The 144,179-nt window shown below is 41.9% G+C and overlaps 6 protein-coding genes across 11 annotated transcripts; 5 read left to right on the forward strand and 1 right to left on the reverse strand.

Moving 5' to 3' along the window:
• Nucleotides 1–1,221: 1,221 nt before the first annotated feature.
• Nucleotides 1,222–26,757, forward strand: LOC124135011 (pollen-specific leucine-rich repeat extensin-like protein 1). Its single transcript, XM_046500165.2, has 5 exons — nt 1,222–1,239; nt 1,648–1,732; nt 19,392–19,478; nt 20,031–20,796; nt 22,512–26,757. Exons 1-5 carry the CDS (start codon nt 1,222–1,224, stop codon nt 22,750–22,752), a joined length of 1,197 nt encoding a protein of 398 aa, XP_046356121.2. The 3' UTR covers nt 22,753–26,757.
• A 6,792-nt stretch (nt 26,758–33,549) lies between these two features.
• Nucleotides 33,550–72,200, forward strand: LOC124134940 (ATP-dependent RNA helicase DEAH12, chloroplastic-like). Of its 3 annotated transcripts, none has more exons than XM_046500054.2 (2): nt 33,550–33,633; nt 63,137–72,200. In XM_046500054.2, exon 2 carries the CDS (start codon nt 63,203–63,205, stop codon nt 68,054–68,056), a length of 4,854 nt encoding a protein of 1,617 aa, XP_046356010.2. In that variant the 5' UTR covers nt 33,550–33,633; nt 63,137–63,202; the 3' UTR covers nt 68,057–72,200. The 3 variants fall into 3 exon arrangements, with proteins under 3 accessions (XP_046356010.2, XP_046356009.2, XP_048252007.1); XM_046500053.2 differs by lacking the exon at nt 33,550–33,633 and adding an exon at nt 58,242–58,414; XM_048396050.1 differs by lacking the exon at nt 33,550–33,633 and adding an exon at nt 59,756–59,776.
• LOC124134939 (ATP-dependent RNA helicase DEAH12, chloroplastic-like) lies at nt 33,555–51,866 on the forward strand. Of its 2 annotated transcripts, none has more exons than XM_048396049.1 (2): nt 33,555–33,637; nt 45,171–51,866. In XM_048396049.1, exon 2 carries the CDS (start codon nt 45,231–45,233, stop codon nt 51,042–51,044), a length of 5,814 nt encoding a protein of 1,937 aa, XP_048252006.1. In that variant the 5' UTR covers nt 33,555–33,637; nt 45,171–45,230; the 3' UTR covers nt 51,045–51,866. The 2 variants fall into 2 exon arrangements, with proteins under 2 accessions (XP_048252006.1, XP_046356008.2); XM_046500052.2 differs by lacking the exon at nt 33,555–33,637 and adding an exon at nt 43,741–43,793.
• Nucleotides 72,201–74,180: 1,980 nt separating the features above from the next.
• Nucleotides 74,181–83,590, reverse strand: LOC124134941 (density-regulated protein homolog). Of its 2 annotated transcripts, none has more exons than XM_046500056.2 (7): nt 83,513–83,590; nt 82,603–82,728; nt 82,384–82,403; nt 80,143–80,227; nt 78,279–78,461; nt 75,337–75,476; nt 74,181–74,285 (listed from the first exon to the last, which is right to left on the reverse strand). In XM_046500056.2, exons 2-7 carry the CDS (start codon nt 82,709–82,711, stop codon nt 74,244–74,246), a joined length of 579 nt encoding a protein of 192 aa, XP_046356012.1. In that variant the 5' UTR covers nt 82,712–82,728; nt 83,513–83,590; the 3' UTR covers nt 74,181–74,243. The 2 variants fall into 2 exon arrangements, with proteins under 2 accessions (XP_046356012.1, XP_046356011.2); XM_046500055.2 differs by having other exon boundaries at nt 82,603–82,768; nt 83,513–83,547.
• Nucleotides 83,591–83,817: 227 nt separating this feature from the next.
• LOC124134942 (centrosome-associated protein CEP250-like) lies at nt 83,818–103,877 on the forward strand. Of its 2 annotated transcripts, none has more exons than XM_046500057.2 (14): nt 83,818–83,904; nt 86,322–86,394; nt 87,236–87,294; nt 88,408–88,599; nt 89,568–89,760; nt 90,477–90,643; nt 91,837–91,938; nt 92,412–92,583; nt 92,719–92,820; nt 94,530–94,618; nt 96,783–96,877; nt 100,195–100,342; nt 100,976–101,101; nt 102,532–103,876. In XM_046500057.2, the coding sequence occupies exons 2-14, from the start codon at nt 86,376–86,378 to the stop codon at nt 103,267–103,269; spliced, it is 2,202 nt and encodes a 733-aa protein (XP_046356013.2). In that variant the 5' UTR covers nt 83,818–83,904; nt 86,322–86,375; the 3' UTR covers nt 103,270–103,876. The 2 variants fall into 2 exon arrangements, with proteins under 2 accessions (XP_046356013.2, XP_046356014.2); XM_046500058.2 differs by having other exon boundaries at nt 83,893–84,032; nt 102,532–103,877.
• Nucleotides 103,878–113,921: 10,044 nt separating this feature from the next.
• LOC124135030 lies at nt 113,922–123,667 on the forward strand. Its single transcript, XM_046500184.2, has 3 exons — nt 113,922–114,128; nt 119,129–119,233; nt 122,403–123,667. Exons 1-3 carry the CDS (start codon nt 114,041–114,043, stop codon nt 122,756–122,758), a joined length of 549 nt encoding a protein of 182 aa, XP_046356140.1. The 5' UTR covers nt 113,922–114,040; the 3' UTR covers nt 122,759–123,667.
• The last annotated feature ends 20,512 nt before the right edge of the window (nt 123,668–144,179 follow it).

The following is a 144,179-nucleotide window of genomic DNA, read 5'->3' on the forward strand; positions in this document are numbered from 1 at the left end:
AATCTCGTGATCATAGAATTCTTGAACTACGGGGCGCAACTCTGCACAACGGATTGAAGAGAAGAACGATGAGGAAAAGATGTTTTGTTTGTTTGTTTGTTGTTTAACGCCGCCAGCTATATGACGGCGGTCTGTAAAGTAATCGAGTCTGGGCCAGACAATCCAGTGATTGACATCATGAGCATCGATCCACGCAATTGCGATCGATGGCATGTATCAACCAAGTCAGCGAGCCTGACCAACCGATCCCGTTAGTCGCCTTTTACGACGAGCATAGTCGCCTTTTACAGCAAGTATGGGTTGCTGAAGACCTATTCTACCCCGGAATCTTCACGGGTCGATGAGGAAAAGAAAGAAGGGGAGGGAGAAACAAGAATAGAAGAAAAGTTACGAGAGATGTTAGTCTGAGGAAAGGGGAAATAAAATGCATGAAGACAAGACAATTTGAACGAGGCATGAGAAAGAACAAGCAAGACACGTGTGACAATGTGTGTCTCATGGGAAAGAAGTGACACGAAACGGGGTGGCAAGTTGTGTTTGTTTGTTGTTTCACGCCGCTCTCAGCAATATTCACGCTATATGACGGTGGTCTGTAAATAATCAAGTCGGGGTGACACAAAACGGGGCGACAAGTTGTGTGTGTCATGGGAAAGAAATGACACAAAACGGGGCGACAAGTTGTGTGTGTCATGGGAAAGACGTGACACAAAACGGGGTGACAAGTTGTGTGTGTCATGGGAAAGAAGTGACACAAAACGGGGTGACAAGTTGTGTGTGTCATGGCAAAGAAGTGACACAAAACGGGGTGAAAAGTTTTGTGTGTCATGGGAAAGAAGTGACACAAAACGGGGTGACAAGTTGTGTGTGTCATGGGAAAGAAGTGACACAAAACGGGGTGACAAGTTTTGTGTGTCATGGGAAAGACGTGACACAAAACGGGGTGACAAGTTGTGTATGTCATGGGAAAGAAGTGACACAAAACGGGGTGACAAGTTGTGTGTGTCATGGGAAAGAAGTGACACAAAACGGGGTGACAAGTTGTGTGTGTCATGGGAAAGAAGTGACACAAAACGGGGTGAAAAGTTGTGTGTGTCATGGGAAAGACGTGACACAAAACGGGGTGACAAGTTGTGTGTGTCATGGGAAAGACGTGACACAAAACGGGGTGACAAGTTTTGTGTGTCATGGGAAAGAAGTGACACAAAACGCGTGACGTGTGTTATGGGAAAGAAGAAAGGTGTAAGATCTGTGATTTATCATCAGGAGGAGAAAGAAAATTGGAAAGGGAGAGGCGGAAAAAACAATTAGAGAAAATGACAGAGAAAAATGTCATTCCATTATTTCTGCTCTTAACGGGTCGCCAATAGACCGAATAATAACATCAGCAACAATCTAATGCTACATTACAAAATATGTAAGTGGGCTAATGGATCTACAGTTCCAACGTTTCCATGGGAACCAAGACATTTCTATAATATTCCCGTTACTCGTCGCGAGGCATAATATCAAACACGACATTTGCTCTGTCGGAGCGCGCCCTCTCACAATAACCGGTGTATTAATCCCCGTGTTGTATTGTGGGATAGCTGCCGCAAACAGGTCTGTGCGGCGTCCTTAGAAACACAGGTGAGAGAGCGAGCCAGGTAGCAAAAGGTGACAGACTCTCAGGTGAAACACAGTCAGCTATGTGAGACTGTCGGACCTTATACCCAAACCGTCATCAATATTACAGGTAGGTTTAAAATATTTAATCGATCTCCAAGAAATATGCTTAGCTTTAGCAAGACATGTACATGCCATGCAGCGTTCTCTATGGGCTGTATATAACGGTACTATAAGCGTACACAGATGATTCGCACCGGTGAGTTTGAATAGAGCGATACTTGCTCAAATTATATACACCACACAAGAACGGGTCGGGTTTCAAAGCCCGAAAGCGGTTTAAAGTCTGGTACAATATTATACATGGAGGACAGGGTTAGATCTAAAACTGACATAGGTTGAGTATGTTCAATTAAATGTAGATTCGTGGAGTGAATTAATCTGAAATTACCTCTGTAGACATGCGTTGCATACAAAAGGCATGAGTGCTATGGGCATGTCGCCATAGAGGGGGAAGTAAAGGTTGGTTACAAAGGATGGTGACAAAACAAATATTAACTTGTGTATGACTGGAATTTGAAAGTGTTTTCTGTTGCCTTGCTAACCCCCGAGTCATAAGGTGAATGAGCGCAATTTTACGCCGCAATAGTCAGAATATCGACAACCTCTGGTACAACAGTTAACGATCCCTACTGGCTCGTCCCACATTGGAGTGAGAATGGTTTTACGCCGCTTTTAGCAATATCACGGTAGGGGACACCCTAAATAGCCTTTACTTATTGCACCCATGTAGGGAATCGAACCCGGCGAGCGAACGCCTTAACCACAAGGCTTCCCCATCGCCCCTGAGGTCATAGGGAACTACAATTATACACAACATAAGCTTAGGTCTTCTTATGTCTATATCTTATCCCATCAACAGTCACGTCCGTCGGTCCGTCCGTCCTTTCATCGACTGCATCTATGCTATTTGAGCATATGTCACTACCATGTGTATAATGGAATAATATATATAACCCTATTAAAGGTTGAGTAGTATGCATACACATACCCATAGCTAACCGTAACTGAACATATAATATATTGATAAATGAAAATCAATAAATGTGATATTGGCTATGTGGCTTTACATACTGATCGATCCAATATGTACACATGCAGAAACCACTTGCCATAAGGACCAGGGTAGCTTCTTGACGTTAAGGGGCGGTCGGGTATCCTAGTGGTTAAAGCGTTCGCTCGTCACCGCGATGACCCGGGTTCGATTCCCGACATGGGTACAATGTGTGAAGCCCATTTCAGGTGTCCCCCGCCGTGATATTGCTGGAATATTGTTAAAAGCGGCGCAAAACCATACTCACTCAATCTTGCCGTTAAATGCGTATTAGGGTCAAGAAGTCACAGCAAATTGGAAATGAAAGTAACTAGACACACAAATTGCTTATTTGTATTTGTTTAAATTTCATTTGCAAAAATGAAAAATCTTCAGAAAACATTTTGGTTCAACTGTCTTGAACTGTGACCCGAGCTGACATTTTCCATCACACAATAACAAATTATTATGTATACCGACAACCTCTATAAACCGGTATTTTCAAATGCGGTTCTGGGCACTGTTTGGTTTTTAATCTCAAGATTATACCTTTATTACACATTGGTAAAGGCATATCAGCTTGTGTTTTGGGAAATAACAGACTGACACAGACACACGGACCAATACCTGGGTGACAATAATTCGGTTATCACTCTGGACAATCTCACTGCGGAGGATACGTCCGTATTAACATGGTCTCACGTCCATACTACTCAAAAGAAGTTAAGGAACCCGGGATTGTCATGTCATGATAGATTATATAGATTACTATTGTAATATGAAAGGTTCGGATGTACTTTCAATTCTTTTGAGTAGTATACTAATAGCTCTTTCTGTCTCATAGTGTTGGTAAAAACAATCAATAACTGTAGTACCGCAGCACTAAACTTGCTAATGTTTTAATATGTTCCCTTATTTCCTGCCATCAGTATGTATGTAGTCTGTGTCTGTACAAGTCCCTGTAAATCACGGAACTTTCACTACATACACCCGACTCCGCGTTCCAGGGTTCTCGCCTGTATCCAGCTACATCTACCTGTCCAGGTATGCTCTATCCTAATTAGAACATTTCGTGATCGATTTTTCCCAAATCAGTTCTGGATAGGCTAACCTTTGCCTAACGACGGAAAGCTACAGTTGCACGTCTATTGATTGAGGTACTCTTCAACACTTATGGCCACGTTTTTATATTTGTTTAAAAAAATACGCCGCCTTTGATCTTCCCGACGTTATTCAATCTTTCCTGCAGACCTTAATACCAACATTCATTTGGTACTTTGTTTCAATGATATATACTACTCATAAGAAGTTAAAGAACATTTTAAGACAGATTAATCACAGTAATATGAAAGAATCGGGCGTTCTTTTAAGTAGTACATTATTGACAAATATATGGTTTGGTTTGGGTAAGAAACTGGTTGACACTTCGTGTAGGTTCCAGTTTCGTTTCACTAGGTTTCGGTAGCGTGAGTGAGTAAGTATGGTTTTACGCCGCTTTTAGCAATATTCCAGCAATATCACGACAGGGGACACCAGAAATGGGCTTCACACATTGTACCCATGTCGGGAATCGAACCCGGGTCTTCGGCGTGACGAGCGAACGCTTTAACCATTAGGCTACCCGACCGCCCCTCGGTAGCGTGAGATTCGTGTTTGTGGTTGTATACACCAGTCAGCAATATTACAGCGAGGGTATTCGTGGAGCCTGACTACCCCATCCAGTCTGGTAGATTCCTAGAGACCTACTGAGCCCGAGTCCCCTCAGGGACGTAGTGATTGAGACTGCTCCCAGATCCTAGAGAAAAAAATAAAAAGGTGTCCAACTCAAGTCTAGAAAGTTTGGCATGTCTAGATTGCCACTGCTCTTGGTAAGAATGTTTCTGGGCTCCATTTGGATTATTTTATTTTGTGGATATTTATTTTAAAATAAGAAAACTTTATTTCTGGGACTAAACGTCAGTCTATGGTTCGGTTAATGTTGCTTTGAACAGAATTTCAGAATTACGTATGCCACCACGCCATCAAGGAAGAAAGTTCGACATTATAAATGTCAGACGTTTACAACGTTGGCTAAACCAACGGGTATATTGAAGCACAATCATAAATATCGGTTGTATGTGGGATTCGAACTCACGACTAGAGTTAGGGAGTAGGGTTTTACGCAGCTTGTATCGAGCCAAATCACGTCGGGGACATCAGAAGTGTAAATCACACATTGTACGACCCGTGAAGATTCCGGGGTAGAATAGGTCTTCAGCAACCCATGCTTGCCGTAAAAGGGGACTATGCTTGTCGTAAAAGGCGACTAACGGGATCGGGTGGTCAGGCTCGCTGACTTGGTTGATGCATGTCATCGATCCCCATTGCGTGGATCGATGCTCATGATATTAATCACTGGATTGTGTGGTCCAGACTCGATTATTTACAGACCGCCGGAATATTGCTGAGTGCGGCGTTAAACAACAAACCAACCACACAGTGTAACATTGTGCGGAATCGAACCCCAGCCTCTATGTATGCCTAAAGGATGCTTTAACCACTCAGCATTGTGGCGATGTAGTTAGTTGATGTGCTCGATATCGAACACAAAATGTGACACAGTGGGCAACTATAATGTTACTCGTTTGCGACCCTCGTTATGGTTTGTTCCATTTCATACAGGATTTGTATCTCATTATTATACACTAGATCTGTTATAAGCGATCAAGGGGACCGGTAAAGTTGATCCAGGTCCGGCATTTCGTTTGCTACCGGCTCACACGACTCTTTATTAAAATGTCATACATTGGATGAACCTCTCCTGATCGTGTACCGTCTGGGCAATGTTCCAGCTATACACAACCGGGGGCACACCAAGAAAGGGTTCCACACCTTGTACCCCATATTGGGGAATTGACTGCGGTCTTAAACGAGACGAGCGAATGCTTTAACCGCAAGACAACCTAACCGTCCTCCCCTCCAGTCGAGATTGTTAAAGATGAGGTGAGGTGAAATGGGATTTGGCGTGCGTGCGTGAGGACTAATGCCGGTTTTATAGAGCTATCGCACTGAGATACCATGCCGTAGTTTAACATGAATACCCCACCAACAGTATATTGACCCTGAATCGTTCAGTCCTTGTTTTATCTCCTTAATGCCGAGCGCCAGGCAGGGTAACATCAAGTACCATCTATTAGCGTCTTTTGGTATAGAAGACGCGACCGGCCTTCGAATCCACGACCTTCCTCTGTACCGACAGATGCTCTTTCCACTAGACCACGGAGGCAGTCCAGATTGTTTCCATGTATTCGAGGGAAACACCACGTTAGGTCCAATTTAGCTGTTAACAGGGTGCACGGGTGGTCCAGTCGTCTAAGGCGCCGCGATTGGTTGTGCAGAGTTGCGTCCTTTGGGCACGCCAGAAACCTGATGGACATGTCTAGGCTATATATTATCAATCTGCTACAAACAATTACAGGGGCGGTCGGGTAGCCAAGATGTTAAAGCGTTCGATTGTCACGCCGAAGACCCGGGTTCGATTCCCGACATGGGTACAATGTGTGAAGCCCATTTCTAGTGTCCCCCCGCCGTGATATTGCTGGAATATTGCTAAAAGCGGCGTAAAACCATACTCACTCACTCACTACAAACAATTACAATGACATTCCAGAGATAGTGATAATAATAATATCCGGACTTTACAAAGCTTCCCCCTGCTTCACTGATTTGCTCTGTGTACACTGTGTATGTATACTGTCAATAAAATTCAGGAACAATCAGAGATTTAAAAGGATGAACCGTGCAGAATACAAGACCCGGCGACCCGCTACTAATTCAACGTTATTGCATGCCCTTCGTTCACGACTACCCCCAAGATCATATATGTCGATTCATTGACTCCACGCGGCAAAACAAACCCAATGTATGGTAATAGAGCCGCGGCCATGTCCCAACTCAATCAGGGCTTTCAATATCGTCTCGGTTCTGCCATGTTTGTCAGTAATAGGCGGGCAAACATACGCTCTCATATTCCCGGACGCGGTCAACCGGACACATTTTACCACAAAATGTGATATGCACGTCTTTTACGTATTAATGATAAATTAATCGCTTTCACGCGTAATTACAGTGATATCATTACTTTCCCGGCGTTCATTACAATGTTATTAGGTAACCATGGCAACGCCATTTAAACAACGCTATACCGGAAGTAAATGTGTGGTCTCAAGCGAGAGAGCGCTTTAATCGGTGCAGAGATCAATGGCAAGTGATTGATTTCTGTCGCATCTGATCTTTCCCTTCTATCGATCAACAGGCGTAAATCAAAGATCATCAAGCATCAACAGGTTGGTCAACTTGTTCAGTTTTGCGATTTGTTTTCTCATTTTTTTAAATATAAACTATCTGTATCAGTCAAATTACAATGAAACCTGGTTAATCCGGACCCCGTTAATCTGGAAACCTTAGTTTCCGGGCGATGACTGTTTTAAACGGGGCGGTCGGGTAGCCTAGTGGTTAAAGCGTTCGCTCGTCACGCCGAAGACCCGGGTTCGATTCCCGACATGAGTACAATGTGTGAAGCCCATTTCTGTTGTCCCCCGTCGTGATATTGCTGGAATATTGCTAAAAGCGGCGTTAAACCATACTTACTCACTTTAACCGTCTAGATAATAAAAACGGCATTACCCCTTACCCGTGATTCGTTAATCCAGACTTTTGTTATTTAGGGTTATTTCACTGGACGATAAAGTCTGGATAAACAGGTTTCACTGCAATTCCCAACGCGCAATTCACAGAATAAGTATTTTAAAAAATACAAACGAAAAAGAATTAACAATGTTTGTATATTTCATCACACTCTTGCTGGTCCGGGGCGATGGAGTGTAGCATTGTAGTAAAAGCTTTCGCAGGTCACACCAGGTTCGAGTCCCCTGAAGCCCATTTGTGCACCCGTTGCGATATTTCTAAAAGTGGCGTTAAGCCTTACTCACTCTCACCGTGTCCATATATTTAAACCTTCCCCAGGGATAAATCAATTATATGTGTCATTGTTTGCACAACAAATGTTTACATTACTTCTTGAACCTAAAGTGCATGTCTACCAGTGCTGTGATAAAAAGCCATAAGAGCGATTGCTTCGTTTATGTGTACTTATTTCCAGACGGCAGCGTTTCCATGTGAAAGTCAATATTATTTTCGGTAAACTGCGTTGACAGTCAACGGTATCACGTTTCCATTCGTGCTTACGGTATTGTTGTGTTTGGGAGATAGCGATCAGTGTTATGTCTTAGATGTCCCTCTGATAGTAATGGTTCCACTTTCCAAACAGTGAGAGTTAGCGTGATAACATATCTCTTCTGCTACACACGAACATACTACTAAATAACAATGACATCATGAGCATACGAGGCAAGTAGATAATATAGTGCCTTTATCTACTTTCCCCGTGTCAAATGGGATCCATCTAGACCGGGCGTTTTCCCCGGTCGTTATCACCAAAACGGAGCCGTAGTGAAAGTAACCCGGCGTTGTTATTGACTTGACAGATGACTTAATACAATCGTCAATAACACGGGGATTTGTTTATGTCCGCTTTGTGTTATGATGGCAACCAGAAACTGAGTTGTTTACAGGAGAAAGTGGGGAGTAGGAAGGGGTGGGGGAGTGATAGGAAGGGGTGGGGTGGTATGGAGATTGGAAGGGGCGGGGGGTTAGCGAGGGGAGGGGCGGGGGAGGGTAGGTCCTGAAGAGAATGTGAAAGGTGAGGTGAAATGGGCTTTAATTCGCGTCGCGTTCATGATTATTGCACATGTATAGCCACGTGCATGCACGTAAGCGCGTTAATTTAGATTCATAGGGAGGAAGCGCAACATTTTTCTATTACGTTGGGGTAAAATGCGGGTTAGGTCATCGTACTGCGACGCGTTTGAAGTGAGCTTCTACGCCGGTTAAAACTATCCCAGTCTACCACGGCAGTGTTTCCAAGAACTTGATTCCCAAGTTACACCCATGTGGGGTGCAGAGCCACACTTTTACCAAGCAACCTCGCCGTCCCTTTAATTGTTAATATTATGTTAATATACGTCTATATTTACCTCAATGTAATGAACCTTACTTGAAACCTTTAAATTGTCCATGTGTTTCAAACAGACACAGAACCTTATCATATACAACACTGAGAGAGTATGTATGGTTTTACGCTGCTTTTAACAATATTTCAGCAATATAACGGCAGTGGTCACCAGAAATGGGCTTCACACATTGTACCCATTAGGGGAATCGAACCCGGGTCTTAGGCGTGACGGGCGCGAACGCTTTAACCACTAGACCACCCCATCGCCTCCTAAATTTCAACTCCAGAATAAACAAATTTATTGCGTTTCTATTGAGCTTGTTATATTCAGTAGCGGGTCACAGAATTATACTACCGTTTCGAAATGTCATTTCTGATTTAATTTCATTAACTACAAAGAACGTATTCAGTCGGCACGCCAAGTCGTGGGTGTAAAGCCGATGGTTATTGCTTCTCACTTTTGTGTTTGTCACAGTCGATGTCCTTGTGGGAACTAATCTACACACTTTAGCAGAAGCTATTATTACCCGACCTTTACAGGCAAACAGCGTTTTTGTTTGTGTTTCCCCCACCATTTTCCTACAGCTACGATTCACGCTTCCATAACGGTCTATAAAGTCCCTATTTTAGACCGGCCTACACAAGCTGCGTCAGAATTCAAATTATAGAATATCATGGGAATTTGTTAGACCACCTTGTTCCCAAGCCATGATCGAAAAACAGAGCATGGCTTTGGGCCTTGTACAAATAGCAGTTGAGGTGAAATATAGTTTCACGTGGCGTTCAAGATTAACGAACTTGTATGACGATGACTGTACGCGTGCGTGTGAGGTTGCCTGTACTAGTCCGGAATAATGCCGGTTTTATACTACTAGCCTACTGAGATACCATGCCGCTGTTTAACATGGATACCCCTTACAATATTCTGCCATGTATGCCCTTAGTGCCGAGCGCCAGGCAGGGCAACAACAAGTACCATCTTTAAACGTCATTTGGCGTGTATACATGACGCGGTCGGGGATCGAATTCGAATCACCGACATTCCACTCTCCAGACAGACGCTCTATCCACTACACCACGTAGGAGGTCAGATCGATATACACTGTAGCGGGACTATAATGCTTAAACTGCCCTGTAGGGGCAATGGACAAATCAGTTCAAGTCACATTGAAACATATGATTCCATGTAATTGTAACTGCTTCACGTCGGATTAGTATTACCGTTAATAAGATAAGCATGGCGTTAATCCAGTAAGATAATACTGGTCCACATGTTGAATACTCGGATAAACAGACTCGGCTTAACCTAAGACGTTGCCATGACGCCCCTTTCCAGTGATCACGTGACCAAAAGCTCACGTAAAGAAAAGTTAACAGAACTTTTTTAATTACTTTAAAGAAAAAAGAACGGTTTAGGTAGGTCGAATTCTATTTTTTATTTCGATTTCCAAAGAACTCGAACTTAAAATCACGATTTTGCAAAATATAGAACAATGATATAGAGACGTAGAGCATGTTAATGTTTCCTTTATAAGGAAATACATCACGATTCGCTGGCACCGCTTTGAGCAATATTCCAGCAATATCACAGCGGGGGACACCAGAAAAAGGCTTCACACATTGTACCCATGTCGGGAATCGAACCCGGGTCTTCGGCGTGACGAGCGAACGCTTTAACAACTAGGCTACCCGACCGCCCCGAATTTAGCATGAACAAATATAGTAGCCAAAAGAAGTTAAAGAACACCTTATTATATATATTACTATGGATACTCTGTCATGGGGGTTGGTATTGCAACACACACCCTTTCAGTTGTGGTTGTTCTTACCTTAACTTGATTTGAATGGTATATTCACAAAATGCTTGAAACTCGCGTCGAGTTTTAAAGTCGATTGCTGAAAGGGAATGAAATATCATCTGGCCCAACTGGCACGGTTATCAATTAACAGTTATTATCAGTAGGACTCACACTCACTCTTTCACTCTCTCGTGTTAAACCCCCTTGGGTCCCGGGGTGTGTTCGCTCAGTGAAAGAAACTGACGAAGGGAAGTATAAATATTGATATACGTAATGTTTGTACGACCTAAATTTGGATTAGAGTAGCCTAGTGTTTAAAGCGTTCGCTCGCCAGCAAGAGCCCCTCGTTCATCTCGCATAAATAGGGAGCAGGGTTCGGGCACTGCTCGATTATTTACAGACCGCCGTCATATAGCTGAGTGCGGGGTTAAACAACAAACAAATAAACATGTTATTACGTTAATTCATAGTAACATGACCCTTTTAAGTACAACATATCAGAACGTATATTGAGATATGAACCAACAATACCGCAAATCTCCAATCTTAAACTGTTTGTTCTCAATGTTATCCGCCTCTGTTGAATGTAGAGATAATATGAATTACAGTCGCCTAAATAAAAGTTAATCCGAGCTGGTGTGTATATAGGGTAGTGTCCATGTAGGCAGCTCTTGTCCTCGTTCTGCTACTATACTGCGGGACGTTATCGGCGATATGGCTGTGTAAATCACCGCCTTTCATACAACCAGCTGAATATTGCTTATCATAGCGCGGACGAGGACCCTTTTCTGTGCATTGTAGTATTGGAGATTAGATAGCTCACTCGGACATGTCCGTGACCATTCGGGACCAACCGTGAACGTTCGGGACATTTCCTATTCAAAACGGTCCAAGTCGAAATATACAACACAAAAGAAGTTAAAGAACATCCGATTTTTTTCACGTGACTATATAGTTAATCTGTCGTGTCATGGCACATTAACTATAGTATAACTATATATAAAAAATTCGGGTGTTCTTTAACTTCTTTTGAGTAGTGTTAACTTCGAGATAATGGGAGATTAGATTCCGGCTTGCCATTGTTGGGAATTGACGGAAAAATAGGAACAACTATTGAACTATTCTAATCTTAAAAGTTTCTTGGATGACAATGTTGAAATGGGCTCCACGAAATCGAAATTGTCATTTTCAACGTTCTTTCAGATGATATTAAATTCATTAAAAAATAACTCATTTTCATTACAACCGCCATCGTATATTAAACGTTTCAAGGAGAATTTTATTATGATTATCTCACCGGCACTCAACGGGTACCCGGTAGAGATCTTTTGTTGCTGGCTTTCTCTTCTGTGATCGTGTGGGAAAGCCGGAGAAGACGCCCCCATGCTTGTAATGAGAGTGAGTGTGTGATTGATTAAGTGAGTAATTATTGCTTGTAATGAGTGAGTGAGTTGGGTTTAACGCCGCTTTTAACAGTATTCCAGTTATATCACGGCGTGTCAGCTTAATGTGGCAGGAAAGCCCGAAGTGATGCAGGTCTCAGACGTTTACCACTTCGGTGAACCCCACGAGCACGGGTATGGTGCTGACAAACCTAGAAACATAATCGGGGTGAACCGGGATTCGAACCCACAATCATAGGTTTCTGGCGTTCCCAAGGGAAGCAACTCTGCACAGCGAATCGCGGCGCCTTAGACGACTAGGCCACCCGTGCCCCCCTGGTTCGTTCTAAGCTGAAAGATGGAGGGGTGTTTTTCTTGTTTAAGGTGTTTTTGCTACGTTTATAAATCGCTTTTATTTGACATTTTATTTGGGATTTTTTTACGCTCCTGGGGATTGTTGTTTTATGTCTCTTCGCTTTTTGTTATTTATTTTCATATATTATTTCTTTGACACAAAACATCGTAAATTCTAAGTGTCTCATTACATCCCCGCCTACTAATGCATAGATGCAGTGTCTCCCCGGAGAGCGGAAGGTCGGGGGTTCGATTCCCTGTCGCGTCATACCAAGAGACGTTAAATTAATAAATGGTACTTGTTACCCCGCTCGGCATTAGACTGGTCGGTTCGGAGTCAGTATATTGTGTATGATTGGGGTATCCATGTTAAATTGTCGCATGGTTTTCCAGTGGGGTAGCACTATAAAACCTGTATCAGTCCGAATTAGTGCAAGCATAAACGCACGCACCCACGTTCGCACGCATGCACGTTTGTTTCCTTTGTCTGTTTGTTTGTCGCTTAACCCCGCACTGCGCTATATTCCAGCAATATGACGGTGGTCTGTAAATAACTGGGCCTGGACCAGACAGTCCAGTGATTGATATCATGAGCATCGATCCACGCAAATGGGATCGATGACATGCATCAACCAAGTCAGCGAGCCTGACCACCCGATCCCGTTAGTCGTCTCTTACTACTAGCCAAGTCACCTCTTACGGCAAACATGGGTTGCTGAGGACCTATTCTACCCGGATCTTCACGGGTATGCTGTACAAGTGCAATAATCTTGAACGCGACATTAAACCCCATTTCTTCTAACCACACTCCCGACGCCTCACGTTGATACAAAAAAGGATTCGATGTATATCGATTACGAAAACTGCCTCCACTCGCATAATCATAGCTATGATCCTTGTGCTACTATAACATAAATACCCCTAATAAATCAATTCCCAATCGCTTGATCGATACAGATTTCACGCAGTTGAAGCCATCAAGAGAAATTTAAACTAAACATTGGCGTAAAGGGAACAATTAAATGATTTATTTAAATTCCCGGTATGATGAAATATGGATTTCAAGCTAGGAATATAGTCAGGCTATCTATCAAAGCTGTCAAACCAGTCTGTACTCAAGTGTAAGGAAGTCCTCGCTCAAATCTACATGTTATTTGTCAGTTGCCAGTGTTCGGTATTGCTATGTGTACATGACAATAACGGCAAGGAATTGTCAATAGATCTGCATAATGTGAGTGTAGTTGATAGATTGACCATAACAGTAGGGGGCTTTGGATCATTTACGAGTCTTGCTTGACTCGGCTGAGCTGAGACGAAAACAAATATCGTAACGGGTTTCCTGGGTTTGAAGGGATGACATTACGACCATCAATCATTAATGTTATGAGTTTGGTTTAAAACTGCTTTGAACAGCGTTGTCGATATATTAGTCGTCGAATGCGCCGCCTTTCGATGTGCAAAGGCGTGCCAGAAAACTTATTGTAGGTTGGAATCACAGATTCGCCATCTTGGCTCTTCATCGCCAACACGTGCTCGTGGATTTCAACAAATGATTCACGCCTACGGTCTGTCCAACCTCTTCATCCAACATATAGCTGACACGCCCCGATTATGTTTCTAGGTTTGTCAGCACCATACCCGTGCTCGTGGGTTTCACCGAAGTGGTAAACGTCTGAGACCTGCATCACTTGGGTCTTTCCTCCCACGCCGCGATATAACTGGAATACTGTTAAAAGCGGCGTTAAACCCAACTCACTCACTCACTCACTCACTAGAACGAACCACGGGGGGTAGAGTGAGAATGATGTCAGACACACAACCTTGTAGGTTTATGAGATTTCAAACAAGGAAGGCTTCACAAGACACAACGGGGTACACGGCTTTCCCACTATCCACTATTAGTTCCACAATGGCAAGGAGAGTTTAATGTGTTATGGGGTCTGATCCTCACACAGTTCTCTGGGGAAAGGTATAATGCATGTAGTCTTGTACACACAACGTATATCATGTTATGTGCAAGTAGAACAACTCAACTGTATCGTAGAGAGGGCGTCGCAGGCCAAATGAGATCGAAATGAATGACGTTCCTGTATTGTCGGTTTGGTGCCGTGGCACGGTGGAGACCTTAGGGGTCACGTGTTGCCATGGAGACAGGAAAATAGTTGTATTGTTTAGAATGAAGTAGTTTAGATATATGTTATATACAACTCAAAAGATTTTAAGGAACATCCGATTCTTTCATAGGGCTATAGTTAATCATGGCATGACAGACCTTTTAAGATTACATGTATATAAATATCTTCTTGTTTTCGCCCTAAAGTCGGTTTCAATCCAGAATGTCTTGTCAAATTGAACTTTTTTATGTTACCTATCTTGATGACCAGCAATAGAAAAGCCATATAACCTACTTTCTTGTTTGTATAATTAATTGTAATTAATATAAGAATGAAGTTAGGCTGAAAACGTGGGAAAATATAACAAAATACAAATTCTTTCAACCTATCCAGTCCTTTTAAAAAGTGAGGAGGAACAAGCTTTTTCATTGTCCTAATGTTGAAAGGGACCCTAAACAATAATGTTAGTCGCACCTTGACTGGGGATGAGGTTGTCAAAATACTACTCAAAAGATGTTATACAGCATCCGATTCTTTCAAATTACTATTGTAAATCTGTCACTTTTTTTTAGATCAACCCATGCTTGCCTTAAAAGGCAACTATGCTTGTCGTAAGAGGGGATCGGGTGGTCAGGCTCGCTAACTTGGTTGATAAATCTTACCGTATCCCAATTGAGTAGAGCAATGCTCATAATGTCAATCACTGGATTGTCTGGCCCAGCCTCGATTATTTAAAGACCATCGTCATGTAGTTTGAATATTGCTGAGTGCGGCGTTTAACAACAAACAAACGAAAACTTCTTTTGGGTATTATATAATGACCTGTAGGCCTTAAATACTAAGATAAGAGGTTAAACACTTCACCCAATGTCATTGGTGGTCCATACAAGGTGACAGGAAATGTTCCTCACAGCATTCAGGGATTCCAATATACTCGATTGTTTCATCTGCTGTTGCTGAGCGTTCAAATACCCTTCAACAAACTTTACGTCATGTTTCCAACTATTCTGAAGAGGTTATTTTAACAAAGGCGGTGTTGTTTTGCTCGAATCTCAAGTGTAGAGAATACACGGAGGGCTTGGCACTGTGAGATCCTATGTTGCTATGAAAAATACAAGTAGTCAATCTGAAAGATGGAATAGCTTTAAGCCACTGGACCCATTAACGCTCTAAATTAGCATTTAGTGAGTTTTCAGAGGCAATGTATTGACATCTGCTCTTGTATCAGATTAAAAAATCGGAGAAGCAATTACATGTCTCCATCAATATTATAAAGTTAAAAGACGAGCACGAGAGAAGAAAATCCGATTGCGCGGACCTCGTAGAAAACGATCAGCCACACGATCTTTTCTCTTTGATTGGCTTTCTCAGTTAAGTTAGCCCTAAAAACGAGGTTGACGTGCGCGGACCTCACAGAAGACATCTAGTCATGTGATCGTTTTTAAAGCACCGATTGCCTTCTTCTTCAGGTCAGTCTGACAAACGCACTCTTCAGGAACTGAGCAACTAGCGATTTGTTTACACAAGACACAACACGGGAGAAGGAGCGTAAATATCAGCGTTGTAAAGATAATCTAACGATTTAAGAGGTCCACAAATATTGCTTTGCGAGTCGAACATATACCATACCGGTTTTAGCTCCGGTTAATACAACCCAGGCATGCGTATGGTGTCACGGATATCTGGCGGACGTGAGCTCACAAGGAAGTACTCTGATTAGTAATGACGTTATAACGGGGTATTATTGGTGGAACAGTGGTTCTCAGGCGTTCCTGCTGGATGACAGTATGAATTACTTGAATCTTCATTTTAGTGACACACACACTAGGCTTAGTTTTGGTACGAAGCTAGTGCTGATGTTAATCCCCATATTTTATTACACTCTTCCCACCTTGCCAACGATCGTAAAATCCAACCCACCCATCCCGCCCCAATACAAAAAAAGAAAAAGAAAAGAAAAAGAAAGATAACAAAATTTAAAAAAAATGTAAAACATATAAAAATTATTCTTTGGTGTGCAATATTCAACACATACAGGAACAGTAAGTATGATTGCAAACAACAATTACTTCGTTTTTAAACATGTCATTTAAATTAAAATGATAAACTTGGCAAGTTTATACCAAATATGAATATTTTACAAAATGACGGTTCGGTTCACGATAGGAATATTCGTATTATTAAATCATTCCCCAATATTAATTTATCACAATTTAGATGTTGCTGGACCCGACAAGCATCAATATCCCAGTACCCCTAACACAAGTTGAGTAGTATATTATTTCTCCTAACGGCCTCCCAGCTGTCGTCCAGGCTCTCAAGTGACCGCTCATTGAGCCCTTCCTGTTCATCAGGCCGCCGTTAACGTCATATACAAGCAATCCCACTCTCCATAAACGCCGCAATGTATCCTCATAAATCATACAATACTTTGTGCGTAATTTATGAGGTTGAGTATATCCCGACATCGCGCTGTGCAATCAAATATTATTACCATATCGCCGTGATGTGTTTATTTTGAATAATGCAGTACTTCAATCTAAGCCCATGCAGACATGTCTCATAATTTTGAAATTTATGTTCGCTTTGAAATCGAATGGTATAAAATTGTATAGGACCCGGTGTCTAAACAGTAGGTCAGGTCCCTGTGATAGGTTTATGTTGAATTTACGGTTCTACAACTTAAAGGTCTGAATCAAATACAGTGCAGTGTTCGAATACTCACCAGTTTACTGCTCGTGTTATCACAAGGGTAAGAGGTTTCAAACAAATACATTGAGCACGGTTATCGAAGACGCTGCGACACCCTATGTAGAGTTATGTCCTCTTGGCATGATCGTTGTGGGTTCAAATCCTATCTTCGCCCCTGTAAGGATTCTTAATTTGTCAGCAGCATCCCCCCGAGATAACGCTATAAGTTTATTTGTTTCTCCTCAAACGCCATACTCAGCAATATTCCAGCTACTCTGGTTATTCAGGGAGCCATTTTGGAGAGAGCGAGTGAGTGAGATTGAGTGAGTGAGAACGTAGGACTTTGATTGGCGTAACGAACCGACGCTTTGAACCACTGGTTGGTTGGTTGGTTGGTTTGTTGTTTAACGCCGCACTCAGCAATATTCCAGCTACATGACGGCTGTCTGTCAATAGTCGAGTCTGGACCAGACAATCCAGTGATTGATATCATGAGCATCGAGCATACGGTAACATGCATCAACCATGTCAGCGAGACTCAAAACCTGATCCCGTTAGTCGCCTTTTGCCACAAGCATAGGTTTTCTGTTTTTCCCAACGAACAAACAACTGGGCACACACTGAACTTGGCTGTTTAATAGAATGTCAGTTGTCAAGCACATGATTGTATTGATTAAAGATACTTCAAATGATGTGGGAAATGTATATTGTTTTTTGTTTTTTTTTTGGGGGGGGGGGGGGGGGGGGGGGGGGGCAATAAAAAATGATTTTAAGCGACGCGCCGATGCCAGAGAAACTTTTTTAAGCCAGATTTTGATAGATCAAAATATTCCAATAATTTGTAAATTGGCAAAAAGTGCCAGGCGTAAATTGTTTTCAACGTATACTACTCAAAATAAGTGAAAGAACACACACAGTTGGAAGCCTGTGTTTCACTGCCCATCAGCCGTGAGTGAGTGAGTGAGTATGGTTTAACGCCGCCTTTAGCGATATTCCAGCAATATCACGGCAGGGGACACCAGAAATGGGCTTCACACATTGTACCCATGTCCGTGACGAGCGAACGCTTTAACCACTAGGCTACCCCACGGCCCCCCATCAGCCATGACAGATGAACAGTCACATGAACAAAATCGGGTGTTCTTTAACTCCCCTTGAGAAGTATGTTTTTCGCAAGTGTGTCAATAAAAGACTCCTTGATTTTTTTATCTCCATCGCAGTAAATTATGTCAACATTCAAGTAGTCTCGGAGCAGACACCCGACGACAATAAAGTGGAATAAAGATGGTAAACAGCTGTATGTACGCGACGTTGAATAAGTCAGGTGTAAAACGGAACCAATGTCATGCATAGGAACTCACAGCTGTACATGGCATATCCGTGCTCCTAACTCATGTACACAGACAGGCCAACTACATTTACCGTATTCGACGTAATAAGCGCTCCGCTCTAATAAGCGCCCACGGCAATATTTGCTAATATATTGGCTAGTGAACATTCCCAATAAGCACCTCTTCCGATTGTTCAATGTAAGCAAGACTAATTTATTCGCGTATGATACGTACTCGTGTGTTATATGCACCCTTAGTTATGGGCAATTTAATTCTGGAAAAATATATCCGTCGTACATTTCAGGCTGTCAGCATAAACCACAAAATTTATGTTTCAACTCTGATCCAAAATGATGTTCTAATAAGAGCCCCCTATTTCTAATTTTGAGAGCGCCCTGGGCGCTTATTACGTCGAATACGGTATGCAAAGTTAAGGACCACGGCATGACATGACAATTTAAGCATAGTGGCATGAAAGAATCGGGGGGGTCCTTAACTTCTTTTGAGCAGTATTTGTACGTCTACTGATTCCTGTCATGATTTAAAAAATCTTCAAATCTGTGGATAAAAATGATGTTGATGAGTTCTGAAAGTTGAAAGTGTGATTGGACTCGAAAACAGAAAGCTAACACGATACTGCGGATTTATGCACTCGTCTCACCGATACTGCGTGGGCCATTAAATGGTTTTACGTTCTTGGGAGAACCCGACCTGCGGCGGCACCATTAATAGGCTTCATCGTGTGAAAGCGTTCCGGAGAGAGGCATCGATCTTTACAGCTATATAGCCAACACACTGACCGCACTATCACTCTGCAAAGACTCGCCAGACACGAAATTGCACTCTAGACAAAATTAACTCCCTGTTTACGTCTATTTTAAGGTCACACTAGCACAATAGTGCCGTACCCCATATTGTAAATTAGATAAAATATATCCCTATATGCATTCTTATACGCTCCCTTTGTTTCCAGCATTGGCCGCCAGGATGAAGGAGAGGGTGTATGGTTGGTACCCGTCCGCCAATGACGTCTATGCAAGGGGACCGTATAACAAGTACCGTACGTAACGAACACTTTATTTCCTTTGAAGGGAAATTAAGAAGATTTTACAGCTTCCTATATGTTTAGTGAAGTAGAAAATTTCAAGCAGGACCATTGCCCAAAAGTGAATTGCGCCGTGACGTTGAACTAGAACGACAATTCAAATAACTTGTTTATTGATAAGTGGGCGAGTATTGTCTTACGCCGCTTTCAGCAATATTCCATCAGTATCCAGCTTTACAAATTGTATCCATGTTAGGAATCGAACATTCGAATCGAATCGAGTCAAGCGTTTAAATACCTTTCATAGCAGATCTAGCAAACGTTTGAGGATCCATCTAAGATTTGTTGGTATTACTATTAATAGTTATACTAGTAAAATAAAGTTAAAGACCACCTGATTTGTACATATTACAATAGTTAATCTGTCATGACATGACGCATTGACTACAGTAATGAAAGAATCGGGTTGTCCTTAACGTGTTTTAAGTAGAATACACAAGTGTCTTGTGTTCCATTCCCATCAGCTGTCAGTGCCCCTGTGATGTGCATTGGTTACAAATGTTCCAGAGCAAGAATGTCTGTACAAGTTCCGAGACACAATGTACGAGAGCAAGCCACTGGTTCCACCATCCCCGACCCTCATGGTCAGAGGGTATTCCCCAGCGCCACCTTCCGGAATGAGGCCCGCATCAACATCACAGTCACAAGCAAATAAATCGACCGCGGGACCAAGAGCTAAAAGCGCTCCAATTCCGAAATTCAAATTAATACCGCGATTACATATACCCACTCCCAGCCAATGCTGGTCCACAAACCTGCCGGAAACGGATTACACGGTGGCGCCACCTACCCAGAATCCCTTGGAAGGAAGTCGCCCTTCCACAGCCTCTACTCAAGTATCCTGGCCCGTGCCCAAGACCACGAAACCGGAAGTACACCACACCACCAACGTTCCAGTTGACCACAGTGACCGTTCTCAGATCAGCTGGCCGCGCCCAAAATCCAACCCTGAACCAGCGGAAACTCCAGACATGATGATGAAAAGAACAAGGATCAAGAGTGCGTCATTGCACAGGGAGAAGACCCCAATCCCAACCCGACCGGTCAAGTCAGCTGGACCGGTTAGATCACCCATGCCCCCCAAGAGCACTACCCCTGCCCCAGAGACCCGACTCACATCCCCACCCAAACCCAAGACCCCCGTGCTTCGCCCCAAAACCCCTGCACAGGACCCCGACTCGGCGGATGAGGGCGTGGAGGCGGAAGAGTGGGAGGTGGCGAGGGAGAAGTACGGCTGGATGGCTGAAGTTCATGGCAACCCGTATGGATATAAGTGAGTAATGTTTCTATTTCTCTTGTCAATTTGCCCAGTGGATAAAGCATCGGCTCGACGCGACATAAAAACGGGTTCAACCCCAAAAATTGGTACAGTGCGAGAAGAAACTCAGTGAAGAGTTGCGTCCCTTACCTGAACACCAGGATTGTGATTGTGTGTCAGTACCATGACCGTGTTCGTGTGCTTCACACAAATGTTAAACGATTATGCATTTTAACAACTGACGCAATTATAGATCATAATGCAAAATTATAGAGAAATTATAAAGTAGTCATAAAATAGTTTAGTTAGGGAAATCTCTCGAATCTGCTGATTCTACTTCCGGATCCAGTAGATCGATGCTCATGATATCAATCACAGGATTGTCTAATCCAAACTCGATTACTTATACACCGCCACGATATAGCAGGAATCTTATTGAGTGCAGCATTAAACAACAAACAAGTAAACAAACACTAGATTCTTATGATTTCTAAATTATGTGAAGATATTCGACCCACGTCGTTTCGCGAATACGTGCTTTCCTCAAACATCACGACGTGTAATTAGTGAAATACTGTCCAAAAGTGGCGATCACTCACTTACTCTTAACCGTCTCGCCTGTGTGAAGGCGATAAGTACAGGATGATTACGTCTTTGTAGGTGAAAGCACACAAATGAAAATGACGTTAATGATGCATGTATTACTATGATGTGGGTGGGTGAGTTGGGTTTAACGCCGCTTTTAACAGTATTCCAGTAATATCACGGCGTGTCAGCTTATGTGGGAGGAAAGCCCGAAGTGATGCAGGTCTCAGCGGTTTACCACTTCGGTGAAACCCACGAGCACGGGTATGGTGCTGAAAAACCTAGAAACATCGGGGCGAACTGGGATTCGAACCCACAATCATAGGTTTCTGGCGTGCGCAAAGGACGCAACTCTGCACAGCGAATCGCGGCGCCTCAGATATCTGGGCCAGCCGTGCCCCCAGTATTACTATGATGTCAACAGGAATATAAATACGTATTGAGATGATATACTCGCGAAAGTCAAAGGATATGTTTGAGAACGACTATCGGTTCCGGAAGGAAACACAGGCAGTCCTAAATCTAATGATTCAAACAGCGAGTTTGTGCGTTTGCTTAAATGACCCTAAATAATATTGAGTTAATTACTATATATAACCCTGTACATGATATCAGCATCCGACATCTCAGCACCAAGCACGTCTTGAACGATTTCAGGTTAATAATTAATTTCTATCAAGCCTCACCAATGGGGATTCCGAGTCCGAAAATTGGAATTTAAATGTGCCAACAAGACTAGTTTTGCACCATCTATGAACTCTGATATTTATTTCACTATGAGCTAGATAATAAGCAGTAACACGTTGCCCCTTATTATTGACTGTTGATAAATCAGTTGCTAAATGCCCAGGTATATTTTTATGAATAATGTTAATTAGCCTTGTTCATGTGTTTATCATCAGCCTTGTGTTTGTCCAGTTTACCTGTGATAAGAAAGTGCATTTATAACAGGTTTCATATGATAAACGTCGTTTTTACTACAAAAGGATGTCCACGTGAGCATTTCGGGCTCCGGGAACATGTAACCTTGTCATTTCGACTTTAACTGTGTCACTGGCCTCTAGTACAAGGAATTTCGACCCCTGGACAAACATATCTGATGAACACATACTGAACACATATCAACCACACCATTCTCCCTTCAGGAAAATTGCCAAGCGGCTGCCCTACACCGTGAAGTGTGTGGAGCCGGAACTAGCGCCAGAGCCTCCCGTCACCTACATGGAGAACATGGAGACGTTCTTCTTCAACACCATCCCGCGACGACCCATGACCTTCGCAGTCCACAAAGAGTGGATCTCCGAGGTCCTTCACGCCAAGAGGCTGGAACTCCAGAAGCGCGAGGGCGTCAAGTACCGATGGAAGAACTTCGGATTCGTGTATTAAGAAGTTTCCTGGCATCAAATACCGTCCTTTTTACATCATATTTCGTCAACTGAACAGGTATCTCGGTTTGATTGATGCGTAGGCACGCCTCCTCTTTGAGAATTAGGAGGTTTGGCAACAACTGATGTTAGTTTTTAAATTATATATCAAAGGTTGAGCCGGGAGTGGACTTCAAACACATTGATTTGAGAGATGGGAGGGCAAATCTCCTGGGAAATTTACTAGGAACTTATGCATTGGATGAAGCTCCATCTACCTTGAATCCCCTAGGAGCACTCGACCTTTCCACACCACACAGACTTGCGTAGTTTGGGGCGTTATAAAGAACTCAAATATCTTTGATATCTCAGAAGGTTATTTTCAAAATGACCAGGTTAACAGACGTTCACCGTATTTTGTCTGTAGGCTGAAAACGGGTCAGCAACCACAGTAGGACAAGGGACAATATCGGCATTCATAGACAAAACAGTCAAACCGGATATTTTATCGGAAAGAACCAAACATTGCTGACCGCCCTTAACAACAAATATTCAAAACTGTAAACTATGTTTTAGTTGACGCGTACGATGAATTTTTTATACACATTACATAACATTAGTCTCTGTTCCTGAAGATGAAATGGTGTCTAGGATACACATCGGTCAAGATTCTTGGTGTTTCCGTTTGATATTACTGATATTAACATTTCACAGAGCAACCCACAACCTACATATTAGGTGATATAATAAGTCAAAGGGCTGGAATATGTCAGTATTTATAAACTAACCACAGACACTGAAGACATCTAGTGCTAACTCGGGTTAAAGTTTAGAAAAATATATAATGGTACCGCTTTGGCCTGGCATAATATAGGTCACAGGTCACACCATTATTTGATATCTACCCTTTTCGCGACACCCGGTGTCATCGCTGATTTTCAGTGATCCATTCATAAAATTTTCACCTCTATTTTGCCTTTTACTCCCAATTGAATCTGGTTTGCAGATAATTGAGACTGATATATATTTACATGTTACACGTGAACCCTCTGACGTGCTCTGTGCCTCTTTAACTCCAAAACACATGCATAAGTACCTTCTCGAGAAGTCACTTCGACTTCATAAAATTTCTTCAGAAAACGTTTTTTCCTTGAATCCGAATCAATGCACGGGCGTTGTGAGAAATCCTGCTTAGCTTCGATTCCAAATCCCCATCGTCAACTACACATCTGTAAACGACCACAAGGTCATCCAAGCAAGATAAATCTGTATCTTTGACTGCTGAATCACGTGTCTCCACCAATAAATAGCCAGATGTTGGTGAAAAAGGGATAGGATAATATACGCTATTGTCAAATAGATAAACATCTGACGTCTTCATTTCAGCCGCGTTTTTTGGTCAGTATTCCACCAACATCGATAGTTTATTTTGGACTTTCTAGCCAAGGTACAACAGGGTCTCCAAGTTACAACCGATCCACAAAGTATGTTGTGCGTCACGAATTTCTGCTCTTCCTTTCGTAATATCAAGAGCAGTTTCTGTATTCGGACGCGTCTGTTTCAAGGTAGGCTTACAGTCAACTGATATTACCTAATGCTAGATAATAATCAAGGTTATACAAATAACTGAAATATTACATATTAATTGCTCTGAGCTTCAGAATCCCATTTCGCGCCGATTGTTTAAATTTTGGGGTGTATCGAAAAAATAGTTAGAAAAAATGAAATTCTCTGCCACGAAAATGACATTGTTGCAACGTGTTTTTAGAAAATGTATTTTGGCTCATAGTTATGATTAAAAAATATGTGGTATTGCAGCCAAAAATATATTGTATTTGTTCAGAGACAATCGTAACACTTGGCTTCAGGACAGGGTCAGCGTGTCCATTGCGCACCAAACCAATGTCAGCACTTCCGGTGTGGTAGCTGAACAAGGAACACGTGCAAGGTGCGACACCGTCAATTGAGACCATGAGGGCCAATAAGTAACAACAATCGTATAAATATTGAATTTAAGTATATATATATCTTCTTAACCAGCAATTACCGAGTTGGGAGGAACAACCTATTGGACTCTCAGTCAATGGACTATGAATAATACATACCGGCAGATTAAACTGTAGCGTGACCAGTTTTCGTGTGACGGAATGTGGAAAATTGCAATCAGAGATTCTAAGCATGCATAAGTTTTTTTCTTCTTCTCTTTACCAACCGTTTCTTCTTAGGCCTAACGTTCAGGCCTCCCAAAATACATGTCGCACAAATTATGCTTCAATAATAAAGCATACAGACTGGTCTTACGTTACATGGCACTATTGTAAATCTCAAACTAACAAGTGCTCTTTTCCCGCTAATTAAATTATTAATGATTGTCACAAAGCGTTCCTCCTTTTAGTCCCTGCAGCAATGGGTCATCGATGTAACCGTACCACTGCGCGCTATATACCTTATAGCCTTCCTTTTTAACCCGAGTTTTCAGGTCTCTTCAGACGGTTGCAATGTAGCTAAATACCGTAAATCCTTCAATACGAGAAAGGGGTTAATCTTATTTTCAGATTATTTCAAATAACTCTTCTCGGTGTTTAAAAATATCGGTTTCATCTAACGCTGGGCCATTGTATTTATAGCAGGCGTTTTTTTCTTTGTTTCGATTGACCCGGAGTTATTTTTAATGCGGGTATTTATTAAAGGATTTACGGTATCATGTTAAACCCAACTCGCTTATCCCTCCTCTGGACCAGGAGGCGCGGAGGTTTGGTCGTCATAAGATTAACATACAACACATATTGTTGATTTATTTACACATGTTAAAGTTATTATACAGGGCAGTATGTTAAGCAACAACTTTTCACTCATCTATATGGCTGTGATGTATATAACGAAGCAATGTTGTTTTTTTTGTATTGTATTGTTATGAACAATGTTGACTTTCTCATATTAGTATATATTGATCCCATATTTGCACTCCATAATCTATACTCAAAAACCCAAATATTTGTCATAGTATTGAAAATTATATTGTGATTCTTTCGCACATTACTTAAAACTCCTCTATGATCCTTAAAGACGTTAATCTGGAAATGTAATGCGATAAAGTTGATAACATGGGTGTTCTTAATAAATTTAAAATTTCCGATTTAAAATGGAATTATAGTGTTTTTTTAACACAGGTCATAGTATCTTTTTATTTTCATTTTCCATTAGATATGAACAACGGTCTGAAAAAGACAGGTATTTTGCGATTTGACCCGATTTGATTGGCATCCAAATACCCAGATCAGTCCTGACAAGTGATTTGCTGTGTACATAGAAGACTCAGTTTGTCAGTCACCTTTTACTTTTGTTTAAGAAAATCCGCGACTGCATGTCAGGAAGTCATTATCAACTTTGCCGATTAGGCCAGAAAGAGTTATCGCCCTTAAGCACAACCTGAAAAGCCTCGTATTTCCGCCGTGTTGTTTGTTGAATAGTAATTATGTCTTCTATTAGTAACTTTAAAGGCCATGCGAATATCTCGATTCCTACCGACCCGCCTTCATGTAACAAATGAAAGTTATACGTTGTATTAATTTTTATGAAACCCGCATGTCAGCTGTTTATTGTGGTAATGCAGAAAGTATAATAGGCTTACATGTAGAATCTGAAAGGAAACATAATAAACCAAACTATCACTTCTTCGTTAACATATAGAAATCTAGAGGAAAAATATGGAAAAATCGTCCTACATAACCCAGTATTTTAAAAACGGTGATGAACAAATTAAGACTTTGAAAATGTACTGGACCGTAAGTGAAAAAACAAACTAGATAGTTGTTGAAACAGTTCATCTTACAGGATATATATAACCAGTCACCTTTCGTCATAGCTTTGGGAGAACATATCTGGAACATTGCCGAAACTTCATGTTATTTATCTGTGATAATGTTAGTTTGTATAGTGTTGTCTGTGGTGATTATGTCAACACTAACATAACAACAATATGTGTATGTGTACATTTATGTCAGACAATAAATGCTTTTACACTTAATTAGTTTATTTTTCGTGATACATCTTTAAAAAAACATTTATTGAGTTATTGTTTTGACAAGTTGATCCGTGTTAACTGTCCATAGCATTGGTGAACGTTGATGAATGTTGATTTGCGTCGCTCATACTATTCCAGCTGAAATGACGGCCGTTAGTAAAATGTAAATCCGGATAAGGTTTTAGAGTGTCGATCTACAATGACATGCAACAACCAAGTCCGCGAACCTGACTGCCCGATTCGTCAATCGCCTCATATAGTCACCTCGAATGAGAAGCATGGGTTGCTGAAGACCTATTCTAACCAGGATATACACGGGTCATATGCAAATAATATCATTTGCTGGGGTGGTACAACTGTGCACAGTACTTTGGAGTGAGTGAGTGAGTATGGTTTTACGCCGCTTTTAGCAATGTTCCAGCAATATCACGGCGGGGGACACCAGAAATGGGCTTCACACAATGTACCCATGTCGGGAATCGAACCCGGGTCTTCGGCGTGACGAGCGAACGCTTTAACCACTAGGCTACCCGACCGCCCCACAGTATTTTGGATGTATTGAAACAACGACGGTGTCAACATTAGTAAGTAACTGAGACCTCACACAGCTACTCGAATAGTTCGAGAAAGACTCCTTTATTTGAATAATCTACAGACATCTCGCGCTTTTCGTTCGAGGCCGCGTTGGTTGGTTGATTTGGTTTTTTACACCGCACTCAGCAATATACCAGCTATATGACGTCGGTCTGTAAATATGCGAGTCTGGATCAGACAATCAAGTGATTGATATCATGACATGCATCAACCAAGTCAGCGAGCCTGACCACCCGACCCCGTAAGTCGCCTCGTACGACGAGTATAGTCGCCTTTTACGGCATGAATGGGTTGCTGAAGACCTATTCTATCCCGGATCTTCATGGGTTTCGAGGCCGCGTATTGAAACAAGACCATAACTGCGTTGGGCAGAGAATGAAATAACAAAACAGCCAAACGCATCGCGAGCTCTCTTGCATACACATTATTGAAGGGGTTTTTTCTATTCACTGAACTTCTACCAAGTTTTGTTTGTTTGTTGTTATCGCCGCACTCAGCAATATTCCAGCTATATGACAGCGGCCTGTAAATAATCGAGTCTGGACCAGACAATCAAGTATTTTATATCATACATAAACAACGGCCTACACCGTCGGGGTACGATGAAACTCAATCAACGAAGTCACCGAGCCTGACCCCCAATCCATTTATTCACATCACCTATTCTATTCCGAAATCTCCACATGGTATACTAAAAATGGTCGTGGAGAAAGCATGTTAAAAACACATTTTTCAGACTCACCCATATGTAATCGACACATCCAGACGTCTAGGCAATGCGCGTGCGTGTGTGCACGTGAAACAGCGCGTGCAATGTGGTCATGTGGCTTCTGACGTCTGCTCGAGCGGCGGTCTCGCCACGAACAGCAGTGATAGTGCTTGTGTTCGATTTCAAAACCCAGGTGAACTCGTGTTGACCAAAGTATAACCCAAGTCAAACCATGGTTCCTTTGTCTTCGACTGTACGAAAACGTGAGTTGGGTTCAAAGCCGCTTTACACAGTATTCCAGTTATAGCAGGGCGTGTTAGCTTAATGTGGACGGAAAGCTCGAAGTGATGATGCAAGGCTCTGAAGTTTACCACTCCGGAGAAACCAACGAGCACGGGTATGGTGCTGTCAAACCTAGAAACATAATCGGGGCGAACCGGAATTGGACCCACGATCATAGGTTATGGGCGTGCTCAAGGCAACGCTTCTGAAAAATGTGACTCCATGGGCGGATACAGCTTTTTTGAAAAGGGGGGGTGCACAATTAAGATCTTTTTATTGTCTTTGGTGGTAATTTATACAGAAATAAAGATTTTTTTCGAAATAAAAAAAGGGGGGGGGGGGGGGGGGGGGGGGGGGTGCGCACCCCCGCACCCTACCTCTGTATCCGCCCATGGACTCTCCCAATACCCTTAGCGTTATCCCTTCAACAAAATCAAAGGGTTGCTCACTTTTAGTGTCACTTCTTTCAACTTTGGGGAGAGTCAAGATAACAAAATTAGTTAAATCAATGCAAAAACATCACAGAAACTATCAAAATGAAGAACACTTGTCCAAAATGTTTTTACTCTGGGATATGATCAAAACCCAAAGCATTGTTAAATTTATCGCATTAAACAACACAGAATTATCGGTATCACCACTCCTATGGATACAGATTTTGGCGTGGTAGTACACTGGGTAAGACTTCCGCCCGTCCTCATGTACGCTATATGTAAATTTATATAAGTTTTGAGGGGGGGGGGGGGGGGGTCTTTCCGTACACTGCACATTGCACATTTAGTTTGAGTATTTTGCCATGTTTTGACTAAAAGTATCACATTTTCTCCTACCCTGCGCATGTTTTTGCTACTGTAAGCCCTTTAGCGTGGTGTGGTGAATGCCTCAAAACTAAAGGAATTAAGTTAATATTAATCCGACATCGAACTTTGAACTGGTCCCTTAGTTGCCCATACCTACTGAACCCCATGGGTGCGGTACTCTATCATGAATAAAGATATTTTGATGAATATTTAACAAGGTATCGATAGCATATATGCATTCTGATATAAATTCCAATTGTTATTATTATTTTGACTCCGGCCACTCAATTTTTAATAATCGAACTCACGTATAGTGTCAGTGAGACGTAAAGGATTATATATTCAGTCATTCGATAGGCGGTCAGTAGGTGCGTTCCATTATTAAAATTTGAGTCAGCGAGGCTACCACATTTCTATCTAACAGAATTGACTATATTCAACCGAACTTAACCAGTGTTAATCAAGGGCAACTTAGGGCAGTACCTATGCTTGCCGTAAGCGGCGACCAACGGGATTGTACGGTGGCCCATACCCGCCACTGGTGAGATCATTTAGTAAATCGTCAGATCGTCAGATAAAATATAGAGGCATACAGTGAAAAATGATCTCACCAGTGGCGGGTATGGGCCACTGTAGGATTGGGTGGTCAGGCTTGCTTACTTGTATTGGTTGATATGTGTCATCGTATCCCAAATGTTCGATGCTCATGGTGTCAATCACTGGATTGTCTGGTTCAGACTCGATTATTTACATACCGCAGTCATATAGCTGGAATATTGCTGAGTGGGGCGTTAAACAAACAAAAGTACCTGAAACAAAACGCATGAATTGCAACCTTACGTATAATACATGAGTGACAGGTGAAGGAGAAACACAACAGCCATGTGCATTGCTTTAACACACGACGAGGAGAGGTTAACACATGTTTCATTGCTTGACCAACCCGCCATTGTGTCTTTAGAACTAATTAATGCTTGCAAAACGACAAGGAAGGTCAAAATAACGCGTTTCACATCGCCACTCGAAGACTTACAAAAGACATATGAGAACCATTATTATCAATTTTACTTTAACAACTAAATCTACATGTTATCATGCTAGGTAACATTTTTAATGTTTCTTTGAGTGGCATTTAGAAGTTGGAATGGTAACTAAGACAAAATTGTTATGGATGAGCAACTTCTTTATTACAATTGGGCGACGTTTCAGAAAATTTAGAGAAGCCATTTACATCAAAAGAATTCAGCCAGCCATAAACAGAGATCAAGGATACTACATCCCTCCAGCTTACCATGATCTCATCAGCTCGCCAAAACAACACTGAACTATTATCTCCCCACTGGCTTCCCATACATTCATTCTTAGTAATCCTTGTGTTAATCCCATACCCATCAATCACTGTACATCAACCCTATCTCTTGTATAAACTTGTTTATCACAACTACCTATCAATCAGTGTGCATCAACCTTATCTGTTATATAAACATCTATCTATTGTTATGTATATATATCATGCTCATACCTAGTTTGTACATCATTTGCTTGATAACGGTATTAGAATCTACACCGAAACGTCGCCCATTTGTAATAAAGAAGTTGCTCATCCATAACAATTTTGTCTTAGTTATTTTTAATGTTGTTTGTTTCCTTATTTAAAAAAAAAAAAGGGGTGGGGTGGTCACGCACACACACCCCTCTGGGTCCGTGACTGATAACGGTGGATACTTTTCTTCCAAAGCTGGATGCATTAAATAGCTAACAAGAACAAAAATAAAATATCCCATTCTTTTCATATGTATCCGACATGAGTTTTGAAGTGGGGATGTCTCGAGGGACCCAGGCCAAGTATCAGAAGACTTACTTTCAATATTTACTTACCACTTACGTCATGTTTATTTCCTGAAAGTTCCAAACCGAATGGTAAGGGTTGTCTGCCACTGATAACGGTGGATACTTTTCTTTGTAGCAGGTATAAATTATCCCATTCGATTTCTATATTTACTTATCGGGGAACTACTTACGTCATGTTTATAACGGATTCCCTGGAAGTTCCAAACCGAAAGTGAGGCGGGAGGTCTCAATATGCAGGCCTACTTTGTATAACACTTTGTATAACAAGTGCTTTTTTTCACGAACACAAACGAAAATAAAAGATGATCTTTTCAACATTGACACACTGTCTATTGCAATGAACACTCGCGGGTCCTCGAACAGGTAGTTTTTTGTTTGTTTGTTTGTTGTATAACGCCGCTTTATTTCAGCAATATGACGGCGGTGAACTGGTAGGTGTGGATATTAAAACACCGACTTGCGACAGGTACAGTCAGAAGCTGATAGGTTTTGTTTGTTTGTATGTTTGTTCGTTGTATATCGCCGTACTCAGCAATATTCCAGCAATATGACGGTGGTGAACTGACAGGTGTGGATATTAAAACACCGACTTGCGACAGGTACAGTCAGAAGCTGATAGGTTTTGTTTGTTTGTTTGTATGTTTGTTCATTGTATATCGCCGTACTCAGCAATATTCCAGCAATATGACGGTGGTGAACTGACAGGTGTGGATATTAAAACACCGACTTGCGACAGGTACAGTCAGAAGTTGGTTGTGGTAGGAAGGTAAGTGTGTATTTCTAATGGTTCTATGTGGTAGTCTATATCGGCTTGTTGTTCACTGATACTTTCGAGGTGACGGACAGTGATACAATTCAAACCACTGGAGTATTGCCGTTATCTTGTACCCAGCGCAGGTGTTCTACTTACTAAGTCATTCACTGCTTGATAAACCTGCATATACCTTCAGAACTAATTAATGCATGCAAAGCGACAAGGAAGGTTAAAATATCCCGTTGCAAATCAAACAGAGCTTGTTTTCTGTAACTTAAAACCCCTGTACGACCCAGGTGAATCCGTCACGACAAGTATTTTGTTTGTTTGTTTGTTCTTTAACGCCGCACTCAGCAATATTATAGCTATATGACGGCGGTCCGTAAGTAATTGAGTCTGGACAAGACGATCCTGTGATTGAAATCATGAGCATCAATCAATTGGGATCGATGTCATGCATCAACCAAGTCAGCGAGCCTGACCACCCGATCCCGTTGGTCGCCTCTTACCACAAGCATAGTCCACTTTTTATTACGGCAAGCATGGGTTGCTGAAGACCTATTCTATCCCGGATCTTCACGGGTCTCATGACAAGTGTTTGTACATGTAAACTCGTGTACGTCATACCTCAGTTGATCTGAGATAACTGACGTCTATCATAATGATAGATTTGTCTTTCAAGTTGATAAACGTGCGCGGAGACTTATTCGACAACGGAATGCCTGTTGGTCAAAGGGAGATAACCTGTGTTATCCCTGTATCCCTTATTTGATATTGTGTAGAAATCTGATTTCTGTAAATAATTTGTGTGTAGACCTTTAAGCCATTTTAACGGTTTTCCGTTCTTGTCTGATCTGTTTCTATGGAATGGGTTCTTACTATTCAGAAATGAAATAGTGATCACTTGCTTTTTGAATATATAAATTAGATCATGAAATAGATTGGTTAATGATCATTTACTCACTTAATGTAAAAAGACATTTGATGTGTTGGGCCCACATAGATCTTTAAAGGTCCAAGTCGCCCTAAAACCCAAATACCATACCGATGTGTCCCTTTCTGTTATGCGCCGGGCTGTCCCAGTTGTTATTTTCATAACTCGATCTCTGATCCAGGGTGTAAGGAACCTTGCTAAAGAAGTTGTTAATTACACAATTACCTGGGACAGGATTTTTTTTTAAAAGGGGAGGGGGGGGGGGTCCACTTTGGCCAATTGAACCTTCGGATGGGGGTGAAAAAATCCCAAACACGATATGTAAATTAATGTTGACTTGGTTGTTAAAGTAATATTCATAATAATTAATATTACTTTAAACACCAAATCAACATGTTATCACGGTAGTTAACGTTTGTTTTCATAAAAAAGGGGTGTCTGCCACTGATAACGGTGGGTACCTTTTTTTTTAGTAAACTGGGTGCATTGAATAGCTACCAGGTAGAAATTGTCACATTCAATGCATATGCTACGTGATATTTGAAGTGGGAATGCCACGCGTGACTCGGGCACAATATCAGAATACCTAGTTGCTATATTTACTTATCGGATAACCACTTACGTCATGTGTGTTTCGGATTTCCTGGAAGTTCCAAACCGAAAGTAAGGCGGGAGGTCTTCACAAACAGGCGAATATATCGTTCTTGTGCAGCAGCAAACACGTCCCCTTGAATTATAACTACCCTTAATTTGTAACAGGTGCATTTTTCACGAACACAAACGAAAAATATAAGATGAAAATGACATAAATGATTTGATCTTTTCACAATTGACACACTGTCTATCGCAATGAACACTCATTTGTCAGGTGATCAGGTGATTTCCACGAACTGAGAGCTGTGGGCATAAAACACCCACTTGCGACACGAAGTCAGAAGCTGGTTGTGGTTGGAAGGTAGGTGTGTATTTCTAATGATATGTGGTAGTCTGTATATCGGCTTGTTGTTCACTGACACTTTCGAGGCAACGGACAGTGTTACCATTCAGTCCAGTGGAGTATTGCCGTTATCTAGATGTATTTTACGTCTTCGTTATCGCACGGGGGGGGGGGGGGGGGGGGGGGGGGGGGGGCAGTACGGAAAATGAAAACATCAAATTCACAGTCAAAGTAGCTGTAGCCGTGAGCCGCGATGTGGTCAAAAAGTCAAGATACGACCCCCTACCTGACTCCTAGCCCTACGTCAATCCCGAGACACAGATTGTGTGGGCCGATTACCATGCACTCGTATTTTCTTGAGATTAAAAAAATGTATATTTCCCGTGGGTTTGTGGCCGAAAGATTGATATCGCTATACTCCCCTATTATTGTCTTATTGATACACGTGCCTGTCATAATTGTATCACCATAACTGTCTGTAAAAACAGACATCGGAACAGTGCACTTTCTGTTACAAAGATTGCCGGATCGACATGTTGTCATGGGGTGCGCATGCGCTAGATTTCTATAGTCTGTTTCTCCAGGTAATATAAGCTGGGTCCCGGCTCCCTATGCGCGTCGTCAACTTGCGATATTAGAGACGGGGCCCAGCTTACAGGTATACAACCTATTATAAAAAGTAACTAGACAGTCATTACATGTACATATGTGCGCAGCCTGGCCTTAAACTTGCAATAAAAACACACATTTTGACAAGCTCAGCCATACATTCCGGCGGGCGCAGGCGAAAACGGCACCTCAGCAAAACGTCACATCATTTATGTTACTTCAAAGCATTAAGATATTTTCACAATACCTTAGTTGCGCCTCCCAATCAGAGTCGGCGAGTAAATTGTTTTCACAATAAGTTGAGTTGCGTATAGGCTAAGTTGGAATATAGTTGGAGTAGAGGCTAAGTTCTGTGAGTTTAATTTCATTTATGTTACTTCAAAGCATATGATGATTTCACAATAAGTTAGTTGCGCCTCCCAATCAGAGTCGGCGAGTAAATTGTTTTCACAATAAATTGAGTTGCGTATAGGCTAAGTTGGAATATAGTTGGAGTAGAGGCTAAATTCTAATGTAAACTAGTTGTAACATTTCACAATTATTGGTGTTTGCAAGCGACCATGTTAGTTTCATTTCATTTATTTTATCAAGGTTAAAAAAAAATAGGGTGCCGTTTTCGCCAGGCAATAGTAGCCGTTTTCGTCTGAGGCGAGGTGACGTTTTCGCCAATCGGTGACGTTTTCGCCAGGTGACGTTTTGCTGAGGTGCCGTTTTAGCTATAACCCCATTTCGGCGCAGTGGTGACCGACATTCGCATTCGTCACCACTCGCGCCTTTCCGTAACCTGCAAGAAGACTCGTCCCCCTATCGATGAATGTTATGTGCGAAAATACGACAAACCAATCAGAATGCGCGTTTCATTTCAAGTTGTTCATCAAAGAATCCCTCAGAAATAATTTTTGATTTTACATTTGTCTTGCATCTAAATGTCTTCAATCATACTGTATAATTCCGCATGTCCAGATGTGCTATAAATTGCATCTGAAATGTATATAATATATGGGGAAATATATGTGAACCATTACGCAACGAGTTGACAATTGTTTAAGGTATGCCCGTTTGCGCTAAGACGGAGCCCGGTCGCAAAAATGGCCATGAGAGGGGTACGAGTCGCTATTCGGCTTGTCCCGGAATAACTCGAGTTGGTTACGAATGCGACATTCGTGACCAAATCGTGTTATTCCGGGACAACCCGATAGCGACTCATGCCCCTCACCATTTTTGCGACCGGGTTCTGTCTTTGCGCAAACAGTCATACCTAAAACAGTTGTCAACTCGTTGCGTAATGGTTCACATATATTTCCCCATATATTATATATATTTCAGATGCAATTTAAAGCACATCTGGACATGCGGACATGCTGACACTGTAGGCCCAGTGTTGTACTGCTGACACTGTAGGCCAAGGGTTGTACTGCTGACACTGTAGGCCCAGTGTTGTACTGCTGACACTGTAGGCCCAGTGTTGTACTGCTGACACAATATGCCCAATGTTGTACTGCTGACACTGTAGGCCCAGTGTTGTATTTCTGACACTATAGGCCCAGTGTTGTACTGCTGACACTACAGGCCCAGTGTTGTACTGCTGACACTGCATGTCCAGTGTTGTACTGCTGACACTGTAGGCCCAGTGTTGTACTGCTGACACTGTAGGCCCAGTGTTGTACTGCTGACACTGTAGGCCCAGTGTTGTACTGCTGACACTGTAGGCCCAGTGTTGTACTGCTGACACTATAGGCCGAGTGTTGTACTGCTGACATTGTAGGCCCAGTGTTGTACTGCTGATACAATAGGCCCAGTGATGTACTGATGACACTGTAGGCCCAGTGTTGTACTGCTGACACAATAGGCCCAGTGTTGTATTTCTGACACTATAGGCCCAGTGTTGTACTGCTGACACTATAGGCCAAGTGTTGTACTTATGACACTGTAGGCCCAGTGTTGTATTTCTGACACTGTAGGCCAAGTGTTGTACTGCTGACACAATAGGCCCAGTGATGTACTGCTGACACTGTAGGCCCAGTGTTGTACTGCTGACACTATAGGCCCAGTGTTGTACTGCTTACACTGTAGGCCCAGTGTTGTACTGCTGACACTATAGGCCCAGTGTTGTACTGCTGACACTATAGGCCCAGTGTTGTACTGCTGACACTGTAGGCCCAGTGTTGTCCTGCTGACACTATAGGCCCAGTGTCGACTTCTGACACTATAGGCCCAGTATTGTACTGCTGAAACTGTAGGCCCAGTGTTGTACTGCTGACACTGTATGCCCAGTGTTGTACTGCTGACACTATAGGCCCAGTGTTGTACAGCTGACACTGTAGGCCCAGTGTTGTACTGCTGACACTATAGGTCCAGTGTTGTACTGCTGACACTATACGCCCAGTGTTGTACTGCTGACACAATAGGCCCAGTGTTGTACTGCTGACACTATAGGCCCAGTGTTGTACTGATGACACTATAGGCCCAGTGTTGTACTGCTGACACAATAGGCCCAGTGTTTTACTGCTGACACAATAGGCCCAGTGATGTACTGATGACACTGTATGTCCAGTATTGTACTGATTACACTGTAGGCCCAGTGATGTACTGCTGACACAATAGGCCCAGTGTTGTACTGATGATGCTGACGGCCCAGTGTTGTACTGCTTACACTGTTTACCTAGTGTTGTACTGATGACACTGTATACCAAGTGTTGTACTACTGACACTGTTTGCCCACTGTTTGTACTGCTGAGACTATAGGCCCAGTGTTGTACTGCTAAGGTTGAAGGTCCTGTCTTGTACTGCTGATGCTATACAGTGTTGTACTGCTGATGCTATACAGCGTTGTACTGCCGATGCTATACAGTGTTGTACTGCTGATGCTATACAGTGTTGTACTGCTGATGCTATACAGCGTTGTACTGCCGATGCTATAGTGTTGTACTGCTGATGCTATACAGCGTTGTACTGCTGATGCTATACAGCGTTGTACTGCTGATGCTATACAGCATTGTACTGCTGATGCTATGTAGTGTTGTACTGCTGATGCTATGTAGTGTTGTACTGCTGATGCTATACAGCGTTGTACATCTGATGCTATACAGCGTTGTACTGCTGATGCTATACAGGGTTGTACTGCTGATGCTATACAGCGTTGCACTGCTGATGATTTACAGCGTTGCACTGCTGATGCTATACAGTGTTGTACTGCTGATGCTATACAGTGTTGTACTGCTGATGCTATTCAGTGTTGTACTGCTGATGCTATACAGGGTTGTGCTGCTGATGCTATATCCTGTTTTTGTTACAATGAGGGTGTAGGTATGTCGTGGTCAGGATGCTGGGCCATGTAACAATTGTTTTGGTGTCACAGATGAGGTTGTACTGCAGAGATAGCATATCAGCCGTGAATATTTTCTCACAGCTGACATGGTGTGTTCTGATTTCATATAATAAACTTGGACAGCAGCCTGTTTTGTGTGGTGCATCTAACATACTGGCAAAAATGATAGCCATGAATGTTTCAAAATTCAAAATTCTAATTATTTTGGTGTCTGAAATTCGTTTATACTTACATTTTAAAATGTCACAAACAACAAATACTAAACAAGAAAAGTTTGGATATCTTTATGACATTATCATGGAACTGTTCTGGGTGAACAATACCTTCCAAATGATGTGCTGGTTTTCTTGGGGAATTAGTCAGCAAAAGCCAGAGTCGCAGGAGACTTATCACAATTTTATTTACAAGAACAATTAACAATTTACAATTTATACTTAGATAATAACTGAGGTGCCACAGAGAGTCAGAAAAACACTCTGGGCTGTGGGAGAGAGGTCTGCGTGGTAAGAGAGTCAAACCCCTTCTCTGTTAAAACTTGGCTACAGTATGTATTTAAAATTTGAACAATAAAAAGGAATGTGATTGGTTAATACACGATTGGTTGTGTCCTAAGCTAAATGGATGGCTAGACAGAGGGGAATACTAAATCCTGTTAATCCTGTTGGACTGGCACTAATCTTGTTGACATATTTACTGGATGCTTAGAAAGAGATTAGGGTGTCACTATAGATGAGCTTGTGTGGGGGCTAATCCTTAATGCCCTATAGACGAGCTTGTATGGGGGCTAATCCTTAATGCACTATAGACAAGCTTGTATGGGGGCTAATCCTTAATGAGTCTTAATTGAAGTAATGTTATTCTAATATACCCCGGTAGGTGATGACAGATATACTTAAATAAAATAGTTCCAGGTAATCTATAAGACTATGTAGACATATCCTTTGTCTGGGAGATGGGATCTTGACACCTTAGGCTAGCATTTATCTAAAAGCTTCTAATCTATTAAACTATGTAGACGTAACTCTTGTCTTATTGAATAGTATGTCTAGATGCGCTTCCATTACCTTAGGCTTGCATCTATCTAAAAAGCTATAACTGAAACTACTGATATTTTATGTATACATTTTACCTGATGATAAATATTACTTGCTAAACTATAATTATATGAAATGATGTATAAATATTACACCATGATAACTCATAAAAGCACTTGATGTGGATCTAATTATTATAGGATAACTTAGTATAAATGTTATCCCATGATAACTTCCCCTCCGTCTGAAAAAGTTTGGACCCCAAACGTGTAAAATAAAAATAATTAAGGCTAAGATGGACAATGTATAAAGTTAAACTGGTAGTAGTGAATAATAATTATTATAGAGTCTCTTTGGTTACGAAACATGATGTAAATGATCTTTCTGCTGTCATCAGGGAATCAGGATGTGGAGCTGGCTTGTCTTGGCACTCTGTACTGGTGATTTATGGGTGATGTAAGAGGCCTTGAGTTCCACATCTTGGCTTGAGGTGTAGGATAGTTGGCTGTGTCCATGGAGGTTTTACATGGAAACAAAGAAAGGAGAGTTAGCATGTTCAAATAATATGTCATATATAAATACTTCCTCAGTTTGTCTGTAATAACTAGAAAATAAAACAAATATGATAATTATGATGTAAAAGATCAGTACATAATTATTACTAAACGGTGTGATGACCCGGAAGAATGTATTGGTGGCAAATTACAAAGGTATATCATGAAAAAATAGTAATATCCTTCTATTTTTGGATACAATCATTAGACGCATTATATATACATATATGTGCATGTGCATACAACGAGTGCATTGATTTATTACACTAATAAGGTATACAAAAGGTGTTAGAACTTATGTATATCCTTTTTAGAATTATTTGTTAGTTTTCGTAACTATTTGGTTTGCCTTTTCTTTGATTTTTGTTCGGTTCAATGCGATAGGGTTTGGTTTATTTTACTTCGGTACGGTTTGCTTTGCTTCGGTACGGTTTCGGTTTGATTCACAGTATGGTTTGCTTCGTTTCGATAGGTTTCTGTGCAATTTGCAGTATGGTTTGCTTCGCTTCGGTACGGTTTCGGTTTGCTTCGGTACGGTTTGGGTTCGATTTCGCAGTATGGTTTGCTTCGCTTCGGTACGGTTTAGGTTCGATTCGCAGTATGGTTTGCTTTGCTTCGGTACGGTTTGGGTTCGATTCGCAGTATGGTTTGCTTCGCTTCGGTACGGTTTGGGTTCGATTCGCAGTATGGTTTGGTTTGTGTCATTTCACTTTTGAGACTTGTTACAATAGGCTCTTAGTGATTGATGATATAAGTGTTGAGCCTTTCTACACAGCTGTTAGTTTGAGGATGGTATGGGCTGGTATGGGTAAATTTAATTGCCAAAAGTTCACAAATTGCTTTGATAAGTTTGGACATGAAGTTCTGACCTCTGTCTGAAATTAAGGTCCTTGAAACGCCATACCGACAAAATATTTCTCTGACGAGAACATCTGCTACTTCTTTGGCTTCTTGGGTCCGAAGTGGAAAGGCTTCACACCATCTGGATGATGCATCTGTGATGACCAAAATGTACTTGTACTTGTCTGGTGTTGTTGGCAGGGGCTGAGAATGTCAACGTACCATCGGGTGAATACCTCTTCTACAGGTAGTGGACGAAGTGGTGCCTTCTTGCCATGGTAGTTCCTCTTGGTCTGTTGACATACCTCACATGTCTGGACATAAGTAGCAATATCGCTGTACATTTTGGGCCAGTAGTACTTAGGTCTCATGGTGTTGTGCATCCTTTCATTCCCATGGTGGCAACCGCCGAACTCTGAGTCATGGTAGGATTGGAGGACTTGATTCCTGAGGGTTCTTGGGACTGCCAGCTGTTTAATGAACTTGTCTGCATGGCCTTTCTGTCTTTGTGGAACGAATCTGTATAGGATGCCTTCATCAATTTCAAAAGTATTGGCTTCGATAAGAATCTTTTGACGATCCTTTTCATTTTGTGGTAGGACATCATCCTCTTTGTAGTCAAAGTTTTGGATGAAATCTGGACAAATCCTTTGTAGGTGACGTAAATTTGGATGTTCTTTTATACTTACTTCGACCAATGTGTCTTGAGTAACATCAGCATTTGTAGCATGTAATGCTGCAACAAGATTAACTGGTACTGACTGATAATCCTCTTCATATTCAAAGGTGACTGACCAATGTGTTGTCTGTGTGTCGGATTCTAACTGATTGACAATAGGTGTGCAAATATCCTCAGTCTGAGTTGTCTGTGTGACCTGTGTGGATGAATGTGTGTTTGGCAAGATTGTGGTACTGCTAGTTGATTTGCTTTGCTGAGTTGAAGTTACTGAGAAGACTCTCAGCATCTTCTTCTGTCTGATCATTACAGTTAATATTTTCCTCATATTCCCTACGTGAGAGAGCATCAGCATTCCCATTGGCTTTGCCGCTGCGGTGAACAATGTCAAAAGTGTAGGTAGAAAGTTCCAAAGACCATCATCCTAACCTACCTGTGGCATCCTTGATGGATTTCAGCCATTTCAATGCTATATGATCAGTGTAGACTGTGAATTTGGAATTTGCAAGGTATGGACGAAAGGATCTAATGGCTTCAACTAGAGCTAAGCCTTCCTTTTCTGTAATGCTCCAGTTCTTTTCGCTGCCATGAAGAGCTCTACCACCAAAAGCTATTGGATGTTCATTATTTTTCTCGTCTTTTTGACTCAAAACAAAACCTATGCTCATATCACTGGCATCAGTTGCAAGAAGAAATTCTTTGTCAAAATTTGGATACGCCAGAACAGGTGTATTACTCATAGCATGTTTGAGTGTGTTGAATGCCTGATCACACTCAAGTGACCATTGGAACTTTGGTTTCTTTCCTACTTCTGCCTCCGAATGCTTCTTTAGCAAGGCATTCAGTGGAAGCGCTATGTGAGCGTAATTTTTCACATACTTCCTGTAGAAGTTTGTGAGACCTAAGAAGGAGCGAATCTGCTTTTGTGACTTGGGCACTGGAAAGGTTCTAATTGCTTCAATGTTTTTGTCATCAACTTGAACACCTCCACATGATAAAACATGACCCAGAAAAGAAACTTTGTCCGTTGCAAAATTGCATTTGGATGGCTTTAGTGTTAATTTTGCCTGTTTCAGATAGTAAAATAATTGCTCCAAATGTTGGAGATGCTCTTCAAAGTTTTTGCTGTAAATTATCAAATCATCGATGTAAATCAGCGCAACCTTAAAAAGCAATTTTCTTCGCACTTTGCTCATGAGCTGTTGAAAACAAAGTGGAGAATTTGTCAAACCTTGGGGCAAGCGTTTGAATTGATAAAGGCCTTGATGGGTGACGAAAGCAGTTTTATGCTTTGAATCTTCATGTAATGGCACTTGGAAGAAGCCATTGGCAAGGTCTAAAGTTTAGAAGATCTTAGCATGTGCATTGGCGATGTTATCAACAACATCATCAAAAACAGGAAGAGGCCATGACATTGGTAAAGTGACAGAATTCAACTTTCTGTAGTCACAAACAAATCTATATGAGCCATCACGTTTCTTGACTAGGATAATGGGAGCTGAATACATAGAAGTAGACTCCTCGATTAAATCATACTTCAGAAAATCATCTATAAGTTCTTCGGTGACTTTTTGGAGATGAGGAGATTGGCTATATGGTCTACTCTTAACGGGTGGGTGGTTGCCAGTGTCAACGATATGTTGGTGCATGTCAGTCTTTCCTAAATCTGCAAGACTCGTTGAAAACATGTTTCTATTTTGTCCCAAAAATCTAAGTAGTCTGTGTCGTTGGTCTGGAGTCGTGTATTGGCCAAATCAAATCCTAACTCTTGTGCAATTGTAACATAATCCCTGGTGTCATTGTCTCTCTTCTCATTGTTTGTGTTAACGGTACTTATGAATGGTTGGTCAGAGTCGATTTCAAAAACAGAGTCTTTGTCAATGTAACTAAATTTGCCTACAACTGTACCCTTGTCAAGAACTTTTTCTTCTTGGGAGGGAATAATCTTGGACGCGACGTTAAACCCAATTTCACCTCACCTCATCTTGGGAGGGATTCATAAGCCTAAATGTAGCAGTCTTGCTTTTTGATTTAGAAAGAGTTCTACCGCCTGCTACTTCAGAATGAGCAGTGAGGGAAGCAATGGGTTCAATGAGGATGAGGGAATCCTCTTTGGTCTCTGATAGTCTAACCTTGAAATGAATTTCACTCTGAGGGGGGATGTAAATCTGATCTGTTGTTTTTGCTAATCCGCTAATCTCTTGCACTGAATTGGCTATGAAATTGATATATTGCCTTTCTGATGTGCTGTTGTTAAGTATCAAGGAATGACAGCTATAATCTAAGACTGCATCATTGTCATTAAGGAAGTTCTCACCTAGTATCACTGCCTTCGGCAGTGTAGGCAGTACATAGAATCTTTGAGAAAATTCCTGATCCTCAATGACAAAATCTAACACAACTGAACCTAACACTTTATGCAATTCGCCGCCAACACCTTTAACCTGTGGAAAGGGTGAGTTTCCAAGAGTAAGGTTTTCAAAAGCTGTGCTCAGAAAAGCAGACGAAATACAACAAATGGATGCCCCTGTATCTACTAAACAATTTGTTGTTTTTGTGCCAAATTTTGCCTGAATTACACTTTTGGCAAGGGGCGTAACTAAAGACACTGTTGGAATTTCACTTTCAAAGTTACTTTCCATACCAGACTCCATATTTGCCATGACACCTAGTACTACTAAATTAAAGTAAGACAAGTAATCAACAATGTAGTACTTACAATATTTGAAGACTTTTTCTTCCTTTGTTGGTGTTTTTGGAAGAGTTGGTTGTCTTTAATCCAGTGTTGAGGTCAGAGGTAGATGCAGCTTGCTTGTTATTCCATCAGATGATCACGGTTGGACATGTCCTCCAATGGGTTCTTGTAGGTGGTCGTAGTTAGTTCCTGGACTCAGTGGTTCCGGAAACGATGATTCTCCGCCAAATTATCATGGAACTGTTCTGGGTGAACAATACCTTCCAAATGATGTGCTGGTTTTCTTGGGGAATTAGTCAGCAAAGAACCAGAGTCGCAGGAGGCTAATCACAATTTTATTTACAAGAACAATTAACAATTTACAATTTATACTTAGATAATAACTGAGGGTGCCACAGAGAGTCGGGACAACACTCTGGGCTGTGGGAGAGAGGTCTGCTTGGTAAGAGAGTCAAACCCCTTCTCTGTTAAAACTTGGCTACAGTATGTATTTAACAAAAATTTGAACAATAAAAAGGAATGTGATTGGTTAATACACGATTGGTTGTGTCCTAAGCTAAATGGATGGCTAGACAGAGGGGAATACTAAATCCTGTTAATCCTGTTGGACTGGCACTAATCTTGTTGACATATTTACTGGATGCTTAGAAAGAGATTAGGGTGTCACTATAGATGAGCTTGTGTGGGGGCTAATCCTTAATGCCCTATAGACGAGCTTGTATGGGGGCTAATCCTTAATGCACTATAGACAAGCTTGTATGGGGGCTAATCCTTAATGAGTCTTAATTGAAGTAATGTTATTCTAATATACCCCGGTAGGTGATGACAGATATACTTAAATAAAATAGTTCCAGGTAATCTATAAGACTATGTAGACATATCCTTTGTCTGGGAGATGGGATCTTGACACCTTAGGCTAGCATTTATCTAAAAGCTTCTAATCTATTAAACTATGTAGACTTAACTCTTGTCTTATTGAATAGTATGTCTAGATGCGCTCCCATTACCTTAGGCTAGCATCTATCTAAAAAGCTATAACTGAAACTACTGATATTTTATGTATACATTTTACCTGATGATAAATATTACTTGCTAAACTATAATTATGTGAAATGATGTATAAATATTACACCATGATAACTCATAAAAGCACTTGATGTGGATCTAATTATTATAGGATAACTTAGTATAAATGTTATCCCATGATAACATTTTCACTACAAAAATATTCCCAAAATATTCATGATCCCTAACTTCTTTTGTTCAGTATATGTTGGGACCAAACCCACAAAGGTTCAAACCTCCAAGTCTGTGGGGGTGAGGTGAAAGTGGGTTTTAACATTGCTGTCATGCACTTATATAGTGATGTGCATGGTATGTATGCGTACAAGTCCGGAATAATGCTGGTTTAATAGTGCCAGCCCACTGAGATACCATGCGACAGTTTAACATTGGTATCCCTCGCAGACTCTGAGCTAACCAATCATTGTTTTATGCTCATAATGCCGGGCACTAGGCAGGGTAAAAACAAGTTCCGCCTTTTGATATCTTTTGGTATGGAGCAGCCAGGGGATTGAACCACCGACTTTCCGCTCTCTGGGAAGATGCTTTATCCACCAGACCACAGAGGCAGTCGAAAACTAACAAATGTATATTCAAAGGAAATAACCAACACACCAGGTGCTATTCAGAATACTAGCCAAGCAATAAAAAATATTATTATTAAACATTAATTTGCAGTACAGTTGCACAATAAATGATCTTTCATTTGTCAGTTGAAAATCCAATACATTATTTCAATTGAATTTTTCTCTTTTAGCTCCAGTTACCACATCAAAAGGTGCTGATCCCCGTGTATAGGGAAAAGACCAATGACAGCATGAGTGGGCGTAGTTCTGGACTAAACCTTGTCAATGAGGCAATGATGAAGGAGGTGGATCAGCTTAGCAGATCGAAACCAGTTGCCGCATTAGAGACCTTAAGTGCCAACAAGATGGCAGCCATCCCCAGTGTATCAAATGAGGGTGAAGATCTGCTGTCACCGCCTTCAGTGACAGAGGCACCTCCCACTGATGATGATGTACAAGAGGTTATTAAGACCCAAATCTATTTTAGATCTGATCTCCCTGATGGTTTAGTTGTGTCAGAGACCGTCACTGATGGAAGCATACGTGATGATGAGGGGGCGGGGATCAATAGGAATAGCAGCAAACCTGTACCAAAACCTAGAAGATTTTTAAGGCAAAATGAACCAAAGGAAGATGAATCTGGAGCATCTAAGGAGAGCAATGATGATCCATCAGAGGATAATTCAACACTACTTGGTCTTGGAGATACCAACAACCAACGGACTGCCACAGACATGGGCAGACAGCACACTTATGGAAGACCAAAGGGTGGAGTTTACACAGGAAAAGGTGGCAAGGAAAGACGGAGGTCTCAAACTGAAACCCGTGACAACGGACAAGACACAAAAGGGGGAAAAAGTTCCCGGACAAAGCAACAGACTAGTAGCGGAAGTCCTCCTGAGCAAATACCAAATGATAGAAGAGGTAGTGTGACCAGGACTAGAAAGGATCACTTGTCAGAAGGAACACATACCAAAGGTGTCTCACAAGAAAAAGAGAACAAACTAAATGACAATCAGAATGGCGAAAGAAGGAGAGCCCCCAAAAAGAAGAAACCAAAGGATGAGTTTGAGGGGTTCCTGAGAAATAATGTTGGGAAGCAGACTCCTGTGATTCTCTATGTTAGAATTGGGCAACTCCTCGATCAAAAGTATGATGTTAAAGGTTTTCTTTGTGCAAGAATGCAAAATGAACAAGATGACCAATCCAAAAGGTTCATGGTTGTGAAAAGTGAACGTGTTGGAAGTAACACTGTGATTTCAGTTGAAGCACCAAGTAAATCTGTGGCAAACAAAATTGGAAATTTACTGAAATTAAGTAACAGAGGATCTGAGACTAAGTTAGTCTGTACACTGGACAGGAACGAGGCCCTGGATCTGCCTACTAAGAGGGATGAAAGAGAATTTGAGAAACATCTCACAATCATTAAAAGAAGGGAAAACCAAGCCTTAAGCAATCATATGGATAAAATCAGTGTTACTTCCAAGAATATTGAGAGACTGTCATCAAACAAGCATGTAACTATTGATGAGTATGAGGCAAAACGGTATGAAAAAGATGCTCTGAAGGATAAATTAGAAGAGTTGAAACTGCAGAAGGAACAGTTTACAACATTTATGAAGAGTTTTGTGTCGAAACTTGTTTCACTATGGAAAAATAATACCTATGCTAAACACATTGAAGATCTACGGAGAGACTTTGGTGTCGAGCTTTGTAGACTCACTTCAGCATTGCCTATGTATGCAAGAAGAAATGATATAATCAGAACGGTACAGGACAACCAGGTTTGTGTTATATTAGGGGAGACTGGGTCAGGGAAGAGCACACAGATGACACAGTACCTTCATCAGGCTGGCTTCAGCGAAGATGGATTCATCGTGTGCACGCAACCCAGGAAAATTGCGGCCATAAGTCTGGCAACCCATGTTGCATCAGAGCTGGTGACAAATGTGGGCAATGTTGTGGGATATAAAGTTGGGATGCGATCTAAATGCGGAGGAGCTACAAAGATCTTGTACATGACTGATCACTGCCTTCTGAACGAATGTCTGAAAGATCCAACTCTGTCTGCTTACAGCTGTGTGATAGTTGATGAAGCACACGAGAGAAGCATCTACACTGACCTTCTCCTTGGAATGCTGAAGATGTGCCTGAAACAGCGCCCTAATCTCAGGGCGATCATTACATCAGCGACTATTGACCCTGAAGTCTTTGTCAGATATTTTGACGCGTGCCCAGTCTTGAGAGTATCTGGGAGAATGTTTCCTGTCGAAGTAGAGTACCAAACAGAAAATGATGGAGGCAAGTCTTTTGATAACTATCAGAGAGAAGCTGTCAACAAAGCTGTACAAGTCCACACAAAAGATCCACCAGGTGACATTCTGGTCTTTGTTACATCTCCTTTAGAGACCGAGAAATGCAGTGAAGATTTTAACAATAGACTCCAGGGAAGGACTGACTTCAAATGCCTGGTTCTTCATGGTCAGATTCAACCAGATGAGCAGCAGTTAGTATTTCAGGACACCCCTTCAGGAGTCAGAAAGATTGTCTTTGCCACAAACAGTGCAGAGACTTCAATCACCATTCCAGGTATCAAGTATGTTATCGATACTGGTCTTGCAAAAGAGAAACGTTATGATCCTCGGCGAAACATGAGCACATTGAGTGTAGTTCTTATCAGTCGCAGCTCAGCTGATCAGAGGAAAGGTCGTGCAGGAAGAACAGGCCCTGGGAAATGTTACAGGCTCTACAGTGAAGAGACGTATCATGAAATGGAAGCAGTCTCACTGCCAGAGTTATTGAAGGTTCACCTAGGACAGGCCATGTTGAAGCTGACGGAGCTTGGAATTAATCCGCTAGAGTATGAATTTGTTCAGTCACCAGGACCATCAGCAATAGCTACAGCTATGACTACACTTGAGGAACTCGGTGCAGTCAAAGACAATAAGATCACGGAAGAGGGGAAAGAACTAGCAAGGCTTCCTGTAGAACCTCGACTGGGACTAATAATCCAGAAAGGAAGATCTGAAGATGTTCTCTTTGATGCAGTTGTTCTTGCAGCTGTGAGCAATGTTGGAAGCTCAATATTCTTCAGAGGTGGAAGTGACGACAATAAGAAGAAAGCTGACAAGCTGAAGATACAATTCTGTCACAATGGTGGCGATAGTCTCACTTTGCTGAATGTATACAGAGAATGGAACAAAGAGCCTGAAAAGCAGAAAAACAAATGGTGCTTTGCAAACAGCCTAAATTCAAAAGCTCTGCGAATTGCCAGAGAAACTGTCAATGAGGTGATGACACTTTTGAAGAAGGAGGCAAAAGTGAAGGTCATGCATGATTTTAAAGACCCACAAGGAGCAGATGTGAAACTTCAGAAAATACTCTTTGACAGCTTCACCTCAAACATCTGTCATTCTCTCGGGCTTGCGAAGGCAGGGTATTATGCTCCGAGACTTGAGCAACAGGTTCATGCTCACCCCTCTTCAGTCCTGAATCCACTCAACTTGGTTCCTGAGTGGCTTGTCTTTGAGCAGTCCATGAAGACATCCAGAGACTTCATTACAGGACTGACGCCAGTGAATGAATCCTGGGTTGTTGAAGCCATTGAATCTGGACGTCTAAAGAGAGATCTCGAAGAGATGAGAAAGAAACAGCTTCTTCCTGTGCATGTTGAACATGTCGGATCATATCTTTTCTGGAAGCTTGTTGGTCCTTATTTTACAAAACTAAAACAATTTGAAGAAGAAGCATCAAATCTAGTAAAACCAGATCTGGTTGTCATTGAAGCATCAAAGGAAAAAGGAGAACTGAAGATATTTTGCTCTGATCATACAACTGAGAAATTATCACAACTCTTCAATGAGGTAACTGGACCTGTGAAAGAGTTTTTGGAAGGAGAAGATTTGGAAGTGCCATTGGGTCAGTCTAAAGAGCGTGCTGGTGTTCGTGTCATCCTTGGCAAAGGGGGAGATGTAAAAGACATCGTCATGGCAGATGAATTCAGAACAATATTTGTTGATCGTCCAGATGAAAGTTCGTCAGCAGACACCATCTTGAACAAGTTTGGCCGTTTTGGAAAGATAAAGGACCACAGGGTGTTTAAGAATCCTCAAAAGCGATGGGGTTGTATTACATTTGAATCTTCAGAAGCAGCAAAGGTAGCAGTGAATGCGACAAAATCTGATTCTTCAGAAGTTGCCATTCCTGAGAAACATGGTCGAGGCTATCAAAACTCCCGGTTTAAGGTTAAAATAACATGGTGTAGGAGAGAGTCCAAAGGATTTGGTTTTGTTGATGTTGCCCCAGAAGTGATGCCACAGATTTTGCGAAGAGGATCACTGTATATCAAAGGAATACTTGTAAGTATTGGTATTGACAGGAAAAGTGGAAAGAGCCTTTATCTTAGAAATCTTGGTCAAACTATTACTGAAGCTGACATCAAAAAGGCAATTCTATCCTCTTTGGACAATGATGACGATGAGATGGAAATATTTCAAAAGGTAACTGTAGTCAGAGAGAAAGTGAACACAACCAAAGAGCAACTGAGCACCTTTAAGACTCGGCTACAGGCACAGCTCAAACACTATTCACCAGACAATAGATTCCACCTGGAGATGAAAGAGCCATATCCAACAAGTGTTCATTACCTTGCCTTTGCATCTTTCACAAATCCTGATGAGGGTATAGCAGCTTGTCAGGGTTTGTCCAGGCAGTTCTATCTCAATGACCGAGTGGTCACCATGGAGCCAGACATAAGGTCATCACTGTACGTAAACAGAGAAGTACATGCAGCAATCAAAGATGACCTGGATGCATACTTGGAAGAATTCTCGACCTTTGGTTACTCAGAAGTTGGTGTGACTTCAAAGACACTGAAAGACGGAACTGTTGTACTTGATATCAATGCATCAAGTTCCATAGAGCTGGCAAAGGTTCGTGCTAACCTACAGGACATTGTACAGGGAGACGTTCTGGAATGTGGAGCAAATCCGAATCTACGGCAACTTTTTACCAGGGCTGGTAGAGACTTCCTGAAAGACGCTGAAAAGAAGTGTAATGCTTTCATTCAAGTTGATGGTAGAACCTTCACGCTATCCATCCGAGGAAAACAGGAGGCAACAACTCGAGTACGCATTTCAATCAATGATTTTCTCCAAGAACTGTCGGAAGGAGAATGGAAGGAGGTGCGCTTGAGGGGAAGAGACAAACCTAATGGGCTGATGAAGACATTGATGAATGAATATGGCATAGAGTTTGAAAAGCTACAGCAGGACATTGGCTTGAGATCTGTAGTCCTGAACTTCAAGCAACAGATTGTGAAGTTGGTGGGATCAGCTGAAGACATTGACAAAGCTGTCAAAGTCATAGAAGACATTTCATCCAAATTGCTGGTTGGTGTCAAAGCTCCAGAAGAGGAAGAACTGCCAGATTGTTGTGTTTGTTTCTGCCCAATAGAACCAAAGGAACTGTACAGACTGCAGTGCTGTGGCCATGCCTACTGTCTTGACTGTGTCAAGAGACAGGTGGAAACTGCAGTCACTGGTCGAGACTTGCCCATCCTTTGTGGGCATGATGGATGTGGTCAACCATTTGCATGGAAGGATTTGTCTAATTTGGTGCGAGAAGGGACATTAACAGTGGCAGGTCTGGCTCTCTCCTCTTTGAGTTCCTTTGTTGGTAAGAACAGCAAAATCTACAAGTACTGCTTGACCCCAAACTGCAACATGGTGTACCGAGTGACCTCGACGGGAGCTGTGTTCCACTGCTCTGAGTGCAGTGTAAGAATATGCACTAGTTGCCACACTCAGTATCACGACGGAATGACCTGTGCCATGTACCAGAGTGGCAGAGACGACGAAGGCAGCCTTGATCAGTGGTTGGCTGCCAATTCCAAAACAACAAAGAAGTGTCCTAACTGTCAGACCCCAATAGAAAAGACAATGGGTTGCAATAATATGCACTGTACAGGATGTAAGTGCAACTTTTGTTGGCTGTGTTTGATTGCCTACAAGTCGGAGGATGAATGCTACAAGCATTTGCAGAAGAAGCATGGTGGATTTGTGTGAATAAACAGTTGCTATTTAATGTCTTTCCCAGTTCATATATCTTTTATCTCATATGATAAATGTCTGAGATATATACCATCGATATGTGATGAAATGTCCATGTTTGTCAAAATGGTCACAAGTACCATCTGATACAAAAAGAGGAAGCATTTGAATGTGCTATGAACAGGTGTGATTAATTTCGGTTCAAAATGAGTATGTCACTTTGCAAACAAAACCGAATATGTTTTGCCAAAAACATAATACAGGATACGTAAGTAAGCGTTGCAAGTTGTTTTGAAAGTGTATACATGAGAATTAGCAATGTTTGCAATGGGATCCTGGAAAATGAACATTCATCTGTGGTTCAAGTATTTCATATACATTGTATATTTCTTTTGGATCTTCTTTTGATTTTTCTTCTTAAAGAGTGTAGACCTGGCGTTTTAATTCCTTTCCACGGAGATATTATGGACTGTTATGGGTGAACAAAACTGTCCAAATCGCATGCTGGATTTCTTGGGGGAATTAGTCAGCAAAGAGCCGGAGTCACAGGAGACTAATCACAATTTTATTTACAAGAACAAATAACAATGAACAGTTTACAATTACTTAGAAAATAGCTGAGGGTGCCACAGAGAGTCGGTACAACCCTCTGGGCTGTGGGAGAGAGGTCTGCTTGGTAAGAGAGTCCAACCCCTTCTCTGCCCTAACATGTGGTTTCTGTATGTATTTAACAAAAAATAGAACAATAAAATGGAATATGATTGGTTGATACACGATGGGTTGTGCCCTATGCTAAATGAATGGCTAGACAGAGGGGAATACTTAATCCTGTTAATCCTGTTGGACTGGCACTAATCTTGTTGACATATTTACTGGGTGCTTTGAAAGAGATTATGGTGTCACTATAGACGAGCTTGTGTTGAGGCTAATCCTTAATGCACTATAGACGAGCTTTTACGGGGGCTAATCCTTAATGAGTCTTAATTGAAGTAATTGCTGAATGTTATTCTAATATAGGTGATGACAGATTTACTTAAATAAAATAGTTCAAGGTAATCTATAAGACTATGTGGACATATCTTTTGTCTGGGAGATGGGATCTTGATACCTTAGGCTAGCATTTATCTAAAAGCTTCAAATCAATTAAACTATGCAGACGTAACTCTTGTTTTATTGAATAGTATGTCTAGGAGATGCGCTCCCATTACCTTAGGCTAGCATCTGTCTAAAAAGCTATAACTGAACTACTGATATTTTATATATGCATTTTACTTGATGATAAGTATTACTTGCTAAACTATTATATGAAATGATGTATAAATGTTACACAATGATAACTCATAAAAGAAATTGATGTGGATCTAATTATTATAGGATAACTTAGTATAAATGTTACACCATGATAGAGAATTAGCAATGTTTGCAATTGGATCATGGAAAAAGAACATACATCTGTGATTCAGGTATTTAATTTTGTATATATTTCTTTTGAATCTTCTGTTTTGTCTTTGTTAAGAGTGTAGAATACCGTATGTAATTATCTGAAATGTTACATATAATCCATCTGTGGTTGGTTCTTGTGCAAATAGGGCGGTCGGGTAGCCTAGTGGTTAAAGCGTTTGCTCGTCACGCCGAAGACCCGGGTTCGATTCCCGACATGGGTACAATGTGTGAAGCCCATTTCTGGTGTCCCCCACCGTGATATTGCTGGAATATTGCTAAAAGCGGCGTAAAACCATACTCACTCACTCACTCTTGTGCAAATATTATATATTTTATGTTGAGCGGAATTAATGGTGTACCTTTATGCTAATATCTTCCTATTTTGAATTATCGTTGATCATAGCCACGTTGGTTCTTCATGGGATGATTTGGGTGTGGTTGATTTTTTATGTGTCATAGGGGGCACGGGTGGCCCAGTCGTCTAAGGCGCCGCGATTTGCTGTGCAGAGTTGTATATCATGCCCTACTTATTTCTGGTCGTCTTATTCCCTTTTATGATGTTACGCGCTACACAAGACTAAAACTGGACTACTGATAAATCATCCTACCTGTAGAAAGCTTTGTTTTTTTATGTAATGATAAAACATTCACTGTTTCTGTTTTAAGACCTACTGTCCAAAGTAGATTTCGCCTTTGTGGAGTTCAAGTAAATGTGACTTGTCTTACGTCCACACAGAAAGATGCTTGTCAGCTGTAAATGTACGTATGTCCTGTGTCGTTAGCTTAGCTCAAGGATGTAGCACCCATGATTGTCAATAAAAACTGGCCTTTGTTGACAAGTAGGAAAAGAAACAATTAGTATGTTTACCAATAGTATATAAGTTGAATACAACTGAAAATGAAGTCCACTTTTGTTTGACTGTTCAAAACATTCTGCTTTGAGGAGTAGACTTTGATTATATGTTTGAAGTTTTAATGACCATTGACGAACATTTACGCTTGGATGGAAGAAGTACTCAGTATTCTGAATAAATAATGTCTGATTGAATGTTGTTTTTTATCGCTGTCGACAAAATTCCAGCTATGATACGTCAGCCTGTGAATAATCTGGTCTGACACTTTTTGTCAACATGAGCAACTGTTCATGTCAGAGTATGATGAAACGGAATCAGCCACAACATGCATTTTAACTTCTTGATCTTACAACAAGGGTGGATACCGCTATCCTGCTCGTGGTCCCAAAGTGGGCTGTTGTAATTAAGAAACCATCACGCACGCACGCACGCACGCACCCACCCACGCATACACACATACATACATATTAGCGCTATACCATTCAAATATGATTACTTCTAATGTTATCTTGGTGCGGCCAAGTGGTTGTGGAAAGACTGTTTGTTTATCAGAGACATCATATGCTGCAGTATAACATGTATACCCCACTCAGACACAATGTACCGAGCCAAATAGTCCTTGTTTTATCTCCCTTAATGCCGAGCGCCAGGCGGGGTAACAAGAAGTACCATCTATTAAAGGACAAGTTAAGTGAAATATTGATTGAGTTTTTGTTGCGAATAACAATTGTCGTAGGTCCATTACGTCAATTCCCGATAGAAAAAACAATCATAACATTCGCAGGATTTAAAAGGTCCAAGTAAAAGTTCTGAAAACACGCTCGGTAATCGGATTCCAAAACAAACCTGTTTGGGTGCGTGGCCGAAAGCTTTCGGTGCTGCGGTGCGTGACAAATGTTTTCAGTGGCTGACATGTAGACTTGGTTGCAGGATCTATACCTACTATGTAATCTATTTTGTGATGCTGTGCTGATACGTCATGAAGCGGGCAATCAAGGGGAAATCTAAATATGTTGCTATTTTTATCCCCCGCCGGGCCAGAATGGCCGAAGGGGGATTATGTCGTGGCGCAGTCCGTCCGTCCGTCCCACAGAGGGTACTAAGCTTGTGAAATCAACTCCTCCTACAGTTTCCAGAGAATATCCCTGACACTCTACACACAAGATGTCGACCTTTTGATGATACGCATATCGCAGTCCCGTTACGTTTCGACTAAATTTGACAGAGTTACTGCCCCTGTTTTACGGAGCTTTATTTGCCTTATTGTGAGAGAGGGTACATAGCTTGTGAAATCAACTCCTCCTACAGTTTCGAGAGAATATCCCTGACACTCTACACACAAGATGTCGACATGTTGATACGCATATCGCAGTCCCGTTACGTTTCGACTAATTTTGACAGAGTTACTGCCCCTGTTTTACGGAGCTTCATTTGACTCGTTAAAAAAAATCACGCGGGGGATGTTGTGCTCTCAGGGCACTCTTGTTTGTTAATCCTACGGAAAAAAACATTGGATACATTGTTGGCTGTGTGAAGCGACCTTTCATCTTGACATTGTGATTAAATACAATAACAATGTCTGTATCAAGCTTTTTCTAACCAACATCCTATTTGGGTACCATAAACTACCTGCTGCCGTCGGTCCAATTCCACACAATGTCGTTACTAATAAGGCACAAGTTGTGGAAAAAGCCCCGTAGCAAATCCAACCGGCTAATGAAAATCAAGGACGGGTAACTTGAGATCGCGAGAGCCACGAAAACTAAACCAGTGGTGAGTGTAGGTTTGCCGAAATGCGAGCCCTGGAGATGGAGATAGAGGATGGTCTAGGTCAAGCAAATCAATTGCGTAGATCGATGCTCATGATCCAGACTCGATTAATTACAGATCGCCGTCTGAAATATTGCGACAACAAACAAACAAGTACCACCTTTTAACGGTATGGTTGGTTGTTTGGTTTGTTGTTTAACGCCGCACTCAGCAATATTCCAGCTTTATGACGACGGTCTGTAAATAATTGAGTCTGAACCAGACAATCCAGTGATTGACATCATGCGCATCAATGCACGCAATTAGGATCGATGACATGCATCAACCAAGTCAGCGAGCCTGACCACCCGATCCCGTTAGTCGCCTTTTATGACAAGCATAGTCACCTTTTACGGCAAGCATGGTTTGCTGAAAACCTATTCTACCCCGGATCTTCACGGGTCTTTAACGGTATGGCGCGGGCGGGGATCGAACCACCGACTTTCTGCTCTCCGGGCACAAGGTCACAGAGGGGATGGGCTGAAACTGATGTTCAGGGCCCCGTTCCACAAATCCATCTTAGCGCTAACGTGATCGTAACTCCCATACTTTAATACTGGCTTACGCTAGTCGTAGCGCTAAGATCCCTTTGTGGAACGGGGCCCAGGTGTGCACTTTGGACTTTGCCAACAAAAAGAGTACTTTGAGCCACCAATGAACTCATTGCAGGTTCATTACACTATGAAGTAGATAATAAGCAGTGATATTATAGTTTACCCCTTCCACTACCCCTTTCACTGATGTTGATGAATCAGTTGCTGAATCCACAGGTGTTTTTGTATGTGAATAATGCTCATTGGCCGTGTTCCTTTGATCATTCACCTGTGTTTGTCCAGTTTACCCGTGATAAGAAAGTGTATTATAACAGGCGTCATATGATAAACATCGCATTTACACAAATAAGATTTCTAAGTGTACCCTTCATGCTCCGGGAAGTTATAAAAGTTTGGGGGTGGGGTGGGGTGGGGGAGGGGGGTGGGGGTGGGGAATGGACGGTTGGCCCAGTCGTCTGAGGATCCGCGATTTGCTGTGCAGAGTTGCGTCCCTTGTGCACGCCAGAAACCTATTATTGTGGGTTCGAATCCCGGTTCGTCCCGATATATGTTTCTAGGTCTGTCATCATACCCGTGCTCGTGGGTGGTAAACGTCTGAGACGTGCAGCTCTACGGGCTTTCCTCCCACATTAAGCTGACACGCCGCGATATAACTGTAATACTGTTAAAAGCGGCGTTAAACCCAACTCACTCAAGACAGATTTATGCGGTAACGTCACTTACGTGAAAGAACCACCACGGCCACCTCTACACCTACGGCAATACCAGAATTGCATACTGTTCCATATGTGGAATATGGAACCTGGGTCAATGAGAATGATGTGTGCAAACTTTGAACAATCGATTACCATCTGTTGATTATTTTGAGATACATAAAATGTACATCAAAAATCACTTTTGCGTTTCTATTTTCTTCCGAGTATATGTAGTAGTCCATATCGGCTTGTTGTTCACTGATACTTGCGAGGCGACGATTTAGTCTCGTGGACCATTGTCGTTATCAAGACACAACCAGCGATTTTTACTTTTTAACTTCTCCGTTAACGCACGGGAATTTGAAACTGTGCAAAAATGAAAATATCAATACTCATAACCAAAATGTTCCTCGTTCGGCCTAAAGATATTTTTGTACAGTGCCACGTTTTGTTTACGTATCTCTGTGGGTAACGGGTCGTTTATTTGGAGATATCAAAGGCTGTTTATTAGAAGGGATCAAGGGGGCGTATATTGGTAACGTATACAGGGGCGTCTATTTGGAGAGAAGGGGATGTTTGTTATGAGGTATGAAGGGGCCTTTATTACGAGAGAATAATGGGCGTGTATTGAGTGAGTATGGTTTTACGCCGCTTTTAGCAATATTGCAGCAATATCACGGCGGGGGACACCAGAAATGGGCTTCACGCATTGCACACATGTGGGGAATCGAACCCGGTTCATCGGCGTGACGAGCGAACGCTTTAACCGCTAGGCTACCCGACCGCCCCTGCGTGTATTGAGATCAAGGGTTGTTTATTAGGAGAGGACAAGGCGGTGTTTATTAAAAAAGACAATAGGGGTTATTATTATTAGAGGGAAAGGGGTGTTTATAAGTAGAGATCAAGGAGGCGTTTATTGAAAGGGGGGGGGGGGGGGGGGGGGGTCTAGTCAACCTCTGTTGACCTAAGTTGGCCACACCTACTGATCCCCTGGGTTGCGGTACTCTGGTTAGCAGCCTTCAAGTGACGTCATCGTTAAACCTGGTTAGTTTCATTTATGTATTCTATGCAACAATGAAATTTAACTTTCGATCGTTGATATAAATAATATGCAACTTTGATGATGACTTTGTATCTCTGTTTGATGCACGCGTCATTGGGAAATTTCTTGTCATTTTACAAGCGTTAAGTAATGGTACAATGGCAGGTTTGTCAAGCAATGAAACACTTGTCAACTTCTTCTAGTTGTGTGCTACAGCAATGCACGTGGTTGTTGTGTTTCGCCTTCACCTGGCAGCTATTTTGTATTACATCTGAGGGTGCATTTAATGCGTCTTATTTCGGGTACTGCCCTAACTTGTCCTGGTTAACCCTGGTTAACTTAGACCGAATGTAGTCAACACTGGCTGCCAGAGTTGTGGTAACCTCAGTTGACTCGGGTAACTCAAACTTTAATCATCAAACGCAAGCAGTGTTCAGAAAAAGCGCTTCCTTTGCCCACGCCAATTGAGGCAGAAATACCATCCTGTATAATATCCTCTATAGACCTTTCTCGGAAAACCGGGTGCATTAAATTTTAATTTCCTTCTTGGGGAAACCACAATTCATGGAAGTCCCAAACCGAAAGTATCGCGGGAGTTCTCAATAAGCAGGCGAAGATATCGTTCGTGTGAAACATCTAACACGTCCATTTCAAATTATAACTCACCCCTACATTGTAAACAGTGCATTTTTTACGAACGCAAACGAAAAATATAAGATAAAAGTGGCATTTGGTCCTTGTAATTTGGACACACTGTCTATCACAATGAACACTCGTGGATCAGGTGATCAGGTGATTTCCCCGAACTGGTAGGCGTGAACATTAAAACACCCATTTGCGACAGGTACAGTCAGAAGCTGGCAGGTTGTGTTTGTTTGCTCGTTGTATAACGCCGTACCCAGCAATATGACGGCGGTGAACTGGTAGGCGTGGGCATTAAAACACCCACTTGCGACAGGTACAGTCAGAGGCTGGTTGTGGTAGGAAGGTAAGTGTGCGTTTCTAATGGTTCTATGTGGTAGTCTATATCGGCTTGTTGTTCACGGATACTTTCGAGGTGACGGACAGTGATACAATTCAGTCTAGTGGGGTATCCCCGTTATCTTGTAACCAGCGCAGGTGTTCTACTGCTCTAGGGGCGGTCGGGTAGCCTAGTGGTTAAAGCGTTCGCTCGTCACGTCGAAGACCCGGGTTCGATTCCCGACATGGGTACAATGTGTAAAGCCCATATCTGGTGACCCCCGCCGTGATATTGCTGGAATACTGCTAAAAGCGGCGTAAAATCAAACTCACTCACTCACTCACTCTACTGCTCTAACATCTTTATTAACGCACTACAATGTCAGGCCGTACACAAATGAAAATAACAATATTCACAACCACGCTGCATCGAATACATGAGTATTGACAAGAGATATTTTTATACAGTGGTAAGTTCTGTGCTACGAATTTCCGTGGGTACAGGGCCGTTTATAAGGCGAGACCGAAGGGGTGTTTATTTTGAAAGGACAAGGGCGTGTGTCTAAGGACATAATAAGGGGACTTTTTTTTATTAGGAGGAAATGATGCGGCGTTTATTAGGAGGGAATAAGGGAAGTTTATCAGGAGAGAATAAGTGAGCATTTATTAGGAGAGACCAAAGGGATGTTTATTTTGAAAGGGCAAGGGCGTGTGTTTAAGGAGATAATAAGGGGACGTAGTTTATAAAGAGGAAGTGACGCGGCGTTTATTAGGAAGGACCAAAGGGATGTTTATTTTGAAAGGGCAAGGGCGTGTGTTTAAGGAGATAATAAGGGGACGTAGTTTATAAAGAGGAAGTGACGCGGCGTTTATTAGGAAGGAATAAGCTACTAGTTTATCAGGAGAGAAAGAGGGAGCATTTATCAGGATAGACTAAGGGGGTGTAAATCAGAAGACAAGGGTCGTGTCTACCCCAGCCACAAACACACTCGCGTGATAACTTCCATATACTTTTCTTGGTAAGCTGGGTGCATAAACGATATTTCCTTCTAGGGAAACAACTTTCGTTATGTTCATCAAATTATGGAAGCTTCAAACCGAAAGTATCGGGTGCTCTCAATAAGCAGCCGAAGATATCGTTCTTGTGCAACAGCTAACACGTCGATTTCAAATAATAACTAACCCCTACTTTGTAAACAGAGCATTTTTCACGAACACAAACGAAAAATATAAGATGAAAGTGACATTTGAGCTCTTTTACATCGACACGCTGTCTATCGCAATGAACGCTCGTGGGTCAGATGATCAGGTGATTTCCACGAACTGAGAGCTGTGGACATAAATCACCCTCTTGCAACACGAACAGTCAGAGGCTGGTTGTGGTTGGAAGGTCCGGAAGTATTCTAATGATATGTGGTAGTCTTGGGGTGTTTACTGGAGATATCAAGGGGGCGTTTATTAAGAGGGAATAAGGGGGCGACGTTTATTACGTGAGATCAAGGGAGCGTTTATTAAGAGGGAATAAGGGGGCAATGTTTATTACGTGAGATCAAGGGAGCGTTTATTAAGAGGGAATAAGGGGGCGACGTTTATTACGTGAGATCAAGGGAGCGTTTATTAAGAGGGAATAAGGGGGCGACGTTTATTACGTGAGATCAAGGGAGCGTTTATTAAGAGGGAATAAGGGGGCGACGTTTATTACGTGAGATCAAGGGAGCGTTTATTAAGAGGGAATAAGGGGGCAACGTTTATTACGTGAGATCAAGGGAGCGTTTATTAAGAGGGAATAAGGGGGCAACGTTTATTACGTGAGATCAAGGGAGCGTTTATTAAGAGGGAATAAGGGGGCGTCGTTTATTACGAGAGATCAAGGGAGCGTTTATCAGAAGGGAATATGGGGACATTTATTTCGAGAGAATAAGGGAGTGTTCATTACGAGTGAACAAGGGGGAGTGTACTCGTGTTTGGAGAGAATGATGGAGTGTTTGTTACGAGAGAACATGGGGGAATGTTGATTAATAGAGAGTAATGGTGTTTATTAGGAGAGGACAAGGGGCTGTTTATCAGGAGGGATTAAGAGGGCTACAGCTGTAGGAACAGTGTTGTACTGCTAAAGCTATGAGGTATGGTTTGCTCAGACTCAGACGTACCCAGGCCAACAAACCTATTCTTGTCCTTTTTGATAAATACAATGAAATCATTTATATTATTGAATTTTCTGTCCCTTTCGACACTAATGTGATTGACAAGATTCAGGAAAAACATGCCAAATACGCTTTTGAAATGTCGCGCTTGCATCCCAAGTACCAATTTGGCCGACACGTCGCCTAAGGTTTGGCACCTTCCAATCTGTTGACTGACTTTGGGAGAGTACCTGGGAATGCTGCCAGGAATACAACCCTCATGCCAATCTGGGTAATGCAGAAGGCTGTAGTGTTGAGGAGTCTTCACATTCTCCTAAAGGTTCTGGGTGGGTTTGACTAGGCAGCTTCCTGGGAGAAGTCCCATTGGCTGTCTGGGCTGCGTGTGGAGGGGGAAAAGGCCCTGAGCTGATGATGAGCCTAGCCAGCCTGACTGTGCCAAGATCACCCAAACCCTCTTTACTGCATTTTTTTTTACATTATAACAACAACAATAATAATAATAATAGTAATAATAATAATAATAATAATAAAAACCCTTTGAACAGTCATTAGAAATCTAGCATTGTATGATTTGCGGCTACATGATGAGCATGTGTTTATAAATATACTCTTCAAAAAATGAAACGCAAAGCCAGATTTGTGTGAGGTAGGAAAATACATTTATACGAGGAACCGTACAAGGTATTGAGCCAAAATGTTGTGGAGAGAACACTTGGTGATTGTAGTCATCTCAGTTATCGGTACATAGGAAAAGTCCAAGATGAAGGTCAGCTACCATCAATAACGCGTATGTCCCCCGTTGGAATCGAGCGCGGCCTGACTCCTGCCCATGGAAGAGGCGAGTATGCAAATCACATCCTGGGGATGTTAGTCCACGGCCTGCAACGCAAAAAAACCAACTGTTGCAACGTCTTGGGTTGTGGTTGACATCGGCGTAGCCGTCTATCCAATTCCTCCCACAGGTGCTCTATCGGGTTCAAATCCGGGGATCTGGAGGGCCAGGGGAGAACATCAACGTTGTTGTTGTGTAGACTGGCACTTGTGATCCATGCTGTATGCGGCCGAGCGTTGTCCTGCTGGAATACACCTTTGCCGTTGGCTGCAATGGGGAGGTCGTGAGAATTTCGTTGATTTATCGTTGAGCCGTAAGATTACCCTGGATATGGACCAAACCTGTCATGATGAAAGATAGCCGCCCACATCATAACGCTACCCCCACCAGACCTGTCCACCTCCATACCCTGTGTAGACTACACCAATGCAGTCGTTGTTGACGATGTTGTCGACTCAATATGACGCGTCGAACAGGACGTCTTCTCGTAGACCTGCTGCTCTTAAACGGTTTCGTACGGTCTGGTCGGAGATTTGGCGCAGTCCGGGTATTTGGGATACGGTTGAGGTGGCTGTGGCTGCGGTCCTTTCACGTAGGTGGCGCAGTCGGATGTAGCGATCTTGGGCGGGGGTGGTTACTCTTGGTCGTCCCGACCTTGGCCGATCACGTGTTGACCAATGCTGTTGAAACCGATCCCATAGCCTTGTGATGGTGCTTGGCGCTACATTGAAAACACTGGCTACAGCTGATCGGGATTCCCCTGCCTGAAAGTGGCCCATGACGTTGTTTCTTTGCACTTCTGTTAATCTGAATGTTGTTGAACTGTAACTGTTCGATTGACGCAGATGTCAGGCAATCCAAAACCCTGCACTTTAATACCGTTCATAGTACTGCTGCACTTGCAGTGCGTGCAGCTCCATGGCCCTTTCCTTAATGCACTGGGTGCGTTTTTCCGAAACGTACGTGTTTCCCGACTAATGGTTTGCATGTCTTTGAATTGATCATTTTGATTAGGGAAATTTGTCACTGACACTATAACACATTAAACCTCTTCATTACGGAAAAAAATCTCCTTTATGCATTTTGTTTTTGAAGAGTATAACTATCAAATAGCCATGATAAAAAGGTGTTTGCGAAACGGTGAGCATATCCTGCCACACGCATCACAAACACATGCGAAGGCAAGTCGATGTTCACCTGCGAAAACACGGGAACATATGATACAAGTCAAAATATGAAATTTCATCGCACATCATGTCAGTCACTGAGGCATCAGATTTGGAAATATACTCCACTTGTCTATCATGAAACATTTTGCAAGATTTACTTGGGCCTTGAATGTTGTAACTTTGATCAGAAACTTCTGAGCAAGAGTCGTATGATGCTTTTTGAAATCAGGATAGAAAGAGAATGCTCGATTGTACATCAAAAGTTGTGAAATATGGACACCAAGGGCTAGAGCTGCATGTTTATTGCTCAGCATAAAGGGAAAGTTGACTATTGGGAAGTTGAAGTCACCTCTCTTGTCATACATTCTTGTGGAGAGTGTTTTGTCACTCTGATTCTTTTGCATAGATCTAAATATGAAACAGATGAGGCGGTCTCACTGGCCTCCTTTGTTTCTAGTTCAGGTGGGTAAATCAGTGGAAGGGAATTGGCTATTTGATGGTAACTGAACGATATCAGATCATCGCTATACCTGAAGCTCAAGTTAAACTTCTTGGCCAAATTCCTTTTTGACCAAAAACCAAAAACATATTTCTCTTTGTTTCAGTAACCAACGTCAGCAAAACAACCTCTAAAATCAGTTGCCGTATCAGAGAGCAGAGGCTCCAGCAAGATGGCAGCCAAATCTGGTGTATCAGGTGAGGTTGAAGGCCAGGTGTCACGGGTTTCAGCAGACACCAAGAAAGCGGCAATTCCCTCCGAGGAAAGACAGAACACACTGAACAGGAATGAGGCACTGGCTCTGCCTACTAAGAGGGACGAAAGTGAATTTGAGAAACATTTCTCAATCATCAGAGGAAGGGCAGATAAAGTCTTGAGCCTTCATATGGAAAAGATCAATGTTACTTCCAAGAATATTGAGAGTCTGTCATCAAACAAGCATGTAACAATTGATGAGTATGAGGCAAAACGGTATGAAAAAGATGCTCTGAAGGATAAGTTAGAAGAGTTGAAACTGCAGAAGGAACAGTTTACAACATTTATGAAGAGTTTGGAGTCGAGACTGGTTTCACTATGGAAAAATAATACCTATGCTAAACACATTGATAATCTACGGAGAGACTTTGGTGTGGAGCTTTGTAGACTTACATCAGCATTGCCTATGTATGCAAGAAGAAATGATATAATCAGAACGGTACAGGACAACCAGGTTTGTGTTATATTAGGGGAGACTGGGTCAGGGAAGAGCACACAGATGACACAGTACCTTCATCAGGCTGGCTTCAGCAAAGATGGATTCATCGTGTGCACACAACCAAGGAAGGTTGCGGCCATAAGTCTGGCAACCCATGTTGCATCAGAGCTGGTGACAAATGTGGGCAATGTTGTGGGATATAAAGTTGGGATGCAATCTAAATGCGGAGGAGCTACCAAGATCTTGTACATGACTGATCACTGCCTTCTGAACGAATGTCTGAAAGATCCAATTCTGTCTGCTTACAGCTGTGTGATAGTTGATGAAGCACACGAGAGAAGCATCTACACTGACCTGCTACTTGGAATGCTGAAGATGTGCCTGAAACAGCGCCCTGATCTCAGGGTGATCATTACATCAGCGACTATTGACCCTGAAGTCTTTGTCAGATATTTTGGCAAGTGCCCAGTCTTGAGAGTATCTGGGAGAATGTTTCCTGTCGAAGTAGAGTACCAAGAAGAAAATGATGGAGGCAAGTCTTTTGATAACTATCAGAGAGAAGCTGTCAACAAAGCTGTACAAGTCCACACAAAAGATCCACCAGGTGACATTCTGGTCTTTGTTACATCTCCTTTAGAGACCGAGAAATGCAGTGAAGATTTTAACAATAGACTCCAGGGAAGGACTGACTTCAAATGTCTGGTTCTTCATGGTCAGATTCAACCAGATGAGCAGCAGTTGGTATTTCAGGACACCCCTTCAGGAGTCAGAAAGATTGTCTTTGCCACAAACAGTGCAGAAACTTCAATCACCATTCCAGGTATCAAGTATGTTATTGATACTGGTCTTGCAAAGGAGAAACGTTATGATCCTCGGCGAAACATGAGCACATTGAGCGTAGTTCTTATCAGTCGCAGCTCAGCAGATCAGAGGAAAGGTCGTGCAGGAAGAACAGGCCCTGGGAAATGTTACAGGCTCTACAGTGAAGAGACGTATCATGAAATGGAAGCAGTCTCACTGCCAGAGATACTGAAGGTTCACTTAGGACAGGCAATGTTGAAGCTGACAGAGCTTGGAATTAATCCGCTAGAGTATGAATTTGTTCAGTCACCGGGACCATCAGCAATAGCTACAGCTATGACTACACTTGAGGAACTTGGTGCAGTCAAAGACAATAAGATCACGGAAGAGGGGAGAGAACTAGCAAGGTTTCCTGTTGAACCTCGACTGGGACTAATAATCCAGAAAGGAAGATCTGAAGATGTTCTCTTTGATGCAGTTGTTCTTGCAGCTGTGAGCAATGTTGGAAGCTCAATATTCTTCAGAGGTGGAAGTGACGACAATAAGAAGAAAGCTGACAAGCTGAAGATACAATTCTGTCACAATGGCGGCGACAGTCTCACTTTGCTGAATGTATACAGAAAATGGAACAAAGAGCCTGAAAAGGAGAAGAACAAGTGGTGCTTTGCAAACAACTTTAACTCAAAAGCTCTGCGAATTGCCAGAGAAACTGTCAATGAGGTGATGACACTTTTGAAGAAGGAGGCAAAAGTGAAGGTGACGAATGAGTTTAAAGACCCACAAGACGCAGATGTGAAACTTCAGAAAATACTCTTTGACAGCTTCACCTCCAACATCTGTCATTCTCTCGGGCTTGCTAAGGCAGGGTATTATGCTCCGAGACTTGAGCAACAGGTTCATGCTCATCCCTCTACGGTCCTGTATCCACTCAACTTGGTTCCTGAGTGGCTTGTCTTTGAGCAGTCCATGAAGACATCCAAAGACTTCATTACAGGACTGACGCCAGTGAATGAATCCTGGGTTGTTGAAGCCATTGAATCTGGACGTCTAAAGAGAGATCTCGAAGAGATGAGAAAGAAACAGCTTCTTCCTGTGCATGTTGAACATGTCGGATCATATCTTTTCTGGAAGCTTGTTGGTCCTTATTTTACAAAACTAAAACAATTTGAAGTAGAAGCATCAAATCTAGTAACACCAGATCTGGTTGTCATTGAGGCGTCGAAGGAAAAAGGGGAACTGAAGATATTTTGCTCTGATCATACAACTGAGAAATTATCGCAACTCTTCAATGAGGTAACTGGACCTGTGAAAGAGTATTTGGAAGGAGAAGATTTGGAAGTGCCATTGGGTCAGACTAAAGAGAGTGCTGGTGTTCGTGTCATCCTTGGAAAAGGGGGAGCTGTGAAAGACATCCTCATGGCAGATGAATACAGAACAATACGTGTTGACAGCCCAGGTGAAAATTCATCAGCAGACACCATCTTGAACAAGTTTGGCCGTTTTGGAAAGATAAAGGACCACAGGGTGTTCAAGAATCCCCAAAAGCGATGGGGTTGTATTACATTTGAATCTTCAGATGCAGCAATGGAAGCAGTGAATATGACAAAATCTGATTCTTCAGAAGTCGCTGTTCCTGAGAAACATGTTCGAGGGAATCAAGAGTCCCAGTCAAAACTCCAGGTTAAAATAACATGGTGTAGAAGAGAGTCCAAAGGATTTGGTTATGCTGACGTGGCACCAGAAGTGATGCCACAGATTTTGCAAAGAGGTTCACTGAACATCAAAGAAACACTTGTAAATATTAGCATTGACAAGAAAAGTGGAAAGAGCCTTTATCTTAGAAATCTTGGTCAAACTATTACTGAAGCTGACATCAAAAAGTCAATTCTATCATCTATGAACTATGATGAAGATGAGGCAAACATCATTCATAAGGTAACTGTAGTTAGAGAGAAAGTGAACACAACCAAAGAGCAGTTGACCACCTTCAAGACTCAGCTACAGGCGCAGCTCCAACACTATTCACCAGACAATAGATTCCAGGTGGAGATTAAAGAGCCAACAGCAACAAATGTATTTTACCTTGCCTTTGCATCTTTCACAAATCCGGATGAGGGTATAGCAGCTTGCCAAGGTTTGTCCAGGCAGTTTTATCTCAATGACCGAGTGGTCACCATGGAGCCAGACATAAGGTCATCATTGTATGTAAACAGAGACGTACATGCAGCAATCAAAGATGACCTGGATGCATACTTGAAAGAATTCTCGACCTATGGCTTCACAGATGTTCGAGTCACTCCAAAGCCACTGAAGGACAAAACTGTACTTTATATCAATGCATCTAGTTCTAAGGAGCTAGCAAAGGTTCGAGCTGATCTACAGAACATCATACAGGGAGACGTTCTTGAATGTGGAATGGATCAGAAACTACGGCAACTTTTTTCAAGGGCTGGAAGGGACTTCCTAAAAGAAACAGAAAAGAAGTGTAATGCTTTCATTCAAGTTGATGGTAGAACCTTTACGTTATCCATCCAAGGGGAAAAAGAAGCACGCGCTAGAGTACACATTTTAATCAAAGGTTATCTCCAAGAATTGTCTGAAGGAGAATGGAAGGAGGTACATTTGCGGGGAAGAGACAAACCTAATGGGCTGATGAAGACACTGATGAATGAATATGGCATAGAGCTTGAGAAGCTACAGCAGGACATTGGCTTGAGATCTGTAGTCCTGAACTTCAAGCAACAGATTGTGAAGTTGGTGGGATCAGCTGAAGACATTGACAAAGCTGTCAAAGTCATAGAAGACATTTCATCCAAATTGCTGGTTGGTGTCAAAGCTCCAGAGGAGGAAGAACTGCCAGATTGTTGTGTCTGTTTCTGTCCAATAGAACCAAAGGAACTGTGCAGACTGCAGTGCTGTGGTCACGCCTACTGTCTTGACTGTGTCAAGAGACAAGTGGAAACTGCAGTCACCGATCGAGACTTGCCCATCCTTTGTGGGCATGATGGATGTGATCAACCATTTGCATGGAAGGATTTGTCTAATTTGGTGCGAGAGGGGACATTAACTGCGGCAGGTCTGGCTGTCTCCTCTTTGAGTTCCTTTGTTGGCAAAAACAGCAAACACTACAAGTACTGCTTGACCCCAAACTGCAACATGGTGTACCGAGTGACCTCAACGGGAGCTGTGTTCCAGTGCCCTGAGTGCAGTGTAAGAATATGCACTAGTTGCCACACTCAGTATCACGATGGACTAACCTGTGCCATGTACAAGAGTTCCAAGGATGAAGAAGAGCTTGAACAGAGAGAGAAGGCTGGCGAAGTCAGCATTGAAAAGTGGCTAGCTGACAATTCCAAAACAGTAAAGAGGTGTCCTAGCTGCCAGACCCCCATACAAAAAACAGAAGGCTGCAATCGTATGCACTGTACAGGATGTAAGTGCCATTTCTGTTGGTTGTGTCTTAAATGGTACAGTACATCTGGTGAATGTTATGCTCATTTGAGTGAAACACATGGGGGGTATTTTACTTAGTATTATGGGCTGTTTGGCGGGGTATAGGTTTTAACAGGAAGTCTATATATTTTCACAAGGGGGTTTATGCATGTCTTATATTTTCCCTCAGTTAAGTAAGTTGATTATATCTATTTAAGTAGCACACAGTGCTGCCAATACAAATTATAACAGCAGCTGGGGTATCATTACCATGGCCAGCAGCACAGAGTCATGTGCGGGTCAGCGGTTTGTAATTAATGCTTGAGAATGGTCGGTTGGCAACTGAAGCTTAACATTGTGGATGAGGTGCGGGATATTGCAGGCTGACCATATATTCAACGTAACACGATACATGGCAGTCTAACAGTGAGACTTGACCCTCGGACATCGGCTAGGCCGGTGGACCCTCTTGCGTCTCCAGAGGCTAGCTGCATGGATATAAAGTAGCAGCATACTATCAGAGAATAAACGCTGTGGACCCACAGACGGACTTGTGTTCTCAGTACCAGAAGTATCCGGTAGAGCAACGTCTACCTTTGACATTAAGCATAACCATGAGCCGATAGAGGATTTAGCCACAAATTGAACTGAACTGGTAACATTTCAAATCTGGCTCTTACTGCTAGAACCGAATGAATGTGAACTATAGTCCTCGCCACTTGAAATAGAATCCCGAAATATTGCAACGATTAATTAACGAAGATAGCTGCATGTGTGCTAATACGTACAAACTGAAAACAAGCCACTCTGCTTTTCACGAAAAGTCTTTTTCGCTAACGATAAATGTCATTAAGTTTTTATCACCTGGGTACAATCCGGGTAAATATCGAGAGTCACATGACTGCGAGCGGTAATATTTAAAAGCCGAAAACAAGCCACCCTGCCCATAAGGACTCTAACCTACAGAACTGACAAAAAATGATATTTCGTGATTGTATTTCAAGTGGTAAGGACTGGACAAGAGGACGGTGGAAATGCAGCTTTGTTTTAGTTTATCCATGAATATATTTTTTAGAATGACATCTCTGTGACAATTTTTTACTTTTTACCATATATATGCATGTATAAATCTTAAGCACCCTATTTTGATATATCGTTTGCCTTATTTTGATAAATGTCTAAGATATAGCCGATACCTGATGAAATATTGGTACAAGACACTGTGTGGTCACAAGTACTGAATCATACAATCTCATACAAATTCACTGAGGAAGCAAAGGAATGGCAAAAAAACAACTATATTAGCATAAAACAGGAAGAAAGCATCAGCAGAAACAACTTCTGTTTTTGTATTTCTATACGAGTATGTCTCTTTGTAAACAAAATATAAAGTGTTTCTTTTGACCAAAACTTAATACACGATCATTTTGAAAATTATAAATGGATATTACAAATGGAGAATTAACAAGTAAGCGTTGCTGAACATTTTCCAAGTTTAATGACTTCTTTTATTCCTCAGAATACTTGCCACGGATAGTTAACAATGTTTGTAATTAGACTCTGGAAAATGTATATACATTTGTGATGCCATTATTAAGTTTTATAGATATTTCTTTTGAATAATATTTTGATCTGTCTTCGTAAAGAGTGTAGAGAACATCATGTAATTATTGTAATCTAAAATGTTACATATGATCATCCCTGGCAATCTCGTTAAAAAGCTGTGTGTTCGCTACCTCTAAACACAGATCTGCGGACATAACATTATGGATGGGTTATATTTTATCCGACCAATCAGAGCGTCGTTTACCTAGATTGCGAGAGTGACAGTAGGTAATGTGTTTTCTAACCATGCGAACCTGAGAAGCATAACACGAGACAAATGACAGTTACAGGCTGTCCGACTGATTCTAGACCGCCTCCATGGCCTAGTGGTAGAACGTCCGCCTGGAGGTCCGGGGTTCGATCCACACACGTGCATGTACGTCGCTATATAAGTGCAATAATCTTGGACGTGCCAATAAGCCCCATTTCATCGCCTCACCTCCCACTGATTCCGTCAAAACCATCGTCTATCTCCCGCTTCAATGGGATAAACCTCTAAAATGGAAGTCAGAGACTTTCCATAGCCCTTTAGAAGTAATGCCAGACAATCCCGGCCATCTATCAGACATGACAAAATTTTCTTTTGTTCCATTTTCAAATTTTGAATCAATAATTTCCAAAGCATACTCTTACTTGGTATTCTTCAGATAATGTAATACAAACTTGGTGAAGGGTCTCATGTTGAGCAGAATTAATGATGTACCTATATTTTGTTTTCTGATTTAATTACCGTTGATCATCATGGTTCTTTCAGGGCTGATTTTGTATGTAGTTGATGTCTGAGGTGGCATACATGCCAATTCGTACCTATTCTTGTTGTATTCCCTTGTGTTCTCATATTGGACTATGTTCAGCAGACCTTTAGCCAGCTCTGATTTCTGTTATTTAATGATAAAGCCTTCATTGCTTCTGTTTTGCAAATTTCGCCAGATACCTATTGTCAAAAATGAATTTCTTCATTGGGTGAAGGGTGGGTATCAAGTACATGTTTCAGATCTTATATCTACACAGAAAGGTACTTGTCAGCTAGAATTTTTGTGAATCTTCAGCTCTGTTTAATGACATAGCTCTCATGATTCTTAACAGAAACTGGGCGTTATTGACACTAGGAAACGAAACAAAGTATTTATTGAAAAAATAATATATTATATAACTTGAAGACAACTGAAGATGAAATCCACTTTTTGTTTGAGTGTACAAACTATTCTGCTTTGAGAAGTAAAGACATTTATTATATCCATACGTTTGAAGTTTTAAGACTGCTGATAACATTTACACTTGAGAGGATGAAGTATTGTTTATTTGTTTGTTGTTTAACGCCGCACTCAGAGGATGAAGTACTCAGTCTTCTGAATAAACATTGTGTGAATGTTGTTTAATGTATCTCTCAGCAACATTCCTGTTTGGATACGATAACCTGTGAATAATCTTCTTGTCACCATGAGCAATGATGCATGTCATGGAGTACGATGAAATACATTTTAACTTTCCTATGTTAATAGGCAAGTAAACTCAACATTGCAACTTTACAGATTGTATTACTTTAGGGCATTCTTAATCACAAATGCTTGACCAAAATTAAATTTGAAAAAGGGAAATAGTGTAAGGCAAATATGCGAAATCGTCCCCCAAATCTGCCATTGAAGGGATATACCCCTTACTGGTTTCCCCGGTCTTTGATACACTGTGCAATCTCAACAATCAGACCGGCCTCCTTATGCCTGCTTCTGGATTTTTTAATCTAATTACGGGCCTTTTTCTGTCAGCTCATCCGTTAGATTACCGTGTCCACAACTCATGTCAACTTATGCTTTATCAGCAACAACATTGAAGATGCCTTCAGTTGTCTTCTCAGGGAATTATTCCATGACAGGCATTCATTGTGTGGAACAGGACCCAGGTCAGCAGGTGTTTTATAGTACCCATAAAAAGCTTGTTACAGACATTAATTGTTTTTTAATTATTCACAATATCAAGATCAAAGGTCGTTTCACACACTCAACAGTGTATGCAATGTTATTTTTGTAGACTTTTTAGATTCCCTTTGATTTGTTACTTCCTGGGGTATCCATTTAACTCCTAAACATCACAAGATAGATCATATAATAAATAGAGGCTGCAAGCAAGACTTCATATCAGCCAATTAATAAATTGTCAGGCACAGCTGCACCATCGCGCTGGCAGCTCTAGGCCACGCCTCCAAATAGGTTTGTTTATTAATCCTATTACAAAGCGTGTGATTCAGCACGTTTGACGAATGTTGTTTTTTCCTCTCTTGGGAATCGACTTTGGGGCTGGCCATTTGATATTTAGGGGGCCCCCAGGTTTTGGGGTAGAGTCTTTTTTTTTTCTTCTTCATTTTTAGGGGCTGAGATTTTTTTTTCTCAAAAAGAGAGCTGAGATTATATTTTTACAGCACCGTTCAAATTCAACCTATGGAAAGACTGTTAAATATGCTTACTGTTTACTAAAACATAATAACTGTACAGATGTAGGTGATTTTTAAACAGAACAATGAAAATAGCAGTATAATAAAGCATTTTATAAAATAATAAAAAAAAGACCATTTTGTTATGTTTGTACTCACATCTACTGGAGGAATGTACTTTTCAATTACTAAGATGATGTGGATGATGGACATTAGTAGCATAACTTTTGATGTCAACTGACAAAAAAAAGAAATGTTTCCAAACCAAGCTGGACACGTTGATCCAAACCCAGAATAGTATTACAAAATGGTTGAGAATCAATCGCCCGACACCACAACTAGCCATGCACCATAACAATACCCCTGAATGTCATGGAGCTTTTGTTCCCAAAAGCGTTTTAAATATATTGAAAGTCCAAGTACACAGTAAAATGCATTTCTCCAATCACAAAGATCAGTTTTTGCCTCAGATTGGTCAGAATTAGGACACACTCACTTACATCATCACAAAACAGAAACAGGTGACACCAGACCCGTTAAGACTCCCTTTTTGTAGGCAAAATGCACCGATTTGGAAAGAATGTTCCAGACAGGTGTAAGACATGTTTGAAGCCAATAAACCTCTGAAAGGCACTCTCTCATTGTCATGGTTAAAAAAAGTGATAGCTCCTACCGCTTTGTTGTAGATTATACACGCCTCAATGCAGGTATCAAACCTATATTTTTCCCTCTACCACATCGGCCAATATTTTAGTGTGTTTGATTGTGCTGGTGGCTTTTGGCAAATACCATTCAATCCAGATGCAAAACACAAGTCGGCCTAAATCAAACCCGATGGGGTTTGGATGGAATGACCGAATCGCCTCTCTTTTGGCCTAAAACATGCTCCTATGGCATTTCTGCAAACCATTTTAGAGGCAATTAAAAAAATGATTTGGCTTTACATACTAATATATACTTGGATGACATAATATTTTCTAAAACGTGTGTGGAACATTTGAGTCACCTCAAGGCAGTATTCCAAAAGATCAAAGAAGCAGGACTCACTCTAAAACCAAGCAAATGTAAATTTGCGACAAAACAAGTCACCTACTTAGGGCATATCTTCAGCAAAGATGGCATCCATGTCAACATACATGTACTTCAATAATTGATTCAGTCATACAGATCCCACCCTCTAAAAATGTCCATGACGTGAGTCATTTCTTAAATTTAGTTTCGTATAATCAAAAATTTTAAGCAAACCTTTCTGGCATCGCCTGCCCTCTATACAACATTCTGAAAAAAAAAGATGTGTCTTTCGAATAGTCCAACAATTGTCAACTGGCAATCGGAAAGCAAGCCCTTACAACTGATGCATCTCCCACTGCAATAGGGTACATTTTAGGCCAACTTGATTCTCATGGCATAACTTGGAATGATGTTAATTCATGTCTTTTGACCAAACAAGCGTCTTCCTCTTCTGTTTTTAAGAACAAACAATCTTGATCGGTAACGTTTCTTTTGCTCGTCAATTTCCAAGTAAGGGTATATGATGCTTAATGGTCATTTCCCATCACAGGCATCTTGAAATGGAAGATTTGAAATGATTATTAATAAATTAGGGTTACAGGCATACTGTCTCTCTGTTAAAGATTATCGCTTTGCTCACAAAATATTCTGTATTGATGAGGTTGGCCATATTGAGGTCAAGTTATGTTTTTCTGAGCTGGTTTTTTTTTAATGTTTACTGTATGGGGACAAGTTTCCCCATTTCGTGCATTCACAGCCGAACCTACTTTGTGGTTATGGAAAGGGACCGACCATGTCATGTATGGGACTTAAATCAAGGGTAAATACCATGGTGTATTGCTATAAGCCTTACAGTTACTCTCACTGTGTGTAGATAAACTAATTGTTTGTTTCTCTATTTGTTGTATAACACTGCACTCAGCAATATTCCAGCTACAAAATGGCGGTCTGTAAATAATTGAGTGTGGAATTTCTGGGCTCAACGAGTGGCTATTACGAGTTATGTCCCTCCTATTAACCAATCAGATTTCACTTCTCATAACCCACATGCATTTACTTCAAACAAAATGGCGTCGCCCAGTCAAGACGATCTGATCGATGATGAAGATCTATATTGTAAAAAAACGGGTCTTTCCTTGTGAAGTGCATCAACTCCTTACAAAGCACAACAATTTACTGTTCAGTGCACACCCACAGTTTATTTATTTACACAAAGTGACGAGTGTTGACAGTGTTCATCTATCATTTCTTATCTCCCTTGTCATCTATATCATCTTCATCAATCTGTGAAGAAAAAGATAAAAAACATATAATTCACATTAAAACTACAATGCAACGTTTTCCTACGATGTCATCAACGTGAGTGAGTGACAGAATATAGTTTTGTGCCACGCAATCATGGCAATAGTATTTTATGTAACGCCGCACTCAGCAATATTCCAGTTAGGACAGCGTTCAGTAAATAATTCATTCTGGATCAGACAACCCAGTGATTGACATAATGAGCATCTTCCAATGTAATTAGGATGCGATGACCAGATAATATCACATCTAAATCACTGTAAATAATCAAGTGGTTGATGTGATGAGCAACATTCCGTGCTAGGGGTACAATAACGAGCAATCATCCAAGTTGGATCACCTGGTCCAGATCTGGCAACCAGTAGGGATTGGTATTGGAGGTTCTTAAAGCATATTACAAAATATCTGATGTACAAGGTTGTACTGTGATACGTATCACAATCAGCGTCAGAAATTGGCACTAGTCCTATAGTCCTTGCCAAACTGCCCAATAGTTAAGGTATCATAAGGTCTAGTAGAAATTTGCCCTTTTTAAGGGATTTGCTATATGTTATCATTATAAGGACTAGTAGACGAAAACTGTTAGTTTCTAACCCTGACAATATATTGTATAATTCTAAATTTTGAATTCAGAAACAATTTGAAACACCAGTGCATGAATTGAAGTTCATAGATGGAACAAAACAAGATGCTGGTACAACAGAATGCTCACTCATTCAATAAATATGCACGGATGTATGTTCCAGATGCATGATCCGGATATTTGATAAGTGTATAACATCAAACAAATGATAAAAATTTCTATTTGAAATCACCTGATACACCAAGCATTAAGAAATGGTATTGTGATATGTATTGTGGAAAGAATGAACCTCAATTTACTGATATACCAGTAACACTGCACACTATTAACGACCTGTACAGGTTATAATTATATGGACTCATGAGGTCCAACAAGTATTCTATCTTTGTCCACCGTTATTGACCTGATCAGTAACAGAACATAAGAGCGCATTACTGGCGCCGAGGTTACCTGTTTCCATTTCTCTGGGAGGATGTCCCACAGATCGTCCTTAACATCACCCTGGATGACAATCTCATCCTCGCCCATCACTGACGACCCACAGGAAAACTTGGTGGCGAAGAACTTGCAGGCATCCTTCAGGTCAATTTCTGTACAAAAATATCAGAGAACTTGCTTAACGGCCCTTACGTCGTAGCGCTAAGATCGCTTTGTGAAACGGTGCATGGCTGTCATTTTTCAAATCTGATCTTTCTGTCACAAATGATATTACTCAGGGATTTCACAATTCACTGATGTAGTGATATATTACGATTGTATTAGGCATATTGTGACACCCCTGGTATTAACACAGACAAGGACAGATCAAAAGTATAGACTGGATCATAAAATACTGAAACTGACTGAAAGACGTAAAGCTTGTTTGGACAAATGTGATGTACATTATTTGTGATATTTTCAAAAACACTGAATTCCATATATATGTGTGGAACAAGTGATTGTTGTTGCCTTAAACAATCTCAAATGTTGTTGAACAGACAGAACATCATGATGTCTATTCCAAAGGGAGGTAATCCAGGTATTACTGTGGACACACTGTGTCTCTGATGGCATATTTTTATCCGGAAGTAAAAACATGTTCCTGGAAACTTTTCAATTTCCCGTCGTGATTTCAAAACATTGATTGCAGAATACGAAATATTAAACCCAGATTTTGAGACCTTCCTCTTATAATCTGAATATCACATCTGACTGTCTCTACATTTTCAGTGATCAGGAACCACTCAAAGAAAACACTGTATGCTTTGATGCAGGTTGCATGCATGTGCAGTCATTAGGGCTGAAGTTTTAGCTTTGTTAAAACATATATAAGTCGGAAGGAACATGTTCATAATCAAGAAGAAATGTGAACAAGAGACTTAAAATTGTCATGTCACCATGTAGTTATATAGTGATTCTTTGTCATGAAACAATATATCACGTGACTAACCACGGGTCTGGGTAGTCCTGTGGGTACCCGAGTCCTACTCAGTACCCACCCGACCCAAGTACCCGAATTACCCGTCCCAGCACTAGCAGTCATACACTTTTTAACCAGTACAGATGTCTCACCCCTCCTTTTGTTTGGATACATTTGTTGAAGCTGTTATTATAAATGTGTTTTCAAATCTGAAAAACAATAATAGCCAAAATATCCTAGTACAGATTCTGATTAAAGCATTAATGAAGCAGCATTACAGTTGATGCCGTGCTGACTCTTTGTGGCAGGTAAGACAACTGGGTAATGAACAATCAATTGCTTTATGCTTAGTAGAAAGACTCTTAAGAATTACCTATTTGTTTCCATGGAAACACAAGAAATAAAAAAAAGAAAGAAAAAAATGAAAAAGCAATAGTTAAGCATGTGGTCATTTCATATGTGTAGTATTCATTATTTTGAGAGTTATGGCTCAGGAACAAAGCCTAGAGTATTTGAGACTAAATCAAAAATTGTTTACAAGGAAACGTGGCAGCCAAAAAATTCTGAAAATGTTAAAATAGCAAAAGGCAACCCATTAAGCCAATGAGCAATCCCTATGCCAAGTTTCATTGAAATATGTTGAAAGGTTTTCAAGTTATTGCCCAGAATCAAACCCTACCCGCCTTTGATACTTAAGTAGAAATTGTTGCCATGGAAACATAAGAAAATAAAATTTAGAATAATTTCAAAATAGCAAAAGACACCAGTTAAACTGATGAGTAATGCATATGTTAATTTTCTTATAGATCTATATAAGACATAACTTGCCAATGACAAGAAAGCCTTTTATTCAGTGAGGGACACCTAAGTCATAAATAGATTGGACAGAACTCCCACATTTTGTAAAGTAAATCAAGAATTATGTGCTTAGGTTTCCATGGTTACTATTTAAAATTGCATAATGTTATGAGAATACAAAGTTACGCTGTTGTCCTACCTATGTATGGGGGTCACAAGTAAAACAAAATAAACCGACACTATCTCCTGGACCCATGCCGGTGGTTCTTGCGATCTCAAATTACCTGCCCTTGATTTTCATTTGCCAATTTGCTACTCAGTCGAACGGACCAATCAGAATAAGAGTTGCTAACCTGCCTCAATGTTGGGTTGGCAATATCAACAACATGACGGCCAGTCCCATTGATTACGATTGAGTTTGCTAGAATTTCAAAATTGAAAAACTGACTGAAACGCAAAGGAAGCCCTAAAAAAACATCAACATATCTTACTGATGGCAAGGATGTCTTATGTCCATTAACACTGGCAGTGGCTTTGTGTTCATGTCAATATGAGTTGCCTCCCTTACTCATTTTCCTTTTCCTTAGCTTGAACATTTGATTGGTTGGTAAAATGTTAATGAAAATCAAGGGCGGGTAATTTGAGATTGAGAGAGTGAGTTGGGTTTAACACCGCTTTTAACATTATTTCAGTTATATCACAGCGTGCCAGCTTAATGTAGGAGGAAAGCCCAAAGTGATGCAGGTCTCGGATGTTTACCACTTCGGTGAAACCCACAAGCACGGGTATGGTGCTGACAAACCTAGAAACATAATCGTCGTGAATCATGATTTCGAAACCACAATCATGGGTTTCTGGGGTGCCCAAGGGACGCAACTCTGCACAGCGAATCACAGTGCCTTAGACCACTGGGCCACCCATGCCCCCTGATATTAAGAGAACCACGGGAATGAATCCAGGGTTTAGTGTAGGGTTACAGAAATGCGAGCCCTGGAGATAAACTCTTCAGAAAGCAACCGTAATTCATTATGCATTGCCCTCAGACCTCAGCCATTGATGTTTTATGAATAGGTTAACAGAGGTCAATACCATCAATCCTATGATATTGATGAGTCATGAATATATCAACTCCCTTAGTCTCCTTGAATCTGCCAAACCCTGACTCCACTAGGATCTGTTAGTTGAATCAGCTTACCATAGGATGCCAAACCAGCCACAAATGTGACCTTCTTCTTCTTGCCCCGGGTCGCAGTCCACATCTTGATCCCTTGTGGCTCCGTCTTCTTCTTAGCCTTCATCATGCCTTTCCCCCCTCGAGTCTGTCGCTTCTTCTTCTCCCCATCTTCCTCCCCAGCCTTCCCTTCCTCCTCATCCTTATCTGGAACAAACACCAGCAAGAGTGAGTGAGTGAGTTGGGTTTAACACTGCTTTTAACAGTATCCCAGTTATATCATGGTGTGTCAGCTTATTGTTGGAAGAAAGCCCTAAATGATGCAGGTCTCAGGTGTTTATCACTTTTGTGAAACCCATGAGCATAGGTATGGAGCTGACAAACATAGAAACATAATTGGGATGAACTGGGATTCGAAGGTGTCTGGTGTGCCCAAAGGACGCAAATCTGTACAGTGCATTGCCGTGGCTTAGATGACTGGACCACACATGCACCGAGAGGACGCATAAACACGCAAGAGAGTGATCATTGTGATCACAGACTATTCTGAAAATACAGTGTGTGGCAGGTTTAAAAAATTCCCATAGAGCACTCATAAAGACGTGCCAAGTCGAGGGATAAGTTTCATCCATCAACAAACTCCGAGAATGTCAGGCTATATAATCATGATAGTAAGCAGTTGTAAGTTTGAAAGTTTGCCTCCTGCCATTTAATAGTGATGATAATTCCAATTTTCATTTCTGAATACCCCAATATATTTCTTGAATCATCTGTGGATTAAGCGTGTTCACATGTCCATCAGTTTCCGAGTGTTTGTCACAAGTATTTGTTGTTTCAGATAATAAACATTTTCACTAGGTATTGTTGTTAAAAATATGATTCAGGCATCTGGAACTTATAACTGGGTCATTACAATTTTAACCAAACCTCAAAATCCAAAGAATTTTGAACCCTGATTGAAAATAACACTTTTTTTCGATGCAATAAGAGAGTATATCAATAGCATTCTTAGTGAGTGAATGAGTTTGTTTTAGCGTGGCTTTGAATAGTATTCCAGTTATATCACAGTGTGTCAGCTTGATGTGGGAGGAAAGCTCGAAGTGATGCAGGTCTCAGATGTCTACAACCTTGGAGAAACCAAGGACCATGGGTATGGTGCTGCTAAACCTAGAAATGTAATCAGTGTAATGTATGTCTGTGATCTATCTGGCACACCTAAGGGATGCAAGTGTGCACAGTGAATTGCATCTTCCCGAGGCAAGGGAGTTAGCTGACTATAAAAGTCCAGTTTCCACCCTTGCCGAAACAGGCTGGCGTTACATTTTGGCTGGACTAACGAGTCTATGCATAGTTCAATCAAGATCGTGTGATGAACTAGACATCCGGTGTGTAAAAAACATGGATTTCAAAGTGCAGATTTCAGACGACTGTAGGATTTGCAAAGCATGTGTATCGCAATCTGGACTAAGTGAGATATTTTGCAAACCTTTTCATGTTTTTAATCAAGGTGCTCAAGTGATTTGATGCATGTCGTGAGGTAAGACCCGTTTTAGTACAATATAGATCTTGATTATCAATCAAATCGTCTTGACTTGGTGCCACCATTTTGTTTGAAGCAAATCCAAGTGATACGAGAGGTGGAATCTGATTGGTCAGTTGGAGGGACATATGAGGGGCGTTACTCGTAATAGCCACTGGTGGCGCTAAGATCGAGCCCAGAAATTCCAGCATAGTTTGGCAAGGGTGGAAACTGGACTTTAATAGTCAGTTAACACCCTTTCCTTGGGAAGATGAGCTAATTGTTGCGCCTTACACTTCTGGGCCACCTGTGCCCCAAGTAATATTTTGACCTGTGAGATGTTGAAGGAGAAGGTTTGTCCACACGTACCTGCCATGAGCCTTGAAAACTCCTCTGGAATATTGCTCTTTAGCCATTCCTTGCACTTCTCATAGTTGGGGTAGAACTCACAGTACTGTAACCAATGGTAACCAAGGTAATTAGAGAGAGGCTCAGACGCAATATCCTTAAAATCAGATCTTAGTTCTTGCTATCACTAAACAAAGATCTGAGGACATCCCATTACGGATCACGTCAGAACGACCTTTCATCCGACCAATCAAAGCGTCGCTTACCAGATCATGAAAGTGACAGTCGGAACGTGTTTTCTAATAAGGCAACCTCGAAAACGTTAACACGGGGTATTCAGAACGATAGTTACGGCCCCTATGACTGATTCCGTCTAAATTATCGTCTATCTCTCGCTTCCATGATAAACATTTCAACGGAGGGAGTGTTGCACAGTATGTGGGAAGCACTGCCATACAATCTAAACCATATATTAGACATTCCAGAATGTTCGTTTGTTCAGTTTTCAAAAGTTTTTCAAGCGTAGTCTGAAATGGAAGTCGCCAGGTTGAAACGAGTGCCATAAAGCTCGAGAAAGCTGCTTTCTAATTGGCTGATGTTGACTTCTTGTTAGTCATCTCAGTGTTCGTTAAAAGTTTGCGAAAGGTCGTTCTGACGTGACCTGTAATGGGATGTCCTCAGATCTTTATTTAGCGACAGCGCGAACTTAGATACGATTTTAATGAGATAGGGCTCAGACGTTTCATCCATGACATCTTTATAAGTGACCCTTCCTCAGCATGCCAAGTGCTTGTAAGTTTTTTCATGACACTCAAGGATTCACAGACATGCCACCAATATTTGAATGTGAAGTCCCCATGATAACTGCCCCTATTCTTTGACAATCTTTACCTTCTATAACCTGTTATGTTTTACTTGAACCTCCCCATCCTATCCTCCAATTTACAATTATTAACTGAGAATTGTATTACTTTGTATCATGGACATTTTCATTAGTTTCAGCAATACCAATCATCATCATAAATGAAAATCTCCTAACAATCAGATGTTTAATAACATTGTTTATTCCAGCATGATACCTCTCTGTGTGAAGATCGGACGACATCTCTACAGGAGGTCGCTTCAGGTGAACTTACAATCAGCAGTTTAACATGAAACCCCCACATGACAAACTATACCATGCATACTGACTCCAAGCCGGTCAACCCTTGTCCTATCCGCTTAATGCCAAGCTCCAGGCAGAATAGTGAGTAAGTGAGGTGGGTTCAACGCCGCTTTTAACAGTATTCCAGTTATATCACAGCGTGTCAGCTTCATGTGGGAGGAAACTCCGAAGTGATGCAGCTCTTAGACGTTAACCACTTCGGTGAAACCCAAGAGCACGGGTATGGTGCTGACAAACCTAGAAACATGATCGGAGAGAACCAGGATTCGAACCCACAATCATAGGTTTCTGGCGTGTCCAAGGAACGCAACTCTGCACAGCGAATTGCGGCGCCCTAGACGACTGAGCCATCCGTGCCCCCTCCAGGCAGAATAACAACTAGTACATGGCCATGGGATTAAACCATAGACTTTCCGCTCTCCACCAAGACAATCTATCCACTAGATCACGGAACCTGTCTGAGATAGTAAAGAAATGAAGCTGAATCTTTTTAGAGAGCCAACACCTGGACTCAAGAACCCATGTATCCTTCTTTTAGATTGGGACAGTCAAAGTTCATTTAGGGTTCACCTGATGTGACCTTCTAAGGAGGGGGGTGAGTGAGCGAATGTGGTAATATGTGGTGAATTTGGCAATATTCCAGCAATATCACGGCAAGGGGACATCAAAAATTGGGTTTTACACATTCTACCCATGTTGGGAATCAAACCCCGGTCTTCGGTGTTACAAGCAAACGCTTTAACCACCTGGCTACCCGACCACCCGTCATCTGATCTTCACGTAGAGATGTGTTGTAAATGACTGAGTCCGAGACATGGTGCAGGTTTTGAAAGGAGGAACAGAACATCAAAACATGGGCTTCACACATTGTATGCATGTGGCCTTTGAATCCTGGCCTTCTGTGTGATGAAACATGTCTATTTTGACCAGTTAACAAGTATTAATTAAATCATAAAAACAAAAAACATTTTTCATGATTTATGGGTGTTACTAACTATGTCATGTATGTTGAGTATTAGAAATCTAATCTGGAAAAAAATACCGGTTCATTCACCATGTTCACCCGAACACTCTCCCATTCAAAACATCCAACTTACCTCTACAGGCATACTACATTCTGAAAGAGAAACATGGAGACAATTACAAACAGCAGGACCACACATACATTGAAAGCAGACACTGCACTAAAATCATCTCAAAATTATTGTGTTATGATGATGTGTTTACACATCTTTATAGTATACACAGGTTATCTGGAGCACTGGATATATGTCATGTATGTTCTGAAAATGGATCTTACATGATCATAATCTCACCTCCACAGTAGAGGACCCTCATTGGGTATTTAACACCTTTCCTAGGGCCATCATATTCCAGAAACTTGTGATCACCACTTCCTGACTCTGCAACATCTGCAGCAGCCATGCTTACTCCAAAACTTTCTGTAAACAGGGGTAAAGTGACCGAATTGACATTAATAACCTGAAAAAATAAATTCATTTGGGAAGCAAATCACACAAGTTTGTCAATTTCGTGAAATCTACGAGCAACAAGTAAGGGTATGGTGCTGAGAGAGCATGGTTTTACGCCACTTTTAGCAATATTCCAGGACATCAGAAATGGGTACATTCGAACCTGGGCCTTTGCCATGACAATTCTGACAAGCGAATGCTTTAACCACCAAGGATCATAACTGAAGCAAATTTTAGATTCAAACCTCTGACAATGAGTGAGTGAGTATGGTTTTACGCCGCTTTTAGCAATATTCCAGCAATATCAGGGCGGGGGAAACCAGAAATGAGGTTCACACATTGAACCTGGGTCTTTGGCGTCACGAAGCGAACGCTTTAACCACTAGGCTACCCGACCGCCCCTCCCTGACAATGATGATCATAGATGATCATAAATAATCAGTGGCTTACTGTGTTTTTTACCAGGTGATTGGCATCCGATTGTTTACCTTATCGTGAAGGGGTGTTTGATCGGAAAGGGTTACCTAACCCTAATAATCGGAAAGATGGTCCAAGGGCTGAGGATAGAATTAGGGGTAGGCTAACTTTACACGAGCTTGACGAGGGACCTTAGGCTTGGATCGGAGAGGCAAGTGAGATCAGTGATGCGAGAGCTTCTGCCAGAGCCAGTTAGCTCCATACGCAGCCCGTTAAAGTTGACAATTCGACAACGGTCACTGCCGCTCGCCCTTGATCATGCTGAGTGCAAACTTACCTTGACAGACTTCCAGTAATAAACTGCTAGCCTCATGCACAGGAAGGAAGTAGATTATGAAATAGCTGTACACGCATGCGCTAGAATATGCTTCTGATAGTGAAAAGTGCAACAGTGAGACGAAATTATCCTATTCCTCTTTGCTTAAAAATATACAATAAAACTTGTTTTAAGCGCAACTAGTTTTTAATGTGTGTTTGGATTATTATCCGAAGTCAAGTATGTTTAATCATACGTGATAAGTCAAATTTGATTTAATACAAAAAGATAAACATTATTATCTTACTTTTATTATAACCCATTCACCGGATGTTTGGGATGGTGGGTAACGAACGTGATTGAACAAGCGGAGTTCTTGCCAACTATGTAAACAATGATGAGTGAAATGCAAGGTATATTTGTTTCACGAGGAAACAGTGATGCACAATGATATATTTTGCTTTTGGCTAGAAAATAGAATGATCAGTTGCTACATTTCCGTAAAAGCAAACTGCTGCCGACAAGTGAAGCTTGTGAACAGGTGATGCTCAGTCAAATATATTACCGTTGGCTGAAAGGTGAAACCAGTATACAGATGTATCATGTGGCCTTGTTGGTTTCCTTGTAGGAGGAAAGCCCGAGGTGATGCAGGTCTCAGACATCTACCACTTCGGTGAAACCCAAGAGCACGAGTATGGTGATGATAAACCTAGAAACATAATCAGGGTGAACCGGGATTCGAACCCACAATCATAGGTTTCTGGCGTGTCCAGGGGACGCAACTCTGCACACCGTGCCCCCTCTGAGGATTGAAAAAAAGTGGCGAAATAAGCGCGAAGCTGTCTATGGCATTAAACAAGTTTCGGGAAACATTTTCTTTTTCTTTTAAAAAGTGCTGTCAGATACTAATGCATTGCTTCAGGTGAACAACATTTAGATAAAACCTTGGTCAATGAAAATGTGAATTTTGCAATATAACATTATTAAACATGATAGGGATAGAAGTATGCACTAGCCCGCTAGAGTGGACCTACTTTGGTAATGTTGAAAGAATCCCAAGGGCAAGTAAAATTTCAAACATTTGGGGTATCCCCTATTTATCATTCGGGCTAGTATATTTTCTTGGTTAATTTCTATCCCTGTTGATCATGATTTATTGCTTCAATGATTGAATATCCAGCGTTAGAAATTGGCACTAGTCCTGTAGTCCTTATCAAACTGCCCAATAGTAAAGGTATTCTAAGGACTAGTAGAAATTGGCCCAGTTTAAGGGTTTTGCTATATGTTATCATTATAAGGACTAGTGGACAAAAACTGTTAGTTTCTAACACTGATATCCCTCCTTTGTTAGGCAGAGATAAAGATTATTGCATGCATTTGTCTTGTAAAATGAAAAACAGACGGCAGTTCCCAGGCTGATGACATGTGCTGCACTTTACTAAATTCCCAGGTTATACGCTGAAGTCATATCATTGCGAGTACCTCTGTCACAAGCCGTCATATAGGTGGAATATTGCTGAGTGCGGCGTTAAACAACAAACCAACCAACATCTGTCACAAAGTCACATCTTTAACAGTCCATTCATGTGTTTTTTACCTGTTTCATTTTGTATGAGTCTACACATTTAGCATGTTTTAATAAACATACGTCATGAAATGTTTGACTTTCATTGAGAAAATATCCTAAAACATGAAATACTATTTCGATTTGCTTATCATCATTGAGAGCCCTTCCGAGAGCTAGAGATATTCAGATATTTGATGTGTAAAGATTTATTGCCATGCACCTCACTGTCGTAGTTGTAGTAGTATGTCTTTATAATTATGCAAACAATATGTAAAACACACTGTAAGGCATGCATTAGGCCGTCTGTTGTTATTACAGAATATGTGCATTTGTTTACGAACGAGAAAAGCCTGGTCACGCGATAAGCCACACCGACAGTTTTGTCACTGAGCAGAAACGGAATATAGGGAGCAGAGCTGAGTGAGGTTGGGGGTCATCGGCTATTGTTTAGAAAAGCTTCAGAACGTTTGACGTCCAATCCCTTTAAGATAGTCATAGTGCTAAGATCGCTTTGTGCATGTGGGCCCAGGAATGAATGTCAGTTATCTGTAACATGCAATCTATGTTATTGATATATTTAATGATTCCAGCTGCCATTCTCTTTTTAATTTGTGGGGGCATGGGTGGCGCAGTCGTTAAAGGCACCGCAATTCGCTGTGCAGAGTTGCGTCCCTTGGGCACGCCAGAAACCTATGATTGTGGGTTCAAATCCTGGTTCGCCCAGATTATGTTTCTAGGTTTGTCAGCACCATGCCCGTGCTCGTGGGTTTCACAGAAGTGGTACACGTCTGAGACCTGCATCACTTGGGGCATTCCTCCTACATTAAGCTGACATGCCGTGATATGACCGGAATACTGTTAAAAGCGGCGTTAAACCCAACCCACTCACTCACTTTTTAACTTGTTCATGTTAGGCCCCCCAAAAGTACCCTATTCTCTGTTTGTCTGCATAATGTTTAGCCCCCCTTGTCAGGCATTGTTATGTTCATGACGTTTAAACAAGGGCAGATAACTCTAACCTGCACGTCACAACACCTCTTGTGTTGTCCTCACTCTACTGAACTTTTATTAATTGCTGCAAAAACGTATTATAACCAGAAACAACTAGGTTTTTCCTCCAGCATATGATGAATGTACTGTTTTGGGCCAATGTTAGTGAATCATGCAAATGAGCTTATAAAAAAAGGACTACTGTCAGCCATTGTATTCCGAAGTTTTGCAATTGATGGCTAGCTCATACTTTCTTGATATTTGCTTCAACAGATTGATATCTGTCTGTGATTCGAACGAGGGGTCAACTTCAGAAATACTGCGATAATGTTTGGAGATGATTCTGGTAAGTATTTCTACAAATTCTAGCTTTCAAACAGAGACCATATGCCATATATATCGGTATATGGTCTCTGTTTGAAATGAAGATGTGTTTTTGCATCATATTTTTGTTCACTGCAAAAATATCACAACGTAAACAAATATAGCAACATCTAAACATGTTTAATATTGACTATATGCCACTACATTTCATGTTTTTGAAGGAAAACTGATATATTTTCTCTCATATTAAGCACCAGTGGGTTCTGGGTTAGAACTGTCTTTAGCAACCCATGCTTGACGTAAGAGGCGACTATGCTTGTCGTAAAAGGCGACTACACTTGTCGTAAGAGGCGACTAATGGAATCGAGAGGCCAGGCTTGCTGACTTGGTTGATGCATGTCAATGTATCCTTATTGCCTAGATCGATGCTAATGATGTCAATCACTGGATTGTCTGGTCGAGACTCGATTATTTACAGACCTACACCATATAGCTTGGATATTGAGAGCAGCGCTAACAACCAACAAACAAACAATTGCGGATCCAGAGGAGGGGTGCAAGGTGCACATCCCTCCTTTTTTTCAGATACCTACACATTAACCCCACACTCAGCCAAGTATTCTGAACAAAAACAGTTAGGGATCATGAATATTTTTTGGGGAAATTTTTATGAAATTGTAAGCACTGCAAAATATATCCCCCCAAATATTTGTGATCCCTTACTTTTATTTGTTCAGTATATTATATGCACCCCCTTTTCAGAATCCTGGTTCTGCCTCTGATGAAGACCCCTTGACTTTCATACTAATTTCTTTCAATCATTAAGGGTTTATCATCAGTAATTAAGGTTTTATTTCTTGAAGATGTTTTCTCAGAGAGCATAGTGGAAAGAGAAGGCCCTCACCACAGCACGCCCATTAAGGTAATTTATGTCACTGATTTTGCAAATATATATCGTAGTAAGTAAAACTCAGTAATATCTGAAATGTGAACCAGACAGTCAACAGTATGTTTGCAGAGTGAGTGAGTTGAGTTTAACACCACTTTGAACAGTATGTCAGTGTATCCTGAATAGTCAGTTTCCTTGATGGGGAGGGACCGCCTCCGTGGTCTAGTAGTAGAGCGTCCGCCCGGAGAGCGGAAGGTCCGGGGTTCGATCCCCGACCTCGTCGTACCAAAAGGCGTTTAAAGATGGTACTTGTTGTTACCCTGTCTGGCGCTCGGCATTAAGGGGCTAAAACAAGGACTTGTCAGCTCGGAGTCAGTATACTGTGTCTGAGTGGGGTATTCATGTTAAACTGCGGCATCGTATCAGTGAGCTAGCACTATAAATCGGCATCAGTCCGGACTAGTACAAGCAGCCACACAAACACACACATGTACATGCACGTCGCTATATAAGTGCAATAATCTTGGACGCGACGTTAAACCCCATTTCACCTCACCTCACCTTGATGGGGAGAAAGGTCTGTAGTGATACATATGGAGATGTTTTTCCATTTTTGTATGACTCACAATGGAATGGTGCTGAAAGACGAGGGGTCATAATCTGGAATTTGAAGGGACATCACCTAAGACCTTCCTGGGCGGTGGGATAGTCTCGTGGTTAAAATGTCTGCTTCCCGCCCTGAAGGTCAGAAGGCTTTGATTCCGCACATGGGTTCGATGTTAGGAGACCATTTCTGGTATCCCCCGTTACAGTATTGCTAAAAGACGTGTAAACCACGCTCACATAATTATTTGATTTCTGTATATTGAAAAGGAAGTCAATCAGCTTGTTCCGAATGCACAGGATCAATGCAGAGCTCTGATGTTGTTGATGATATTTTATTTCCTCTTTTTGATCTGAACACCATGGCATCTATATCTAAAAGGGAGTACGGTACCATCGAATGATTATTTGTTGTCTGTGGGTTTTCTTATGCTAATATTAAAATATCGAGGCGGTAAACTCACTCACTTTTTGCTGGTACATTATTCATGCAGAAATGTCTGCATAAACACAAATATTGATGTCATTGTTTGTTCTGACAAGGATGGTCCCTTTAAACGCCCACTTCGTCCAGTCCGTATAACCGCTAGAGTGGAGCCCTCTTCCCCAGTACGTCATGTGGTCAGTGATGGTCAACATTCTGAGAGGCCAGGGGATCCTGATCGATCCCAACACCAACACTACCTGGACTCGGGAAAGCAGCGGTCACCGGTCAGCCTACATTCTCCGCGACAAGTATGTCTGAACTTTGTTTGGCTATGGCTCTGACTGTGCATGAAATAGGACTAGGGCGACCTAGTTACCCGTCCCAGCCCAAATAGGGCTAGGGCGACCTGAGTTACCCGTCCCAGCCCAGATAGGGCTAGGGCGACCTGAGTTACCCGTCCAAGCCCATATAGGGCTAGGGTGACCTGAGTTACCCGTCCAAGCCCAGATAGGGCTAGGGCGACCTGAGTTACCCGTCCCAGCCCAGATAGGGCTAGGGCGACCTGAGTTACCCGTCCCAGCCCAAATAGGGCTAGGACGACCTGAGTTACCCGTCCAAGCCCAAATAGGGCTAGGGCGACCTGAGTTACCCATCCCAGCCCAAATAGGGCTAGGACGACCTGAGTTACCCATCCCAGCCCAAATAGGGCTAGGGCGACCTGAGTTACCCATCCCAGCCCAAATAGGGCTAGGGCGACCTGAGTTACCCGTCCCAGCCCAAATAGGGCTAGGAAGACCTGAGTTACCCATCCCAGCCCAAATAGGGCTAGGACGACCTGAGTTACCCATCCCAGCCCAAATAGGGCTAGGGCGACCTGAGTTACCCGTCCCAGCCCAAATAGGGCTAGGACGACCTGAGTTACCCGTCCAAGCCCAAATAGGGCTAGGACGACCTGAGTTACCCGTCCCAGCCCAAATAGGGCTAGGGCGACCTGAGTTACCCGTCCCAGCCCTTGACTGAACACTTACATGTCATTGAGTATGTTAAGCATGTATCGATTGTCAAGGTCAGAAAGGGAGACAATTTATGATTTATATTTTTAAATGTAATGTTCAGCCTAGGCGATACTTTAAATGCTTTAAACAGGAATTTATGTTGTTTTTTCACATTCCTGAATTTTAGGGTCGGTGAATACATAGAAACGTTCTTGTGATAAAAAATATTATGCCCAAACATGTTCCCTTCGTGTTGTAACATTTTGGTATGCCTGCTTCAGAATCCCATGTCCTCCTCAGACAGCACAACGCAACAGAAACAGCGACGAGAGATTCAGCTGTTGATTCAGGAGCTGAGGGAGCGAGACAATGAGCTGAATGAGACAGTGACAGCTCACAGCAATCAGCTCCTGGCCTGGGAGCGGGACAGACAGAGGCTGCTGACACTGGAACAGAAGTGTTCTCGATATGAAGGTCAGCTTGATCAACTCGCATCAGCTTCACATCAATATACTACTTAACTTTTGACAGGGATATACTGAGTGTGACTGATTGCTGGGAGAAGTTGTCACCCAAGTAGCTTTCAATATTGCCTTGGACTCATATTCAGCATCATTACAAAAATAAGTAATTTATATAACATTCCCTTAAGCTGCTTTCTAGTTGGTTTGTTATTTAACGCCGCACTCAGCAATATTCCAGCTATATGATTGGGGTCTGTAAATAATCGAGTCTGGACTAGACAATCCAGTGATTAATATCATGAGCAGTGATCCATGCAATTGGGATCTATGACATGCATCAACGATGTCCGCGAGCTTGACCATCCGATCCCGTTAGTCGCCTCTTACGACAAGCATAGTCGCCGTTTATGGCAAGTATGGGTTGTTGAAGACCTATTCTACCCCGGATCTTCACGGGTCAGCTGCTTTTGTAACCATTTAGTAACAGTATGAAATATCTCAGTGTCTGTATCAAAACTTGAGAAGTATATTTTGTGAACTAGGCTTGTAAAATAATTTTAAAAAGCTTACTTAGTGACAAAAACCAGTATGCGTTGTTGTCTCCTGGCTTTCGTGAGAGTGTGAGCCAGCACAGAATGCTTGCCAGGAGTTCAGTGGTATTATCCAGACTCACGCATTTTAGTGAAGGTAGGTGTCAGTCTAATACATCTCTCACTTTGTGTCCAGGTGAGCTGCAACACAAGAAGAAGCAGGTTGACATGATGAAATCGAAGCTGAAGGCAGCTCGAAGTTACCAGGAGACCCACAATGCCAGTCTCAGCACCACTCAGGAACAGCTAGAGCAGCTGAGTCGCCAGAAACAACACAGTGTTGTTCACATGGATACACTGGAGGTGAGAAGAGAAGAAATCCTGTAAGGAGTGGGGGGTCCAACAATAGGGTCAGGTCTTTATAGTTAACAGACCCGTGAATATTCCGGGGTAGAATAGGTCTTCAGCAACCCATACTTGCCATAAAAGGCTACTATGCTTGTCGCAAAAGGTGACTAACGGTATTGGGTGGTCAGGCTCGCTGACTTGGTTGATCCATGTCATTGATCCCAATTGCGTGGATCGATGCTCATGATGTCAATCACTGGATTGTCTGGTCCAGACTCGGATTATTTTACAGACCGGCGTCATATAGCTGGAATACTGCTGAGTGCGGCGTTAAACAACAAACCAACCCAACAATCATATTTTTATTCTGAAGATGAGCAACATCACTCAGGGCTGAATATAACTATAAAACATGCACTAGTGCAACCTATTTTTGAAAAATGCAACCTAATATTTATATCTTCATGCACCAAGTGCATGTCAAACATTTTCAAATTTGTGCCTTACTTACCCTTACAAAAGTTCTGTTGAGCAATGTCTAAACAAGCCTGAAGGGCTTTATGGTCAATAACAAAATTCCAAATTGGAATTACAGATTACCAAAGTCATGCTATTATTGTTCTAACTGTTGTTGTGGCTTTGTGGAGTTGATATGCATCTTTCACTGAAAACAGGAGAGAGTGAGAATGATTTTTCACCGCTTTTAGCAATATTCTATCAATATCATGGCGGGGGCCACTTGCACAAAGCGATCTTAGTGCTAAGATGATCATAACTCCCATACTTTAACATGGGCTTATAATAGTCTTAGCGCTAAGATCGCTTTGTGCAAGTGGGCCCAGATATTGGCTTCACACATTGTGCCCATGTGGGGAATCGAACCAGGCCTTCGGTGTGACGAGCAAACACTTTAACCCCTCAGCTACCCCACAGCTCCTGAAAACAGGGCCAATAGAGAGGAAGAGGCTATAATGCATAGTTATACATTATTGAAAGGATACAATGTTATAATACATCAGAATTTTTGAAATTAAGATTTAACTCTCTTTTTTTCAGATGCACAGTTGTACATTTTAAGTTACCTCAGAATTAGTGTAATAACTAAAAAAACAAAATCCCGCTTTTGAACAATATAATTATTTTCGCCAAATTTGCCTGCCAAAGGCTCTTTGTTTGGAATCCTAGATAAATTTGCGTTTTTCTTTAAGAAACAGAATGAGAGTCTTGGCAACTCTGTGAAGGCGATGTCAGGGACCATTGGGCAGTTGGAGGCTCGGGAACAGGAGTTGATGACTCTGCTCCATCTTAAGGTATGCCCCACACTGCAGGAATAAAAAAAAAGTAAAAAAACAAACAGGCAAGCCCACAGGGCTAGAAGGATTTTTGTTCTGCTAGTCCTGCAAAAGGTTACTAGTCCTTACAAAATAAGAAGGCTTTCAAGGCGGAAATGAGAGGACAATAGATAATTTACAGCATGTGTCAAAAAGTGGCGGAGCTTAAACTTGTGCTGTAAAGTTTGAGAAAGCTGCTTTCTTATTGGCTAATGTCAACTTCTTGTTCGGTCAAAGTTTGCGAAAGGTCATTCTGACGGAACCCATGATGGGATGTTCTCAGACTTTTGATTAGCGATAGGGAAAACTGAGATCTGATTTTAAATGAAATCAACAGGTTATGATGAGTGTTTTCCCTACTGTCAGAGACGTTTTTGTTTTTTTATTGAAGTGTTTGTAGCTGCCATAGACTGTAGAGAGTGCATTTGATCACAGATCATTGTGTTTTTCAGGAGAAGGACGTTAGCCAGGCCACCAACAGTGTGGCGGAGCTGAACTCACGTATTCAGCTTCTGGACATGCGATGTAAGGAGTGCCAGACTCGGGAAGCCGACGCCCTGCACCGTGCCACACAGTGGAAGCAGAAATACACTCAGGCCAGGGAGGAGATGGAGGCACTCGCAAGTAGGGACGCCTTCAGCTTCTTGCTCTTGATTATTCACAGGCTGTCTTATAGTTGGCTTATTGCTGAGTTCAGCGTTAAGCAGCAAACATACATATGTATGTCCTGTGGAATGATGTTGATTTGAATGGTTGCAGGTAGTGCACAAAGCAAGGACAATGAGCTGAGTCTGGTCAGGAGTGAGATGCAGCAGCTGCAGCAGAGATTGGTGGCAGCGGGGGAGGAGCTGCTGATGACAGGTTAGTAAGGGAAGTGCGGAGGGAGGAGTCAGTAAGTGAAGTGTGTAGGGGGAGTGACAGAAGTTGAGAGGAGTCAGCGAAATGTGGAGGAGGAGTTAGTAAGTGAAATTTGGAGGAGTGACTAAAGTGTGGAGGGAGGAGTCAGTGAAGTGTAGAGGGAGGAGTCAGTGAAGTGTGGAGGAGGAGTCAGTGACAGAGTGGAGGAGGAGTCAGTGAAGTGTGGAGGAGGAGTTAGTAAGTGTGCAGGAGGAGTTAGTAAGTGTGCAGGAGGAGTCAGTGACAGAGTGGAGGCAGGAATCAGAGACAGTGTGGAGGCAGGAGGCAGTGACAGTGTGGAGACAGGAGTCAGTGACATTGTGGAGGGAGGAGTCCGTGACAGTGTGGAGGCAGGAGTCCGTGACAGTGTGGAGGCAGGAGTCAGTGACAGTGTGGAGGGAGGAGTCAGTGACATTGTGGAGGCAGGAGTCAGTGACAGTGTGGAGGCAGGAGTCAGTGACAGTGTGGAGGCAGGAGTCAGTGACAGTGTGGAGGCAGGAGTCAGTGACAGAGTAGAGGGAGGAGTCCGTGACAGTGTGGAGGCAGGAGTCAGTGGCAGTATGGAGGCAGGAGTCAGTGACAGAGTAGAGGGAGGAGTTAGTGACAGTGTGGAGGCAGGAGTCAGTGACAGTGTGGAGGGAGGGAGGAGTCAGTGACTTTGTGGAGGCAGGAGTCAGTGACATTGTGGAGGCAGGAGTCAGTGACAGTGTGGAGGCAGGAGTCAGTGACATTGTGGAGGCAGGAGTCAGTGACAGTGTGGAGGCAGGAGTCCGTGACAGTGTGGAGGCAGGAGTCAGTGACAGTGTGGAGGCAGGAGTCAGTGACAGTGGGGAGGCAGGAGTCAGTGACAGAGTAGAGGGAGGAGTCCGTGACAGTGTGGAGGCAGGAGTCAGTGACAGTGTGGAGGCAGGAGTCAGTGACAGAGTAGAGGGAGGAGTCCGTGACAGTGTGGAGGCAGGAGTCAGTGACATTGTGGAGGCAGGAGTCAGTGAAGTGTAGAGGGAGGAGTCAGTGAAGGTTGGAGAGAGGAGTCAATGAAGTGTGGAGGAGGAGTTAGTAAGTGTGCAGGATTCCTCCCTCAACACTGTTACTGACTCCTCCCTCAACACTGTTACTGTGTGGAGACAGGAGTGAGTGACAGTGTGGAGGCAAGAGTCAGTGACAGTGTGGAGGGAGGAGTCAGTAAGTAAAGTGTGTAGGGGGAGTGACAGAAGTTGAGAGGAGTCAGCGAAGTGTGGAGGAGGAGTAAGTAAGTGAAATTTGGAGGAGTGACTAAAGTGTGGAGGGAGGAGTCAGTGAAGGTTGGATAGAGGAGTCAATGAAGTGTGGAGGAGGAGTAAGTAAGTGTGCAGGAGGAGTGACTGAAGTGTGGAGGGGGAAGTCAGTGAAGTGTTAAGGGAGGAGAGATTTAAGTGTGTAGTAAGAGTCAGTGACAGTGTGGAGTAAGAGTCAGTGACAGTGTGGAGGGAGGAGTCAGTGACAGTGTGGAGGGAGGAGTCAGTGACATTGTGGAGGGAGGAGTGAGTGACAGTGTGGAGGGAGGAGTCAGTGACAGTGTGGAGGGAGGAGTGAGTGACAGTGTGGAGGGAGGAGTCAGTGACAGAATGGAGGGAGGAGTCAGTGATATTGTTTGCAATGTTCCTAGTTGACATCAATGTTCCTTCTGTATAAAGGTGAGCGTGAGAAGAGCAAGGATGACCTGATTGAGTCCCTGAGGTCAAAGCAGGAGCGTACTCTGGCCGAACTCAGGAGTGTTCGTGAGGTAGGACAGACATTCTTTGAAAGATACTCTTACAGTGTTAACAAGGCCAAGATTTCCACAGGCATCAAAGGGCCTTACAAATGACAGTGTGGCCTTGAAAGGGCCTTAAATTTGAAAAATTTAAATTAGATGAAATGCCTTGATTTTAGTAAGCATTATTCATTTGCTCTTGTAATGTACGACCAACAGACGCTCATGATAAGTACATAACTCACTTGATAAATAATATTTTAATAGTAAATCATTTAAAGGAATAATGTCATAAAAAATCTGTTTGACAGCATGATTGGTATTACTTTGGGCCCTGAAAAGTGCAATCATAGCCCTGGAAAGACTAATGTCTTGGCATACTATTATACTTTTTCCGTCTTTGACTGTGGCCTAGTGAATAGTGCGAAACCCTTTTCTGGTGTTCCCCACAGTGATATTGCTGGAATATTGCTTAAAGCAGAGTGAAACCATGCTAACTCACTTGTTGGTAGAATGTCTGCCCTGAAAGCGGAAGGTCGATGGTTCGATCCTTGGGCATGTCATACCCAATATTGTTAAGAGACAGTACTTGTTGTTACCCTGCCTGGCGCTTGGCATTTAAGTGTTAAAACGTTGCCTCAGAATCAGTATAGTGTGTCTGAGTGAGGTGTCCATGTTAAGCCTACATTAGTCCAAACTAATACCACTAGCCACATACACACATAGACATCGCTATATAACTTTGATTATCTTGAATGCAAAGTAAAACCCCATTTCAACTCACCTCACCTTTGTTGTCTTTGAGGGACTGCCTCCGTGGTCTAGTGGTACAGTGGAAGGTCGGGGTTCGAACCCCAGCCACTTCATACCAAAAGATGGTTCTTGTTGTTACCCTGCCTTGCATTTCACCTCACCTCACCTCACCTTTGTTGTCTTTGAGGGACCGCCTCCGTGGTCTAGTGGTACAGTGGAAGGTCTGGGTTCGATCCCCAGCCACGTCATACCAAAACATGGTATTTGTTGTTACCCTGCCTTGCATTTCACCTCACCTTTGTTGTCTTTGAGGGACCGCCTCCGTGGTCTAGTGGTACAGTGGAAGGTCGGGGTTCGATCCCCAGCCAGGTCATACCAAAAGATGGTACTTGTTGTTACCCTGCCTTGCATTTCACCTCACCTCACCTTTGTTGTCTTTGAGGAACCGCCTCCGTGGTCTAGTGGTACAGTGGAAGGTCGGGTTCGATCCCTGGCCACGTCATACCAAAAGATGGTACTTGTTGTAACTCTGCCTTGCATTTCACCTCACCTTACCTCACCTTGTGGTATTTGAGAGATGCGCAAGGCAAAAATTCACTGAAGTCACTGATAAGTATCACAGCAACTGTGTTGTGTCAATAATGACGATGATGAAACAATTATTGTTGCTAGTTGTTTCAGTGTATCAAATATTGTATCTAAGAACACAGATTGTTCTCCCATCCCTTTGTAATCTCCTGGCATATCATCTGGTCTGTCACTAGTCGTCCGTATTTTGTTTCCGGAGCATAACTTGTAAACCGTGAAAGAGATTTCATCCCTACTTGCTAGATGTATTAAGCAGGGCTTGAAGTTGTGCCTTTTTATATTTACTAATTCTTTTATAATTCCTTTTTCCATGGAAACAAGTTAGATTTAGCTGAAACCGAGGTAGGTTTCGTTGCCGGAGCAGAACTAAAAAATTTTCAACATTTTTCACTCAAATTTGGTACATGTATTAATCAGGGGCTGAAGTGGTGCCCTTTGCTATTTAGGCATTTTATATTTTATACTTTTTTCCAGTTTCCATGGTAACAAGTTTGCCTTTGTCTCTGTTCATAGTGGTGTACTGAAAACTGTACACACACAAAGACCAGGTTGTCAACTGGTGCTTTTTGCTATTTAGGGATTTTTGTAATTTATAGTTTTTCCGTTTTCATGGCAACAAGATTGACTTTGCCTCTGTTCATAGTGGTGTGTACCTGACATACAACTACAAAGTTCAAAATCCTAATTCCATGGTATTGTTTTGATAGCACAATAACTACTCTTGTATAGGGACAGACAGATTGGGAGAAATTCTCATCAAGTTGGCCATAAAGTAACAGTCAGATGATTTGTCCTTTCGAATTCATGGGGGCGGGGGGATTTGTCGTCTTCTCATGACTCTTGTATATTCCAGCTGTATGAGCGTCAGCAAAGGGAGATGACTCTGATGCAGCTCAATTTGGACAGCTCCCGGGAGAACAGCAACCAGAACAGCAACATGGAACAAAGGTTTGCTGTTGATGTGCTGATTGTAACATGTTCCTTGGCGGTTTTACTGCTTTCCTAGGGCCGTTGTTAGGATGCAAGAGAAACATGGCTGGATTCTGTGCCCTGTGCATCCTCGTGTATCCCATCTGCATCTCATCCATCTGCATTAAATTCAGATCTTAGTTCTTGCTACAGCTAAATAAATATATGAGGACATCCCATTATGGGTCATCAGAACATCCTTTTGTGAACTTTGACCGACCAATGAAATTACTTACCTAAAGTCGACATTAGCTAATCAGAAAGCAGCTTTCTTGATCTTCACGGCTCTATTTTGAAACTGGCGATTTCCATTCCAGACTACACTTTAAAAATATTTTGACAAAGATATCTATGCAAAATTTGAAAACTGAACAAAATAAAATTCTGTAATGTGTCATAGATGGCTGAGATTGTATGGCAGTTCCTCCCGTGGGCTATGCAAAGTCATTTCTGTTTTAAATGTTTATCCAACTGAAGCGAGAGATAGACGATGAGTTTGACGGAATCATTCATACTGCCTATAACTGTCATTTGGAATACCCTGTGTTAACCTTTTCAAGGTTGCATGATTAGAAGACACATTCCGAATGTCAATTTATCAATCTGGTAAGCCATGCTCTGATATGGTGGGATGAAATGTCGTTCTGACGAGACCCGTAATGGTATGTCAGATCTTTGTTTCGTTGCAGCGTTATGATCCAGTGTGAGTGACATACACTCAACATAGCCATCCAATCCAGTTACAGGATAATGGCTACAAGGGAAGTAATGGTATCAAAGTACTTGACTTGTGTTTGAAACCATCTCAAATACAACTGGGAACACTTGGTGCCATATGGACTTCCATCCGCTTGTCCCAAATCTAAAGAAAAAATCTTTACCAGCTCGATGTTCATTCCAATTCGCAGCAAATCCCATTATTTGAAATTTATCAATGGCTCGCTTGAGTAAGGCTGGTGTTTTGATTGTAGTTCTAAATCGGACTCCTTAAAATGTATTGCAATTAACTGGAGCATGGATATATATTTTGCACCCCTAGATTCACATGGTGGCACATGGTCCTGTGCACAGTGCACAGGTCACAAATAAGGTGAAGTTATGCAACGTTGGTTGCGGAGAATAGTTGGATGGATGACCACGTTTCTTGAGAGTTTCTAGGGATTCGGTCCTGCCCGACACTGAAGCACATATAGGACATGTTGCGTCTCCTTGGGCAAATGACTTTGTTCAAAATGTGCCTCTGTTCATCCAGCAGTGACTGGGTACCCGGTAGGATGAGATGGTAATGTGGCTGTTAACCTTCCAGCGCATCACAGGCAGCTTGGGTTGTATACTCCCCAGGGAGCTGAGAATAAAAGAATCAAGTGCACACCGATCTATTGACCAGGGTCATAGTGTTAGGGCTTTGAGCATTCACCTTGTGTAAGGAGTTTAGCGCAATAGAAGTACAGACATTATTATAGACAGACAGACAGACAGACAGACAGACAGACAGTGTTATTTCAGTATAAAGACCACTGGCCCAACATGTTACATTACAAGAACAGATTGAAGCGCACATAAAATGTTTACAATTTACAATACAGGGTTTCTGTGTTAATTTATATATTTTAGAAAATAGCATAGATTTGTTTGGACATTTTCATTTTTGTTACAAATTTTGTGTATTAGATTGTGCGTTTTTAAAAAATTTACGAACATAAGGAGTGTTAAGAGTATTTAAATAATTATTTTTAATGTGACATGATATATGCGGCTTTTCTATTGGACAAGAGGATTACATGACCACGAAATTGATGTTCATAAGTATATGAACCACACACTTTGACAGTCATACATTTTTGAGAGATTGTATTCTAGAAATAACGTGAACACTGACAGATACCTCCACATTCCTGAGGAAACCCCTGGGGATTGCCTAGCCTAAATAAATACAGAATCCTTGTTTCTGATCATTTAGACACTTTGATCTTGAACTCAACATTTCAGCATTCATTGAGAAACGTCACAGAGTTTGACTGCATGATTGTTCACGAATATTCACACTATGACTCATCCTAGTGAACTAAACAAAGAAATGCACATCCTATCTATCGTAGTATCGACTTGATCCGTGTCAAGATTGACAGTGACAGTCTACAGCAATCTATGAATTTGTTTTAGTATCTATTTGACACATCTTTATAATCACCTATCAATGATTGGACAGTTGATCAATGATGACCATCACATGCAACCACCAAAGCTTCATTAACAACTTCAGAAATCTCTCCCGTTACGTTTATCGTGTTGCCATTTTGACATCTTGTACTTGATGTAAATGTATTACGACGTGCTGTCATTGTGACTGACTTACTGAGGTAGTTCTTAACACACCTTTCTCATCCAATGATGATAGAATTTGAATACATTTGTTGTAAACAAACTGCACCAGACGTTCCTGAAGAGCAAGTTTAGCAAACATATGGTCATGTCACCTCTTTTGAGGAACTATTTTATTCCGCTATACAGCTGGATGTTGTATGGCTGTCAGTGTAAACATAGAAGTTGCACTCGAAACTAAATGTGCATAGATCTAGACTTACTATGAATGATATGAAACATGAAAATTGACTTTCAATTTGCATGAGTTCATTGGAGTATGAACCTTCATAGAGTGAGGGCCAAACATTGTATGAACGTTGCAACAAGCTCCGACGTTCATACAGTTTGGCCCTCACTCTATGAAGGTTCAAGCTGCAATGAACTCACACAAAGTGTAAGTCAATTTCGTCTTCAACAAGAAATTCTCCATTTGCTTGGCAAAAAGTACATAACCTTTGCTCGAGAGGGGTATTTGAATATTTTTTGGAACATTATTATAAATAGCTACATATGCGCTTGTATACAGTCGAAGTATTGCTTCATGTATTCAAACGTTCTAGGTGACTGTAAGTGTGTCCACTTATAGGATTGTGTTGTTACTTTGGGGTCCATTTATATAATTTTCTCTGCTGTTTTGCCTTTTACGCCCATTGGAATATGTTTCGGCAGATAATCAAGACTGGTAATTCCCTGGTTTTGACGTTATGTATTACATTGATGATTTTCAAATGGATTTGTATTTGATTTGAAATTCAACAAAAGTTTCATGAAGGTAGTCTTACACTTTCCCTTGTTAGACCATTCAAATTTCTTTCTTTTCCTTGCTTTTGCTTCCTGTTTTGGGGCATATTGTAAAAGAAAAATCATTTGAACAAGAAAATACATCGGTCTTGTCTCATTATTGAATGGAATTTTTTCTCACACGTTTCTAGCATTGGTCTGGATGATTCCATCAGTTGCCATGGTAATGAACCTGTTCAATGTGTGTCTCCACGGCAACAAGAAATTGACAATGACCACCGCCGTGTTTCATTTGAAGACCGCCTGTCCTCATTCCTGGATCAAGACACAGACAGTGAGGTGAGCTGGTTAGGGAACTGACGAGCTTCCATTGTCAATGATCTCTTCTGAGTAAAACACAAGGGATTGGAGAGGGATTCACAACATTACTTCATCAAATACATAGTCCTGAATAGTTTATTTTGTATATTACCTATAGTCTCTTTTGCAAGAAAACCTTTTTCTGGGAAGGTCACATCCCCATAGGGATTCCAGTTTGAATAGATAGTGAGTGAGTGAGTTAGTATGGTATGTCATCGTATCCCAATGGTGTGGATTGATGCTCGCGATGTCAATCACTGGATTGTCCGGTCCCGACTCGATTATGCACAGACAGCCATCATAAAGCTGGAATATTGCTGAGTGCAGCGTTAAACAACAAACCAACCAACCAACCAACTCAAAACCCTCAGTGTATATTTTTCAACCAGTGCGTGTCAATCTAGACTGGAAGCGTGTACTGTGGAACCCAGTTGCATATTGACATTTGTGTCTGCATCTGGATTTGTGTTAGAAAACCTTAAGTATAGATTTGACTCACAAGAGCTTTGGATTCCACTCCATCCACGTTGAATTGGAAAGACTCTATTGACTTATCTGATGTCATGATAGTGGAAGTGGAATGAGTTTTGTAGCAGATACATTTGTTTCCAGGCTGTGTCCCATCTTGATGCTGCCTCCCCTGCAAGTAAACTCCAGCGCCTGTTGACAGAGTCTAGGATGATGATAGAGAGCCTGGAGAAGACCACTCTACCAGCCTCAAGTAACACAGCCACCCAGGTGAGTCAGTAGAGGTCCTCTCTACCAGCCTCAAGTAACACAGCCAACCAGGTGAGTCAGTAGAGGTCCTCTCTACCAGCCTCAAGTAACACAGCCAACCAGGTGAGTCAGTAGAGGTCCTCTCTACCAGCCTCAAGTAACACAGCCACCCAGGTGAGTCAGTAGAGGTCCTCTCTACCAGCCTCCAGTAACACAGCCACCCAGGTGAGTCAGTAGAAGTCCACTCTACCAGCCTCAAGTAACACAGCCACCCAGGTGAGGTCCTCTCTACCAGCCTCCACTAACACAGCCAACCAGGTGAGTCAGTAGAGGTCGACTCTATCAGCCTCAAGTAACACAGCCACCAGGTGAGTCAGTAGAGGTCGACTCTATCAGCCTCAAGTAACACAGCCACCCAGGTGAGTCAGTAGAAGTCCACTCTACCAGCCTCCAGTAACACAGCCACCCAGGTGAGGTCCTCTCTACCAGCCTCAAGTAACACAGCCAACCAGGTGAGTCAGTAGAAGTCCACTCTACCAGCCTCAAGTAACACAGCCACCCAGGTGAGGTCCTCTCTACCAGCCTCAAGTAACACAGCCAACCAGGTGAGTCAGTAGAAGTCCACTCTACCAGCCTCCAGTAACACAGCCACCCAGGTGAGGTCCTCTCTACCAGCCTCAAGTAACACAGCCACCCAGGTGAGTCAGTAGAAGTCCACTCTACCAGCCTCCAGTAACACAGCCACCCAGGTGAGGTCCTCTCTACCAGCCTCAAGTAACACAGCCAACCAGGTGAGTCAGTAGAAGTCCACTCTACCAGCCTCAAGTAACACAGCCACCCAGGTGAGGTCCTCTCTACCAGCCTCCACTAACACAGCCAACCAGGTGAGTCAGTAGAGGTCGACTCTATCAGCCTCAAGTAACACAGCCACCAGGTGAGTCAGTAGAGGTCGACTCTACCAGCCTCCACTAACACAGCCACCCATGAGAGTCAGTAGAGGTTGACTCTACCAGCCCCCAGTAACAGAGCCACCAGGTGAGTCAGTTGAGGTCGACTCTACCAGCCTCCAGTGACACAACTACTCAGGTGAGTCAGTAGAGGTTGACTCTACCAGCCTCCACTAACACAGCCACCCATGAGAGTCAGTAGCGGTCGACTCTACCAGCCTCCAGTAACACAGCCACCCAGGTGAGTCAATAGAGGTCAACTCTACCAGCCTGCAGTAACACAATCACCAAGGTGAGGTCCACGCTACCAGCCTCCAGTAACACAGCCACAATGACTGTGCTGAGTGTCATTTTCTGCCTTTTGTCACAGGTATCTCTGGTCCATTCTGCAATATTTAGAGGCAGGCATAATATTGCTGAGGCTTTAAACAATATTCACTCAATCACGATGTTCAAGTGAAATTGGAACAAAAAGTTTAATGAGAGCATGGTATATATTTTCAGGGCAACTCTGTGTCCAACCATTCCTCACCAATATGCTCCCAGAATTCTTCAGTGCAGGAAAGAGAAGCAAGTGAGCCGACACACGAGGGGACCATGCTTCCACAGACCAAGGAAGTCCGAGAGATCCTCAAGCTGCATCCTGTGTCACAAGAGCATCCTAACTTTGGGCTCAAGTCTCCAGCCTCACAGTTCAGGTCAAATCCAGATGCATCAGCATCACACTTCCATGACTCATGTGATACCCAAACAGCTCAGCAAGATGTACCCCAGAGTTCCATCTCACCGGAACCTCATACACAGGGGTCAAGGTCACTTGATTTTTCAAGACCTTATCAGTATAATGAAGATCAGTCAAGGTCACAAGTTGTCCAATCTCTTAGGTCAAGGTCACATGACCCTTATTTTCAGGTGTCAAGGTCGCAGGATTTCCAATCCCAGGAATTAGAGGCACATGACCCTTATCCACTGATGTCAAGGTCACATGATTTCCAATCCCAGGAATTAAGGTCACGTGACCCTTATTCACATATGTTGCGTGAACCTCATTCAGAAGTGACAAGGTCACATGACTTCCAATCACAAGGTGAAGCTTCACAAGATGTTGAAGGTCAGGATGCAAGGTCACAGTACTTTCAATCCCAGCGTTCCCTGTTTGTGTCAGAGTTACCATCCATGGCTCAGGTTGAGTTCAGTGACACAGAATCATCCGACATTCTCAGAAGACAGGTTGACAGCTGATGACAGATTCCACCAAATATTTTGGGTCATTATTCGACCTGTATGGGACCATGTATATGAAGGTGCTATTACATACATCGTATACAATATTGTACTCAATATTTGCAAGGTTTATCAGTCAGCTATATATACCACTCAAAGAAGTTAAGGAACACCAGATTCTTTCATTAATATAGTTGCTTGCTGTAAGAGGCGACTATGCTTGTCGTAAGAGGTCTTGACCGGGCGCAGCCATTTTGTTTCAAGCTAATGCAAATTGATAAGAGAAGTGGAATCTGATTGGTCAACAGGAGGGACATATAAGTGACATAGTTCGTAAAAGACACTGGTGGTGCTACGATCGAGACCCGAAATTTCAGCCCAGTTCGACCAAGGTGAAAACTGGACTTTTACAGTCAGTTAACTCCCTTGCTTCGGAAAGATCGATCAACACCATACTAAACGTATTCTATATCTAAATGGTAAACCAGGATCAGATTCTTAATTTCCATATTGTGAAGATCCAGGTTAGAATTGGTTATCAGCAACCCATGCTTGTCGTAAGAAGCGACTAACAGGATTGGGTGGTCAGACTTGCTGACAGGGTTGATACATGTCATCATATCCCCATTGCGTGGACCGATGCTCTTGATATCAATCACTTGAACGTCTGGTCCTGACTCGATTATTTACAGACCGCCCTCATATAGCTGGAATATTGCTGAGTGCTGCGTTAAACAACAAAGAAACAAACAAACAATTAGTTTAGTCCGCTAGTGGGCGTGGCCTATTTTTATGGAAACAAACGCAATAAGAATTACTTGTATAGTCAATCACCTGCAATTTATTTATTTTCCAATATCTCCAACTGCCATGTATCTTTTGGAAATGTGAGTGAGATGGTTTAACGAACCTTTGATCAGTATTCCAGTTACATCACAGCTTAATGTTGAAGGAACGCCCGAAGTGATGCATGTCTTCCACGTTTACCACTTTGGTGAAACCCACAAGCACGTGTTTTGCTGACAAACATAGAAATATAGTCGGTTCAAACTGGAATTCGAACCCACAATCATAGTGCACAGAGAGTTTTGGCGCCTTAGATGACCAGGCCACCTTTTTGGAAATATCTGCATATGACTTTTATCTCAATAAAATGGTTTCTTGGCACCATATCTGTGCTCATGGGTTTCACCAAAGTGGTAAATGTCTAAGACCTGCATTAAGGCTTTCCTCCACATCACTGTGATAGAATGAATACTTTAGAGAGGAATCTAAACTCCCATATTCACTTGGTTCTGTAGAAATGTGACCCGTTGAAGATCCCAGGTAGAATAGGTCTTCAGCAACCCATGCTTGCCCTTAAAGGTGACTATGCTTGTCGTATGAGGCGACTAACGGGATCGGGTGGTCAGGCTCCCTGACGTGGTTGATGCATGTCATCATATCCCAATTGCTCGGATTGATGCTCATGATATCAATCACTGGATTGTCTGGTCCAGACTTGATTATTTACAGACTGCTGTCATATAGCTGGAATATTGCTGAGTGCGGTGTTAAACAACCAAACAACTGTTGTGGATAACAGTACTTGTCAAACTGCGATGGCTTGTTAGCAGAAAGAATACACTGACAATGTCAATATATATAATTAGTTCTCCAGTGTTGGGTCTATATTAGTAGTAGTACCCATGGTAACTATATAATTGGTACATAGAGATGGCTGAGTGTTTCCATAGCATAGCTATCATATATTAGTAATAGGCTTGCATAAAACAAACTTATTCCTCATGTGTGATATTTGTGCTTTAGAAACACACAGGTAATGATCACTATACCATATGATATCATTCTTAAAATAATCAGGGGTGGTTGGGTAGCCTAGTGGTTAAAGCGTTCACTCATCAATCAGAAGGCCTGGGTTCAATTCCCCATATGGGTACAATTTGTAAAGCCCATTGCTGGTGTCTCCCACCGTGATATTCCTGGAATATTGCTAAAATCGGCATAAAACCATACTCACTCACTTGAAATAATCAATGTTTGAAACTTAATTTCGCTCAGTGAAGTACATGTAACTGAGAAAATGCGTATGAATACAATGTTTGAGTGAACCGCCCAATTTATCATGTAGTGCCAAATGATATGCAGCCATGTTTATCTACATTATCACCCACATATGAAAACAACTATCTTAAGTTATAGGCATCATTAGTTATTAGTTTATAGAGACAGCAGACATTGAATTGATCAATGGAGCATAAAAGTAGTTCCTGCTAAGTGACCTCATTTGCATATTTATCGGATTGGTTTATTTCATTGATAACAATGGCCATATTAGTTATGAATATACTTTGCCAGTATGTAAAATGTATGCTTCATCTCTGTACCCATATTATTTCATAGTATACTTCTGAGTACTCTCACAATATTTGTTTATTAATATAATATTAAGTGCAAATTATCATTGCAAATCAAAAGTTAAATGCTTAAAAAAGCACTTATATTTCAATTTTAAATAGCAAACAAAACAACACTCGCAAATATTACTGGTATCATTTATTGGCAATTTTATTTTTTGTTTGTTTTGTTAATAAGTTACTTTCAGATTTATATGTGTTTAGTGATACAGCAGAAATCTTGGTACCTTAAAACTCACAAAAGACTCTGAAGTAGGTATATTATAATTCAATGCTAATAACATAGTCACCAAATATGATATTAAGTGGATTCTATCCCATCACTGAAAGTTACATATTATATGTCATGTTTCTGGTCTCAACCTTGTAAACTTACTTATATTTGTTTATTAATATGTAAGTATTAATGTAACAACAGAGCAGATGCAGCTTGTGTTAGTTGTATGGGTTTTCTATGGTTATGCATCATTGAAGTCCGTTATTTATTATATTTGTGTTTTTTTTCCATACAATGATTCATTTCATATTTGTTTTATATTTTTTTGACAATAAAATTATATATTATTTGTAGTTCTGTTTTTCTTCTTTAAAGACCTTTCAACAGTGTTAATTGTCCCAAAGGGGTACGGGTGGCCCAGTCGTCTAAGGCGCCGCGATTCGCTGTGCAGAGTTGCATCCCTTGGGCACACAAGAAACATTTGATTGTGGGTTCAAATCCCGCTTTCCTGTGTCATGACGAATCGTGGTTCGCCCTGATTATATTTCTAGGTTTGTCAGCACCATACCCGTGCTCGTGGGTTTCACCGAAGTGGTAAACGTCTGACACCTACATAACTTCGGGCTTTCCCCCCACATTAAGCTGACACGCCGCGATATAACTGGAATACTGTTAAAAGCGGTGTTAAACCCAACTCACCCACTCACTATTTGTCCCAAAGTTTTAAAGGCCCCATGAACGTAGAGTATTTGATGCACAAGTATTTTGATATTTGAAACCTTTATTTTGGAATACTATTGGCCATAAAACAAAGATGATGTTATATGCCCCTGGGCCCACTTGCACAAAGCGATCTTTGCGCTAAGATGATCGTAACTACCATACTTTAACACAGGATTACGATAGTCTTAGCTCCAAGATCGCTTTGTGCAAGCGAGACAAGGACAGCTGAACTGCGTGTTCAGCTATTGTCTGGGATAAATAATGTTATTTTATATTCATAGCGCCATACCGATTGCCAAGTTCTTTATCGCGAAAGCGTGTGACAGCTGGAATAGTATCTGTCACGTAAATCAAATATTCCTTCTCGCTTCATCATTGTAGGGACGGATGGACTTCTCGTGAGGAGTGACGCGATGAGTTTAGTTGTGCCAGGAACCAGTGGCATTCGTCACCACTCGCCCCTTTCCGTAACCTGCAAGAAGACTCGTCCCCCTATCGATGAATGTTATGTGCGAATATACAACAAACCAATCAGAATGCGCGTATGATTTCAAGTTCTTCGTCAAAGAATCCCTCAGAAACAATTTTTGATTTTACATGTGTGTTGCATCTAAAACTATACCCAAGACACAGTTAAATGTGTTCAATCATACTGTATAATTCCGCATGTCCCGATGCGCTTTTAATTGCTTCTGAAATATATATAATATAAGGGGAAATATATGTGCGTTTGCGCTAAGACGGAACCCGGTCGCAAAAATGGCCACGCGGGGGGCACGAGTCGCTATTCGGCTTGTCCCGGAATAACACGAGTTGGTCACGAATGGAACCAGTGGGTATGAATCCCATATTGGCTGTTATGGATAGATTAATATTGTTCCGTCAGCACCATACCTGAGCTGGTGGGTTTCACAAAAGTGGTTAAAACGTCGACGTCCTGTATCACTTCGGGCTTTCCTTCCAATGTTTTAAACATCATTGCACCCAGCTCATGCACTCGCCGGGCTCACGGGCGCCCAGGCGTCGGAGGCGCCTCACTTTGCTGTGCAGAGTTGTGTCCCTTGGGCACGCCGCTTTTAGCAATATTCCTGCAATATCACGGCGGGGAACACCAGAAATGATCTTCACACATTGTACCCATGTGGGGAATCGAACCCGGGTCTACGGCGTGACGAACGAACGCTTAAACGGCTAGGCTTCCCCCACCGCCCCTGGGCACATCAGAAACCTATGATTGTGAGTTCGAATCCCGGTTTCTCCGATTTTGTTTCTAGGTTTGTCAGCGCCATAACCGGGCTCGTTGGTTTCGCGTAAGTGGTAGATTTCTGAGACATGTATCAGCACACCCTTTTCTGCCACCAGAAGTCGTAAAGATATGGTCCTTGTTGTTACCCTGTCTGGCGCTCGGCATTAAGGGACTAAAAGAAGGATTGGTCGGCTCGGAGGCTCGGAGTCAGTACGAACTAGTACAAGCAGTCTCTCTCTCTCTCTCTCTCTCTCTCTCTCTCTCTCTCTCTCTCTCTCTCTCTCTCTCTCTCTCTCTCTCTCTCACACACACACACACACACTGCACGTAGCTATATGAGTGCAATAATCATGGACGCGATGTTAAACCCAATTTCACCTCACCTCACTTTTCTGCCACATTAAGCCTTGGTATAACGCCTTGACTTACTGTTCAAAGGATTACACCGAACCCAATCAATCACTGAAAACCCCGGACGTCTGAGGCCTTTTCTACCACATAAAGCTAACATCCCGTGATGTAACTGGAATAGTGTTCAAATCAATCACTCTCGCACTCAGTAATACACGCGTTGACTTTGATTAAGTTCTATAAGGGTCAGGATGAGTGTGATGTTACACATTTTGCTGACTCGATATGTTTCGCCAGGTAGAAGAGATTTATTTACTTGACACCCAAAATACACATTTCCTTTCCAAACAAATCAGATGATAGGACAGGATGTGGCTAAATAGATGTTATTTCCGAAAAACATAATTCATCCAATTTGATGTGGGGATATAAAAATGTTTACCTCAAACATAACAGAATTATAAATGAATTAGAAACTGACCATAAATCACCCACCACTCTTTTAGTAGATGTCATTAACTAACTCACTCACACTCCATCCCACACGCTCTCTCACCCATCCACTCACCTACTCGCTCACTCGCTCGCTCATTCACTCTTTAAGCAGTCATGATAAACTTTGTAACTCACTCACTCACTCAGCCACTCGCTCACTCACTCACCCACTCGCTCACTCACTCTTTAAGCAGTCATGATAAACTTTGTAACTCACTCACTCACTCACCCACTCGCTCATTCTCTCACTCTTTAAGCAGAAAGTCATGATAAACCTGATACCTCACTCACTCACCCACTCGCCCATTTACTCACTCTTTAAGAAGACAGTCATAATATACGTTGAATCAAAGTTAATTGAAAATGCATATCTGCAAAATAGGAACACCTTTGTTTCTTGTTTAAAGCCGCACAGGTGACTGATATGACCAGCTCCGAGACTCCTGAAGATCCGGGTTAGCAAAGGTATTCGGAAACTCATGTTTGTCGTAAGAGGCGACTATGTTTGTCTTATGGGGCGACTAAGGGGATCGGGTGGCCAGGCTCGCTGACTTTGATGCATGTCATCGTATCCAAATTGCATGGATCGATGCTTATGATGTCAATCACTGGATTGTCTGATCCAGACTCAATTACTAACAGACCGCCGTCATATGGTTGGAAGATTGCTGAGTGTGGCGTTAATCAACAAACAAACAAACAGACCAGCTCCGACCACCCGATGCATTCTGTCGTGTTGTGTGGCAAAAAGTTGCATTTGGGGACCAAGTTTAACTTGGAATCCCGAAGTGACGCCGGGTCTACGGACCTTCGGAGATAAATAAACTTCCGTTGCATATGAAATAATATACGGCATGTTGGCGCAACGGCAACGACGTCACGTATTCGAAAAAAATAATCGAATGTCAAATTAAGAGAAAAACGTGTTAACAATCAAATCAGAGTTGTTCTGATAAATAATGATCAAATTTAATTAACGTGGTATGCGTTTCACCAAGCCGAATTGCACGTTTTTCAAACTTTGAATTGAGAAGAAAGTACCAAGAAAAGTGTTCATACGCAGTGTGATCTCCTGGATCCAATCCCATTTAACGATATTTTTCAACCAATCAGATTACAGTACAAAATCCTATTCATTTTACAATATGCTTTAAATACACGGAGACCCCCCCCCCCCCCCCCCCCCCCCCCCCCCGAGGACCATCGGTATTATTATAGTTACTCGTATTTCCAGACAAGGGGGAGGTCAGTATTATTATGTCAATTATGTTACAACGGCTTGGTTCGAGAGTTCGTGGTATTGTCACTTCTTTCAAAACTTCTGGTCCACATTGAAATCATTTTAACTGAAAACTGCAATTCTCCACTTATTAGACATTGCTGATCTTTGTTTGTTGCCGGACACAGCAATATTCCAGTTGTATGACGGCGGTCTGTAAGTAATTGAGTCTGGACCAGACAGTCCAGTCATTGATATCATGAGCATCGATCCACGAAATTGGGATACGATGACATGCAGCAACCAAATCAGCGAGCCTGACCACCCGATCCCGTTACTCGCCTCTTGCGACAAGCACAGTCGTCTCTTAAGTCAAGTAGAGTCGCCTTTTATGACAAGCATTGGTTGTTGAAGGCCAATCATCACCGGGATCTTCACGGGTCACGTAACTTATGATATGTGTTATCGTTATAGACGTAATCGATGCTCACACTATTTTCAGCAAGCGCGGGTGGCCCAGTCGTCAATTCGCTGAAGAGAGTTACCTCCCTTAGGCACGCCAGAAAACTAAGCTCGAAGCTTCGAGTCCAGGTTCGCCTCCATTATGTTTCTAGGTTTGTCAGCACCATACCCGTGCTCATGGGTTTCACAAAAATGGTAAACGTCTGACACCTGCACCACTTCGGGCTTTCCTCACACATTGAGCTGACACGCCGTGATGTAAGTGGAATATTGTTCAAAGTGGCGTTAAACTCATTCACTCTGAATATAACAAGAAAAATATCAACTCGATCAGTAATTTTTCACAATCAGATCTCACTTTTCTGTTAAACATCCCCCCAAACAGGTATTACAAAATACCCAGAGAACTTCTCAATATCAATAAACATATCAACACCCGTGAGGATCCGGCGTAGAATAGGTCTTTAGCAATTCATTCTTGTCGTAAGAGGCGACTTTTCTTGTCTTATGAGGTGACTAAGGGGATCGGGTGGTCAGACTCGCTGACTTGGTTGATGCATTCCATCGTATCCCAATTGCGTGGATCGATGCTCATGATGCCAATCGCTGGATTGTCTGTTATTATTTAAAGACCACCGTCATATGGCTGGAATATTGCAGAGTGCGGTGTCAATCACTAGATTGTCTGTTCCAGACTAGATTATTTAAAGACCACCGTCATATTGCTGGAATATTGCAGATTGCGGCGTCAATCACTGGATTGTCTGTTCCAGACTGGAATATTAACGGACCGCTGTCATATTGCTGGAATATTGCTGAGTGTGTCGTCAATCACTGGATTGTCTGTTCCAGACTGGAATATTAACAGACCGCTGTCATATTGCTGGAATATTGCAGAGTGTGTCGTCAATCACTGGATTGTCTGTTCCAGATTTGATTATGTACATACAGCCGTCATATGGCTGGAATATTGCTGAGTGTGGCGTCAATCACTGGATTGTCTGTTCCAGACTGGAATATTAACAGACCGCTGTCATATTGCTGGAATATTGCAGAGTGTGTCGTCAATCACTGGATTGTCTGTTCCAGACTGGAATATTAACAGACCGCTGTCATATTGCTGGAATATTGCAGAGTGTGTCGTCAATCACTGGATTGTCTGTTCCAGACTGGAATATTAACAGACCGCTGTCATATTGCTGGAATATTGCAGAGTGTGTCGTCAATCACTGGATTGTCTGTTCCAGATTTGATTATGTACAGACCGCCGTCATATGGCTGGAATATTGCTGAGTGTGGCGTCAATCACTGGATTGTCTGTTCCAGATTTGATTATGTACAGACCGCCGTCATATGGCTGGAATATTGCTGAGTGTGGCGTCCGATTTTTCCATAGTTAATCTGTTACGGCTGGTGGATTGAGGGTGATCTTTTACTTATTTTGAGTTGTACATGGAACAGGGTTCTAAGTATCACAGTAAGTAATCACAAACCCTTTACTAGCTTGTATACTGACGGTAGACTTAACGCTATGCTCTATTTTGTCCCTTTTCGTTCAAGCTCTGAACGTCGTGATGGGCGCGTGTGTGAAATCTAGATATTATCTCTGCAAAGGGCAAATCTCTTGGTATGAGGTGCATTGGGGTAGTCTAGTGGTTAAAGCGTTCGCTCGTCACGCCGAAGGCTCAGGTTCCATTCTCCATATGGGTACGGGGGGCACGGGTGGACCAGTCGTCTAAGGCGCCGCAATTCGCTGTGCAGAGTTGCGTCCCTTGGACACGCCAGAAACCTATGATTGTGGGTTCGAATCCCGGTTCGCCCCGATTATGTTTCTAGGTTTGTCAGCATCATACCCGTGCTCGTGGGTTTCACCGAAGTGGTAAACGTCTGAGACCTGCATCACTTCGGGCTTTCCTCCCACATTAAGCTGACACGCCGCGATATAACTGGAATACTGTTAAAAGCGGCGTTAAACCCAACTCACCCACCACAAACCATATGGGAACAATGTATGAAGCCCATTTCAGGTGTGCCAGCTGAGACACTGCTTGAATATACTCCCTGGCTGATATGAATGAAAAGTAGACTTTGTTCTTTTAATCTATTGCACGTTTTGGAATAATATCCAAAATAAATGTATAGGTTAGTCTAAAATGAGTCCCAAAATGCTAATTTTAGAGGTCTTCAGGTAACGTAGCGTAGATAAAAGCACTACAAACATACGGTAGCACCTTCATCATAGGACTTCCTCATACTTTCTTTAGATGTTTGAAACGCCTTTTCCATTCACTTTAACTTTATGTATTTAATAAGTCCAGAATTCCTAGAATTGCATGTAAAACAAAGAAAAATGACTTGTCAACCATGTGATTATGTCCGATGATATTCCTACCAATATTTCCATTTTGTCCATCATTTTGTAGCTAAAACGTAGTTGTATATTTGCTATGTTGTTGAAAAAAAGCACAATGTGACTTTACGTCAATAGGATCAGTAATCTTCAAAGACCCATCGGAATTCCGAAGGGAAGCATGTATTCACAGACTGCAGGCCTCAAAGTTTCAATTTTTACCAAGTAGCCATGTGGGTACAAGCATTCTTTTCCAGGTAGCCAGTGGTAAAATCAAGAAGTCAATCCAATATTGTAGGTAGCTAAAGCATTTGAAATGATCTTTTATCAAATAACTCTCATAATATGTACAAGTCATAGCACTAGTCTTCAAATTGTATATTAGTGGAAACTGTATTTGATCAAACAATGATGCAATTTATGCTACAGGATTATTTAGGTATATCCTTGCTTATCCAATGAGCATTGTCAACTGAAATAAAATACTAATAACATTAATATTTAATATGTATTTCTGTTCATTGTTGACTTTAGGAGGACATACGCAAGTACAATGATTAGCAGACATGTTTTCCACAATCAGCTGTTATCTATTTTTGTGTCTTCAAATGTGAAGCAATAGAATTTAGTCGCCACAAGATATTTTCAAGGAAGTCATTTGGCTACCTCTGAGTTTTAGACAGTAGACAAATTGAAATTTAGGTCGAATTGGCGATCGTTTTAGTCGCAACTTTGAGGCATGACAGACCGCCGTCACATAGCTCGAATATTGCCAAACAAATAGTGTATGCTTCAATGAGGGAGATGCGTAACCCTGCAACCTTCCCGGGGCAAGGGAGTTAACTGACTATGAAAATGGACTACTATAATATCAGTGACCTCACTGATGACCCCTGCCCATCCACCTCTGGCCACTCTGGATCCACGGATATTGTCCAGACTCCCCCCCCCAACACACACACAAACACCCACACCATGTAACCCACCCACACCCTCTCACCCACCCGCATTAATCATTTGTTTCCATGGTTATCAGGAAAGTTTTCTTTTTTGTTAAGGTTACTGTACCTCACACATGAAGAACACCCCGACCTTAAGATATTGCACTGTACTGCTTGACACCAATTGGAAACCAGATATGACGTCATAAGTGGGTTCTGTGTTTCCGTGGTGAGACTCGATAAGAACAAATTTAGCAGTTCAAAATGATCTATGTGGTAAGATTAAATAAACCTATTAGAGCACATATATAGTTGTCAGACCTATTCCAAAGACGAGGCTTCAGACAGTCCCGTCAAGGTTAAAGAGAATGGCGCGACAACATGTACCAGTCCTTGTGATGATTGCAGCGATGGTGTTGGTAGCGCCGAATCGTCCTATCCTTGGGTCCTTACCATGTAAGTATGTTCATATGTTATGAGATTATTTGTCAAGTGTGTTTCCGCATCGTAATTGACCGCCTCCGTGGTCTAGTGGTAGAGCGACCGCCCGGAGAGCGGGTTCGATCCCCGACCGCGTCATACCAAAAGACGTTAAAAGATGGTTCTTGTTGTTACCCTGTCTAGCGCTCGGCATCAAGGACTGGTCGGCTCGGAGTCAGTATACTGTGTCTGAGTGGGGTATTCATGATAAACTGCGGCATGGTATCTCAGTGACCTAGCACTATAAATCGGCATCAGTCCGGACTAGTACAAGCAGCCACACAAACACACACACGTACATGTACGTCGCTATATAAGTGCAATAATCTTGGACGCGACGTTAAACCCCATTTCACCTCACCTCACCGCATCGTAATTATCATTGAAAAACTAAGGGGCAAACGAAATCATACCTCTCAGTCGAATTCACCATATGTTTGATTTTTCGTTGAAAATATCTTAAGTTAGTGATATTATATAAAAAATGAACTTTACTGGTGCTTAGTCACCGCTCATATAATAGTTCTACATGGTTTGTTTTTTTAAAAACTAATTTGATTTAAAATTTAAAAATTATAAAAGAAACATTCGCATAATACACAACTGCTGATGGTTATGTTAAGATCTTATCTTTGAAAATCAATAGATTTAGCTTTTTCGGCACAAATGTACGTCATTTCAAACAGGGTAGGGGTCATGTGCTTGCAAATTCATTTCTGACCCCGTCTTCATTTAACCAATTTATGTTCACACAATTTGGGCGGTCGGGTAGCCTAGTGGTTAAAGCGTCCGCTCGTCACGCCGAAGATCCGGGTTCGAATCCCGAAATGGGTACAATGTGTGAAGCCCATTTCTGGGGTCCCCCGCCGTGATATTGCTGGAATAAAAGCGGCGTTAAACCAAACTCACTCACTCACACAAAATTACCCAGCCACATATAACTTTTCACAAACTGTTGCAGGAATGAGTGATGGTTAAATAGACATAATCAAATGTCACAACAATTTATAATTAAATTAAAAACACAAACTCGGTGTACATTCTTTTGTCCCTTTGTTTAATACTGAAATACTTTGAAAACGGAATGTTTTCTAACATTTGTCAAAATGGCCACAAAAATCAAATCAAGTGTAGGTATTTAGGCATGAGTTAATCAAACACTACATTGTCGTCGTACGGATTCGAATCTCATTCCATGTGCTTGTGCCAAAAAAAACCCCACATCTCTACTTATTTTGAGATAAAGTTGATTATGCGTTTCCACTGTTTCTCTATATATCAGGAATAAAAGACCTATTAAGCGAGCCTTAATTACACATAAATGATATTTACTATACCGAAACACGAGGACAACAATCTCTTTATCATCGGAGATGTGACACAATGTCATTAAACTCTGACCATTTACTATGATAGGACAGCCCTCGGCCCCAAGATGTGACGACACTTTTGTTGACATTTGTGTCAGCTAAACCTTTTAATCCGCCTTTCAGCGCGAGGCTTAATTCTCGGTACGAATGAGCGAAGCATATCTGATCTTGAAAACGAGTTTTACTGTCCTGTTCCGAATGTGTATGATAAAGGCTGCGCTATTCTATAGTTATGGATTTGCTGTACATCACGTCGTTTCTGAGCGCCATTCTAGCCGAAAAGGGAGTCCCATCTAATGAACATAACAGTTCTGTTTTTGGGGTCAAAAACAAGATTTCCGAATGGAGGTAGCAACATGAACCCATATCGTTTATGAAAGCTGATATCTGATTGGCTCAAGGACACAGACATCCTTCATTTACAGTGGTAGGTCAAAGTTCGCTGAGGGGTCATCCCACGCGATTTTCTATGAAGGCGTTTCACGCCGAGAATATGGGAGTAAAACATCTGATTTCATTGAGGTTTTCATTCAATAAAGTAACTTTAGAAAAGAAATTGCCAGAGTGAACAGCTCCAATTATATATATTAATAGTCAGTGCCAAAATATTCGAGCCATTACATTGGCACACATATTTGAAAACCTCTATGTAAGCGTACGAAGTATCTAAGCTTAGGACTAAAATTTAAATGGCCTAATTTGTATCGGATCGCGATGCTGTACTTAGATTGATCAGATTGTCATCGATAACTCTGTTCATTACATGGGTGGTCGGGTAGCCTACTGGTTAAAGCGTTCGCTCGTCACGCCGAAGACCCGGGTTCGACTCCCGACATGGGTACAAAGTGTGAAGCCCATTTCTGGTGTCCCCCGCCGTGATATTGCTGAGATAGTGTTACAAGCGGCGTAAAACCATACTCACTCACTGTTCATAATATGATGGAAGGGGTTTCCAATTCCGTAGTCGATTTACCGGTTTAGTATTGTTGCACGCCTCTTTGAGCTAAATCAGAACACGGGACGCCAGGACCCCAGACTCTAGTGCCATACTTGGGAATAAGGCCGTGTTCTGTGCGAGTCAACGTTTCAACCACTACCCTAATCGCCGCTTGAACTTTCAGCCTTAGTCTTTTTGTGGCATGTTTTCAGCATGCAACACAGCTGCCAAAAGCGCGCACATTGTTCACAGATCTCAATCGCTCAACGTTCGTTTGAAGAATGTCGGGGCGTGGGCCTAGCCCAGTGGTGAAAAGGTTCGCTCGTCATACCGAAGATTTGATTCCCCACTTGGGTACAATGTGCGAAGCCCATTTCTGATGTCCCCCACCGTGATATTGCTTGAATATTGCTAAACGCGGCGTAAAACCATTCTCAGTCACTTTGAGTAAACTCACTCGCTTCTGTCTATATTAGAGTAATTTATCATTTAACTTAAGCATTTATCCATGACATAAGCTTATGTCATAAAAACATGTATGTCATACCCAAATGACATAAGTATGCAAATTGGATATGCAAATTAGATAACCGGAAGAGCGAGCGGTTTGATTTGAAACTATATATTATAAGTGAAGTTACACCAGAGATATAATCAGATTACACAGAATCGTTGTTGTTACCGTTATTAAAGTTTCAATTATTCTGCAAAAGTCTGTTCAAGTATTTTGTTTAAAATAATCCGAGGAACTTTTTTTCTCAGCGAATTGTTTATTTTGGTTTACATGGCTATGGAAAACATGTATCACTACGCACGATCTATACGTAAGATTTCGATGTTAATGTTTAATGCAATTATTCCTTAATTTGGAAGCACAAATGTGAAAATGATAAATAGAATTCATCACTCGTGTTTTTTTAATATGGGAAATATCAACCTCGTCCCGTTAATCGGTATTTGCCTCGCCAAAGGCTCGGCAAATACCGATTAACTAAGACTCGGTTGATATTTCCCATATTAAAAAACACTCGTGATGAATCCTCTATGTAATACATTCGAAACCCGCTGTGTCAAACTCGGATCTGTCCAACCCACCGTTGTGTTGAACTCGGTAGTTCGGTGCTGGCAAACTGTTATCATATGTACCACTATTTTGACCCTACTCTGATAAGTCGAACTCTAACCACAATTTATCGAACGTTGGAATTTGTATAATTTATCCTCTTTACTTAACTCTTAATCGGTTGTTGACTGAACCATTTTCCAATCTTTTCTCAGCCATTTTCCAACCATTTCTTATATTAATTGTCATAACAGTACGAAAATTAGTTATTGCAACGTGTAACGTTATTTCCATTTCATTTTATCTTGGAACATAGTATTGACACTGTTGTTAAGTTCTGTGTTGCAGACCAAGATTTGACTCAAGTACACGAGTGAGTGAGTGAGTGAGGGAGTGAGTGAGTGAGTGAGTGGGTGTTGAACACCGTTTGATCACCATTTCAGTAATATTCCGGTGTGTCAGCTTTATGGCAGAAAGGCATAGAATATATTTTCTTACTTTGCGTTGATTCTTTCGACCGGTTGATCATTAGAATGTGATAATGGCGTCCATGTTTGGCAAGTGTTTTGTTTGTTTGTTTGTTGTTTAACGCCGCACTCAGCAATATTCCAGTTTATGACGGCGGTCTGTAAATAATCGAGTCTGGACCAGACAATCCAGTGATTGACATCATAGGCATCGATCTACGCAATTGGGATACCGTTAGTCGCTTCTGACGACAAGCATGTGTTGCTGACCAATTCTAACCCGGATCTTCACAAAATGATAAACAAGAATGTGATCCTGGTTTACCATTTAGATATAGAATACGTTAAGTATGGTTTTGATCGATCATTCCGAAGCAAGGGAGGCAACTGACTGTAAAAGTCAAGTTTTCACCTTGGTCGAACTGGGCTGAAATTTCGGGGCTCGATCGTAGCGCCACCAGTTGCTATTACGAACTATGTCACTTATATGTCCCTCCTATTAACCAATCAGATTCCACTTCTCATATCAACTTGCATTTGCTTAAAACAAAATGGCTGCGCCCAGTCAAGACGATCTGATGGATAATCAATATCTATATTGTAATAAAACGGGTCTTACATCGCGAAGTACTTTAACTCACTTGAGCTCCTTGATTAAAAACATGAAAAGATTTGGAAATATCTGTTAGAAGCCCAGTTGGCGGTACACATGTTTTGCAAATCCCGCAGTCGTCCGAAATCAGCAGGTTGAAATTCATGGTGTGTACGAACCGGATGTCGATTTCGTTACGCGATTTTGATTGGCCTATACATAGACTCGTTAATCTAGCCAAAATGCAGCTCCGGAATTCCAGCCTAGTTCTACAAGGGCGGAAACTTTCATAGTCAGTTAACTCCCTTACCTCGGGAAGATGTGACAGATCAAGAAACGGTGTGGACGGATAGGGGTTTAGAACCCCGGATGAATGGTATCTGGCATGCATGTATAGCACATTGCGGTTCTTTAGATGACTGGACCACCCACGCCCCCCTATTGTCTACGAAACATTGTCTACAGTGTCAGATTTGAAATAATATTTGGTATTCCCGAACATGTGATTTCAAATTTAATATCAAACACATCTTTTTTTCCTTTCCAGATTTGGGGAGCAGGGCTTTTAAGGAGCGGTTCTGTGCACGGACAGTGGCCAGTCTCATCGCTAACGAGACCTTCTATCCAGCGTCGACCTTAGCTTCAGATTGTGGTAAGGTAGACCGTTCACACAGACTTGAGCGAGTGTGAGTTGGTTTACGCCGCTTGTAGCAATATTGCAGCAATAACGCGGCTTGGACACTAGAAATGGGCTTCACATGTTGAAACTCGAACCCGGGCCTTTGGCCTGACGAGTTAACACTTTAACCACAATGCTACCCCAACGCCCGTCGTAGGCTTGAGGCAATGTTGTACAATGTCAATTAAAAAAAGGGAAATTGCACAGACGTGAAGATCGGGGTGGAATAGGTCTTCAGCAACCCATGCTCATCGGATTGTCTGGTCCAGACTGGATTATTTACGGACCGCCGTCATGTAGCTGGAATATTGCTGAGAGCGGCGTCAATCTCATTAAAATCAGAGCTTAGTTCGGAAGCGAGAACAAAGATCTGTTTTAATGAGATTGAGAGCGGCGTTTAACAACAAACAAAAAAACAAACAAACGTTGCTCACTGAAAGAATGAGCGGAAATGTATGTAAAATGCTTGGCAAAGAAAGTATTTACTTGAAACTTGAAATAATAGTTGCATGATAACTTGATAATAATAACTTGCATGAATTTCACTCCGATACGATACCGAAACATTTTCAAGAGAATGACAAACGGCAAGAAGCGATATTAAATCCGGAAATGACCTTCTGTCATTATTTTGCCTTGTCATTGTGGAACTATCGTAAAAAGGAAGTTAACAGTTTGTGTTCATGCCAGACACTTACACTAAATGGGAGATAATTTGCGAGAAGGTAGCTCTTGTACGACAATAGTTCCGTCAAAGTGTTATTGTAATTACAGTGAAATATCAAGTGTTATGTTCACTGCAATGAAAATGTAACTTTTCTCAACTTCAGAAAACTCTGACACTGAAGTACGTGGGGCGTTCAATAAGTTTTACAACTTCAATATAAGACCAAGTCGCAGAATATCTTTTGCACTTTTATTTTTGAATATAACCTCCATTCACCTCAATAGACTTATTCCATTTGTCCTTCAAGCTTTTAATACCAGTTTTATAGAAATCCGCAGATTGGCCCTCTAACCACGCCTCTGTGGCAGCCTTCCACCTAGGGCAGATTTCATTTGCCGGAACAGGAAATAGTCACTGGGGGCTAAGTCTGGGCTGAAGGGTGGGTGATTTAACTGTTCGAATCCAAATTCATATATGGCGGCCCGTGCAATTCTCGACTTGTGAACCGGAGCATGTAAGGAACTTTATTACAGCGCGTTGTTCATGTTTGACAGAATCCATGATTGTGACCACCCTTAGGCGAATGAAGCCATCACATCGAACTTATTGTTGTGTCTGGAACTTGTTATATACATTTATATGACACGTGTCAACCTGATGTTATGACTGGTGTCACACCTGCCACAAGTTGACATTGTTTGTGTAAACACAAATGCCCAAGTTGCAAAACTAATTGAAGCCCCTCGTATATAAAAAATGTATACTTATAATACATGAAGTTGGGAGTTATAGGTTTCTAAAAAGTTTCGTTTGTTTGTTTGTTTTTTAACGACGCATTCAGCAATATTCCAGCTATATGGCGGCGATCTGTAAATAATCGAGCCTGGAACAGACAATCCAGTGGTTGATATCATGAGCATCGCTCCACGCAAATGGTACTCGATGACATGCAAGTCAGCGAGCCTGACCACCCGATCCCGTTAGTCGCCTCTTACGACAAGCATAGGTTGCTGATGACCTATTCTAACCCGGATCTTCATAATATGATAAACATGAATCTGATCTTGCTTTACCAGTTAGATATTGAATACGTTTAGTATTGTTATGATCAAACATTCTTACCTCAATCGGAGGGACGGTTATTTAAAATGCTTGAAATTAATTAAATTAAACATAAGTATTGAATTGAAGCTAAGTAAATCAGGATTCACTTCTGAATCTTAGGAAACACGGGTGGACCTGTCGTCTAAAGTCTGCAATTCGCTGTGCAGAGTTGCGTCCCTGAGGCGTGCCAGAATCCGATGATCCTTGGTTCGAATCCCAGATTCGTTTTGATTATGGTTCGTGATTTTGTCAACATCGACACTGCTTGTGAGTTCACAAAAGTGATAAACTTCGATCTGCATCTCTTCAGTGGACGCGACGTGAACAGCTGTACAAAACGGCGTTAAACTCAACTCACTCACTCTCCTATAATTATAAGATTAATTTTAGAATATACAGTGTTGGTGATGAAAAACTTAAATTATCTGAAAATATTTTATCAGTGAAACAGTACTTCATGTCGGAACTACATTCAGTTTTCATCAATAATACTTTTACGTATTCGTGGGTCCTCGTGAGTTTGACGTCTAGGACCTGCATTACTTCAAGCAGACACGCCGTGATATATCTGAAATACCGTTCAACACGAGGTAAATGGAAATAAATATATTGTCCCTGGGCTTCATCAAATAATGTAGTTTGATGAACATGCTGAATGTCCTGAGAAAAAAGTAATTTAAAGTTTTTCTCTTTTCATGGAACAAAATTGCTTTTAAGCAATGATAAGTCCCCAGACACCACGTATTAAATAGTGGGTACCTAATATGCCTGGAAACACAATTATTATAAGTTGTAGCAGAAACCCTAAACCGGTGTATCGTCTGTGGATGTAGCAGTATCGCGCGGGGTATACGTGGTTTATGCGTCGCGCGTTATGTTTATACCACGAGCCTTGTTTCAATCTGCCATTGTAAAAACAATTTATAACAAATTGAAAACTGATAGAAAACTGCTGTTCGTTTGAGTTGAGGTTAACTTGTGCATATACATGTCCGAAGTTTCACTGAGTAAAACGCTTTGTTTCAGCCATTTTGACAACGAACAGACGACGCATACGGTCCGAGTTACTTCCCTTTACCCAATGCATTCAAATGAACATCGGTTCATTTCAGCTACACGATACTTATACGAGATAAGCAAGTTACCTAAGGTATTTTACGATTGATTTCTGAGGTGGGTACATGAGCGGGCTACATGGAAAATAATTTTCCCTCTCCTTAACCAATCCGAAGCTAGTATTTCAATGAAGAGATACGAGACGAAGTATTTTATCAAGATCACGTGAACCAATCAGATCTCAACAATCTGACATGAAGGTAAGATTATATCCTTGAACCCACAGTCACTCAAACCTCCCTCTTTGCTTCACAGATAGCCTGGCACCCTGGAAGGTCCGATGTGCGCCCTACTGTGGGACGGTGCTGCAGCAACACATCTACGTCTATGTCGTCATCAGCAACACCTGCAGCGACATACGCCGTGTCACCATCAGTACCACCGCGTTCTCATCAACGAAACGTGTCCAACTTGCATGGGTGGAAGGCAACTCTCTATGTCGGGGATATAGGCCATTGATAAGTGACCTTTTTGTCATTCCTGGTAACTTCTGCGAGGCCAACGCGCCCGACCTGCACAACCTCACCGTCACATTGTACGACAGTTGCGACAACCAGGATCAGCGCTGCCAAGCGGAAGAGGTTCGCGTTGTGAGATTTACTGAAGCATGATTGTCAGAAAAACAACACTACGACCCCTTTCCTGATATCCAGACAACGTTCTTTAAAATTTTAAGCAAACGTCAGATGTTTTGAGCCTGTATACTGTCTTGCTTTACGAGTATTCTACTATGCTATTTTAGAATCCTGCATTCTGATTGGTCCGCGAGTGTTTGATAATTGTTTCGATGATTGCCGCGTCACTGCGAAAGAAGATAATATTATTTATTCAGAAGCACTTTTATCACATACTCCCCTGGCAGGCAATTGTAAATACTGATATTACTTCATAAACGTATCTTAATACCGTGTTGCAGTTCCTAGACTGTTCAACGCGACTTTTATCGCCCTGTCTTTCTCGTTGCAAAGCCTGCGTGAGGAACATTATGACGTCACATTTAGGAGTATGTTCTTCTGAATTAAACGTTGCAAAGTCGTTTCAATTTCTCAGGGGATGACTGTTTGAATAATACTTACATGGTATATGCGCTTGATGCTTTTATTGTATCCCATCGAAATTGTTCAAATTTTTTAAACTTATGATTTGGGTCATCAAAGCAAATGCAGACATGCTTCCCTTTTGATCAGTTGCCTCCCTTAGGAAGCTCCTCACAGCGATAGTCCGTTCGAGGAGCTCTATGTTACCGAGAGTGTAACGAAGGCGTAACGCGCTGGGAAGGAGCGTGGCGCTGTTCACATTTGCGCCTCACTTAAAGTCCGCTTTGCAGAGTTGCCTCCCTTAGGATCTGACGATAGTTGCTCCCGATTATGAATGATGGTTTTTCATTACTGTAATGTAAATAGTGATGTCTTTGGACTATTGTACATCACTGATATCATTACACTATTGCACGACCCGTGAAGATCCGGGTTAGAATAGGTCTTCAGCAACTCATGCTTGCCGTAAAAGGCGACTATGCTTGTCGACTAACGGGATCGGGTGGTCAGGCTCGCTGACTTGGTTGATGCATCGTATCTCATCGTATCCCAATTTCATGGATCGATGCTCACGATGTCAATCACTGGATTGTCTGGTCCAGACTCGATTTTTTACAGACCGCCGTCATATAGCTGGAACATTGCCGAGTGCGGCGTTAAAGTACAATCAATCAATCAATCAATCAATCAATCAATCAATCAATCAATCAAACAAACACTTAAAGAACATATCATTATCACACTTTCATAAATAAGTGATATCATAATTATATTGTTGATCTGTGATTCATTAGACTATTGTAAGCTGTGATACCTTTCTTATATATTAAATCAGTGATGTCATTAAACTGTCATAAGTGTCATTGCATATGCCTGCACTGCCCCATCTTCTACGTGCATACCAGCCGCTTTAACATAGTACACTAAAACATGTTTGTGCCACAGCATTAATTACCATAGACAGTGTGTCCGTTACGTTCCAGTCTACATAGAGCTGAACACCGTTTCACAAAGTGATCTTAGGTTTACGCTTGTCTTATTCTTAACCATAGATTTACGATAGTGGTAAACTTAAGATCGGTTTGTGAAACAGGTCCTGCTTGTGTTAAGATGCCCTGTGGAATGTGATGTCAGTGGTTTGAGGACGCAGAATGGATGTCTGTTATCGCCGTGTACATTGTTTTGTCAAAACTCGGACAGCCCTACTAGAGCATCTAGAAACTCGCAATAAAATTATGCATTGCAAAGTTGGTGTCTTGTTATTATTTGCCTGAATATTATAACACTTCTATTACTGCTGTGAGTATATTGCAGTACGAACGATACTATGAATACTTCTTCTGCTAAAGTGTTTGCAATACGAACCTAACCATCAACATGTCTGGTGTGGACCCGAGAAGATCCGGGTTAGAATAGGCCTTCAGCAACTCCGTCTTGCTGTAAGAGGCGACTATGCTTGTAGTAAGAGGCGAGTAATGGGATCGGGTGGTCAGGCTCGCTGACCTGCTTGATGCATGCCATCGTATCCAAATTGCGTAGATCGATGCTCACGATATCAATCAAGACACGATTATGACCGCCGTTATATAGCTGGAATATTGCTGAGTGCGGCGTTAAACAACAAACACACAAACAAAACTGCTGCTGTGTGTCAGCAGTACGAACAATACTATAGTACGAACGATATCATTACAACATACACGTGATTACAGATACTGAAATCAATGACAGCTTCCCCCACTGTGGTATGGCATAAAACCCAACTCATTCACCCCCTCACCTCTTAACTAACCCAACCACCTACTCACTCATTCATTCGCCCACTCACTTACTAAGTCATTCATCCACCCACTCACTTACCCATTCATTCATCCACCCACTCATTCATCAACCCACTCACTTACCCACTTACACATCCACCCACTCACTTACCCACTCATCCATCCACCCACTCACGTACCCACTGATACATCCACCCACTCACTTACCCATTCACTTACCCACTCATTCATCCACCCACTCACTTACCCATTCACTTACCCACTCATTCATCCACCCACTCACTTACCCACTTATTCATCCACCCACTCACTTACCAACTCATTCATCCACCCACTCACTTACCCATTCATTCATCCACCCACTCATTCATCAACCCACTCACTTACCCACTTACACATCCACCCACTCACTTACCCACTCATTCATCCACCCACTCACGTACCCACTGATACATCCACCCACTCACTTACCCACTCACTTACCCACTCATTCATCCACCCACTCACTTACCCACTCATTCATCCACCCACTCACTTACCAACTAATACATCCACCTATTCACTTACCCACTTATACATCCACCCACTCACGTATCCACTCATTCATCCATCCACTTACTTACCCACTCATTCATCCACACACTCACGTACCCACTGATACATCCACCCACTCATGCATCCACCCACTCACTTACCCACTCATTCATCCACCCACTCACGTACCCACTGATACATCCACCCACTCACTTACCCACTCATTCATCCGCCCACTCACGTACCCACTGATACATCCACCCACTCATGCAACCCACCCACTCACTTACCCACTCATTCATCCACCCACTCACTTACCCACTCATTCATCCACACACTCACTTACCCACTCATTCATCCACCCACTCACTTACCCACTCATACATCCACCCACTCACTTACCCACTCATTCATCCACCCACTCACCCACTTATTCACTAATTCATCCGGCAAACCTATTCGTTCACTTACTCGCCCACTCATTCATTCACCCACTCAGTCAACGCCGTAGTCAGCACTTAACACCACAGTCAGTACTCAAGGCCGTAGTCAGCACTTATCGACCTAGTCAACTCTCAACGCCCTAGTCAGCACTTAACGCTGCAAGGAAACACTGAACGCTGCAGTCAGTACTCGTGGTAGTAAGCACTTAACGCTGTAGTCAGCACTTAACGTTCCTGTCAGTACTCAATGCCGTAGTCAGCACTTAACGCCCCAGTCAGCACTTAACGTTCCTGTCAGTACTCAAGGCCGCAGTCATCACTAAACGGCGAATTCAGCATTCAATGATGTAGTCAGCACTTAATGCTCCAGTCAGTATTCAAGGTCGTAGTGAGCACTCAACACCACAGTCAGTACTTAACGCCATAGTCAGCACTAAATGCTGCAGTTAATACTGAATGTTGCAGTCAGCACTCAACACCCCAATCAGCACTCAACGCCACAGCAAGCATTTCACGCCTCAATCAGCACTTAATGTTGCATTGAGCACTCAACGCCACAGTCAGCACTCAACACCACAGTCAGCACTCAACACCGCAGTCAGCATTTAACGCCGCAGTCTGTACTTAATGTTGCAGTCAGCACTAAACGCCACAGTCAGCACTCAACACCGCAGTCAGCACTTAATGCCACAGTCAGCACTCAATGCCACAGTCAGCACTCAAAATCGCCGTCAGTACTTAATGCTGTAGTTAATACTTAATGTTGCAGTCAGCACTCAACACCACAGTCAGCAATCAACACCACAGTCAGCACTCAACACTGCAGTCAGCATTTAACGCCTCAGTCAGTACTTAACACCACAGTCAGCACTTAACGCTGCAGTTAATACTTAATGTCGCAGTCAGCACTCAAGGCCGCTGTAAGTATTCAAGGCCGCACTCAGCACTTAATGCTGCAGTCCATACTTAATGTCGCAATCAGCACTCAACTGCAGTCAGCACTCAACACCACAGTCAGCACATAACGCCACACTCAGCATTTAATGCCTCAGTCAGCACTCAACACCGCAGTTAGCACTCAAAACTGCAGTCAGCATTTAACGCCGCAGTCAGCACTCAACACCGCAGTCAGCGGTCAACACCACAGTTAGCACTCAACACCGCAGTCGGCACTTAATGCCGCAGTCAGCACTTAATGCCGCAGTCAGCACTCAACACCACAGTCAGCACTCAACGCCACAGTAAGCACTTAACATCACAGTCAGCACTCAACACCACAGTCAGCACTTAATGACGCAGTCAGCACTCAACACCGCAGTCAGCACTCAACACTGCAGTCAGCACTTAATGCCGCAGTCAGCACTCAACACCACAGTCAGTACTTAACGCCATAGTCGGCAGTCAGCACTTAACGCTGCAGGAAATACTTAACGCCGCAGTCAGTACTTAATGCCACATTCAGCACTTAACACCACAGTCAGCACTCAACACCGCAGTCAGCATTTAACGCCTCAGTCAGAACTCAAAATCGCAGTCAGTACTAAATGCTTTAGTAAATACTTAATGTTGCAGTCAGCACTCAACACCACAGTCAGCACTCAACACCACAGTCAGCACTCAACTCCACACTCAGCATTTAATGCCACAGTCAGCACTCAACACCGCAGTCAGCACTTAACGCCGCAGTCAGCAATCAAAACTGCAGATAGTACTTAACGCAGCAGTCAGCATTTAACCCCGCTGTCAGTACTTAACGCCACAGTAAACACTTAACGCTGCAGTCAGCATTTAACACCACATTCAGCACTCAACAGAGCAGTCAACACTTAATGCCGCAGTCAACATTTAATGCCGCAGTCAGCACTCAAGGCCCCAGTCAGTACTCAAGGACGCAGTCAGTACTTAATGCCGCACTCAGCACTTAATGCTGCAGTTAATACTTAATGTCGAAGTCAACACTCAACACCAAAGTCAGCACTCAACACCGCAGTCAGCATTCAAAACTGCAGTCAGGATTTCACGCCGCAGTCAGCACTTACTGCTGAAGTTAATACTTAATGTTGCAGTCAGCACTTAACGCCACACTGAGCACTCGACGCCGCCGTCAGCCCTCGACGCCGCAGTCAGCACTCAACGTCACAGTCAGCACTAAACACCACAGTCAGCACTTAACGCCACAGTCAGCACTAAATGCCGCAGTCAGCACTCAACACAACAGTGAGCATTCAACACCACAGTCAGCACTTGACGCCGCAGTCAGCACTCAGCGTCACAGTCAGCACTAAACACCACAGTCAGCACTCAACACCACAATCAGCACTAAAAGTTGCAGTCAGCACTCAACACCACAGTCAGCACTAAATGTTGCAGTCAGCACTCAACACCACAGTCAGCACTTGACGCCGCGGTCAGCACTCAACACAACAGTCAGCACTTGACGCCGCAGTCAGCACTCAACACCACAGTCAGCACTAAATGTTGCAGTCAGCACTCAACACCGCAGTCAGTACTTAACGCCGTAGTCAGCACTCAACACCACAATCAGCACTAAATGTTGCAGTCAGCACTCAACACCACAGTCAGCACTAAATGTTGCAGTCAGCACTCAACACCACAGTCAGCCCTTGACGCCGCAGTCAGCACTCAACACATCAGTCAGCACTTGACGCCGCAGTCAGCACTCAACACCACAGTCAGCACTAAATGTTGCAGTCAGCACTCAACACCACAGTCAGCACTAAATGTTGCAGTCAGCACTCAACACCGCAGTCAGCACTTAACGCCGTAGTCAGCACTTTACACTACAGTCAGCACTCAACACCACAGTCAGCACTCAACACCACAGTCAGCACTCAAAAACACAGTCAGCACTCAACACCACAGACAACACCTAATGCCACCGTCAGCACTCAACACCACACTCAGCACTCAACACCACAGTCAGCACTCAACACCGCACTCAGCACTTAACGCCGTAGTCAGCACTCAACACCACAGTCAGCACTCAACACCACAGACAACACTCAACACCACAGTCAGCACTTAACACCACAGTCGGCACTCAACACCACAGTCAGCACTCAACACAACAGTCAGCACTTAACGCCGTAGTCAGCACTTAACACCACAGTCAGCACTCAACGCCACAGTCAGCACCTTATGCCACAGTCAGCACTCAACATCGCAGTCAGCACTTAATGCCGCAGTCAGCACTCAACATCGCAGTAAGTACTTAACGCCGCAGTCAGCCCTAAATGCTGCAATTATTACTGAATGTTGCAGTCAGCACTCAACACCACAGTGAGCACTTAACACCACAATGAGCATTAAATGCCTCAGTCAGCACTCAACGCCACAATCAGCATTTAACGCCACAGTCAGCACTCAATACCACAGTCAGCACTCAACACCACAGTCAGCACTCAACACAGCAGTCAGCATTTAACGCCTCAGTCAGTACTTAACACCAAAGTCAGCACTTAATGCTGCAGTTAAAACTTAATGTCGCAGTCAGCACTCAACTGCAGTCAGCAGTCAACACTTCAGTCAGCACTCAACACCACAGTCAGCACGTAACGCCACACTCAGCATTTAACGCCGCAGTCAGCACTCAACGCCGGAGTCAGAACTAAACGCCACACTCAGCATTTAATGCCACAGTCAGCATTTAATGCCACAGTCAGCACTTAACGCCGCAGTCCGCAATCAAAACTGCAGACAGTACTTAACGCCGCAGTCAGCACTTAACCCCACAGTAAGTACTTAACGCCGCAGTTAGCACTCAACCCCGCAGTGAGTACTTACCGCCGCAGTCAGCACTCAACACCACAGTCAGCACTTAACGCAACACTCAGCATTTAATGCCGCAGTCAGCAATCAACACCGCAGTCAGCACTTAACGCTGCAGGAAATACTTAACGCCCCAGTCAGTACTTAATGCCACATTCAGCACTTAACACTGCAGTCAGCATTCAACACCGCATTCAACACTCAACACCACAGTCAGCAATCAAAACTGCAGTCAGCATTTAACGCCGCAGTCAGCACTTAACGCTGCAGGAAAAACTTAACGCCGCAGTCAGTACTTAATGCCACATTCAGCACTTAACACTGCAGTCAGCATTCAACACCGCATTCAACACTCAACACCACAGTCAGCAATCAAAACTGCAGTCAGCATTTAACGCCGCAGTCAGCATTTAACGCCGCAGTCAGCACTTAACACGCAGTCAGCACTTAACGCTGCAGGAAATACTTAACGCCTCAGTCAGTACTTAATGCCACATTCAGCACTTGACACTGCAGTCAGCATTCAACACCGCATTCAACAATCAACACCACAGTCAGCAATCAAAACAGCAGTCAGCATTTAACGCCGCAGTCAGCACTTAACGCTTTCTGGGGTCGATCGTAGAGCCACCAGTGGCTATTTCGAGTTATGTCCCTTCTATGTCCCTCCTATTGACCAATCAGATTACACCTCTGATATCACTTACATTTGGTTAAGACAAAATGGCGGCGCCCAGTCAAGACGATCTGATCGATTGTAATAAAACGGGTTTAATTCGCTAAATGAACATGAAAATATCTGATGAGTCTAAGTTGACTGTGCACATACTTTGCAAACCCTGCCATCGACCAGAATATGCACGGCAGTCTACGAACGTTGATTTCGTTACGCGATTTTGAAAGGAGTGTGCATAAACTCGTTACACCAGCCAAAATATAAATCCATAATTCCAGCCTAGTTCAGCAAGGGTGGAAACTGGACTTTTTAACTCTCTTGCCTCGGGAAGATGCAGGCTGTCTAAAATTGTCTGACACAAAAATTACAAGGTTTTTTTCTAAAAAAATATTCAAGATCCTAGTTTTAATGAACAAAAATAATTTGGTTTTACAGCCTTTGCTGAAATATATCTATCTCCAGAAAAATCCGAGGCCCCAGAAGAATATCAATTTGACGGTCCCAAACTACACATCCTTATTAGCCGCACTTACGAGAAGGACAGGGCACTGGGTATCTATTGTGAGACTCCACAGGAGGTGATGAATTACGGCCCTTTGACGTGCAAGGAACCTATGATCGGGGGTTTAAATCCCCCATTCGCCCGATGATGTGTGTAAGCACCTTCGCGTACTCGTGGGTTTCACCAGTGTGGTAAACGTCTAAGACCTGCCTCACTTAAGCTTTCCTGCCACACCAAGCTGACACGCCGTGATATACTAGTATTGGTACTTAATCGATAATGCAGCTAAGACTGGACATGCATGGCATGTGGCATGTTGCTTGGGGCGTGAACCCAGCAATCATTAATAACAAATGACGGACTCCGTCTCAAAGAACGGACAGGTCAACCTGTCAGCCTTATCCTTCATATTGCTTTTATTGTGTGACGTCAGTGCGCCAACTGTTCTGTAGGCGATAAGGTTTTCCTTGGATGATTTAACTATAAAGTTTCTATTCCGTTACGCTTATGAATTATGTAAATCTATATGCACATTTTATCAAAAAGGAATTCCAGCATTTCACATATAGTTTTCACCGTAAACTTCTCACGATTTTCATTTTGGACAATTTGTCCTGAGCCTCTGAAATCAGAGATGCAACAATGGTCATCACGTTCAGTAATATATATAACTAACTATATACGTCGCTATATAAGTGCAATAATCCTGGACGCGACGTTAAACCCCATTTCACCTCACCTCACCTTCATCATTCCTAGAAGGGTAAATCTCCTCAGTCTGGCGTCATGGAACAAAGTGTAAATGAGATGTCACACTAAAACGACCAAGACAGTCAGCTTATATAGAAAATCACCAAAACAGACAGTGTTAAACTGACTACCATCAACCCGTACAGTTTTGGTTTGTTAAATATCTCAGAATATATTCATGACTCATTGATACAAATCCTAAAATTGACACAACAGTTTTCCACTCGTTGCTATCGCGCTAGATGACATCAAAAGTAAAGATTAAAAATATTGAACTTATTATCGAAATTTTGTATATACACCCGGACACCCTTCGGTACTTCATGTTTGTTAGATTTAATTAAAAATATTAATTAATAGGGACATAAACGTGACAATCACATTTTGTACTGTCCAGCGAGAAAATGGTAATATACTGCTCAGTTTTAGTAAAGATCTAAAACAAAACCATAGTTTGTTTGTTTGTTTGTTTGTTGTTTAACGCCGCACTCAGCAATACTCCAGCTACATGACGGCGGTCTGTAAATAATCGATTCTGGACCAGACAATCCAGTGATTGACAACATGAGCATCGATCCACGCAATTTGGATCGATGACAGGCATCAACCAAGTCAGCGAGCCTGACCACCCGATCCCGTTAGTCGCCTCTTACGACAAGCATAGTCGCCTTTAACGGCAAGCATGGGTTACTGAAGACCTATTCTACTCCGGATCTTCACGGGCCACCAAAACTATAGTAGTCGTACCTTGTGTGATGTGATTTTGAGAAGTATTGTTTCTATTGAATTGGATGTAGGATGAAGTGTTTTTATTTCTTAAAAGTAGCATAATCTCTGCACTTGTACAATCAGGCAGAATTCAAAATGAACATATTGTTTTCAGTTTAAACAAAATCAGTAAATGCACTAACGGTTCACTGGATTGTCTGGTCCATCACTTGATTGTCTGGTCCATCACTTGATTGTATGGTTTGTTTACAGGCCGCCATCGTCGAATTCAACAAATCCATCATCAATTGATTGTCTTTGTGCGTAATATCTAAATTAGGTAGAAACTTTAATCTCAACGTTTTATATTTTTCACACATAAAAAGAACATGAAACTCGTCTTCAAACGTCTTAGAACATATATAATTTCACAAAATCACTATCCTTGGTTCTACGATATTTATTGACAAGGAAGTTATATAATTATGGAGAGATATTCTAAATTTACAAAGAGCTCTCAATAGAGTTTTATCTTGCAATATGCTTAAATATTTTTCTGGTTGTAACAATAATATTAATGATTTAATACCAGCATAATGCTTGAGAAAGTGTGAAGAGGAAGCTTGTTGGTGCCAGTTTTGCTGAAATATGTGTTATAATCTTTGTTTAAATTTGAGCAAAACTAGTGTTTCAATACCAGTGTCTTGTTAGATCCATACAAAGGAAAATCCAGTATTAAATAATATGCTTCTTACACCAGACACCCAATTCGTTTTCCCTTCACCATCTAATTGCTTTAGCATTCTGTAACATTGAAATGGGTACATGTGACCATTTTTTAAAATTTTATCCAATATTTAACAACACGCAGCTGGCTATGTACGTATATACTACAGCGACCAGTTTCACCAAGTACTGTCTTATTTGAAGCATATTTACCAATGCATTAAAACTGCTTAAAATACAAAGTGTGAACTTTCTCAATGGATTCTAAATATTTAATACCCCATATTTCCGAGCCGTTCAACAAAATGGGTAGAATTTTACCATCAAATATCGAATTTGCTGTTGAAAATGAGATATATTTGTTTTTCTTGAATAAGTTATAAACAGGAAACATTGCCTTAGATGCCTGAGCGCTAATGTCTTACAAGCCTTGGACCAATTTAATCTTGAGGACATTACTAGTCCTAAATACTTATAATAACTTGCAACTTTTAAATGTTTATCACCATATATCCAATTTTAAGAACTATTGACAGTTTTCCACGACATCCTTTAGTGAGCAATAGGTACAGCAGTTTTTTTTCTATCAACGTAATCAAAAGCTTTACGGAAATCAACAAAGGCGCAATAAAAACAACGTCTAGGTTTACATAAATATTTTGAGCAAAGTGACTGTCAACTGTAGAATACCCAGAGCGAAACCCTGCTTGAGCTTCAGATATCATATAATTTATTTCAAGCCAAATTCTAAGTCGTTTTTCAACAATAAATGCAAATAGTTTCCCATGACATTTAAAACAAATATACTTCTGTAATTGTTTGGTTGACAGCCATTTCCTGATTTGTATAAAGACATTATCATTCCAATATTCCATGCATCGGGGAAAATACCTGTATCAAGGATTTTTTTGAATAAAAGCAACACATATGGTACTAAAAATCTCCCGATATTTTGTAAATTTTGGTGGGACTCCATCAATGCCTGACGCTTTACCATTTTTAAGACTTTTTAATGCTGCCCTCACTTCTTGTTCTGTGATCTCACCAGATAACAATTCTTCCGTGAATGGAAGATCATTACATTCATCATACATATGAGTATCTAAAAAATCATATATTAATAGATCAAATTCTGTTTTTGCCGTCATGCACATCGGATTCAATAAGTTCTGAAAATAGGAAAGCCATACACTAGGAGTTATAGAACTGTCTGGTGATTTTGTACGTGACGACTTCTTAAGTATTTTCCAAATTGTTTTACAATCTCCATAATGCGCTGCTAACTTAATGTCTTCACTCAATTTTATGTCATACAGTTTCTTCCTACGTTCACAAATGTTTTTAAATTCTGCTTTTGCAGTTACATATTTGTGTAGGTTCAAATCACACTTATGATTTCTGAAGTTGTTAGATATAAATACTTTCTAGATTTCATATTCTGACACTCGCTATCAAACCAGGCTTGCTGGGATACACGGCATTTACTGGACCAAGAACAAACAGCGCCAGCACTTGTAGCACAACATATCACAATGTCAGTGATCTTGGTAACGCTGCGTTCCGGTCATCATTCAAAATAACTGCAAACTCATTAAACATTTCTCCGCTTAACGTATTACAGAGATGGAGGTGGTAGGAAACAACTGGATCAGGAGGACGTCTATATTTTGGTTAGTGAGGCAGATGCAGTGTTATCATTATTACAGTAAAGAACGTTTATAACGAACACGCTTATAACGAACTGACGGATATAACGAACTGATTTTTTTGTCCCGACTATTTGCTATAGTTATGCTGTATATATGATAATAACGAACTACGGTTATAACAAACTAAAGTTGGTGGTCCCTTCGAGTTCGTTATAACCGTAGTTTACTGTATTTTGTTGAAAAGAACAAGGAGTGAAATCTTTGAAGTGACAGACAATAGGCAAGTGATCCGAGTCGGTTCGTTTAACCACTGACATATCTGTAATAGATTCAAGTAGACTCGATGTGAGCGGCGGGTGCTAGCGGGAACAGGCCGTGCTTTCCCTTCTCCGAAACACCCGGTGTCATCACTGATTTTCAGTGATCCATTCATAACACTTCAACCTCTATTTTACGCTCAATGGAATCTGTTTCGGCGGACAATCGAGCCTTGTTATTTTCTGGTTTTGACGTTTTGTACTATATTTAAAACAAACATTGATCTAAACGTAGTATCAGTCTCCCTTATATTGGCGCCATGTACATTTTTCAAGAACAGTAACGGATAAAGTTTGTTTTAAAGTTAAAGTGTATTAATATGAGATAATGCGTCATAAAGCTGCAATGAAAATAGATTTGTCTGCAATATCAAGACAACACGTATATTTCTTTTCACTGGGCTGGAACGAATTGGAATCCTAATGCAAGGAAACAGATAATTGACGGTTATAGATACCATAGCCGAATAACGGACAATTTGTCCGACAGTAAAGATAAATCAAAGTCTGAAGAAGCTTATGAAATGACACACTTAACTGTTTTTGTCGTTCAACTTGACAGGTACTCCGTGGGAGCATTAAGTATGTGGTTCCCTGTAACATTAAACGATAATGACAATAACGTTTGGTTGTCTCCTGGAATATAGACTTGGAGTAAGGTAACTAATGGGATATTGCCTGTTAATTCAATCATTGTTATTTCGTCCCCATTGAACTATTCTGATGACATAAGAGTGAGTTTGGTGTTGTGCCGCTTTAAAAAGTATTTCAGTTATATCCCGTCGAGTCTGCTTTATGTTGGAAGATCCCAAAGTGTCTGATTAATGTTGGAGTAAGTAAGCTAGATAGAACGCCGCTTGTAACAGGATTCCTGTTATATCACGACCTGTCAGCTTCATGTGGGAGGAAAGCCCGAAGTGATACAGGTCTTAGACGTTTACCACTTTGGTGAAAACCACGAGAACGCGTATAATGCTGACAAATCTAGAAATACAATCGGGTCGAACCGGGATTTGAACCCACAATCATTTCCGTTGCGTACCCAAGGGACGCAACTCTGCACAACCTTTTGCGGCGCCTTAGACGACTGGGCCACCCGTGCCACCTCATGCTGGATGAAAGGCCAAGTAGACTAAGATGGGTTTAACACTAAGTGGACAGGTATAACACTTAAAAACAATTAATCAGAGATTATTGGGATTCGAACCCAAACTCAGAGGATACCGACAATTTATTTTTGCAATAATCAAAACCCTGCGCAGCCAAGATTTTAAGAATACCTGTGTTCAAAGAGTTTTATGTGTTCAGCAGTTACGGCCTGTTTCGGATCCTGTCACTTGTAATACAGATGCCAGATTACGACACCAGATTGCGTTTGGCACATGACATTATGTGAGGGGGGCACGGGTGGCCCAGTCGTCTAAGGCGCCGCGATTCGCTGCGCAGAGTTGCGTCCCTTGGGCACACCAGAAACCTATGATTGTGGGTTCGAATCCCGGTTCGCCCCGATTATGTTTCTAGGTTTGTCAGCACCATTCCCGTGCTCATGGGTTCCACCGAAGTGGTACACGTCTGGAACCTGCATCACTTCGGGCTTTCCTCTCACATTAAGCTGACACGCCATGATATGACCGGAATATTGTTAAAAGCGGCGTTAAACCCAACTCAATCACTCACTCACTCATTCTGTGAGGCCGCCACAGGCTGCGTTAAAATGCAAATAGACAAGCTGATTACTCAATGTTTTACAAAATACCCATCTGACCTCAGAACCAACACATTTTGTCACCTATAGGCCATTGTTTCATGTGTGTGTCCATTATAGTTGTCGTGAACCGCAAACATACTCTCAATTAAAATATAATACAAATTCAAATATGACAATCAAATAGTGATGGTCAGGCACAAAGAAGGTACATTATTTTTTTCCTACACTGCGACAACAACGACACAAACTACTACTACTACTACTACTACTCCTACTTCTACTACTGCTGCTGCTGCTGATGCTGCTGCTACTACTACTACTTCGTCGGTGCACTCTTAGCTTAATTTGCTGTCAAGCAACAAACATTTGAAACAACAGCCTTACTTCCGGATTTTTTCAAGTTAAAAATCGTAGGAAATGCAAGATACTTAATTCGCACCTTTAGAAATACCCGAGTACGAACAGACCTAATCACTCAATAATGACCTTCCGTGACAAAAGTGATTCAGAACTTAAGCATATATTTGTTTTGCAACACGTTTCGCGTAGGATTTAAAAATGTGCTGTGGAGGGTATAAAGATGCTGCTGATGAAGCCATGACCACAGATCTGATCAAGTGGATGCAGAATGGCGCAACGAGACATCCCTACCCTGCTGGTGGTCCTGGCCATGTTCCTGTTGACGTCAAATCACCACGTGCTTGGAAGTAAGTCCAATTCATTCAGCTCATTTATTATGGGATGCCGTCGTCAACGACGCCCCCAATTCGCTGTTCAGAGTTGCGTCCCTTGGGCACGCCTGAAACCTATGGTCATGGGTTCGAATCGAATTGTTTCTAGGTTTGTCATACCATACCCATGCTCGTGGGTTTCACCAAAGCGGTAAACGTCTGATACCTACATCAGGAATGTTCTGGGATTCAAACCCACGGCCACTGGTACTGGCAAAGCTGAGGGTACAAACTCTGCACAGCAATCACATTAAGGCTTAACATCACGGAGACACAGATAGCTCAGTCGTCTAAGGCACCACAATTTCAATGTATAAAGTGACCCCCTTTGGGCGTGCCAGAAACCTAGAGTCGTTGGTTCGAATCTGACTTCGAAATTATGCTCATAGGCTTTTACCAAAGTGGTAAACGTATCATATCTGAATCACTTCGGGCTTTCCTCCCACGTTAAGCAGACACGCTGTGATATAGCTGGAATAGTGTTCAAGTGTTCAGATGACAGGATCCGCTGCAGTATTCGTCACCTTTGGCCCGTTCCATTACCTGTGTCGGAATGCCCGAATCAGCATTCGACTTATCCCATTAATCCATTATGATGACGTCACATTTTTATTGGTGCATTTGATTCTGAGCCAGGAATTCACTGGTCTTTCTGAACCAAATTTAAACAATCAAACTGCCGATGTAGGTCATTATGCAAAATTATAGAAATCTTATACACCAACCAAAACGTGGTTTCAGTCGGAGAAATCACTCCAATCTGATGATTCCGGAAGTAGAATCAACGATTGTCATGATTTCTCCATCACAGAAAATGTGTTTGTTTGTTTGTTGTTTAACGCCACCCTCAGCAATATTCCAGCTATATGAAGGCGGTCTGTAAATAATAGAGTGTGGACCAGACAATCCAGTGATTGACATGAGCATCGATCCACGCCATTGGGATATGATAACATGCATCAACCAAGTCAGCGAGTCTGACCACCCGATCCCGTTAGTCGCCCCTTATGACAAGCATAGTCGCCTTATAAAATTACGGCAATGGGTTCTGTTCTACCCCGGATCTTCACGGGTACCATTATGACATGACACGAGTGGTCACGAGTGAGTGAGTATGGTTTAACGCCGCTTTTAGCAATATTCCAGCAATATCACGGCTGGGGACACCAGAAATGGGCTTCACACATTGTACCCATGTCGGGAATCAACCCCGGGCGAACGCTTTAACCACAAGGCTACCCGACCGCCCCGAGTGGTCACGAATAGATGGAAGTATCTTGGTATAGATTTAATACTCTTCCGTGTGATAGAGCTTTAGGGATTATTTAGACGATTAGAGCTGTTATTTATTGACTTGAAAAGTAAATCTCCATCTTGTCGGACGTCAGATAAAAAAAATAAGATTGGCCATGGGTTGAACGGATGTGGAAGGTATCTACATCGTACGTATATAACGAGTTCTTAAAAAAAGTGCATTTGACATACCAGAAAGCTTTGCCATACCACGTACTGTCTTATGGAAATAATTGTGAAGTAGGATTCGCTTGACATACGCTGTTAGGAGTGGTTAGTAGCTTCCCGTGCGGCTTGAGGATGTCAACATTGTCACCATTACGTGTGTTTTTGTTGTTTTCTTGAAGAATTGACTTAAATAAAAAAAAAATAGTTCATGGGGGAGGTATCAACGTAAAACCTTGCTCCACAGGTTGGACCGTCACTTATAATGTCAAAAGGAGAGTTATCTCCCTTCGGGACAAAAATAGCGCCAACAGTGTTGTCAGCATCGACGCAAATATAATAGCAATTATTACCCACGTGCCTTTACGTAAGGAGGTAATAACAAAAAGCAAAGAGAGACATGTCTTCCTTGGAATTTGACTAGTTGATACGCGAATCATCCATAAGTTTGTATCAAGAATGGCTACCCTATTATTCAGGGTTTTTTCTTAGAAACAAAATTGATTAATACATGATTTACTTTTGGATAAATACCTGCTCGCGTCTTCAATTGCATACGCATTTGGACCCGAAAAGATCCGGGTTAGAATAGGTCTTCAGCAACCCATGCTTGTCGTAAGAGGCGACTAACGGGATCGGGTGGTCAGTCTCGCTGACTTGGTTGATGCATGTCAGCGTATCCCAATGGCGTGGGTCGATGCTCATGATATCACTGTATTGTCTGGTCCAGACTCTGTTATTTACAGACCGCCGTCATATAGCTGGGATTTTCTGAGTGCGGCGTTAAACAACAAACAAATACAACAACCAAACATACGCATTTCATTAAAAAAAATAGGCCTAGATAAATATATATCATTTCCATTTAGAATCGCATGCCTTTAAAATTGCATGTAAACAAAATGCCTAGTCGAATACGGACCTACTGCTCTACTGTGTGGTTTTAGATAGAAAATGATAAGGAGATATCTGTAATATTTGAAAAAGTAAGCTAACGATAACTAAGCAATGCTGATGAGGTGGTGATACCATCCAATTCATTAAAATCAGATCTAGGTTCTCCATGCCGCTAAACAAAGATCTGAGGACATCCCATTACGGGTCACGTCAGAACGACCTTTCGCGAACTTTGACCGACCACTGAAATGACTAACAAGAAGTCGACATCAGCCAATAAGAAGGCAGCTTTCTCGAGCTTTACGGCACTCGTTTCAACCTGGCGACTTCCATTTCAGACTACGCTTGAAAAATGAGTTGACAGAGTTCTCGATTAAAATTTTGAAAACTGAACAAACGAACATGACGAAATGTCTAATATATGGTTGAGATTGTATGGCAGTGCTTCCCACGTACTGTGCAACGCCTCCTCCGTTTAATTGTTTATCCTACGGAAGCGAGAGATAGACCATAATTTTGCAGTCGTCACCACTCGCCCCTTTCCGTAACATGCAAGAAGACTCGTCCCCCTATCGATGAATGTCATGTGCGAAAAAAAGACAAACCAATCAGAATGCGCGTATGATTTCAAGTTCTTCGTCAAAGAATCCCTCAGAAACAATTTTTGATTTTACATATGTCTTGCATCTAAAACTATACCCAAGACACAGTTAAATGTGTTCAATCATACTGTATAATTCCGCATGTCCCGATGTGCTTTTAATTGCATCTGAAATATATATAATATAAGTTTTCGAGGTTGTATGATTAGAAAACACATTCCGACTGTCACTTTCATGATCTGGTAAACGACGCTTTGATTGGTCGAATGAAAGGTCGTTCTGACGTGACCCGTAATGGGATGTCCTCAGATCTTTGTTTAGCGGAAGCTGATTTTAATGAGATTGTGATACCATCTGAATTATATATGGTCTTTCATGTCTAAAATACATACACTGATAGGCTGACCTTAACATTTAAATCTCACACGGAAAGTTAATTTTGTACAAACGTCTTCGCTGTCTGATTTGGGCTACAGCGATGAAATGAGAAAAAGTCAAACCCGACGATAATCATCCACGATCATGACGATTTCTTGAATTGGGTTGTTAAACTGACATTTCAAACTAGTGCGCTCTATGAACACCGTCGTGTCGCGGGCCGAAGTCACCACATCTTCCCGAGGCAAAGGAGTTAACTGACTACAAAAGTCCAGTTTCCACCCTTGCCGAACTAGGCTGGTATTATGGAGTTACGTTTTGTCTGGACTAACGAGTCTATGTATAGTCCAATCAAAATCGCGCACCGAAATAAAAATCCGGTTCGTAAACTGTCGTGCAGATTTCGATCGATTGCAGGGTTTGCAAAGCATGAGCATCGCCAATTTGTTGTCAGCAGATATGTTCCAAATCCTTTCATGTTTTTAATCAAGGTGCTCGTCCTGACTGGGCGCCACCATTTTGTGTGAAGCAAACGCAAGTGATACGAGAGATGGAATCTGATTGGTCCATAGAAGAGGCTTAGAAGGGACAAAGTTGGTAATAGCCACTGGTTGCGCAACGATCGAGCCCAGTAATTCCAGCCTAGTTCGGCAAGGGTGGAAACTGGACTTTTAAAGTCAGTTAACTCCCTTGCCTCGGGAAGATGGAGTCACCAGAACGGCAGTAGCTGCTGGCCGAGGTAGGCGTAGCCGCGACGGCAAATCAGAGTCAGCTCCAATATCGGGGGCCCCGCCTTTAGCTATAAAAAACGGTTCCAGTCACATATAATGGCCCTGTTCAAATATAATGTCGAGCAAACTTTCTAACACGTTTGGTTTCCATGGTCCTGTCATAAAAACCTACCACAATGTTCATTTAGTGATTTTATTGAAAAATGTGGGTTCCGTTGTTTTTTTATCTGTTTCTAAAAAGGGGTTCACCTCCATCATATCCCTGTGTTTACTCAGATAACGACATGACGACAGCGGTGGGCAACAAAATTGGCGCCCGTAAAATCCTCTTGCTTCGACTGTAAATAACGAACTGCACGTCCGTGGATCATTTTTGGTTCGTGAACTTCCGTAAATACGATAAAAAAACCTCGTTCCTTCCGGTATGGGGAATTAAAGACAATAGCGTTGTGCCGAAAGTCTGCAATTGGCTTGCATTTCCCCAAAGCGATGCTATATTTAGCTCTTGCTCTTGTATGTCAGTGGTGATGCTGCTCTGTGTTAACGTGATGCACATGCTGTATTCATACGCACTTTGCTCACGTTATAAGGACGCATGGCGCAATTTAGTTCATAATTGATTTAACGGTTTCTATTTCATATTATGTTTATGTTCCCCGTGAAATACGTTTTCTTTGACCCTCAGTAGACTTTGGGACAGGTGAAACCTTTTCCACACGGGACATTAATTTGTTTTGAAATGGAAAGCTCGTTTACTATCCTTTGAATAACCAGCGTATTATATCTTCTTTCACAGTTTATACTTATTATGATTGAATACTGATATAGAAAACTGGACAACGAGGGTATGTTGGCTGCGTGATGCATGGCCTCTACAAGAGGCAATTTGATTATACATATAAATATTAAAGTTATTGTGTTCTGCTTTCAGATTTTCCGCAATCCCTCCAATCGACAATTTGCCCACGAACGCTGGTCGGCGTCGTAGACATACTACCGGGTACCCTGACTTCAGATTGCGGTGAGATGCCAGCTTTGGTTTGCCTTGTATAAGTGAATACATGTTGTTTTACGCACCAGTCATGAATATTCCAGCCTTATCACTGCGGCCTGTAATGATCTAGTATGGGCCTGTCAAACATACTGTTGAATGCACGAACAACCCCGCCGCTACACAAAGATCTCGGGACATTCAGAAGGTCGCGAAGGTCCCACTTTAGAACGACCTCTCGCGAAGTTTGTCCGACCAATGAAACGAATAACAGGAATAAGATATTAGCCAATGAGAAAGCAGCTCTGTCGAGCTTCACGGTACTAATTTCAAAATGGCGACTTCCATTTCAGACTACGCTTTGTAAATTACTTTGACAAAATTTCGATTCAAAATTGTAAAACAGAACAAAAGAAAATTTTAATAGATGACCGAAATTGTATGGCAGTACTTCCCACAGACTCTTTCAATTCCAGTTTCAAATGTTTTCCCTTGGAAGTGTCTATGATTCGGAATCAGTCGTACAGTCCGAAGCTGTCAGTTCGGAAAGCTCCGTGTTCACCTGTCCGAGGTTGCATGATTAGAAAACACACTCGGACTTTCACTTTCGAGATGTCGTTATGCGACGTTCAGATTGATAGGATGAAAAGTCGTTCTGACGTGATCTGTAATGGGATGTCCTCAGATCTAAAATCTGATTTGAAATTTCACTCTGAATCCACTAGGGGAAGGTGTCGTCTTTAGTTTTAAATACACAGACCCGGGAATAGGCTTTTCAATTTATATTTGTAAGATTACAAATTTGTTCTCCAAAAATTTGGTCGTTGGTTAAAGCTAAAATACACATCAAGATTACTCATTATTTTCTGTTTTGGGAAGATGTGAAAGGGGTTCGAATTAACATAATTGTCCAGACCGTCTCCGTGGTTTAGTTGCTTGAGTTTCTGTCCGGGGCGTGGCGATGCTCGGCCGCGTCATACCAAAAGGCGTTAAAAGATTGCACTTGTTGTTACCCTGCCTGGCGCACAGCATTCAGGGTATGAAGTTGGTCTGCTCGTCGTCAGTATACTGTGTCCAAGTGGAGTGTCCATGCATGTTAAACTGCAGGATAGTATCTCAGTGGGCCAGGACAACAAAACCGGCGTAGTACAAGCAGCCACACGCACAGTTGCGTGTAAGTCGCTTTTTAGTGCAATGAATTTGCCGCTACGTTACAATTTCACCTAATCTAATGACATGAGCTGGAACAGTCCTGGCTGTTACAAACCACTCACTCAATGACGCTCATAGTGAGTATTTAGACTTGACGAAGTTCTTCCAGATCGTAGACACTAGAAAGCGTACAAGGCCGTGAAGTCGTCCAAGGCCCTGGAATTCGCTTTGCAGAGTTGCATCCCTTAGACGTGCCAAAAAACTTTGACCGTTGATTCATGTTTCTTGGTTTGTCAGCATCATGTACCGGCTTGTTTGTTTCACAAAAGAGATCTGTATGACATTAGGCACTACCCGCACACCGAGCTGACAGTGTGATATAATTGAAATACAACGACCTTAAACTAATCTCACTCACTCATTCACTTACAGGAAGCCGGGGTCATCTGACAGCTCGCTGCGCCCCTTACTG

Source organism: Haliotis rufescens, unplaced genomic scaffold, assembly GCF_023055435.1.
Source record: "Haliotis rufescens isolate VD_foot unplaced genomic scaffold, xgHalRufe1.0.p SCAF_15, whole genome shotgun sequence".
NCBI classification, from domain to species: Eukaryota; Metazoa; Mollusca; class Gastropoda; order Lepetellida; family Haliotidae; genus Haliotis; species Haliotis rufescens.

Coding starts and splice junctions, on each gene's coding strand:
- LOC124135011 (XM_046500165.2), top strand. Junction 19,479..20,030: donor GGGACCGTATAACAAGTACC/GTACGTAACGAA, acceptor CAAATGTTCCAG/AGCAAGAATGTCTGTACAAG. Junction 20,797..22,511: donor GGCAACCCGTATGGATATAA/GTGAGTAATGTT, acceptor TTCTCCCTTCAG/GAAAATTGCCAAGCGGCTGC.
- LOC124134939 (XM_048396049.1), top strand. CDS start 45,231: ATGAGTGGGCGTAGTTCTGGACTAAACCTTGTCAATGAGGCAATGATG.
- LOC124134940 (XM_046500054.2), top strand. CDS start 63,203: ATGGCAGCCAAATCTGGTGTATCAGGTGAGGTTGAAGGCCAGGTGTCA.
- LOC124134941 (XM_046500056.2), bottom strand. CDS start 82,711: ATGGCTGCTGCAGATGTTGCAGAGTCAGGAAGTGGTGATCACAAGTTT. Junction 75,477..78,278: donor GGCTGGTTTGGCATCCTATG/GTAAGCTGATTC, acceptor ATTTTTGTACAG/AAATTGACCTGAAGGATGCC. Junction 74,286..75,336: donor TCCCAGAGAAATGGAAACAG/GTAACCTCGGCG, acceptor TTTTCTTCACAG/ATTGATGAAGATGATATAGA.
- LOC124134942 (XM_046500057.2), top strand. Junction 87,295..88,407: donor ACCACAGCACGCCCATTAAG/GTAATTTATGTC, acceptor TGTTCTGACAAG/GATGGTCCCTTTAAACGCCC. Junction 92,821..94,529: donor GGAGGAGCTGCTGATGACAG/GTTAGTAAGGGA, acceptor TTCTGTATAAAG/GTGAGCGTGAGAAGAGCAAG.
- LOC124135030 (XM_046500184.2), top strand. CDS start 114,041: ATGGCGCGACAACATGTACCAGTCCTTGTGATGATTGCAGCGATGGTG. Junction 114,129..119,128: donor TATCCTTGGGTCCTTACCAT/GTAAGTATGTTC, acceptor TTTCCTTTCCAG/ATTTGGGGAGCAGGGCTTTT. Junction 119,234..122,402: donor GACCTTAGCTTCAGATTGTG/GTAAGGTAGACC, acceptor TTTGCTTCACAG/ATAGCCTGGCACCCTGGAAG.